We start from the raw sequence: 144,179 nt of genomic DNA on the forward strand, positions 1-144,179 counted from the left end.
TTCTCATGATGATAATTAGTGGAAAGGCTTTAAGTGAGGTGACTTTTTATAGTCTACACCACGCACTCCTGTTGCCGGTGGGAGTAGACTGCTGCCCTCCCCTCCACCTCTGCTGTTACGTGCCTCCTACTTCCTGGTAGATACGGAAAAGTGGGATCACATTTCAGTTTCCATGAGTGTTGCCAAATGTTTGTTCCAAACTTGATGGTTTTTTCATCAGCCTTTAAGACAACTTTACTTAGGATTTTCTTCATTTGCTCTCCCCTGACCTCCTCAGACTCCGACGAAGTTTCTCTCCCTCTACCTGGCCCTGGGATGGGGCTGCCCACCAATTTCTGAGCTCACCTCTCTCAGATCTCATCTAGTTCTGTGGCTCCACATTTATGTTGGTGAGTCCAGCCCATTTCTGATGCCCTGTCCACACGCTGGCCCTCTCCCTGTGAATCTTGGGTGAGCCCAGAGTATCTCTGTTTACAAATGAAGCATCTCTCAAATTGAACTGTACACACCCCTTTCTCTCCAGCATACCCCCGACTTCCTTTACCCCTGCCTCCCCATCTCAGCTAAGGGCAGGGGATAAGCCAGCTACTAAACTCAGCCATCTTCACCCTTGGCTGGATGTCCTCCCAGCCCCACCCCCATCAGAATGATTGGTCTGTGACATATATTCATACTTCTTGTTTATAGCTTTAAAAAAAAAAAAAGTCGGCCACTCTCCACCGTAAGGACCATCCCTAGCCCAGGTCGTGCTCCCCTCTACCTAGATCACCCACACAATCTCCTGGCCAGCTTCCTGTCACATACTTGCCTGAGAACTTTGTCCATTGCCCTCAGTGTTCCCAGAACTTCCTTCTACATCACACATCCGATGGCACCCCTCAGCCCTCTTCTTTCCGGACATGGAGGCCTCAGGATCTAGCCTCTACTTTCCTACCCATTCGTGTCTCTCTTCACCTGCTCCTCTGCTTCTAAGGTCCAGCCGCACACTAGTGACCAGAAAGGTTTCCAAAGTCACGACCTTCTCCAGGCACCCCTCCAGGATATCACGTCGTCCTTATCCTTAGCTTACGACACGACACCCTGAAGACCGTCTTCACTTGTCAGCTTCCAGCCCCCTCAACACTGCCTCCTCTAAGGAGCCCGCCCAGCATCAGCACCCACCCCGCCAGAAAAAGAGGTTAAGATCCAGGGTCCTTGAGAGTCACTGGGGGCCAGAAGCAGGCCTTAGGGTTTGGTTGGGGCCGTTGTGGATTGGCTAGAGCTGTTGTTGATTGGCTGTGGCCGTTGTTGATTGGCTAGAGCCATGGGGGGGGTGGGGGGATTGGTGCATCCCTTGTTGATTGGCTGGGACAGTTGGGGATTGGCTGAGGCCCTTGGAGTTGCCCATAGTTGCAGAGAGAGGTCCCGCCTATGCCCAGGGTAGAGAGCTGAGGCAAACGGAACCAGGAAGTCAAGGAGTAGGCGCCCTGTTAGACCAGGACCTGGAGTGAGGGAATACGACAGGGAGCCCGCCTGCCCGCCAGCCGCAGAAAGACCGAGACCAGGAGATAAGCAAGAGCCAGGGCGCTCCTGAGCGTCCTCCAGGCCGGCTGCGGGTAGCGGCCTCCAGCGAGGGGTAGGTCTGGTGGACGGAGGAGGCCGAGGCCCCTCGACTGTTCCTGGGAGAGTCGGGCCCGCAGGGAGTTCAGCTGGCTCCCGGGTTCGGAGCCGCACCTGCTGAGAGCCCAGAAGCCCCAGCGGCCTCAGCCCTGCACCCACAGGAGCAGCGAGGGATCCTGGACTGGACCCAGTTCCCCGTCTTACTGTGGCTCTATCAGACCTGTTTGAGTCCAGGCTCCAGTTTTAGAGGCTGTGGAGGACTAGGAGAGGGAGCTTCCCTGACTTTAGGCTCCCCTAGCTCTTCCTCCAAACCCTCACTCCAGCGGAGCTGGGCTCCAGGTGCCTTGGCCAGTACTCTTTCCTTCTGAAGTCAGGGTCGAGATCACCTGCCCCACTCAATCTCAGGAACCTCCTATTTATTTTTATTTTATAATTAGTTGTCTTTTGGGTCTTCTCATTCCTCCATGGGGTAGACTTCAGCCCCTGTGTTTGCTCATGCCTTCCTATATCCACGATTTGGGGAACCCTCACCTCCTGAGGCTGGGCTTGGACAGGTGACTTGTTTTGGCCAAGAAGAAGATATCAAAGGTGAGGCAAGAGGAAACTTGAAAATCTCTTGTTACTCCTGGAATCTGCCTCCATGTGCGCAAACCCTGACTATTCTGCTAGATGACATGGTCCAGGACCCCCAAAGACCCAGCTGAGAGAGAGGCCATCTTGAATCATCCAGCCCACTGGCCACCTGACCCCGGACATGTGAGTAAATCCATGGCAGCTTGGCTGAGCCTAGCACAGGTGAAAAGAATCGCCCAGTGGACTCGAGCTAAATAAGTGCTGTTGATTTGAGATAGATTGTTATATAGCAACAGATGACTTATATGCTACTCAAATCCCTTTGTTCTCTCCACCCCCCCACTCCCATCTCTTATCCTGATTCTGTCACTCTAGACAACAAGCCTGGAGGGAACCCCATTAGCGTTTCTAAAGAAATGTTTCCCCAAAAAACTTTTACATAGGCCCCCCTGCATCTGAATCACCTGGAGAATCTTTTGGAAATGGTGAGTCCTGGTAATTGCTGGGAATCTTTGGGAGTGCAGGATGAGAATCTACAACTTAATAAGTCCCTCTGTCCCACTGGACACACTTTAACAGTTCTCCTTCCTCATCCACAGTTGTTGCAGTGTCCTTCCTTGCCCTAGTCCCTGTGTAATAGGGAAAAACCTTTGTATTCTATACAAGTTAATCAGTAAAGGGATGTTGCCTATAAGCTTAAATTAAACATTCTGGCCCATCTCTGGGAACCCTGTCTCCCAGGTAGGTAACAAGCATTAAGCTAAAATACCCTTGTTTAGCTCACAGGAATCATCCTGACCAGGCCCACCTGTGAATGACTGCAGGGAGGAAGAAAGTAACACATCCCCACCGGAGGCTGACGGGAGGCAGGAAACATTTGACTCGACTCCCTCTCCTTTTAGTTGAAAGAAACCTGAGTTCCAACTCAGGCAAGATGTTTTTTGGGGACACAAGTCCACCATCTTCTCGGTCTGTTGGCTTCCCTACCGAAGTCGCCATTCTTTGCCCCAGCAACTCGTCTCTCGATTTATTGGCTTGCCCTGCAGCAAGCAGTAGGAGCTTGGACTTGGAAACAAATGTTGGCCAGCCAGCCAGCCAGGAGCCTTGCTACTCGTGGCTAGCCGGCCCTGGTTTGGAAATATTCAGATAAGGCCCTAACAGCTGCCGGGACCACTTGTCCTGAGCATCTACCCTTCAAAATTCCCCAAAGGAGCACCAGCAGCACCAGCTACCCCAGCGCTTGGCAGTTGGAGGAAGGAATCGACGTTTGGGAACTGATGGGCTCGATACAGTAGGGTAAGTCGCTCCCCTGTGTACAGCTGGGAATTTTATTTCCCTTCCGTTTGGGGCTCTTTCTCCGGAATAAGCCAACTTGTTTGAGGTACCCTGTTGGAGATAGTTGCATTTCCTCTCTGTTTGAGGCTTTTTCCCCAGAATAAGTCAGTTTGTTTGGGGTGCCCTGTTGGAGAGAGGAAAGAGTTGTTGGACTTTGCCCTGATTTGTGAACTGGTTTGTTTGTTTGTTTGTATGCTAGCATTTGTGTGTGCAGTTTGTGTTTTGTTTCTGTTGAACTTCTGTCTTTAAAAATGGGGAATGTTTCAACTATCCCTGAAGTGCTGTGAGGCACATTTTGGGTAAGTGATCTGATAACAGCCATGAACCCATGGGTGAGAGGAAGATGATATTTTATTGTAACCGTGTGTGGCCAGAGTACCTGTTAGGATCTGCACAAGGGGTTTAGGCAGGGTTACCTTGGGACCCTGTGCACCATGCGCTGCTACCCTTGCTGTGTTAATTCTGTCATTTGTGGCCTCCTGTGTCCTTGGTATATGTAAAACCCGAAGACCAAACCTGAGGGTTCATTTAGGATTTTCTGTTTGTCCTTTGGGTTTTTTCATTTCATTTTGCTTGGTACTGTTTCTCCATTTAGAGTTTTTTGATATTTAAAATTGATATCAAATCAGTTTTTTGATATTTAAAATTTTTACTGATGGCAAATGGAGGAAAGGAACAAAACACCCTGTCTGTTCTTGGCTAAAAGTGGGACATTCCCAGGAAGAAGAGAAAGGTTCCACTTGGTTCCCCAAATCACCAAATGCTACAGATAGAAATAGAAGTGCCTTTTCCATAAATATTAGTAAAAAGGGTTGAGCCATCTAGACACGTGACCTTGATTTGTCCCATCTGCCAGAAACCCAATTTGAATCCAACCTCTTTTGTAACTGATGGATTTTATATTGTTGTACCTGATTCATGGCTGAAATTTTGGAATGGGAACTGAGAGGTCCCTGTGTTTGAGTTTGTACGTGAGTTGTAGATGTGCGACATTGCCACAATTGATTTGGGGTGGGGGTGGGGGCTCTGTTTGATTGGCTTGAAGGAAATTAAGTGCTTATATTCATGTTCAAATATGGAGGAGACCGACCAGAAAGACTTTTGGGTTCACGTGATCTAGGAAATATTCAGTATTGTATTAATATCTGGTATTAAAGTTAGCTTAAGCTTGTTGGTGTGATTAATACAGACATGTCTTTTGAGTAGTCAACATTAAGTATAATACTTTTATTGTGCCTAGGTTTACTAGAAGTTAAATAAGACCTTATTCCTGTTACAAAGTTTGTCAGCAAGAAAAATAACAAAATGACAAAGCTTTTAAATAAACAAAATAGAGGTAAATGAGGTAAGAGTTTTAGGTAAACTCTCTAGGAATACTTATGCTTTGGAAATGTCTATCTAAAATAGTCTCTCCAGATTTTCACAACTTGAAATTTTTAAACTAAGTTCAATGAAGAGAATTCATTGACTATCTGGGTCATTTCAAATAGGATAAAATATTCAAACATTAGTTGCTGGGCAGGGAGGAAGACGAAAGCATAAGTTTGTCAATCAGGAGATACTGGTATGATAAACAGTTTACAATTACTTGCCTCTTGGTTTTCACTGAGAGTAAAATGATGAGGGAAACATTTCGCTATGCAAAGAAGTAGGATGTGTGTTTTCAGCAAAGAAGGTATGAGGAATGAAAATGTATTTTGTTAAAGGGAAAAAGGTGGTTTTGTCCTCGGGCTGGTTGTTTCTTTTTTTTTTTTTTTTTTGTGTGGTACGCAGGCCTCTCACTGTTGTGGCCTCTCCCGTTGCGGAGCACAGGCTCCGGACGCGCAGGCTCAGCGGCCATGGCTCACGGGCCCAGCCGCTCCGCGGCATGTGGGATCCTCCCGGACCGGGGCACGAACCCGTGTCCCCTGCATCGGCAGGTGGACTCTCAACCACTGAGCCACCAGGCAAGCCCGAGCTGGTTGTTTCTGAATGGAAAAGAAAGTGAGGGACAGATTAGTATGGATACAGAAAATTGTGGAAGGTTTGCGGAGGAAGAACACTGAAAGGGTTTTATGCATGGTCAGGATTGGCTAAGATTAGATTGAATTTAATTAAGAAAATGAATGTTAAAGGTCAAATGGTACAGAACCTGAATCTGGTTCTCAAAGAGAACAAAGTTCTCTTAAAATGTTGAACCACTTTTGGTAATCGTTGAACCACTTTTGGTAATTGTGAATTTAAGTGATTTGTATTTGCCATTAAGATCTTTTATTACCACTGGTTTAAACTTTTTTATATTTTGACAAACTTCCCAAAAATCGAATTCCAAATGAAGTTCATTTGACCTCTAGCTAACTTTGAGGTTTTTCCAAAGGGTCCCTGGAACACCTCAAATTATTTATTTTCTCTCCATCCTCAAGAGAGAAATACTAATTAGGCGTTTAATATGTTAAATTATGTGATAAGCAGTGTCAAATAGGTGGTGATAACACTTTTTAGATCATACCATGTGGGTAAATGTTATTAATATACACATTCTAGAAATTATATGGAATTCCTAAGATGCTAGTATATCCTGGTAAATGATATCAGTCATAATTTTAGTAATTATCTTAAATTGTTGTACATCAGTGCAGTGACAAAGTTTCTTTTCAATTGCCTTGTCACCAGGTTGGTTGACGCCAAAGCAAAAAGGCATCCTTTTAATGGTTAGAGGTGATCAATTGCTATTTATGGTTTTACTGTGGCTTTTGAGTGACTCTCTAGCTATTTTGTGAGGAAGTGGGAGAGAATGATGAAATCCTTTATGTGCAAGCACTTGTGCTATTACTTCAAGGAAAATAAGAAAAGGAAGGGAATGAAAGTGAGGATATGTTGCTTCAAACCTTCACTTCTCCAGGTGAGCTCGCTGTCCCAGCCACTCTGGCCTCTATGCCAATATATCCACCCCTTCCACCACCTTCCGTTCCGATCCAGCCCCAATTCCCGACATTGGGGCTCAGGACTGTCCCTCCTCATAAGGATCAATTAGAAAATCCTGTGTTATTTTCTGGAGTACGGGGACTTGGTCTGGTATCACCATCTAAGACCTGAAAGGGCACCCAGCTTGGTCCAGGAGCCACTCCCAGGGCAGGGCAGTTTTCATTGCTATTGCCTCATATAAGGGGCTAAATGCAAACGACCAGCCAGCTGAGTTTCTCAGACTTTTTAACTGGAAATATCACAACCCTCCTTGTAGGGAGGATCCTCTACACCTGAAGCCCAGTTGGCAGCACCCACAGCTGAACCAAATTGTGGCCCCAATGAGGGAGGTGCCCTTATTAGAGCATTAACATGTTAGTGCATCTTGGACGGGCTTTGAAAAGGGAACCAAATCAAGAATTTGAACAAAATTCAAGAGATTCAGCAAAACAAATGAATACCTCTCTGAATTTTTGGAAAGGATTTATCAGGCCTACAGATGTCATACTAATGCATATCCCGAGGCCCCTGAATATATTAGAATGGTAAATTTGACCCTTTTGGGAGGGGAGCAAAGTGCCTGAAACATCAGAAGAAAGTTGCAAAGATTAGATAGTGCATTTGGAATGAACCCTTCTTGGTAGATGTTGCTTTTCAAGTGTTCAACAGGGAACAAGAGAAGAAAGAAGATGGAAAATGGAATGCCACATTTTTGGCTGTAAGTCACCATTGGGGAAGGAAAACAGATTGCCCTAGGCTAAAACATAAGAAAAACAATAAGACAAGAGCCTCTCATATAGTGGAGAGGAACACTCTAAAGAAGAGGCCCAGGGGCGCCCTTGGATGTGAGGCACCTAATTTCCCACAGGAGCCTTGGGTGAAATTGACAGTGGAGGAATGAGCTGATTAACTTTCTGATAGACTTCACCCGAAGTTTTTCACCAGAACAGCTTGACATCAGAGTCCCACCAGAACAGGCTTGAAGCCTACAGATGGCACTCATGAAAACCCCAGGAAAGGAGACAGAGCTCTTTCCCCCGACCCCCCGAGGTCTACAAAGAGGTAAGACCAGAAGTGTGTGCTAACAGCATCCCAGGTAAGGCCAAAAGACATGGCCAGTATGAATCCCATTAAAAAGGGATGCTGGGACACCTCATCTAAAACAGCCTCCTCTGAGGCAAGAGGATCCCTTCTCCCATAGATTGACTTGTCAGAATACCAGCCAGTGTATTCCTTGTGTCTGCCCCTCCAGGACGTCTACACAATTGGTGGTATTTGTACTGTCCCTGTGGGTTGAGTGGAGACTGGTGTTCTCAAACCTGGCATGGTGATCACCTTTGCTCCAGTCAGTGTTACAGCTGAAGTAAAGTCTGTTGAAATGCACCATGAAGCTTTGAGTAAAGCCCTTCCTGGGGACAGCGTGGGCTTCAATATCAAGAACGTGTCAGTAAGAGCAGTACAAACTTGGGCTCGGTAACACGTGACGTTGACCCAAGGAGATAACCTTAGGGAATTTGGAAGAGGTCATCATACAGCATGTGCTGGATAGAGCTGCGGAAGTCCAGTTTCCCCATCTCCTCCTCTCCATGGGTCAGTGCTCTCCTTCAAGCCACCCCAGGGCTGACTCAGGGCCAGCCTTCTCTCAGGCTGATGCACTCAGCCCAGGGACTTCTGAAGACTGAAAATGAAGCTGGAGGAGGAATCAAGGTGAGGTCTTGGAAAATGGTCTCCACCTTTGACTTTGCATTGAGAAGTCAACTAAGGGGAAGTTAATTTTACGCTAATTCCCTCGCTGCAGTGCTCCTGAGCTTGCTTTTCTAAGAAAAAGAGCCCAGGATTTGTGCCCTAAAGAGAATAAAGTGTACCATTTCACCACTGCATACTTTGCTATCCCCCCTCCTCTAAAAAGTGAGTTCCTAAGAGAGAACTGAGCCTGTTACCAAATAAATCGGGTCCCGCAGCTCGCCGCTTACAAAATCAATTACATACTCATAAATGGTAGAGAAGAAAGGTGCCTTTAATCAGAATGCCAGCAATCTGGGGAGATGGTGGACTCAGTGTCCCCCAAAAACCACCTCCCAAGATTCTGCTCAGCCATGAAGCTTTTTTTTTTAATACATCTTTGTTGGAGTATAATTGCTTTACAGTGTTGTGTTAATTTCTGCTGTACAACAAAGTGAATGAGCTATATACATACACATATCCCCATATCTCCTCCCTCTTGCGTCTCCCTCCCACCCTCCCTATCCCACCCCTCTAGGTGGTCACAAAGCACTGAGCTGATCTCCCTGTGCTATGCAGCTGCTTCCCACTAGCTAACTATTTTACATTTGGTAGTGTATATATGCCAGTGCTACTTGCTCACTACGTCCCAGCCTCCCCTTCCCACCCTGTGTCCTCAAGTCCGTTCTCAACGTCTGCATCTTTATTCCTGCCCTACCACTAGGTTCATCAGTACCATTTTTCTAGATTCCATATATATGCATTAGCATAAGGTATTTGTTTTTCTCTTTCTGACTTACTTCACTCTGTATGACAGACTCTAGGTCAATACACCTCACTACAAATAACTCAATTTCGTTCCTTTTTATGGCTGAGTAATATTCCATTGTATATGTGCCACATCTTCTTTATCCATTCATCTGTTGATGGACATTTAGGTTGCTTCTGTGTCCTGGCTATTGTAAATAGAGCTGCAGTGAACACTGTGGTACATGACTGTTTGAATTATGGTTTTCTCAGGGTATATGCCCAGTAGTGGGATTGGTGGGTCATATGGTAGTTCTATTTTTAGTTTTTTAAGGACTCTCCATACTGTTCTCCATAGTGGCTGTATCAATTTACATTCCCACCAGTCGTGCAGGAGGGTTCCCTTTTCATGAAACTTTTTAAAGGAAAACAGGGAAGTAATCTCAGTTAATCATTGAGGTAGGGGGTCAGAGTCGTTGCCAACCCCCACTGTGTGTAGGCTTGTCGACTCCTCGTGATCTTCCCTTTAGCTGTTATCTCTTTTTTTCTCTTTTGGCCACACCTCGAGGTTTATGGGATCTTAGTTCCCTGACCAGGGATGGAACCCGGGCCCTTGGCAGTGAACGCGCTAACCACTGGACTGCCAGGGAATTCCCCCTCTAGATGTTTTATTTTTTTATTTTTTTGCGGTATGCGGGCCTCTCACTGTTGTGGCCTCTCCCGTTGCGGAGCACAGGCTCCGGACGCGCAGGCTCAGCAGCCATGGCTCATGGGCCCAGCTGCTCCGCGGCATGTGGGATCTTCCCGGACTGGGGCACGAACCCATGTCCCCTGCATCGGCAGGCGGACTCTCAACCACTGTGCCACCAGGGAAGTCCCTAGATGTTGTCTTTATTTTTTTTTAAAGCTCTTCTGTGTTTTTTAAAATTAATTAACTTACATATTTTTGGCTGCGTTGGGTCTTCGTTGCTGCACGCAGGCTTTCTCTAGTTGCAGCAAGTGGGGGGCTACTTTTCATTGCAATATGCTGGCTTCTCATTGCGGTGGCTTCTCTTGTTGCAGAGCACGGGCTCTAGGCATGCGGGCTTCAGTAGTTGTGGCGCATGGGTTTAGTTGCTCTGTGGCATGTGGGATCTTCCCAAACCAGGGCTCGAACCCGTGTCCCCTGCATTGGCAGGCGGATTCTTAACCACTGCGCCACCAGGGAAGTCCCTAGATGTTGTCTTATTCACACAGTTTGGGAGATTACTGAAAGGGAAGCTAGGGAAGAGATCTGGTCATCTATTAATTACAAGTTAGGCCAGGTATTGTGTGTGATTGAAAGATCTGAAAGGTATGCTTGGGCTGGAGATGAGTAGATCGTGGGGGTGCCTGGTTTAAAAGTTAGTTCCAATACAGCTTTGCTAAAGTGCCAGGAAAAGGGGCTTCCTACCGAGGGTAGTTTCCTGTAAAGAGCTGCTTATAAGCCCACTGCTTTCATCTAACACGGGCTCTTCCCAGCACTGGCTAAGGGTGAGTGCTCAAAAGGCCTTGCCAACTGCCCAGCCAGTTCTCACCCACAGGCTGCGTGCTTATGGCTGGAACACTGAAGACCAAGCCTGACCTCAGTGATTTGGAACAAAGGGATGATGTGAGCCTATGAAGGCCCTGAGATGTCCTAACTCCCCAAACCAAACTCCCGGGCAGGGTTTCCCCATGTCAGGCTGAGATCAGCTAGACTTGTCCACTTTTCCCAAAAGCTTTCCTGACAAAGGCCTTGCCAGACGAGAGCTGTGCCTTTTACTGCTAAGAATGAGCCACCATGGAGGTGGGACAAGGCAGCTTCTTAAACCCACACTGTTAAAATAGACAAATGCATAAAAATAAGCAAGGAAGATAGAATCATGAAGGCCTGGTTGTGATGGTGGCCAGGACCAGGGACCACTTTAAATCTCCCAAGGATGGCCCAAAGCTAGTTGCCTTAATCCTATCAGTCCCAGCCCTGTTTCTGGATGAAAGAAGAATTTGCTGCCTAATTCCTTTAGTGGTTACAAGTTTCTCTTTCCTTTGAATATTAAGTATCCCTCCAAAGTGACTTTGTCCTACTCTGTTTTTTTCTAGCAACGCCTTGAATTTAAGATTTCTTTGGTATTTGAAGGTTCTCCGCTCAGTAATATTTATGGGACCGTCATCACAGACAGATGCCCTTCTTTTAAGTTTTATTAGACTATCTGAGCTCAGAGAAGGGGCCAAAAGAGAACTGGGGATGTGAAATGTGGACTCTTGAGACCATTGTTTGTGTTCCTTGAGAAGGAAGAGGAGAAAGGAAGGGAACAGTCACTGTACAGCCTCCACGTGCTGCCTGAGGTCAGTCCTTTGTCCTTGAACGATCTCAGGTACACATTCCCATCCTTGTACCTGTGAGGACAGGTGAATGAAATACAATTCTTTCTCTGTGTGAGATGATTGCCAGTGTGTACTAGTGGGGTTACAAGTGATTTTAGTTAAACTGCCTCAAACTAGTTCTTGTTCTTCAAATTAGAAGATCCACTGGATTCTACCCAGGTTTTAGCTGTCCTGCTTGGGAGGGACAGCGGTTGACCAAAGGACCAAAGCCACACACACACACACACACACACACACACACACACACACACACACACACACAGGAAACTCACCTAGTGACTTTCTTCCTATAGGGGTCTATTCCCCTCCAGAACTTCTGCTTTTGTTTTTTCTTCGGTATCTTCCAGCAATAGTTTTTTAAAAAAACTTTTTTATTGAAGTATAGTGGATTTACAACATTGTTTTAGTTTCAGGTATACAGCACAGTGATTCAGTTATACATACAGATTCCTTTTCCTTTTCAGATTCTTTTCCCTTATAGGTTATTATAAAATATTGGGTATAGTTCCCTGTGCTATGCAGTAGGCCCTTGTTGGTTATCTATTTTATATATAGTAGTGTGTATATGTTAATCCCAACCTCCTAATTTATCACTCTCCCCCACCCCCCTTTCCCCTTTGTTAACCATAAGTTTGTTTTCTATGTCTGTGTGTCTCCTTCTGTTTTGTCAATAAGTTCATGTGTATCATGTTTTTAGACTCCACATGTAAGCGATATCATATGATATTTGTCTTTGTCTGATTTACTTAGTATGATAGTCTCTAGGTCCATTCATATTGCTGCAAATGGCATTATTTCATTCTTTTTTATGGCTGAGTAATATTCCATTGTGTATTGTGTGCATGTGTGTGTATACCACATCTTCTTTATCCATTCATCTGTTGATGGACATTTAGGTTGCTTCCATGTCTTGACTACTGTAAATAGTGCTGCAATGAACATTGGGGTGCATGTATCTTTTTGAATTATGGTTTTCTCTGGATATATGCTCAGGAGTGGGATTGTTGGATCATATGGTAGCTCTTTTGTAGTTTTTTTTGTTTGTTTGTTTGTTGTTGTTGTTTTTTGCGATATGCGGGCCTCTCACTGTTGTGGCCTCTCCCGTTGCGGAGCACAGGCTCTGGACGCGCAGGCTCAGCAGCCATGGCTCACGGGCCCAGCTGCTCCGCGGCATGTGGAATCTTCCCAGACTGGGGCACGAACCCATGTCCCCTGCATTGGCAGGCAGACTCTCAACCACTGCGCCACCAGGGAAGCCCCTTCTGCCCATTTTTTGATTGGGTTGTTTGTTTTTTTGATACTGAGCTATATGAGCTGTTTGTATGTTTTGGAGATTAATCCCTTCTCAATTGCATCATTTGCAAATATTTTCTCCCATTCTGTAGGTTTTGTTTTCATTTTGTTTATGGTTTCTTTTGCTGCACAAAAGCTTTTAAGTGTAATTAGGTCCCATTTTGTTTATTTTTGTTCTTGTTTCCATTACTCTAGGAGATGGATCCAGAAAGATATTGCCGAGATTTATGTCAAAGAGTGTCCTGCTTATGTTTTTCATTAGGAGTTTTATAGTATATGGTCTTACATTTAGGTCTTTAATCCATTTAAAAAATTTTTTTGAAATATAGTTTATTTACAATGTTGTGTTAGTTTCAGGTGTACAGCAAAGTGATTCAGTTATACATATATGTATATCTCCACTCTTTTTAAGATTCCCTTCCCATATAGGTCATTACAGAGTATTGAATAGAGTTCCCTGTGCTATACAGTTGGTTCTTATTAGTTAGCTATTTTGTATATAATAGTGTGTATATGTCAATCCCAATCTCCCAATTTATCCCTCCCCCCCCCTTTTACCCTTGGTAACGGTAAGTTTGCTTTTTACATCTGTGACTCTATTTCTGTTTTGTAAATAGGTTCATTTGTGCCATTTTTTTATATTCCACATATAAGCAATATCATATGATATTTGTCATTCTCTGTCTGACTTACTTCACTCAGTATGATAATGTCTAGGTCCATCCATGTCACTGCAAATGGCATTATTTTGTTCTTTTTTGTGACTGAGTAATATTCCATTGTATATATATACCACATCTTCTTTATCCATTCCTCCATTGATGGACATTTAGGTTGCTTCCATGTCATGGCTATTGTAAATAGTACTGAAGTGAACATTGGGGTACATGTATCTTTTCGAATTATGGTTTTCTCTGGATATATGCCCAGGAGTGGGATTGCTAGATCCTATGGTAGTTCTATTTTTAGTTTTTTAAAGAACCTATATACTGTTCTGCAGAGTGACTGTACCAATTTACATTCCCAACAACAGTGTAGGAGGGTTTCCTTTTCTCCACACCCTCTCCAGCATTTACTGTTTGTAGCTTTTTGATGATGGCCGTTCTGACCAGTGTGAGATGATAACTCATTGCAGTTTTGATTTACATTTCTCTAATAATTAGTGATGTTGAGCATCTTTTCATGTGCCTCTTGGCCATCTGTATGTCTTCTTTGAAGAAATGTCTATTTAGATCTTCCATTTTTTTGATTGGGTTGTTTGGTTTTTTTTTGATATTGAGCTGCATGAGCTCTTTGTATAGTTTTGAGATTAATCCCTTGTCGGGTTGCTTCATATGAAAATATTTTCTCCCATTCTGTGGATTGTCTTTTCCTTTTGTTTATGGTTTCCTTTGCTGTGCAAAAGCTTTTAAGTTTAATTAGGTCCAGGCTTCCTGGGTGGCACAGTGGTTAAGAATCTGCCTGCCAATGCAGGGGACATGGGTTCGAGCCCTGGTCCAGAAAGATCCCACATGTCGCCGAGCAACTAAGCCTGTGTGTCACAACTACTGAGCCTGCATTTTAGAGCCGGTGAGCCACACTGAGCCCATGTGTCACAACTACTGAGCCTGTGCTCTAGAGTCCATGCTCTGCAACAAGAGAAGCCACCGCAATGAGAAGCCCGCACACCACACCTAAGAGTAGCCCCCACTCTCTGCAACTAGAGAAAGCCCCCACACAGCAATGAAGACCCAATGCAGCCAAAAATTTTTTTAAAAAAAGTTTAATTAGGTCCCACTTGTTTATTTTTGTTTTTATTTTCATTACTCTAGGAGGTGGATCAAAAAATATCTTGCGGGCCTCCCTGGTGGCACAGTGGTTGAGAGTCCTCCTGCCGATGCAGGGGACACGGGTTCGTGCCCTAGTCCGGGAAGATCCCACATGCCGTGGAGTGGCTGGGCCCGTGAGCCATGGCCGCTGAGCCTGCGTGTCCAGAGCCTGTGCTCCGCAACGGGAGAGGCCAGAACAGTGAGAGGCCCGCATACCGCAAACAAACAAACAAACAAACAAAAAAACATCTTGCTGCAGTTTGTGTCAGAGAGTGTTCTGCCTGTGTTTTTCTTTAAGATTTTTATAGTATCTGGTCTTACATTTAGGTCTTTAATCCATTTTGAGTTTACTTTTGTGTATGCTGTTAGAGAATGTTGTAATTTCATTCTTTTACATGTAGCTGTCCAGTTTTCCCAGCACCACTTATTGAAGAGAGTGTCTTTTCTCCATTGTATATTCTTGTCTCCTTTGTCATAGATTAGTTGACCGTATGTGCGTGGGTTTATCTCTGGATTTTCTATACTGTCCCATTGAGCTATATTTCTGTTTTTGGGCCAGTACCATTACTGTTTTGATGACTGTAGCTTTGTAGTATAGTCTGAAGTCAGGAAGCCTGATTTCTCCAGCTCCGTTTTTCTTTCTCAAGATTGCTGTGGCTGTTCAGGGTCTTTTGTGTTTCCATACATATTTTTAAATTTTTTGTTCTACTTCTGTGGAAAATGCCACTGATAATTTGATAGGGGTCGCATTGAACCTGTAGGTTTCCTGGGGTAGTATGGTCATTTTGGCAATGTTTATTCTTCCAATCCAAGAACACAGTGTGTCTTTCCATTTCTTTGTGTCATCTTCTGTTTCTTTCATCAGCTTCTTATAGTTTTTGGAGTACAGGTCTTATGCCTCCTTAGGTGGGTTTATTCATAGATATTTTATATTTTTGATGCAATGGTAAATCGGGTTGTTTCATTAATTTCCCTTTCTGATTTTTTGTTGTTTGTGTGTGGAAACACAGCAGAGTTCTGTGTATTAATTTTGTATCCTGCAACTTTACTGAATTCACTGATGAGTTATAGTAGTTTTCTGGTAGTGTCTTTAGGATTTTCTATGTATAATATCATGTCATCTGCAAACAGTGACAGTTTTACTTCTTTTCCAATTTGGATCCCTTTCGTTTCTTTTTCTTCTCTGATTGCTGTGGCTAGGACTTCCAAAACTGTGTTGAATAAAAGTGGTGACAGTGGACATCCTTGTCTTGTTCCTGATCTTAGAAGAAATGCTTTCAGCTTTTCACCATTGAGTATGATGTTAGCTGTGGGTTTGTCATATATGGCTTTTATTATGTTGAGGTAAATTCCCTCTGTGCCCACTTTCTGGAGAGTTTTGATCATAAATGGATGTTGAATTTTATCAAAAGCTTTTTCTGCATTTATTGAGATAGTCATATGGTTTTTATTCTTCAGTTTCAATGCAGTGTATCACACTGATTGATTTACGTATATTGAAAAATTCTTGCATCCCTGGGATAAATCCCACTTGATCAGGGTGTATGATAATTTTAATGTATTGTTGGATTTGGTTTGCTAGTATTTTGTTGAGGATTTTTGTTTCTATGTTCATTAGTGATATTGGCCTGTAATTTTCTCTTTTTTGTGGTATCTTTGTCTGGTTTTGGTATCAGGGTGATGGTGGCCTCATTGAATGAGTTCAGAAGTGTTCCTTTCTCTGCAATTTTTGGAATAGCTTCAGAAGGATAGGTGTTAACTCTTCTCATATGTTTGATAGAATTTGCCTGTGAAGCCATCTTGTCCTGGGCTTTTGTTTTTGGGGAGTTTTTAAATCACAGATTCAATTTCAGTATTTATGATTTGTCTGATCATATTTTCTATTTCTTCCTCATTCAGTCTTGGGAGATTATACCTTTCTAAGAATTTGTCCATTTCTTCTAGGTTGTCCATTTTATTGGCATATAGTTGCTTGTAGTAGTCCCTTATGGTCCTTTGTGTTTCTGTGGTGTCAGTTGTATGTTCTCCTTTTTCATTTCTAATTTTATTGATTTGGGTGCTCTCTCTTTTTTTCTTCTTCTTTTTTTTTTTTAGGAGTTCTTTCTTTAATTTTTTTCTTATTTTTAGCTGTGCTGGGTCTTCGTTTCTCTGCGAGGGCTTTCTCTAGTTGCAGCAAGCAGGGGCCACTCTTCATCGCAGTGCACAGGCCTCTCACTATCGCGGCCTCTCCTGTTGCGGAGCACAGGCTCCAGATGTGCAGGCTCAGTAGTTGTGGCTCATGGGCCTAGTTGCTCCGTGGCATGTGGGATCCTCCCAGACCAGGGATTGAACCCGTTTCCCCTGCATTGGCAGGCAGATTCTCAACCACTGCACCACCAGATAAGCCCCCTGGCAGGAGTTCTTTAGACCCAACCAAGTTGTCAGTTACTTGCCACGCAGTCTTAATTTGGATGTTTGGTGATCGTCTGGGTGGATCTTTTCAAGTCCAAAGAGATAGAACAATAGGAGAATGAGAAAGACTGAGGGGGAAAAGCTTGGCCTCAGTGCGCTTCTTCACGGCCAGAGAACTGGTCTCTGCCAGATCCTGCAGGCGACATCAGCTGCCACTTAACGGGCTACTTGAATCTACATGGCTAAGGATAAGTCCCAGCCACCCTTCAGAGGGGAGCCATAGCCCAATAGGCGGATCGAGATTATGGCCTTTGAGGACCCGCATTGGGTGCCAGAAAAGATGTTGCAGGAAAGAGAGTGGAGTGCGAGAGGATAGTCACATCCCAAGTCATGTCTGAGTCCCTGGGATGGCCGCCAAGTGTGGGTTCTTGGCTTTGTGCAGGCAAGAATTCAAGAGCAAGACATAGTACAGTGAAAGAAGGTTTATTCAGGGAGATACACACTCCATAGACAGAGCGTGGGCCATCTTGGAAGACAAGAGCTCCCTTTTTTTCTTGATGAGGCTGGCTAAAGGTTTATCAATTTTGTTTATCTTTTCAAAGAACCAGCTTTTAGTTTCATTTATCTTTGCTATTGTTTTCTTAGTCTCTATTGCATTTATTTCTGCTCTGAACTTTGATTTCTGTCCTACTAACTTTGGGTTTTGTTAGTTCTTCTTTCTCTAGTTGCTTTAGGTGTAAGGGTAGGTTCTTTAGTGGAAGGATAGGTTGTTTGAGATTTTTCTTGTTTCCTGAGGTAAGCTTGTATTACCATAAACTTCCCCCTTAGAACTACTTTTGCTGCATTCCGTAGGTTTTGGATCATCATGCTTTCATTTTCATTTGTTTCTAGGTATTTTTTGATTTCCTCTTTGATTTCTTTAGTGATCCGTTGGTTGCTTAGTAGCATATTGTTTAGCCTCCACACGTTTATGGTTTTTTGCAGTTTTTTCCCTGTAGTTGATTTCTAACCTCATAGCATTGTGGTTGGAAAAGATACTTGATATGATTTTAATTTTCTTAAATTTACTGAGGCTTGCTCTGTGCCCAGCATGTGATCTATCCTGGAGAATGTTCCCTGTGCACTTGAAAGGAATGTGTATTCTGCTGTTTTCGGATGGAATGCTCTTTAATATCAACTAAGTCCATCTGGTCTAATGTGCTGTTTAAGGCCTGTGTTTCCTTATTGATTTTCTGTCTGGATGATCTGTCCATTGATATAAGTGGGGTGTTAAAGTCCCCTGTTATTATTGTGTTACCATCAGTTCTCCCTTTTATTATGTCTGTTAACATTTGCCTTATATATTGAGGTGCTCTTGTGTTGGGTGCATATATATTTACAATTGTTATATCTTCTTCTTGGATTGATCCCTTGATCATTATGTAGTGTCCTTCTTTGTCTCTTGTGACAGCCTTTATTTTAAAGTCTGTTTTGTCTGATATGAGTATTGCTACTCCACCTTTCTTTTGATTTCCATTTGCATGGAATACCTTCCTCCATACCCTCACTTTCAGTTTGTATATGTCTCTATATCTGAAGTGGGTCTTTTGTAGACAATATATTTACAGGTCTTGTTTCTGTATCCATTCAGCCAGTCTATGTCTTCTGGTTGGAGTGTTTAATCTGTTTACATTTAAGGTAATTCTTGATATGTGTGTTCATATTGCCATTTTGTTAATTGTTTTGAATTTGTTTTTGAGGTCTTTTTTCTTCCTTTCCACTTTTGTTCTCTTGTGATTTGATGACTATCTTTAGTGTTGTTTCGATTCCTTTTTCTTTTTTGTGTGTATTACAGATTGTTCATTTGCAGTTACCATGAGGTTTTTAATTTTTTTTATTTTTTTGCCATACGCGGGCCTCTCACTGTTGTGGCCCCTCCCGTTGCGGAGCACAGGCCATGGATGCGCAGGCCTAGAGGCCATGGCTCACGGGCCCAGCCACTCCACGGCATGTGGGATCCTCCCAGACTGGGGCACGAACCCTGTGTCCCCTGCATTGGCAGGCAGACTCCCAACCACTGCGCCACCAGGGAAGCCCGCACCATGAGGTTTTGATATAGCAGTCTATACATGATTGTTTTAAGTTGCTGATCTCTTAATGTCAAATGCATTTCAGATATCCTGCGTTTGTACTCTCCTCCTCTCACGATTAATGGTTTTGATATCATATTTGTGTGTGGAGATTTCCTACCTTTACTGTATGTTTGCCTTCACCAGTGAGCTTTCCTATTCATAATTTTATAGTTTTTAGTTGTGGTCTTTTTTTTTTTTTTTTTTTTTTTTTGCTTAGAGAAATTCCTTTAGCATTTGTCATAAAGCTGGTTTAGTGGTGCTGAAATCTTTTAGCTTTTGCTTGTCTGTAAGGCTTTTGATTCCTCCATCACATCTGAACAAGAGCCTTGCTGGGTAGAATATTCTTGGCTGTAGGTTTTTCCCTTTCATCCCTTTACATATATCATGCCACTCCCTTCTGGCCTGCAGATTTCTGCTGAAAAATCAGCTATCTCTAATGGGCATTCCCTTGTACATAATTTGTTGCTTTTCTCTTGTTGCTTTTAATATTTTCTCTTTGTCTTTAATTTTTGTCAGTTGATTACTATGTGTCTTGGCATGTTCCTCCTTAGGTTTATCCTGTATGGGACTCTCTGCGCTTCCTGTACTTGGGTAACTGTTTCTTTTCCCATGTTAGGGAAGTTTTCAGCTATTATCTCTTCAAATATTTCCTCAGGCCCTTTCTCTCCCTCTTTTCCTTCTGGGACCCCTATGATGAGAATGTCGTTGCATTTGCCGTTGTCCAAGAGGTCTCTTAAACTGTCCTCATTTCTTTTCATTCTTTTTTCTTTATTCTGTCCTGTGGCAGTGATTTCTACCACTCTGTCTTCCAGCTCACTGATTTGTTCTTCTGCCTCATTTATTCAGCTATTGATTTCATCTAGTGTATTTTTCATTTCACTTGTTGTATTTTTCAAGTCTGGTTGTTCTTTATATTTTCTAACTCTTTGCTAAAACCTTCCTGTAACTTCTCACACTGTGCATCCATTCTTTCCCCAAGTTCTTGGATCATCTTTACGATCATTACTCTGAACTCTTTTTCCAGTAGATTGGCTATCTCCACTTCACTTAGTTGTCTTCTAGGGTTTTATCTTTCTCCTTTGTCTGGCACACACTCCTTTGCCATCTCATTTTGTTTAAATTTCTATTTGTATTTATGTAGTAACTTAGTTACATTTCTTGACTTTGGAGAAGTGGCCCTCTGTAGGAGATGTCCTATATGTTCCAGCAGTACACTTCCCTCTCATCACCCAAGGACCAGGGACCAGCTGGTCCCAGGGTAGTTTCTGACCGGTGTTTGCAGACTCAGTTCTGCAAGATCATAGTTTCCTTGCTTCTGGCGTCTGCCCCCTGGTGGGTGAGGCTGGTCTAGAGGTTTGTGCAGGCTTCTCGGTGGGGGTGTGCTGGTGCTTGTCCACTGGTGGGTAGAACAGGGTCCTGGCCCTCTGGTGAGCAGGGCCATGTCAAGGGACATGTCTAGAGGTGGCTGTGGGCAGCCTGTCTGCTGATGGGTGGGGCTGTGTTCCTGCCCTGTCGGTTGTTTGGCCTGAGGCTGGAGCTTACACACTGTTGGGTGGGGCCAGGTCTCAGTACCTAGGATCCAAAGTGTCTGCCTCCAGCCAGAGGTCTTGTAGGTCCCCGCTATGTCCGCCACCAGCTTTTATGGCCCCAGAGAGAGCTACAGCCACCCCTGCCTCCCCAGGAGACCCTCCAAGACCATCAGGTAGGTCTGGCCCAGACTCCTACGGAGTCACTGCTTTTGCTCTGGAACCCACTGTGCACAAGACCTTGTGTGTACTCTCCAAAAGTGGAGTCTCTGTTTCTCCCAGTTGCGTGGAGCTCCTGCAGTCAAGCCCTGCTGGTCTTCAAAGCCAAATGCTCCTGAGTCTCTTCCTCCCGATGCTGGACACCTAGGCTGGGGAGAGTGGCATGGGGCTCAGAGATCTCAAACTCCTGCAATGTACTTATTCTGCAGCTTGTGGGACGCCCACCCAAGTGGTATGGGTTTTGATAATATACTGAGTGCGCTCCTCCTGCTGTCTCGTGGTTTCTTCTTTATGTCTTTGGATGTAGAATATCTTTTTTGTTTGGTAGATTCCAGTCTTTTTAAAAAATATTTATTTTACATTGGAGTGTAGTTGATTAACAATGTTGTGTTAGCTTCAGGTGCACAACAAAATGATTCACTTATACATGTATCTATTCTTTCTCAAATTCTTTTCCCATCTAGGTCATTACATAGCATTGAGCAGAGTTCCCTGTGCTATACAGTAGGTCCTTGTTGGTTATTCATTTTAAACATAGTAGTGTGTACATGTCAATTCCAAACTCCCTAACTATCCCTACCCCACACTTCCCCCCGGTAACCATAAGTTTGTTCTCTAAGTCTGTGAGCCTGTTTCTGTTTTGTAAATAAGTTCATTTGTATCATTTTTTTTTTAGATTCTGCATATAAGTGATATCATGTGATATTTGTCTTTCTTTGTCTGACTTACTTCAATCAATATGACAATCTCTAGGTCCATCCATGTTGCTGCAAATGGCATTATTTCATTCTTTTTTATGACTAATATTCCATTATATATATATATGTTTATGTATATATGTACATATGTATGGGCACCACATCTTTATCCATTCATCTGTTGATGGACATTTAGATTGCTTCCACGTCCTGGCTATTGTAAATAGCACTGCAATGAACATCGGGATGCATGTATCTTTTTGAATTATGGTTTTCTCCAGATATATGCCCAGGATTAGGATTGCCAGATCATATGGTACCTCTATTTTTACTCTTTTAAAGAACCTCCATACTGTTCTCCATAGTGGTTGTACCAATTTACATTCCCACCAACAGTGTAGGAGGGTTCCTCTTTATCCACAGCCTCTCCAGCATTTATTATTGGTAGACTTTTTGATGATGGCTATTCTGACCAGTGTGAGGTTCGTTGTAGTTTTGATTTGCATTTCTCTAATAATTAGTGATGTTGAGCATCTTTTTGTGTGCCTCTTGGCCATCTGTACGTCTTCTTTGGAGAAGTGTCTATTTAGATCTGCCAAATGACTTTTGAAGTGTTCCTTCCTCTGCAATTTTTGGAACAGTTTCAGAAGGATAGGTGTTAGCTCTTCTCTAAGTGTTCGATAGAATTTGCCTGTGAAGCCATCTGGTCCTGATTCCAATCTTTTTTATCAATGGTTTTTCAGCAGTTAATTGTGATTTTGGTGTGCTCGTAAGAAGAGGTGAGCTGAAGGCCCTCCTGCTCCACCATCTTCTAAAATACTAGTTTCTCTTTTTCTTACACCTCTCCCAGGAATCAGGAATCATGTCGGAAAAAGCAAATAGCTTCTATGCAGAACTTTCAGGTAGTGAAGTGCTGCTGAAAGCTGTGATTCTCCAGTTTGAGATGCTCATTATAGTAAATGATTACGGAGGCTATGAAGTCCCACAGTCTGCAAGCTGGAGAACCAGGAGACACAGTGGTGTAATTCAGTTCGGGTCCAAAGGCCTGAGAATAGGGCCATGGGTGGGGGCCAGTGATATGAATCTCAGTCTGAGTCCGAAGGCCTGAAAGTCAGGATCACCTGTGTCCAAGAGCAGAAGAAGATGGATGTGTCAGCTCAAGCAAAGAGCTTCTGGCAATAGTTTAAAAAAATATTTTCCCTAGAGTTTTTAGTGGTTATCCAGGGGAGATTATATTTGATAGGAGCTGTTTGACCATTACAAAAGCAGGTGCAGTCCTTTGACAAAGTTTCAGGAAATATGGGTAAAGTTTCATGACTAACCCTTAAACTCCAGACTAAACTTGCACAGGAATGGGGCCCTTTAGGTGGTCAAAATATGTTTAGGACCCATCACTGGAAATCTCCTTTGAAGCCAGCTTAGAAGTCACATAACAACTTGGTCTCATTGCCTATAGAGTCAGTTTCCATTTTCCATCTCGAATAGGAGGATGCAGTTTGACTGCCCTTTTATTCACATCATTGTTTCCAAACTTCTTTCAGTATGTATCAAAAATTCAGTTCACTCTCATAGTGATGTCCCACCTTAAAAAATATTTCAGAGCCCCTTGAGCTATGGACTTTGGGTGGGTAGGGGGGCACCCAAGAGTGGTAATAAGCCACGATCTCCCAGGTATGAAGTGGCCAAGCCACCGCCTAAGGAGATTCTTTCAAAGGCAAGAACAAGAACTCAATTAATTTGTCTGGGTTGTTTCACAAAAGCAGACTTTAATCTGGAAGGTGTATAAATACACAGGTTTCTTGCTCAGAATAAAATTGGGTGTTCTTTACTTGCTGAAAGTTTTAAGTCTTACATTTAAGGTTCTGGTTTTCTGAATAACAGTAGATGGCGTTTATACAGTAGCAAGTGTTTAGAGTCCGTGCTATGGTAAATAATGTACTAGCTGGCATCTTCAAAAGTTAGAATAAAATGAGAGAGTCTAAGGCAAAAGACGAGAAAGAACAACAAAAAGCGTTTCCACACTAAAGTGTAGGGTCATTCAGGACCTGTTCAAACAACAGGAATTATGCTGGTGATGACAATACATCCCTTCCAGCCTCAGAAAAGCGCTCTAAGAAAGACATTCGTTCCGCATGGCCTTTCTCATCCCGTGCGCCCACCTGATCTGGAGAAAGCCCTCTGCAATATTGAGCCCCTCGGGCTGCCCATCACAGGCACGATGCAGGGGGCTCAAAGGAGTTCTTTGTGAATCTCATGTCACAAAAGGGGACACATTCTTCCCTGGCCTTTGACCTATCTCCCGGTGGAAACCTTGTGCAGGGTTAATAGGTGAGAAACCATGTTTTCAGCACCCTGGAGCATGTTCTGGTCCCTGAGCACCAGATCTCAGATGGTGGAGAAGGTACAGATCTTCACCAGGGTTTGGAAAAGTGCTGGCGAGGAAGCTTTTCCTGTGAAGTCTGCCCTCCTGTGGTTAACAGAGTGATCGACAGTGACATGGCAAGGTCTCTGCTTAGGGTTCTAGATTTAGATGCAGTAAAGCCATAAATTCCTCTATTTTCCCATTTTCATTTAGATGGTAGTCTCTGTTATGGGCATAGCTAAGGTAAAATACTTAAATTATTTGAAATACAAAATGGAACGCTTTTCTCAAGTCTGTATCTTTTTAACTCATAAACCTACTGTTTTGATAGAAAAACAAAAGTAGCATAGGTATCTCTGCCCTTTGTCGCCTTCACATGATAGATGCCTTTTTTTTTTTTTTTGGACCGTGTGGCATGTGGGATCCTAGTTCCCCGACCAGGGATTGAACCCACGCCCCCTGCTCTGGAAGCGCAGAGTCTTAACCACTGGACCACGAGGGAAGTCCCAATAGACACCTTTCTATTTGTCTTCTCTCCAAATTACAGAGTAAATTCCTGGAGGGTAGGGAATGGTCCTAGTTCTCTGTCGGTTCCCATGTCCCTAGTTCTGTGCAGAGCACATATTTTTTAGCAAATATCATTGAATAGTAAAATTACAAGATATCAGTTTGTTTTCTTCCTCTATTTTTGCAACAAAAATGGAAGGCAGTGGCTTTTTTATTTGGTCATCTTATGCATAGATTATTGCTGGCAGAGGGTACCTTAATGCCATCTAGACTAGCTTCCCAGAATGTGGAGAAATGCTTTTGGAACATCAAGCCTTGTAGCTTCTTTCTGGATGTTCAAATCAAAGCAGGTCAAGAACTGCTCTTTACGTAATTGAAATGCAAAGAAACAACACTGAAATGAAAATTTTCATTAATCAGATTAACAGAGATTAATAATTATTGTGGGGAGTTCCCTGACGGTCCAGTAGTTAGGACTTTGTGCTTTCACTGCCAGGGTCCCGGGTTTGATCCCTGGTAGGGGTAATAAGCTTCCACAAGCCATGCAGCATGACCAGGATAATAATAATAATTATTATTTATTATTGTGGGTGACAATAAAATTGAGACTGCAGTCCCTTTTGTTGCTACTAAAAATGTAATTCCAGAATACTTAATGATTTTATTTTAAATCCTTAAAATATTCCTGTTATTTGATCCAGTGAACCACAGGATGTTCCTGATAGCTATGTTTATGAAAGTAGAAATTTGGAAAATATTAAAAATAGGAAAAAGCATATACAAAGCATTTGGTAGCCACTTAATACTTTATTTTATAGTTAATATATACAATAGCTATATATATATATATACATACACACACACATACAATATATATACAAAAGCTATAATATTGTGGAGAAATGCTTATGGTAAATTCTGTGAAGAAATCAGGTGACTATAGATTGTGTATATAATTAGTTACTCTTGCTTCATCGCATTCCCTGATAAATTCATTGCTATGATATAAAGTAGTGGTAATAGTGGGCATCTATGTCTTGTTTCTGACTTTAGTGAAAACGTCTCTAGAATTTTCCCATTATATCAGCTATCTGTTACTGAGTAACAAGTTTTCTTAAAGCTAAGTGGCTTAAAACAACAATAATCATTTATTTTGCTCATGAATATGCAGTTGTTGACAGAGCTTGACAGGAGTGACTTTCATCTGCTCTACATCGCATCAACTGAGATGGTTCTAGTTGATACTGGACAGTCCACTTTCAGTACAGATCACTCCCGTGGCGGGCGAGTTAATGCTGGCTGTCAGCTGGCAGTTCTGCCGGTCTGGGGCCTGGGAGTGAGGGGCCTTGCTGCTGCTTCTCCAAGTGGGCTTCTAATCTGCTAGGGCTTCTTCACTGGATGACGGCTGAGTTCCCTGAACAAATGTCCCAAGAGATGTAGACAGAAGGGAGTGGTACTTTTATGCTCTATCCTTGGAAATCATGTAGCATCACTCACTGTACCTTATTAGTTGAGGGAGTCACGAAGTTCCACTCAGGTTAAAAGGGAGAGGACATAGGTTCCACGCATGGAATTGTGGGAAGGTCACGTCGTACAATGAACCTCTCTCAGATTACAGAGACACTGAGACACTTGAATTTATGCACGTCATTGCATGTAGCTGTGCTTCGTTCATTTTCACTGTTGCCTGGCACTCTGATATAAATATACCGCAATTTAGGAACTGTGTTCTAGATGGACGTTGGGCTATTTCCAGGTTTATTGATTAGCATTCCTGCCCACATATCCTAGTGCAAATGTGCATAGGTGTCTTTGGTGTATACCCCCAAGAGGGATGTTACAGATGCTTGTGTTCCTAAATAATGCCAAACTGTACCAATTTATACTCCCACCAGCCAGTATGAGAGTTCCTGTTCCGAAGGCTGGTTACCATAATCTGATTTTTCCAGATTTTTTTCTTCTTTATCGCAGGTTTCTAATGGAAAGCGCCTTTAATCCTAATTTTTCTGTGTGCTAGCTTTCCAAGGAGCAAGAGTGTTCCCTTCTTCAGAGTCTGTCCCCTCAGATGCAAAGCTCATAACTGCTTGACTTGGTGCACAGAAGCGTTTGGCTGAGTATACTGCAGGTCAGAGATAGAATGTGCCTGTATTAGCAGAACTGTGTCCTTCCATTGCTGCTTACAGGCTGCCTAGATTTAGCTGGAGTTGTTCCTTCACAGGACTTTGCTCAAAGCAGTCAAAAAATTGGCAACATAATCCATCATTCTAAATCTTCCTGACCATGTCCCTAATGACACAGATTTGGTCAAATTATAGTCTACCCTCCAAAGTAATGCAGGCCTCCAAACCTGACTGAACATCTTATCACCGTGTAATGTGAGGCACCAGCTTCTCAGCCTATACCGTTAACAGTCAGCACATCTGTTACTATGGAAGAAGGGAGGATGGACACTGGTCCACCACCAGCACTCTTGGCCACAGCTTCCTTCTGGCATCACTTTTTCTTAGTAACTTTGTTTTCTGGAAAAGTATAGTGTCCTAACTCTTGGCTAACAGAGCTGGGTTGACCACTTCTTTTTCTTTTATTGTCTTCTCTGTTGATAGGGAACAGTCGGGTGTGTTGATAGGGAACAGTCGGGTGTCCTTTTTCTTTGGTTATTTTCAAGAACACTTTTGTGTTCGGCGTTTCCTTGATTCCTCAACAGTGTAAGGATAGGTTTTTAAAAATAAATTGATCCTACTTGGTAAACACTGGAATTCCTGAATTGGTGGATTCATGAGACGTTCAGAAAATTCTGACTTCCCTCATTCTCTCTCTTCTCCCTCTGGAACTCCAACTAGATGTTTGACTCTCATTTTGTCCTCTATGTTAATCTTCTCTTTTCTATGTTATATCCCTCTGTCATTTCTTCATATATTTTTCTAGTTCACCAAACTCCTCTCCAAGTGTCTTATTGTTTCATATGCCCATTGTTATAAATTGTAATTTTTTTCATTTCTAAATTGCAAAAGCAGTGTTATTAGACATTGTTTTAAGAAGCAATTTACAACAGAATTATTTCTATATGAAATGATAAATACAAAAAAAAAAAAAAACCTCCAAAAAGGATTTTGAAACAAACGTCATGTTATGCCAGCCCAGTCATTCCTTGTCTTGAAATCTTGTAAGGCCCCTATGCAATCTTGTATGGCCGTGATGGTCTGGAGAGCTACTTTCCCATGCTGAAAGCTGTAACTTTCTCTTGAAAATTTTAAGTGGAAGACACCCCTTGGGTTGGCACAGGGTATTGGATGGAAGGAAATGCAGAGATCAGTGCCTCAGGATGTGGCAGAGGGCCTTCCAGTGGGGACATGATGGTGGACACTTCTGGCAACGCTGAGAGCTCTTTGCACCAGTGTAGACTGCGTGCATCACATGTGGCGGGGATTGGGGCTGCGGAGTGCTCCTTGGGCCATTGTCTCCCAGTGCATGTACAGCAGGGAGCAGAACTGGAACAGATGTCTGTATGGTTAGATTTTTCTTGCCCCCCGACCCCCGCCCCGCCCCCCAACTCATTTCCATACCTTTCACACAGCATGGGCTCCAAGAGACTCCATGGCCTCTGGTAAAGGGCCCCAAGTCCCAGAGGGAGGACAGAACCTCTCCCAGCTTGATGAGACCCCTCCTTCCAAAAGAGTTTCTTTGGGCTCTTTTGGTTCTCCCCCAGTGATCCTCTCCCATTTTTCTCTCCTATAGCCTGATGCCTGTGATTTAGGCAAACCTTCACATTTACATCCTCACTTCTGATCCTATAGACAATGGCATACTTAGCTTTATTACTGCCTCGCCCATCAAAATGCAACTGCCATAGGGTCACAAGCTTCATTCACTGCTCTACCCCCAAGTGCTTAGAATTATGTGTGGTCTAGAGTAAGCACTTAATATGTTGATTATTGAATTATTTTACTTGAGATTCTTTGCAGAGGTAGAATTGGAAAATTCTCAGGTTATGTGTAAGTGAAACCCACTGAACTTTTAGCATGGATAGGAGTGCAGTAGGTTTTCTACTAAATGAGTTCAATGTTTGGCATGTAGGTTTGGAGCAGGTTTTTCACAGGTGGAGTTCAGTAATCTCATTCTTGCCTTGCACAAAAAGTGTGGATTGCTCAGGCAGGGTCAGAAGCACCGTGGCAGTAGTGACATTTAACATTGCATACCTGTTTATTTAAATATGGATTCCAACAGGATCCCTAATTGTTGAAGAGTACGATTTAAAACACCTTGAGAATCTAGGAATATATTTACCAAACAAGATGTGCAAAACCTCTTTAGAAGAAATTCTAAAATTTTATTGAGGGACATAAAAATGAGAATCTGGGGCTTCCCTGGTGGTGCAGTGCTTGAGAGTCTGGCTGCCAATGGCAGGGGACGCGGGTTCGTACCCCAGTATGGGAAGATCCCACATGCCGCGGAGCGGCTGGGCCCACGAGCCATGGCCGCTGAGCCTGCGTGTCCGGAGCCTGTGCTCCGCAACAGGAGAGGCCACAACAGTGAGAGGCCCGCGTGCAGCAAAAAAAAAAAAAGAATCTGGCAGGATGTGGATTGTTCATGGACTGAAAAACTCCATACAGTGAATCAGTCAATTATAGTCACTAAATTACAGTCAATGCAATCCCAACTGGCTTTATACTGGAGCTGCACTAGGTTAAAAAATTTATGTGACAATGCAAAAGGTTCAATAATAACCATAACATTTGGAAAAAAGGCAGGCGGACCATGCTACCCGTTGCTATAGTGGATTATAAAACTCCAGTCAACAGGAAAGACAGTGTGGCATTGGCCTGGGGACAGTCATAAGAACAGTGGGGAAAGATGAGCCAGGATCACACCCTGTATTTTTAAGGCAGCAGTTCTGAGCAGTGAATAAAGGACAGTGCTTTAGTACTAAGGGTTGTGGCCGTGTTTTCAGAGGATTTTATAGATGACTGTGAAATCTGACATTATCTGGTGAAGCTAGAGTTTGAAACCCACAGTGAGGAAATTTCCGGACACCAGGATCTATCAAAAATGTTCAAAATAGCTCTGCTGCTAATGGCCAAAATATGGGAACAACTCAAATGGCCACTGCAGTTAGAGGTCATGGATGATTCTTTGGGAACAGGGCAAGAGGGGTGAAAAGCACAAAATAACAAAGGGAAAAGAAGCAAGTCACACAAGATATGATTCCATTTATAGGAAGCTCAAAAACAAACAAGAATTCTTGATTTGATCATCTACCCTTTCCAAAGGATCGAAGGAGAGAAGCTTGTGACTTCAGGAAGGAGCATGAAGATTTTCTCAGGTCTCGGCACCTTCCTACTTGGTAATCTGTGTAATGGCTTATTCTCCAAGAATACACAGGTATGTCTTTCATGATCATCTGCATGTATATTTTACTCTTTAAAATTATTTTTAAATTATATACTAACAAAGGACAATGTGATACATTGCTCTGCATCACAGCTCCAAGATTATCCCCTGCTAAGGACACTTGGGCCCAGAAACATCATCTCTTGCCCAGAGCCACACACTAGGAACGGGCCGAGGAAGGCTTTCATCCCAGGCCTGTCCCACGAACTGAAATAAATGGACACAATTTTTAGAAACTGTTTATTTTCCATCAACCTATTTCCATTTTAAGAGTTTGTGGAAGAACAGTTTAAGACCACTCAGTGGTTGTTCCTACCCACTCGGTGGCCTGAGCAGTGGGAGCTGCAGACCAGTCTTCAGTGGCAGGCTGAGCACTCCAATCTTCTGTTGAGAAAAATACCAAAAAACAGAGAGAATGCCATCAGCCCCATTCCCATAGTATTTTTGTCACCCCCACCACCAGCAACAATCTGCCTTGCATTCCAACAGATAACACATTTCAAAGGACAAAGACAAAAGACAGAACATTTCAAAAGCACCTGAATTCAACCTGTCAGGTTATTAGCACAGCTATGGCACACCGAGACAAAACCCTTTAATGCTAGTATGTGTGTGTGTGTGTGTGTATATATAGTGTATGTATATGTGTATATATGTATAATGTACACATACATACACTAAGTGCCCTACATACAAACCTTCAAGTTATGAACTCTCCAAGAGAAAGTGCATTCGCATGTCCAATCACATAAGTTAATTCACATGTCTGTGTACACTGTCATGTGCCTGTATCCTCTACAAGTGGTTTTACTTTTGTGTACTGTACTGCATAGAGCACACAGTTACAGTATCTTTACTTCAAGCCCAGGATGTCCGGAAGCAAGTGTAAAAGCAGTGGTGATGTAGCTGGTACATACAGTACTATTGAGACATCACTGACTCGTTTTTTCAAGGAGACAGAACTGAATCCAGCAGGGAACCAGACCTGTGCCATCAAGGTCAGGCGTGAGTGAAATTACCCTCCACCTCCGATAGTTGATGACCTTTCAGCTCTACCATCTCCCTCCCACCTCCTCGCCCTCCTCCAGTCAGTAACACTTCTTGCCTATTCACTCGATACCAATCCCTGTATGCCAGCTGTTGTACTGTACTATAAGATTAAAATGTTTTATTTTTTGTTTTTTATGTGTTATGTTGTGTGAAGTGTTATAAACCTATTACAGTATAGTACTATATAGCCCATTGTTAGTTGGGTACCTAGGCTGTGTTGGACTTACGAATGTGCTCTCAGAATGGAACTCGTTTGTATGTACAGGATTTACTGTATACGTATATATAAAGTGTGCGTATATATATATGCATGTATGTGTGTGTGTGTGTGTATATATATATATATATAGTGTGTACACACACACACACACACACACACACACATATGTATGTTACACTGGAAACACAGAAGTTCTAAACCACCAGCCTGATGCCCTTGGATCTTGATACGTACCAGTGGGGAACTGCTGAATAGGCACAGAGGGCACCTGCACACCTTCGGACCAGTCCGCCACCTCAGGCTGAGCAGCAGTGAACTCAGGAGCTGGAGCAGTCCATTCACCCTGAAATTCCTCCTTGGTCACAGCCTTCTCAGCTGCCGCCTGCTCTTCCTTTTCAATCTGGTTTAGAAAAAAATTTTTTCGTTTATAGGGACTGACAGACTTTACTGCCAAGCAGCACAGACTAAAGTGTCCAATTTGTTCATGTTACCACAAGCCTTTGTGGAGGAAGCTCACCTCTTCAGGATCTCTGTAGAAGTAGAGATCAGGCATGACCTCCCACGGGTGTTCACGGGAGATGGTGCCACGCATGCGCAGAACTTCCCGGGCAAGCATCCACCACATCAGACCCACTGAGTGCGCTCCCTGCAAGAGTGCCAGGTTATTATAAAGTGATACTCGGCGAACCCCAAACAGCAAGCACCTCCCATTCCACCTAACAGCTGGGTCCCTTGGTACCATGTGAACAGACATGTCTTAGTTTAGAAGTGTCTATAGTATAGCAGAAACTAACACAACATTGTAAGGCAACTACACTCCAATAAAAATAAGACTTTACTTATTTAACAAGATTATTCCATAACTCTGGTTCTCAACCTTGACTGCCACATTCTGGAATGAATCATGGGGATTAATCAAGAGTCCACTCTAGACAACAAAATGAATTAACCTGGGGTCAGTGCCTGAACACTGGTAGTAGGAAAAAAAAAAACCTTTGCCTGATTCTTTTGTGTAACCAGTGACAAACCAGACTAATTTGAACCATATGCAACCCACCTTTTTAGGATCTTACATCAGGATACATCAAGTTAGTCTGAAAACAGAAAGGCCAAGTAATGCCTGAGAGGTCCAGGAGTAAGAAATAATGGAGAAAAGCAGAAGAAAACACAGGCCATTTTTAAAATGTTTTTTCATCTCTCCTTAAAGCTTTCATGTATTAAAATCATACATTTGTAGCAAGTATTACTATCAAACTCCACTCATTGGGCCAGAGACCCTTGTGACGTTAGCGAAAAACTTGCCCCTCATGTAGCACACTACCTACACTTGTGAGTTCATCGGCCAGTGGCCTCAACTCCAAGCTCTAACAATGTGCAGAGGAATGTCTGTCTCTAGAGCACTTATTCTCCAGCTCTAGTTTAGATCATAAAATTGTTACCTTGTTGTTGCATGGGATGGCAATGTCCACATACCGCAGAGGAGAGTCTGTGTTACACAGAGCAATGGTAGGCAGGTTAACGTAAGAGGCCTCTGTGAGAGGCTGGTGGTCAGCCCTGGGATCAGTAACCACCAGAAGTCTTGGCTCCCGGAAGGCTGCCTGGATCTGGTTAGTGAAGGTTCCAGGAGTGAAGCGGCCAGCAATAGGAGTGGCTCCAGTGGCAGCAGCAAACTTCAGCACAGCTCGCTAGAAGAATCAATATTAAGAGTTAACAAAAAAAAAAAAAAAAAAAAAAAAAGAGTTAACAGTGCTCCAGAGATGGTGCCATCTTGCAGAATTGCAGGAGTTCTGCAATTATAAATGGGTCAACACCAAGTTCTGTAATCACATGAAGCAGCCTATCTAGCCAGAACCTCCCAAAATCCCTTACTCAAAAATGAAACCATCAAATTAAACGTTCAAAACATCCAGTAATTCTTCTATATCCTTCACTTATTACATGAAAAATACTTACAAAATTAGAGCCAAAAAACATGCCAAGCACGGCCCACCCCTAGGCCCTCTGCTGGGGATGCTCTTCCCTCAGGTATCTGAGGCTCACTACTTCCTCACTTCTGCAGGTTCCAGAGCCAACCAGCCTGGTTCAAGTACCAAGCAGGTCACTTACGAGTAACTGGGGCAAGTTACTCACGTGTCTCCAAGTTCCTCATAGAATTGTAAAAATTACACCACGCAGAACAGTGCCCGGCATCCAGTAAGCACTTCTGTACCGGTCTGATTTTGTCATAGCCAACCTATACAGAGCAGGAGTTCACCCACCTTTCTTATCCTCTAACTCTACAGAAAGCTTATTTCCTTCACCCCTTCAAAAACAGACTGCTTTTCTGCTATATTCCAAGCACTCAGCAAGCACTGCCTGGACCAATCTAGATACTCAGTAAATTTTCGCTGAGGGAAGCACGGAGTGGTCACTAAGTTCATTCTACAGCAGTAATTAAAACTGTCAGCCATACATCAAACCACAGAGGTCATCATAAGCCAGCCTCTGGGGAATAACGCCGTTAACATACATCTACAGGGGGTTCCAATCAGGATAGTGGAGTAGAATGACATGGAACTCACCTCCTCCCACAACTACATCAAAAATACATCTACAAATGGAACAACTGTCACAGAACACCTACTGAACACTAGCAGAAGACTTCAAACACCTGAAAGGGTAAGAAAGATCTCCACATAACTGGGCTGGACAAAAGGAAAAAAAAGAGGAAGCAGGATGGGACCTGTGCCCCAGGAGGGAGGTGAAGAAGAGGAAAGGCTATCAACACCCTGGGAAGCCCCCTCAACGGTGGGGAGATCAGCTGGGACAGAAAGGGAGCTCCTAAGGCTCAGAGGAGAGCACAACAACTGGCTTGTGGTAGGCATAACAGAGAGACCTGCACGTGAGATGCGTGTCCGTTAGTACAGGTGGGGGCTGGGTGCTGGTTTAGAGGACAGACCCAGAGAGATGACTGGTGTTGGCTGTGCAGATAGCCTGAAGGGGCTGGAGAGTGGCACAGCCACAACCAGGACTGTTTGTGGAAAAAGGCCGGGCCCACCACAGAAGGGAAGCGCCACTGTTAAGTGGCATGCGAAAAGAAGTGGGGTCACCAGTGCAGCCTCTTGCAACTGGGACGGGTCTTGCCTAAGCAGCTCTGGGCTTTGTGGGCACGGGCACACGGGGGCTGGGCCAGGGTCTGAGCTGCCTCCTACAGGGGATCCGGGTGTGCGACTACTGCTGTCCTGGCACCTGACTTCAGTGGATCTGCGTGGGTGGCCTTGTGAAAACAACACCTGAGGGACACCAGGGCTGACCACCAGCATTCCCCGGGTTATGATGGGGCCGAGGGCGGTGCCAACAGCACAATGGGTGACAGGTGGCACCACAGAGCACACTCGCCAGTGAACAGCTCCAGCAGAGAAAGACGCAGTGGCTCCTCTCCCAGTGGAAACGCTCCAATCCAGTCTACCTTACGCCGCAGCTCAGCTCTGGGGGCTTCTACTCTATAACAACAACTAGGGAGCACACCCTGCCTCTGACAGGGTAGTGACAACCACAGAGTAAACAACATCCAGTGCAGGCTCTACTCACCACACCAGTCACACCTCCTGTCAAGGGGATGATGGCCACCATACACTGAGGAAAGAGGCAGCAGGCACCCACAGTAAAAACAGCCCACACCAAAAATGTTAAACCCAAAGAGGCTATACAGTGACATTCCCACATAAAAATAGCCCTCTAAGGGACCTCCCTGGTAGCACGGTGGTTAAGAATCCACCTTCCAATGCAGGGGACATGGGTTCAATCCCTGCTGAGGAAACTAGATCGATCCCACATGCATGCCATAACTAAGAGTTCGCATGCCACAACCAAGACCAAGACCAACCAAAATAAAATAAGTTAAAAAAAAAAAAAAAAAGCCCTCCAACACCACAGTAGATAACTTTCTCAACTCATAGAGCAAGAGAAATATAAGTAAAATGCAGAGACAGAGGAACCACTCCCAATTAAAAGATCAAGAGAATTCCCCTGAAAGAACAAACTACGAAAAAGACCTGAATCTAACAGACATCGAGTTAAAAAAGGAAATAATGAAATACTGAACAAATTGAGAAAGACTATCAACAGAAATGCAGATTACTATGAAAAGGAACTAGAAATTATTAAGGAAGAACCAAGAAAAATCAGAAAATTCATTTGCAGGGACAAAAGCTGAACTAAAGGCAATGAATAGCAGAATGAATAATGCAGAAGAACATTATGTGCAAGACAGTGATCTATCTTCAGAAGAAAGTGATTTGGAAGATAGAACGGAAGTCACCCAATCAGAACAGCAGACAGAAAGCCAAATGAAAAATGAAAGCAATATAAGGGACCTATGGGATAATATAAAGCATTCCAACCTACACATAACAGGGAGAAGGAGAAGAGAAAGGGGATTGAAAATCTATTTGAAGAAATTATGGCTGAACACTTCCCAAACCTAAAGAAGGAAACTGATATCCAGGTACAAGAAGCACAGAGCATCCCAAACAAGATAAACCAAAACAGACCTACACCCAGACATAATTAAAATGCCCCCCCAAAAGAATTCTAAAGACTGCAAGAGAAAAATAAAGAGTTTATTACAAGGGAACCCCCATAGGGCTTTCAGCTCATTGTAGGCCATAAGGGAGTGGCAACATATATTCGAAGTCCTGAAAGGGAAAAATCTGCAACTCTACCCAGCAAGATTATCATTTGGAATAGGAGAATTTCCTCAGACAAGCAAAAACTTAAAAGAATACAGCAATACTAAACCTACCCTACAGTAAATACTGAGAGGTCTTCTCTAAATAGAAAAGAAGAATCTATAGGAAAGGGGGAAAAAAAAAATCACAGTTGGAAAGTAAATCACTTAAATAAGCCAGTAAACAGATTTTAAAAAGAAATAAAAAAATTTCTCTTAAAGCGATGATAACCACTTAAAGCAAAAGGATAAACATGAAGATGTAAAAGAGGACATCAAAATCACAAAATGTGGGGGATGAAAGAAAATGTAATTTTTTCTTCTAGAAAGCGGGCCTGTATGACTACCAGTCTAAGTCAAGTTGATATGGGAAGGGGTTAACATATTTGAAAAACAGGGTAACCACAAATCAAAAACACAATAGATTCACAAAAACCAAGAAAACAAAAGCACAATACAAAAGGAAATCATCAAACCACAAAAGGAAAAACAAAAAGAAAGAGACAAATAAGAAATATAAAGTCAACAGGAAAACAATGTTTAAAATACCAATAAAATTACCTTAAATGTCAATGGACTAAATGTTCCATCAAAAGACAGAACAGCGGATTAAAAAAAAAAGGGCCTACAATATGCTGTCTACAAGAGACACACTTTAGGGCAAATGATACACGTAGACTGCAAGTGAGGAGATGGAAAAAGATATTGCATGCAAACGGAAACGACAACAAAGTGCGGGTCGCAATACTCATCAGACAAAACAGACTAAAAAAAAAAAAGGCTACATAGAAAGATAAAGCAAATGACATATGGTAAAAGGATCAATAAAAGGAGAGGACACTATACTCATCAACAGGTACCCAAATACATAAAACAAATAGAGACATAAAGGGAGAAACTGACAGGAACACACTAATAATAGGAGACTTTAACACCACACTCATATCAATGGACATATCTGGGAGAGAGAAAATCAATAAGGCACCAGAGATCCTAAATGATACAACAGACTTAAGACATTAGAGCCGAAAAAGCAGAATATACATTCTTTTCAAGTGCACACGGGACATCCTGAGATTGACCACATACTAGAGCACAAAATAAGCCTCAACAAATTTAAGAGCATAGACATTATTCCAAGCATCTTTTCTGACCACAACTGCATGAAACTAGAATCAACCATCGAAAAAGAAACAAGAAAACAACAACTGCATGGGAGACTAAACAACATGCTACTAAGAAACCAGTGGGTCAACAATGGAATCCAAGAAATTAAAAAATACCTTGAGACAGGGGCTTCCCTGGTGGCGCAGTGGTTGAGAGTCCGCCTGCTGATGCAGGGGACACGGGTTCGTGCCCCGGTCCGAGAAGATCCCACATGCCGCAGAGCGGCTGGGCCTGTGAGCCATGGCTACTGAGCCTGCGCATCTGGAGCCTGTGCTCGGCAACGAGAGAGGCCACAACAGTGAGGCCCGCAAAAAAAAAAAAAAATCTTGAGGCAAATGACAATGAAAACACAAAATCTATGGGATACAGCAAAAGCACTTCTTAGAGATTAAATTCACAGTGATACAGGCCTTTAAGAAACCAGAAAAATCTCAAGTCAGCAGAAGTAAGTAGATAGATCGGAGAGGAGGGACTTTCTCTGCTGGTGCAGTGGTTAAGACACGCACTCCCAGTGCAGGGGGCCAGTTTGATCCCTGGTCAGGGAACTAGATCCTACATGCATGCCACAACTAAGGAGCCCGTGAGTCGCAATTAAGCTCATGTGCCACAAGTAAGGAGCTGGTGAGCCACAACTAAGACCCAGCATGACCAAATAAATATTAAAAAAAAAAAGATCAGAGAGGAAATAAAATAGAGATTAAAATAAAACCAAGATCTGGTTCTTTAAAAGGGTAAACAAAATCGACAAACCTCTGGCCAGGATCACCAAGAAGAGAGAAGACCCAAATAAAATAAGAAATGAAAGAGGAGAAACCACAACTGATACCATTACAAACAATTATATGCCAACAAAAAAACATTATGAACAATTATATGCCAACAAACTCGACAAACTAGAAGAAACGGACATCTTTCTAGAAACATAAAGCCCACTGAAACTGAATCAAGAAACAGACAACTTGAACAGCCTGATTACTAGAGATGAAACAGAATCTGTAATTAAAAAGCTCCCTTCAAACAAAAGTCCAGGACCAGATGGCTTCATAGGCGAATTCTACCAAATATACAAAGAACTGGGAGAAAATATTTGCAAATGAGGTGACCAACAAGGGCTTAATTTCCAAAATATACCAAGAGCTCATACATTTCAATAACAAAAAAACGAACAACTGAACTGGGCAGAAGACCTAAACAGACATTTCTCCAAAGAACTACAGATGGCCAATAGGCACATGAAAAGATGCTCAACATTGCTAATTATTAGAGAAATTCAAATCACTACTACAATGAGGTAACACCTCACACTGGTCAGAATGGCCATCATGAAAGTCTACAAATAAAAAATGCTGGAGTGGATAAGGAGAAAAGAATACCCTCTAATCCTGTTAGTGGGAACGTAATCTGATGCAGCCAGTATGGAAAACAGTATGGAGGTTCCTCAAAAAACTAGAGTTGCCGTATGACCCAGCAGTTCCACTCCTGTGCATATACCCCGACAAAACAGTAATTCGAACATTCAGGCACCCTAATGTTCACAGGAGCACTATTTACAATACCCAAAACATGTAAACAACTGAAATGTCCATAGACAGATGAATGGATAAAGATATGGCGTGTATCAACAGCGGAATACTACTCAGCCATTAAAAAGAATGAAATAATGCCATTTGTAGCAACATGGATGGACCAAGAGATTATCACACTAAGTAAAATAGAAAGAGAAAGACAAATATCGTATGACTTCACTTATACGTGGAATTTAAAATACAATACAAATGAACATATCCATGAAAGAGAAAAATAGAACAGACTTGTAGTTGCCAAGGGGGATAAGGGATGGGGGAGGGAAGGATTGGGAGTCTGGGATTAGCAGATGCAAACTATGCTATATAGGATGGATAAACAAGGCCTTACTGTATAGCACAGGGAACTATATTCAATATCCTGTGATAAACCATAATGGAAAAGAATATGAAAAAGAATATATGTATATGTAACTGAGTCACTTTGCTGTACAGCATAAATTAACACAACACTGTAAATCAAATACTATACAACAAAAATTTTTTTTAAATGAAATTAAAAAAAAGAGCATCTTACTATCAATACATTAATTTAAAAACTGTCAAAATCCAAGTCAAATTTTTTAAAATTAGAAACAGGGTGAATGAAATCCTTTTAAGAGCTTTAATGCTTTTATAAAGCATGTTTTTAAAAAACCCGTTTTCTCAGCAGAAAAAGGAAATAACTATCAAGATGGAAATGGGACAAAAAAGACTAAAGTTTTACCTTACTTGCCATTAAAAAATACTAAGCTATTTTTTATTCATTTAAGCTGGCAAAGATTACTCTTGCTTATGAGACAAGGACTGGGGGTACCCTACCCTCAGAAGACCTTCCTGAAATATTCTGAAGTTGACATTCAATTTTTTTTAACCCAGTATTTCATCATTTTAAATATAAAAAGCTCACTGCAGAAAAATGTGGTGAGCCACTTTAATAGGGTCATTCCTCGATATTTAGTGGCACAAGAATACACACACTGACATGAAAACATGAACCGTGACATACTGTCAGATGCAAAGTGATAAATATACTGAAATGGTTGAATTTTGGCAATTCCTCTGACTCAGGGCAATTTCAAATGATTTCTGAACAGTGAAATTACGGGTTATTTTTTTCTTATGCTTTTCTATATATCCCCAAACATCTTTAGGTTTTATAACAAAAACCAAGCATATTGTTCCACAAACCTGGCCAGTATTCCTGGAGGATATGACACTGACATCAGCTGGGTTTTCAATGGCAACAATGGCACGAGCTGCCAACAGAAGCTTCTCCCAGGTTCTCTTCAGATTTATGATGTAGATGCCTAGACACAAGGTTTTGTTAACACCTAGCCAAGCTTTAAAAGTTAACATTCTTTTAAAAAGCTGAATGCATGTGGCAGCGAGTACTATCAAACTCCAGTCATAGAGGCAAGCTCTACTGGTGTTAGCGAAAATCCTGCCATTAATATAGCACACTTCCGACACTCAGAAGTTCATTGGCCAAGACTGGCCTCCACTCTGAGCTTTAATAGTGTGCAGCCTTGATTCAGTAGGCAAAGTGCACCTTCTCCCTACTCTTCCCCTGTACTAACCCCCCCTCAGGCCCCCCATGCAGAAACCAACAAGCTCTTACCTACTTCTGGCCTCTTACCACTCTTTTCCTCTTATCTTCTGCCTTGATGTCAGATTCATCCCCAACTCCTTTAAACCCTGCCACTCACACACAATTCCTTCAGTGGTTCTAAGCTGAAGAACTTAATGCCTTCCATATTCTCATCACAACCTACATTCCCTTTTCTGATACATTCAAGCAAGCCAAATTCCCATCTGTGGCTTTTTCTCAGAATTCAGCTTTACAAACCTCTATCAGTAGCCACAAAATATAAGGCACCATGGGAGATAAGTTATTAGGAACTAAGCTGACGAACTTCCTCTTTATGTTTACATCATGCTTCTTCATGGCCCAACCCAGGTCACATAACCTAGCAATAGCCACTCTTCCACTGGAGTCCAGAAACCCTTCCTTCCAAAAACCACCAGAGCACTTTTACTCAGTTTTAAAGCTTCTTACCCATCTAAAGATCTAGTTTCATCTGTTACTTGGTGAGAGCCCACCAAGGCTGCTATTTTAGAAATCACTTCACTCAGCACTACCTATCAGAACAGAAGCATCAAAACTTGTCCTTACAGCTGGGATGACCAAGAAAAAGAACCCTAAAGCAATGACTGACCATCACTTTTCCTTTTGTAGATGTACTGTTCCATTTGGAAGTCAAGGTTGGTGCCACCTAAGTGGGTTCCTGCTGCAAGGAATTTGAGGACATCCTCCTCCTTCATTTGCAGGACATCAAGGGCTCCGGACATTGTTAATGTTTCCCTTTAAGTTACGACGGGAATCTGAAAAACAATAGTTAACAAAAGTCCTTTACACTCCAGTGACAAGTGGGATGAGGTAACGGGTGCATTCTAACTCCTCTTGAGAGTCAAATGACTCAATGTTTAAATCTAACCATCTTGACAGATGAACGGATAAAGATGTGGTACATATATACAATGGAATACTACTCAGCCATAAAAAAGAATGAATGCCATGTGTAGCAACATGGATCCAACTAGAGATTATCATAGTAAGTAAATCAGAAAGACAAATACCATATATCACTTACATGTGGAATCTAAAATGACACAAATGAACCAATCTATGAAACAGAAACAGGACAGAACAGACTTGGTGGTTGTCACGGGGGAGGGGTGGAGTGGGAGGCTGGGATTAGCAGATATAAACTTTTATATACAGAATGAATAAACATGGTCCTCTTCTATAGCACAGACACCTATATTCAACACCCTATGGTAAACCATAATGGAAAAGAATGTTAAAGACGAATGTATACATATGTATAACCTAATTACTTTGCTGTATAGCAGAAATTAACACATTGTAAATCAACTATACTTCAATAAAAAATATCGATAAACTTGAAATAATCTAACCACAGACCACACCTCCTAGTGTCAGGCATTGGGCTTAGTCTAGTGGGATGAGACACATCAACACCTTGTAAAATATGCCACACCTTGTAAAACTGCTGGAAATCCTGCTAAAGAGTATTATGGAGATGGACAAAACACCCAGATAATGAAACTAAACGAAAATAGTGAACTGAGACTTAATACTTCTCAAGGTACGCAGGACTTAGACGTGAACAGCAGCCATGTTCTAGACTATTCTAAAGCTGAGCAAAGGTGAAGTTTATTTTCAAGCCGACTGAAGCTGGGAGCTTTGGCATTACTTCTCCCTGCAATTACAACTAGTTTTCCTCAAAATCAGGCAGGAAAGACAGGGCTGAACCCAAGAACAGCCTCCTCAAACAGACATTAGGCAAAAAGCAAAGCCACCTCCTTGTTTTACACTTAATGAGACCATGAAGCATGGAGGAATGGCGTCAACAAGAACGTAAATTAGACTTTTGATTAAACTCTGTGACACCTTAAGAAGGAACTCTGACCATAAAACCCAGAGAGCTTGGCCGAGCACACAGGCTGCAGGTGACTGCTGTACCACCTCACACGCCTGGCGCTCGTATAGCAAGGGAAAATGGCTCTTAGAGCGCAGGTGCGGTGGCTTCTGGAGGCGGACGGGGAAGAGCAAAAACTGATGTAACGAGGTGGAATCAAAATCCCACTCCGATTCTCCCAACAATGAGTATTCCGCCCCTAAACAAAGAAATATGCGCCCATTCAAGGAATTAAAGTGAAATAAAAGGCGTGGGGGGTGGGGGTCAGAAAAACCCCTCGGTGCGCTCCTCACTCGTGAGGACGCCCGCATTCTTCTCCGAGTGCGTACTTTCGCTTCTGCCCATTAATAAATTGCTTCTTTGTTTCTCTCTACACCTCAGTCTCTGTGTCTTTTTTTTTAACAATTAAAAAAAATTTTTTTCCTTTAACACCGCGAGGCCTGCGGGATCTTAAGTTCCCCGACCTGGTATCGAACCCGGGGCCCCTGCAGTGTAACAGCTGAGTCTTAACCACTGGACCACCGGGGAAGTCCCTGTATGTGCCTTTCTTTGCGTCCCCTGTCCGAAATCTTTCGGACAAGCAGAATAAGAACCTGGACCTTTAATTTAGCCTGTCCGGCACCAAAAAACCTCGCGAAGAACCTTAACTCTTGAACGGAATACCACGAACGGGGAAAACAGACCAACCCAACCAGCTGAAAAAAACTGGAGCCTAGGTCTCTGGGTTTACCGCCGAGTGTCGGTACCCGAAGCGACCGTAGCGCGCTGCGTAGACCGGTCTCTCTGCACCCCTAGCCACCGGCACCCCAACTCGGGCCCTCAGCGGCTGGAGCGCGACCTCCGCCGGCTCCCAGGGCCTTATGGGAACGCGCGGGCCCGAGCCCGGCCACGTGCAGGACGCCAAATCCGAGGGAGAGCGCGCCGAGCCGAAAACAGACGCGCTCCGCCTGCGGGGTTCCACCCTGGTGCTCGCACCACTCGTCGCGGCAAGAAGCTCGTCTTGGTGGCCCTGGGGTACGCCCGGACGCCACATGCTACTCACCGAGGACAAAGCCGCATGGACCCTTATCTGGCGCGGAAAGAACGCGCGGGCGGAAATGACGTCCTTATATAGTCCGCCTCCAGCCAATGACAACGAAAGGCGAGCGGAAGCGCTAACAAGGCGGGAGTTGTGGGGGCGGGTCTTCCTCCGGAAGGCGGGCTGCGACGCTGGCGCGGACGCTTTCGAACGGCGGAAAGGGGCGGGCCGGTTGGAACACGCAGTTTGCGACCAGGGACGCGGGCCGGAAGTCAGCCAGGCAGTCAGCCAGCCTTCCCCCGTATGGGTTCGACCTCTCGCCCAGCCTTTTGTACCTATGAACTTGAGCGGGTCCTTCACCTAAGGTGCAGTTTCCTTACATGGGAAGGGGTGTTGAACACAAGCCTGTATTGGATAAATAAAAGCTGGAGAAATTATTTTGCATTTTTGGAGGACAAGTTAGAAGTGTGTAATTCAGATTTTCAAAAAGTTATCTTAGGGCTTCCCTGGTGGCGCAGTGGTTGAGAATCCGCCTGCCAATGCAGGGGACACGGGTTCGAGCCCTGGTCTGGGAAGATCCCACATGCCGCGGAGCAACTAAGCCCATGCACCACAACTACTGAGCCTGTGCTCTAGAGCCCGTGAGTCACAACTACTGAGCCCGCGTGCCACAACTACTGAAGCCCACGTGCCTAGAGCCCGTGCTCTGCAACGAGAGAAGACACTGCAATGAGAAGCCCGCTCACTGCAACGAAGAGTAGCCCCCGCTCGCCGCAACTAGAGAAAGCTCATGCGCAGCAAGGAAAAACCCAACACAGCCAAAAACAAAAATTATCTTACAGGAAGTTTCCCGGAAAAAAAAAATAAAATGAAAACTGCACAGGTGGTTTGCATGAGAATTTCTTTCTCATAGGAGAAAAATTGCAATATCCATTACTAGTTAATATTTATTCCGCCCAATACTATGCAGCCGTTAAAAAATAATTAAAATACAAAAAGGAGTTGCAGGATGAGGGCGATTATTTTTAAAAATTGAAGCCCTAGGCATTAAATGATTGTAAACAAATAACCAATAGCCAGATTATTAGTTATACAGTAGGTTTCAAGCCTGGCTGCGCTTAGAATCACTTGGAGAGCTTTTAAACATATGCCCAACTCCAAACCACAAGAATCTAGATAATTTTAATGTGCAGCCAGGGTGAGAACTACGGATATACAAGTAGAGAAACTGGGTAGGTTTTTGGCCTCATTTTTTTAGTGTTTCTTGAAATTTTCTATGAGTTACACAGGTTTTTAAACTGAAACAAAACAAACCCCACTGCATTTAAATAAAGAGCTGACATACAAGGAAAGGAGTAAATTTAGTCATGGCTTTAAGCATCCTTAGAAACTGCTGAAAATATCTGTAGACATTTTGGCTCGCAAAAAAAAAAAAAAAAAAAAAGGAAGACTTAAAAGGAATGGCTGGCTTTTAGGGACAGTGCTCTATCACTGCAGGACTCTGGAGGGCATTCTGGGGGGCGCTCCCAAACTATCTCAGCAGCTCCCTCCCCTGTGCACCATAGAATCTCCAGAATACTTCCATTATGACAACTAGGAAATGGTACTGTAATTAAATTTAGGGTTTCTCCACAAAATATTTTTTTTCCTGCAAAATAACTTTGTCCTTGAGACGTGATCTGCATGATGAAAATATTCGGCAAGGAAGTGAGTTAACTCCAAAGGTGAAAACGTACTGTAGTGATAATAAGCCATGGTGAGGCGCCCTTGGCCTAAGAGGCACTTGTCAAACGGCTGTAGCTCCCCAGCCACGTGTTCTTCTCCCCACCTCAGCCTCCTAGTCTTCTGCACAAGTTTCTCCACTACTTTTTATTCATACACATTTTTAATAAAAATCTCAGAGCCTTCCTTTTGCAAACTTTGGTTCCTGGGGTCTGTATTTAAAAAATAAATAAACTGGGCTTAAAATTTTTTTTCAAATATAAAATTGTGCCAGAGACTACTTTTTTGGGCTATATTTCACATGGCATTGGATGGCTAGGACAGTCTCTACTGATTTGAAGCTGAGAGAATATGGGGCAGTTAGCTAGCCCCAGGCATCACGTTCATCTTGGGCCACCTACCTTTCTAACCAGAATTCTTCCTTGCTCCTCTTCATCTATTTGTCTCGTATGCAGTTGTCCTACAGTTTTCTCCATGACCCTTACCTGTAGTGGTCTGAACAGGGTTCCAAAATCACTTTTCCCTCCTTTGTCCCAAAGCCCTCATTCCATCAGTGAAGTGGTAATGGAATGGTCCCTTCTGTCCATCAAAAGCATTCTGTCTTAAAACTTTTCTCTATCACTTGGCACTTCATGTCTTGAATTAGTTCATGGTTTGGAATCCCAGCTTCACCACATGCTGTGACTCTGACCAAGTCACTCAACCTCTCCCAGGAAATAAAGAGTTGTTGATATTTCAGCTGCTGCTGTCCCACCGAAACGAGCCTCTGTGCCTAGAAATCCTCCAGAATCCAAGTGAAAGAGAAGGCTCACCTGATGTTCATATTTTATGAACCAGAGACATTTTAATGCTCTATACAAAAACAAAGCTATATATCAAATATCAGAACTCAAAGGCTTAAAAATTAAATCACATGTATTTATACTTAAGAAATCACATTAACTAAAATGGTCACAATTATCCCTGAAATGGAGACAGGCCTGGAGATTCTGGATTGCTTCAGTCAGTTTGGCTCTCAGTCTTCAGAGCATTCTCACCAAACACCTGCATCCTCGTACAGGCCCATCGGTCATGCTCAATCCACAGTTTGTTACTCTAAAAATACTAGTCTACATACAGCTTTGCTTTGTAGTGGGAGGGGACCCAAGTTGCACCCTAAAGAATACTCAGTATAGAGGAAGCACACAGTGAGAATGAAGGGCATTTCAGACAGAAAGGAGAGACTGAACTCTGATATGATAACATATCCAAGAGTGTTTATCCACAGTCATTAATCCACAAGCCCGATTCTGTGAGACAGGATTATTCAGGGGAGGGCGAATTACGAGGACAAACAGGCAATAAAAGAGTAGTGTAGATTAAGCCTGACAGAGAAAGACTTGCAATACTCTCCTACAGGATTTTGGGGTATATCCAGCAGGCAGTGGGGAGTTAAAGGATTATTAACAATGGAATGGGTTTTATAAAGAGATTTAGGGGAAACTCAGGTTAACGTCCAAATTGTTGAGTTAAAGTAGCCGTGAGACATCCACGTGTGTGGGGTTAAGTAGCAAGTGGCTAGATATGCACAGAGGTCTGAGGGATGGATAAAATAATTAAAAGACAAGGATCAGTCACTCACTCAACGCTCATTGCATGGCTTCTCTGTGTTCTAAGGCACGGATGGAAGCTAGGATGCAGCCATGAATGAGACAGACAGCCTCTGCCTCTCGGATCTTACGACTGAACTGGAGAGGGAGATTAAACAGCCACTAGACAGTCATTTCAATGCTACAGAAGAGAAGCAGAGGGTATCTGAGCACTTAGAAGAAGCTGACCTAGCATGAGGGGCTGTGGAAAGCTTCCCTGTGCAAGTGATGCTTGAACCAAACTCTGAAGGATGGAGAGGACTTACCTATGTGGGGTGGAACACAGGGTTCCAGGTGGAGAAAACAGCAGTTCAAAGGTATGAGGCAGCAAGGAGGAAGCGGGGAAATGGATGGAAGGTGGAACACATGAAGGCATCAAGGGCACAGAGACATCCAGGTAAGACTTGAGAATGGCTTACGGAGTCAAAGAGGAGATCAGACTGACTGCAGAAAGCAATCTGGGTAAATAAGGTGAAACAGAGGACAAGACCACACACAGGCAATTCTTGACTAAGTCAAGAAATTGAGGCTTAACACCAGCATCAAGCTGACAGTGGAGAAGGTAGGGTGTAATCACCAAGAGAAACACAGGATAAAAACAGTACACAAATGGAGCTGGACGTCCATGTTTTGGTAAGGGTTCAGGAAAACGTTTTTTTCAGAAAACAGTGATCTTTAAAAAAAAAAAAGTCAAATTATTTACAAGTATCAAGTAAGCATAGTTAAATCTTAGAAAAATAATATATATGTATATATATATATATACACAAAACAAATTGGACAAATACAACCAATGACAAAAATAATGCAAAATGGTAACCATTAGTACAATGCTATAAATGCTCACAGCTCTTTTCAAACTCTACTGTAAAGCAGTCCTTGTTTTTTTAATCTTCCTGATGTCAAAAGTATACAAATTTAGTTAAAGTTGACTCCATTACAAGTGATACTTTTATTGGTTCATTACGAAGATTAAATTCACGGTGCACCACTCTGTTATTCACCTGTAAGATAAAAGCACAAACTGTCCAAAAGAATGTAAAGCCCTCAGCAAAAGCCTCTTAGTAAAGCCCACAGAAGGAGACGGCAGAATTCTCTGACTGCACCAGGAAAACAATGCAGACACCACCCACCAAGTGCTTGAAGGTGGCTGCGTGCACAGACCTGGGTTCAAGTCAACTTGCCCCTGGGTAACATCAGGCAAGATAGTAACCTCCTCTGAGCCTTGGTAACTCATGGCATATGAAAGCATTGGATTATGTTTTGCCCAAAGTATCCAATAGCTCTATTAATTCCAGTGCTGCTTGTAACCTTACTATCTGCTGCCTCACTAAGCTCTAAGTGCCTTTAATGCAAAGGTCGCATCATGCTCACTTTTGGACTTTCTTGCCAGTATCTACTTAGCAAGTGCTTTAAAAATGAACAGTGTTGGGACTTCCCTGGCGGTCCAGTGGTTAAGACTCCACGCTTCCACCATATGACCCAGCAATTCGACTCCTGAGTACATACCCGAAAAACACAAAAACACTAATTTGAAAAGATACATGCACCCCAATGTTCGTAGCAGCATTATTTACAATTGCCAAGGTATGGAAACAACCTAAGTGTCCATCAACAGATGAATGGTAAAGAAGATGTGATACACACACACACACACACACACACATATACACACACAATGGAATACTACTCAGCCATAAAAAAGAATGAAGTTCTGCCATTTGCAGCAACATGGATAGACTTGGAGGGTATTATGCTAAGTGAAATAAGTCAGAGAAAGACAAATACTATATGATATCACTTATATTTGGAATCTAAAAAAACACAACAAACAAGTGAATTAAAAAATAAGGAAGCAGACTCACAGATATAGAGAACAAACTAGTGGTTACCATGGGGAGAGGGAAGGGTGCAGGGGTAATGTAGGCGTGGGGGGAGAAGGGTTATTATGGGATTATATGAAAACATGTGTGAAACTTTTGAAAATTGTAAAGCACTATAGAATTTAAAGAATCTTTCATTCAGTTAAAAAATATCGGCTTTCAATTTTAAAACAATGAATGCTGTTCAATAAAGACTTAATGAACACCAGTCGGCAAAACAACTTTCACTTAGCATTAACTAAAATGGATTTCTACTTACGGTAGGTTAAATCTGTCTCTATTATTACATTTTATTGAGACGCTGACGAGAAACTATTTTCTTAAAGAGAAAAATTGAGCAATACAAGAGATTTGGAAATATGGTTAGAATGACTGTCAAAATTGTCTATACTCCTTCCATTTAACATTTTTTCCCCCAAGAGCTTACCTTAAAATGAGATGAACACCTCAACATAATAAAGGCCGTATATGACAAACCCACAGCCAACATCATTCTCAATGGTGAAAAACTGAAACCATTTCTTCTAAGATCAGGAAAAAGACAAGGTTGCCCACTCTCACCGCTATTATTCAACATAGTTTTGAAAGTTTGAGCCACAGCAATCAGAGAAGAAAAAGAAATAAAAGGAATCCAAACTGGAAAAGAAGTAAAACTGTCACTGCTTGCAGATGACATCATACTATACCTAGAGAATCCTAAACATGCTACCAGAAAACTACTAGGGCTAATCAGTGAATCTGGTAAAGGAGCAGGATACAAAATTAATGCACAGAAATCTCTGGCATTCCTATATACTAAGGATGAAAAATCTGAAAGAGAAATTAAGGAAACATTCCCATTTACCACTGCAACAAAAAGAATAAAATACCTAGGAATAAACCTACCTAAGGAGACAAAACACCTGTATGCAGAAAACTATAAGACACTGATGAAAGAAATTAAAGACAATACAAACAGATGGAGAGCTATACAGTGTTCTTGGATCGGAAGAATCAACATTGTGAAAATGACTATACTACCCAAAGCATCTACAGATTCAATGCAATCTCTACCAAACTACCAATGGCATTTTTCACAGAACTAGAACAAAAAATTTCACAATTTGTATGGAAACACAAAAGACTCCAAATAGCCAAAGCAATCTTGAGAAAGGAAAATGGAGTTGGAGGAATTAGGCGCCCTGACTTCAGACTATACTACAAAGCTACAGTAATCAAGACAGTATGGTACTGGCACAAAAATAGAAATATATATCAATGGAACAGGATAGAAAGCCCAGAGGTAAATTCACGCACATATGGTCACCTTATCTTTGATAAAGGAGGCAAGAATATACAATGGAGAAAAGACAGCCTCTTCAATAAGTGGTGCAGGGAAAACTGGACAGCTACATTTAAAAGAATGAAATTAGAACACTTTCTAACACCATATACAAAAATAAACTCAAAATGGATTAAAGACCTAAAGGTAAGACCAGACACTATAAAACTCTTAGATGAAAACATAGGCAGAACACTCTATGACATAAGTCACAGCAAGGTCATTTCTGACCCACCTCCTAGAGAAATGGAAATAAAAACAAAAATAGGGCTTCCCTGGTGGCACAGTGGTTGAGAGTCCACCTGCCAATGCAGGGGACACGGGTTCGTGCCTGGGTCCGGGAAGATCCCACGTGCCGTGGAGAGGCTAGGCCCGTGAGCCATGGCCGCTGAGCCTGCGCGTCTGGAGCCTGTGCCCCACAGCGGGAGAGGCCACAACAGTGATAGGCCTGCGTACCGCAACAACAACAACAACAAAATAAAAAATAAACAAATGAGACCTAATGAAACTTAAAATCTTTGGCACAGCAAAGGAAACCGTAAACAAGATGAAAAGACAACCCTCAGATGGGAGAAAATATTTGTAAACGAAGCAACTGACAAAGAATTAATCTCCAAAATATACAAGCAGCTCATGCAGCTCAATATCAAAAAAATAAACCCAATCCAAAAATGGGCAGAACACCTAAATAGACATTTCTCTAAAGAAGACATACAGATTGCCAACAAACACATGAAAGGATGCTCAACATCACTGATCATTAGAGAAATGCAAATCGAAACTACAGTGAGGTATCACCTCACAGCGGTCAGAATGGCCATCATCAAAAAGTCTACAAACAATACATACTGGAGAGGGTGTGGAGAAAAGGGAACCTTCTTGCACTGTTGGTGGGAATGTAAACTGATACAGCCACTACGGAGAACAGCATGGAGGTTCCTTAAAAAACTAAAAATAGAACTACCATATGACCCAGCAATCTCACTACAGGGCATATACCCTGAGAAAACCATAATTCAAAAAGGGACATGTACCACAATGTTCACTGAAGCACTATTTACATTAGCCAGGACACGGAAGCAACGTAAGTGTCCATCGACAGATGAATGGATAAAGAAGATGTGGCACATATATACAATGGAGTGTTACTCAGCCATAAAAAGAAACAAAATTGAGTTATCTGTAGTAGGTGGATGGACCTAGAGTCTGTCATACAGAGTGAAGTAAGTCAGAAAGAGAAAAACAAATACTGTATGCTAACACATGTATATGGAATCGAAAAAAAAAAAGTTCTCAGGAACCTAGGGGCAGGACAGGAATAAAGACGCAGACGAAGAGAATGGACTTGAGGACACGGGGAGGGGTAAGGGTAAGCTGGGACGAAGTGAGAGAGTGGCATGGACATATATACACTACTAAATGTAAACTAGATAGCTAGTGGGAAGCAGCTGCATAGCACAGGGAGATCAGCTCCATGCTTTGTGACCACCTCGAGGGGTGGGATGGGGAGGGTGGGGGGGAGATGCAAGAGGGAGGGGATATGGGGATATATGTATACATATAGCTGATTCACTTTGTTATACAGCAGAAACTAACACAACATTGTAAAGCAATTATACACAAATAAAGATGTTAAAAAATAAAAATGAGGTGAAAAGGAGTTTTGAAAGCTGTTAAGCATTATATGTAAAGCATTAAACAATTTTTTAAAAGAAATAAAAATAGCTACCATAACTTGGGGAGATAAGGAGTAAGTAATCCTATATAACTGTGGTTAAGGCATGAGCTCTAGAAGTGCTCTGCCTGGGTTGGAAAGCCTAGGCTGCTTTCCATCTGTAATAGGAGATGGGAATCCCAGTACCTGCCTGAGAGCTGTTGGAAGACTCAATGTATTAATATCTGTGAAGCGCAGGGAACAGCAACTGGAGAGCAAGCAGAACTTCAAAGCTCACCTAAAATCCAACTCACTCACGTACCAATGAATAAAGTGTCACTATCAGTTTCCCTTCGCACCTGGCTCAGCCATGACTTCTGCGACAGTCCTCTTAATGCACCATCAGCCTGCTGTTTCCAAACAACTTCTCACCATCTCTCACGCTTTCTCAGGCTTAAGTCAATCTTCTCATGAAAATGTTCTCATCAAGTGCATTAGCTTTAGACAGAATGGAGCACATGTTCACTTGGAATTTACTTACTTTGGTGAAGAAGTCAGCAATGTGCCACTTATTTCCATACTGTTTAAAGACTTCGGTCATTGCTTTGATCATCACAGAGCCGGTGCGGGGGTCCCGTAAAGCCACATGATCTACAAAGGAAAAAAGTCATTTCATCCATTTTCCTCCTCTAACTTACGGCAAACTTGTTCTTTGACCCATAGTTAAAACCTGGAAAATGGCTTTGAATCGAGAATATAGAAACACTTGCATTAAGATACAATCACAGAGAACTCATGTGACCAATAGCACATAACCTCTCAAGAGGACATTCTTTTTATATGCATTTTTAAAATACAACTTTTCAAATATACAAAAAAGTAGAAAGCAAAGTTTAACAACCCCCCATATAATCATCCCTCAGATCCAAGAGTTATCATTTTGTCGTATTTGCTTTATTTATTCCTTTTCTGTTCTTTTTATTGCTGACTTTTGCTCTAGCATTTTAAGCTAAATCGCCCTAAATACAACCATATGGAATTTATTTGGTGGTATTCAAGAGTTTACTGAAATTATCTTTATTATTAGGCTGAAAAACATGAAATATGTCTATATAGTATGGAAATTCAATGGGAATATTAAGATTGCACGCTCTCATAGTAAACCTGGGCTGGGACAGAAAAAACATGGAACATCTTTCAACCTCAGGGTAGACAAAAGTTTCTTACAACACAAAAATCATAAGCCATAGAAGAAAAAAAGATGATGAATTGGACTTAAAATCTAAAACTTTTGTTTTTTGGCAGGCGAGAATTCTACCACTGAACCATCAATGCTTATAAAAGTTTTGCTTTTTGAAAGACATCATTAAGAAAATGAAAAGCCAGTCACAGATTGGGAGAAAGTATTTGTAACTCGTACCAGAGAAAGGACTTGTATTCAGAATATATACAGCTTAATAAGAAAACAAACAGCCCAATACAACATTGGGCAAAAGAAGATACATGATGGCCAATATGCACATGAATAGATGGTCAAAAAAACTGAAAGGTGATGGTCATACAAATTGATAAAAAAATATTTTTTTCATTCTTTTTTTTTTGGCTGCACTGTGTGAGCGGCTCATGGGATCTTAGTTCCTCGACCAGGGATTGAACCCAGGCCCTCGGCAGTGAGAGCACAGAGTCTTAACCACTGGACCGCCAGGGAATTCCCTCATTCTTAAATAACCACAATTACTAATCAGATGTGTGCCCCTTTTGGACACTGCATGACTTCTCAACCTAGGATACCACCATGGTACTTGCTTTTTAGCTCAGCGAACCTCCAAAACCTAGATACCACCAAAATATGATATCAAAAAGAACACAGCACGATCTAATTTTTGGAACCATACCTCACCTGAGCTGGTGGTTCACAGAATTAAGTATAGCTGTGTGACTTCACTGTGGCCCCCTGATCTGGAGACCGCAGCACTAGGGTGTATACCCAGAAGTGAAATTGCTGGGTCGTGGAATAAACAAACTTTCTAGGTATCACACATTGCTCTCCAAAGAGGCATTATAACTTGCTCTCATCAATGGTATATGGAAGTACCCGTTGCCCCCCATCCCCACACATATTTGGTACTGCCTCATCCAATCAGGTATGACCCAAGGGAATTCCCTGGTGGTTCAGTGGTTAGGACTCCGAGCTTCCACTTCAGGGGCCACAAGTTTGATCCCTGGTCGGGGAACTAAGATCCCACATGCCGCATGGCATGGCCAAAATAAAAAATAAATCAATTGAAAATTTAAAAAAATATTTGCAGCCAATTAAGCCGACTGTGCTCTTTTCCCCATGGGGGCCCGGTGCGCAATGGCTGCAAACAGCAGCCTCCTCGGTAGTGTATGCGGCCTGTTGCCTGTATGGGTTGCCCTAAGGCATCTTGGAGACAGCCCTTTCCAGTGGACATTAATGACTGGCATGCTGTCCCCAGTCCAGGCTCCTGACGGGTACGCGCAGTGCCTTTGGAAAGCCCCAGGGTGCAGAGGCCAGGGTCCACATTGGCCAAGTCACAATGTCCATCCACACCAAGCTGCAGAACAAGGAGCATGTGATTGAGGCCCTCCACAGGGCCAAGGTCAAGTTCCCTGGCTGCCAGAAGATCCATATCTCCAAGAAGTGGGGATTTACTAAGTTTAATGCAGACGAATTTGAAAACATGGTGGCAGAAAAGCGGCTCGTCCCGGATGGCTGTGGGGTCATATACATCCCTAACTGCGGCCCTCTGGACAAATGGCGGGCCCTGCACTCACGAGAGCCTTGGTGCTGTCCCCCCCTTACTCATGCCCACCATTAAATCCTACTTTCCTGTCAAAAAAAAAAAAAAATTAAAAGAACTGGGATCATGCAAAAAAAAAATGGGTGATCCAAAAGATTAATTTTATCACATATTCCAAGTTTTCCACTTTGGGCACTTTGGGTACTTTAAATATCCCTCCAGGTATAAATCTTAATTCTTGATTAAAGCAAAAGTTTAATACTATTTTCGGCTGATAGGAATGAATGGAAATCCCCAAGGCATGCCATTCCTCCAAACAAGGAAGCTGAAACTTGAGCTAGAAGCAGAAAGCAAAAGGGAAAACCAGAGTTGCGCTTGTGTCTAAGGGTAAATGTCAAGTCTGGAAGGTGTACCTGGGAGATAGGGAGATGAATTTAAGATCCTGCATTAACCATGTGACCCTGAGCAGAGCTACAGAGGTCCACGTGTGGGTGGTAATCCTCTCTAAAGGAAAGCATAACTGAATTATGCCCCCAGGAGTATCACAGATTAGGATTCAATAAATGAGCTAAGAGTTCAGACACACAAAGAAACAAACCCCCATGAGTGACAGGCAACAGAACGACCACAAGAGTGATCCCCAAAGACTTTAGATATTGAAAGTATAAGGTAAAAAATATAAAATAACTGTGCATGAAATGTTTAAAGAAATAAATGATGGAATCACAAGGAAGAACAAGCAAAGACACTGTTACATCATCGGCCAGATTTGGGTGTAAAGTGAACTTACCACCTATAAATCTTCCTTAAATGAATTTCTAAAGGATATACTTCATGAAGAAAGAAAATGGTCTGAGATTCAGGACAGATAGAGAAGAAAATGGTAAACACATGCATAAATATAAACAAACATACACTGTATAAAATATTACAAAAGTGTTCTAACTTGTGGGGTTTTAAAAAAGGAATAGGCATTACCTAACATAGTGCTTGTCACCCTAGAACATGCCAACCTATCTGATGAAAATGTGTTGGGTTAATGTCCTAATTTAGAAGAAAATTAGGGTGGAAGGAGAAGGAGTGTAAGAATACATAAATAATTTCATATAAATAAAGATACAAAAAATAAAAGTTAGAAGTAAATGTTGAACAATAGCACTTAAGTGTGGAAGGTGATGAGAATTAGTGTTCTAAGGTTCTGTGTATCATCAGGGAGTAAAAATAAGCTTACTTACTTATAATATTTCACAGGGAACCAGGAGAAGAAGAGATGCGAAACACATATCTTCCAAGTCAGTAGAGGGATAAAATGTAAGAATAACAAGCTAAACTCACAATCAATCAAAAACAAGAGCAATAAAACTACCATAATATTGTACACACCAACTATACTTCAATTTTTTAAAAAAAAGAGCAATAAAGGAGGGGAGAAAAGCAAATAAAAGTAAATAGCACAAAGTAAAATGGTAAAAATGTAAATATATCAATAGTCACAATAAAGATACATTGTCCTAACTCACCAGTAAGAAGATTGATATTAGACTGGATTAAAAAACAAAATCCAGTTATATTCTGTTTAAAGGACACCTAAAACATAAGGCCCAGAAAGATTAATAGAAAAAGGTCTGAAGGAGATATACCAGGCAAATATGGGCCAAAAGAATACTGGGGTATCTATATTAATATCAGAGAAAAACTAATACCGAAAAAAGCACTATTTGGGATAGTAGGTTCACTAAACAATGATTAAAATATTTATTTCACCACAAAGTGTAACAATTCTAAAATCATATGCCTCTACTAAAGTTGCCTCAAAATACATAAAGAAAAGAAAAATAGATAATAGAACTACAGAAGAAACTGACATATCCACCAGGATAACATGACATAGTAACACATTATCTCAGTTATTGGCAGGTCAAGCAGACAAATTACTAAATATATCTGCTTGACCTTTAGTAGAGACTTGGAACAACACAACTGAGCTCAATTAATAGAAATATATAGAACCTTGTATTCAAGAAGTGAACACATATTCTTAAGCACATATAGAATACTCATGATAGATCAATAGCCATTAAAAAATGTACTACAGGGCTTCCCTGGTGGCGCAGTGGCTGAGAGTCCGCTTGCCAATGCAAGGGACACAGGTTCGTGCCCCAGTCCGGGAGGATCCCACATGCCGCGGAGCGGCTGGGCCCGTGAGCCATGGCCGCTGAGCCTGTGCGTCCGGAGCCTGTGCTCCTAAACGGCAGAGGCCACAACAGTGAGAGGCCCGCGTATCGCAAAAAAAAATTTACTACAGATCAAGACATAAATCAAGTCTCAACCGATTTCAGATTGGTATAGTTGATATTCTTTCTCAAGAATAAACTAGACATCAATAATAAAAGGATAAATAATAATAATAATAAAAGGATAAATTTTAAAATTTCAATACCAGAAAAATTTAGAGGCATATTTCTAAATAACTAATGGGTATCTTGGAACTGAAGGATAAAAATGTTACATATTAAAATATAAAAGATACAGTGAAAGCAGTAATTAGAGGGGAATTATAGGTTTAAAAATGCTTATTTTTTTTTAAAAGGTAGAAAATAATGACCCAAGTACCTAACTGAAAAAGCTGGGAAATTAAGAGTAGAATAAACCCTTAAAAAATGGAGAAAAATGGAAATATGAGGCAAATGAATGAAATCAAAAACAAACATAATAATAGAGAGGATTAACAAAACTAAAAATGGGTTCTTAACTAAATAAATAAACGACTGGCAAGACTGATCAAGAAAAACAAGAAAGCCAGAAATATTAGAGGTAAACAAAGGAACATAACTACAGATAGAGAGCCCACGTGATTAAAGATACAAGGAGCCCTACAACAAGAAATAAGAAAATAAACTTGGGCTTCCCTGGTGGCGCAGTGGTTGAGAATCTGCCTGTCAATGCAGAGGACACGGGTTCGAGCCCTGGTCTGGGAAGGTCACACATGCCGTGGAGCAGCTAGGCCCATGAGCCATGGCCGCTGAGCCTGCGCGTCCAGAGCCTGTGCTCCGCAACAAGAGAGGCCGCGACAGTGAGAGGCCCGCGCACCACGATGAGATGAAGAGTGGCCCCTGCTCCCCGCAACTAGAGAAAGCCCTCACACAGCAACGAAGGCCCAACACAGCCAAAAGTAAATAAATAAAATTTAAAAAAAAAAAGAAAAGAAACTTGCTTTTCTCCCGTTGAGAAGCCAGTTTTCCCATCACTTATTAAACGGTCCATCCTTTCACCATTGATTAGCAATGGCTTCTTTGTCATGTGTCTCATTTCCCTATATATTTGGGTCTACCTCTACATTCTTTATTCTATCCCAATGATCTGTTTGTCTATGTACCGGATGATAGAGTTTTTGTTATTGCTTTCTACTAAGTATTCATATCTTAGATGACACATTTTCTCAAATATCTGCATAGCTCACGCTCTCATGGCCTTCAATTCTACACAATAATCACCTTCTCAGTGGAAACATCTCTACACATCTCTTTTTAAAACCACAGTCTCGGGACTTCCCTGGTGGCGCAGTGGTTAAGAATCCACCTGCCAATGCAGGAGACATGTTAAGCCCGTGCGCGTGCACCACAATTAAGCCCGTGCGCGTGCACCACAACTACTGAGCCTGAGCTCCAGAGCCCATGAGCCACAACTACTGGAGCCTGCACACCCTACAGCCAGTGCTCCACAAGTGAAGCCACAGCAATAAGAAGCCCACGCACCGCAACAGAGTAGCCCCTGCTTGCCACAACTAGAGAAAGCCTGTGCTTAGCAACAAAGATCCAATGCAGCCAAAACAAAAAACAAAAAAAAAATTATAATCTCCACTTCTACCCCTCAATACTCTCTCTCCCCGGTTCCTGCATTACTTTTCTCCATAGCACTTATCACCATCTAACATTTTATTTGGTAAACTTTTCACTGAAGGGTAACCATCACACAGAAAAGTATGCAAAGCACATGGGTATATAATAGCTCAATAAATTTTCATAAAATGAACACACCCCCATAACTGGCACCCTCATCAAGAAACACGATGATACCAGTACTCCAGAAGTCCCCTCTTGCTGCTCTGGTCATAACCACTCCAAACACTGTGCACCCTGAGGACAAGCAGCACCCGGACTTCTACCATCCACCATAGATTAGTTTTGCCTGTTTTTGAACTTCATAGACATGGAATCATAAAGCAACCCAGGATCTGTTTTCTGTATGTGCTTACTGTCGTCTCCTCCCCTAGAACATAAGCTCCATGGAGGCAGAGATTTTTAGTTCTTGTGCTCAATACTGAATCTCTAGTCCTCAACAGAAGTAGCCAGCATATAGTCATGAAATTCATTCATTCAGCAAAGTTGGAGCTCAAGATTCCTCGTCTTGACCCTTAATTGTTCCATAATAATTTTGTGATTAGTTTGTCAAATTCCATGAAAAAACACATAGAATTCAATTTACAAACTCATTTGGGGAAAAAAAAGGCCATCTCCATGGTATTGAAAATCTCAACCATGAGCATGGTATTTCCCACCATTGATTCAGGTCTTTATGCCTTTCCGGAATGTTCTCTCATTTTCTCTAATAAAGTTCTTGCTCATCTTTCGTTAGTCATTCCTAGACATCATTCACTAAAGCAAGAAAAAATAACATGGTATCTTTTTTCTTTTCTATTATATGTGTAAGTGATTACTGCTAGATATTCAAAACTATTGATTTCTACAATATTGATCCTTACATCTTTTCTTATCTTAATGAATTAGCTAGGACTACCCATGCCATGTCAAACAGTAGGAGTGAGAGTGGGCATGCTTGTCTTACATCTAACTTTTAAAAAAATTTACAGCTTTATTAAAGTATGATTGATCATTGACAAGCATCTGCATATATATATATTTTTGGCAGCACCACGCGGCATGTGGGATCTCAGTTCCCTGACCAGGGATTGAACCCATGACCCCTGCATTGGAAGCATGGATTCTTAACCACTGGACCACCAAGGAAGTCCTGCACATATTTTAAGCAAACAATTTAATAAGTTTTGACATATGTATACTTCCGTGAAACCATCACAACCAAGATAATGAATCCAATCAGCCCCCTCCAATGTCCTCATGCCCCTCTGTAATCCTTCCTTCCCTCTCCACTCCCATCTCCAAACACAACTGATTTGCTCTCTTATAGACTGGTTTGCATTTTCTAGAATTTTATATGCATGGAACCACACAGTATCTGCTTTATTCTGTCTGACTTCTTTCAGTCAGCAGGATTATTCTGAGCTTCATCTATGCTGTAGCATGCATCAGGAGCTCATTTCTTTTATTGCTGAGTAGTATTCCATGTATGATATACCACGATTTGTTTATTCTTTCACCTGTTGATCATTTGGGTTGTTTCCAGTCTTTGACTATTTCAAATAAACCTGCTTGCACTTGCTATGCTACAAGTGTCTATCAGGACATATGCTTTCTTTCTTTTTTTTTTTAATACTTATTTATTTATCATATATTTATTTATTTTTGGCTGTGGCAGGTCTCAGTTTTGGCACTCAGGATCTTTGTTGCAGCATGCAGGCTTCTTAGTTGTGGCATGCATGCAGGATCTCGTTCCCCGACTAGGGATCGAACCCGGGCCCCCTGCATTGGGAGCACGGAGTCTTAACTGCTGGACCACCAGGGAAGTCCCAGGACATATGCTTTCCTCTCTCTTGGATGAATAAAGTTACATCTAACTTTAATGGGGATATTTTCATTTTATATTATTGTCCTTAGTTTCCTCTGCTTCCATTTCTTCCCTAACATTTTATCTTGAATTGCATATATATATATATATATATACACACATACACACACACACACACACACACATACGTGTGTATATGTGTATATACACACACATAAGCTATTTTAATCCTTTTTGGAGAAAATCAAGATAAAAACAGCTAAATAAATGCCCTTGACCATTTATTTCTATCTTCTCTACATTTTCCTGTTTCCCTTTCACAACTGAATCAAGTTCACCCCTTCAGCACACAAGATTCTTTTGGATTTTAACTTATTAGTATTAATAGTATAGTAATAATAAGAATAATAATGTAATCAGCATAATATATTAGTAATAATATTAATTTCTTTTTTACCTTATTATGCCAGTTATTATGATAAGCACAATACCTGCACTACATAATTTAATTTATATAACATCCCAATGACACAAGTATATTTTATCATTCTTCTTTTGCATAAATAAACTGACATATCTAGAGGCTAAGAAATATTGAAGGTCTCAAAGACAGCAAGTGGCAGAGCTGGCTTTGGACCAAGATCTTTTTCACAGGAGAGCCGATGATCTTATTTACTATGTGATACTTTGCTAAAAGGATGGCATCTTCCTGGAAGAGATGAACAGTCAGATGCAAACCTGCCATCTCTGAAAGTGGAACAGTTGAAGATGGATAGGTTAATGAAAATTTCTCCTTATGTACATCAATCTGTAAAGCACAGATAATATTTTTAAAAAAGATTTTCAGTAATTCCCTGGCAGTATAGTGGTTAGGACTCAGCACTCTCACTGCCGAGGACCCAGGTTCAATCCCTAGTCGGGGAACTAAGATCCCATGAGCCACGTGGCACAGCTAAAAAAAAAATAAAAAGATTTTCAAAATCATTAGGAATAAGCTAAACCCTCTGGACGAATGTGTATCTCACTGTCATCAAGCCTCACTGTCTTACCTGCCTGGGTGGGATAGATGATGAAATAATCACTGAATGTAGGCAGCCTCTTCTTCTCTGATCCATCATCCGAGTCCATGGGTTCATCATCTGTTTCAACACCACTGTCTCTTCTCTCTATTTTTTGAGGAATGAAAATGCAAACTATGATAATACACCACTGACACCAGTAATCTTTTTTTTTTTGACACCAGTAATCTTTAATAAAAGTCACAACAAGCTTGTATCTCCATAAGAGAGAGAAACATCCACCAAAGTTAACATAAATCAGATATTAGTCCCACAAGCCACCTGGAATCACATGAACGGTGGGACATCCCCTGGAAATTGCCCACCTCTCTCCCAGAATTTGAGGTTCCCCAACCCACCTCATGAATTTAAAGGCTTAGACCCTTCCTCAGCCTAAATTAACTATCCTATCCCAGGAAAGCTTTCCCTTCATTCTTTCCTCCCAGCTCAAAGTCCCTACTATACTATGTAACTAAAGTTACATCAGCTAAGCGTCCGCTAATGTAAAATAATTTTTTAAAACTCAGTTTTCTTTCCTCAATCATCAATATGAGAATTTCCTAGAAACAGAACTATTACAAAGAGGTCTCCACTTACCTCCTCTGCAGGCCTGAATTATAAAGATTTTTGGTTTCTCTTGAAGTGCTGGACAATTTTTATTGTTAAACATTTCAAAAATGCCTTCCAGGCTGACTTTTTCACCATCTTTCATTTTGATAAAGCCTTCTTCTCCGTGGGACATAAGAGCAACAAGGCAACAGCCAATGTCATCTTTAATTTCATTTAGTCCATCTCGAAATGATGTTATTTTTCCAAGTAACTCCTGTAAAATAGGAAAACATATTAAAAAGAACTGCAAGTAGGAAAACCCAGAAATCCCAGAGATGGCTCCTTTACAAGGTGATCCAATGAGACGACAAATATGAAAATACCTGCATCTCTAACAGAGTCAGTATAACTTGTCAATTCCCTTTTGATTGCTTTCGGAATTCATATGATTTCTTCTTGTACCACTGGTGGTTCTTGTTTGACAAAATTAGGGTATTTCTGATTCTCTACCACAAAATATAACAGAATTATAGCTCCCCAAAGGGTTAATGTATTTCAATGCTATATTATTAACTTACTTTAATATATAAAATTATCTTATAAAATTAATACCCTCAATAAGCTAGAAATGGAAGGGAATGGAGGAGTCTACCCAATCATATCTACTTGCCAGAATCTATCAGGAGACGTCATCAGAATCAATCCCACTAAAAAGAGAAGACAGGAATGGCTGTTCTCACTAGCCTCATACATGTTGTAACAAAGATCCTAGCCATTTCAATAAAGTAAAGTAAAAAATTAGATGAAGTTTAAACATTGGAAACAAACTCATTACTTACAGATAATATGACTATCTAGAAATATAATCAACTTACAGATAATATGACTATCTAGAAATATAATCAACTAAAAACTACTAGAACTAGAGATCAGCAAGTTGACCAGATACAAAGTTAATTTACCAAGATCTATAGCTCCCCAATTACCCAGGAATAATAATTTAAACCGCATAATGGAAAAGGGATCCATTCATGGTCATAAAAAAAGTAAAACAATACGTAGGAATAAACCTAACAAGAAATGCACATTGCCTAAGTGAAGAAAATTATTTAAAAAAAAACTTTAGTGAAGAGGCAACATAAACTATGACATACCGATGTTTCTGAGATGACTCAATACTATTAATTTGCCAGTTAACTCTAAATTAATCTCAATTCAATGTCATGTCAATTAAAATCTCAAAGGATTTCTGTGAAACTTAACCAGATGGTTCTCAAGGTCACAGAGAACAGATGCTCAGGAACAGCAAAGTGCTCAAGAATAGCAAAGAACATTCAGAAGTTTAAAAAAAAAAAAAGCAAAAAAACCATAAAAAACAATGAATCCCCCATAGGATAGGTCCTATCAGACATCCAAAGGTACTATAAAATCATGGTGAACAAAACACTGATATACCAGCTTAAGAATAAACAAATGTATGAATAGAATATTTTAGAATATAGAAATTGATCCAAATATATATATAGGGATTTAGTTTATGATAAGAATGGAATTCAAATATGTCGGGAAAGGATGTATCATCAACAAAATGAGATGACTGGCTTGGAAATAAAGTTAGACCTCCCACCTCACTGTTCCAAAAAATGTAATTCCAGTGAGTAGGCTAACCTTAAACTATAAAAATGTTACAGAAAAATAATTTTCAAAAATTTTATGTTGGGAAATCATGGGGTTTAATCAAGACATAAAAGCCAAGAAGGCAACAAACAGAAAGACTGACGAGTTTACTCACAAAAACTAAGACTTCCAGGGGAGTTCCCTCATGGTCTAGTGGTTAGGATTTGGCGCTTTCATTGCTGTGGCCTGGGTTCCATCCCTGGTCAGGGAACTGAGATCCCACAAGCCGCATGGTGCGGCCAAAATAAATAATTTAATAAATAAATAAAAAAGACTTGCAATGCCACGGAGCAACTAAGCCCACGCGCCGCAACTACTGAGCCCACGCGCCACAACTACTGAAGCCTACGTGCTCTAGGGCCTGTGCTTTGCAACAAGAGAAGCCACCGCGATGAGAAGCACGTGCACTGCAACGAAGAGTAGCCCCCGCTTGCCACAACTAGAGAAAGCCCATGCGCAGCAACGAAGACCTAATACAGCTAAAAATAAAAAAATAAAATAAATAAATTTAAAAAAAAATAAAAAAGACTTCCATTTGACTTATGATAACAAAAAGTCAAAAGGCAAGTAACAAGGCAGGAGAAAAATATTTGCACTCTATTTTGTCTAAAATTCAGGAAAAAGAACTACAGAATAAGAAAAATAAAATCCAGTGTGGTCCAGTGGTTAGGACTCCATGCTCTCAATGCAGGGCCCGGGTTCGACTGCTGATCGGGGAACTAAGATCCTGCAAGCCACATGGCACAGACAAAACAAAAAGGAAAAAGAAAATCCAGTAAGAAAAAGGGCAAACAGGTAATTCAAATAATTCACAGAAGGAAAAAAATGGCCAGAAGATGTTCAACCAAACTAATAATCAGGAAAATGAAACAGTGAAATAATTTTACCAGTAAAGTTGCTAAATATTTACAAATAAATGTTGACAAGATGTAGAGAAAGAGGCCACTTCTGGACCTTTGGGAGAATAAACCAGAAGAACACTGGCAATTATCTGTAATCTGAATGGAAAGGACTGGATTAAAAAAATCACATAATATTGGAAGAGATTCTGGTACAATCCTTGGGAAACATGAAGGAGTCTGTTTTTAGCTTTGAAATAATAAAATCAAAATTTATTGAGCACTTACTATAAGCCAGCTACTATTCTGAGAACTTTTACATAACGCAGCTCATTTCATCCTCACCATAGCCCTACAAGATAAATTACTATCACCCCCCCCCCACCATTTTAGAGATAAGAAAGTAGTCAATTAATTTAAGACAGAATTTCTAGAACTCTTGCACTATTATTTTGTGTCAGGTAATCTTCGCCTTGGGGGCCGTCCTGTGCACTGTAGGGTGTTCAGTAGCATCCTGGCTCTACCTCGGCAACTACACAAGATGCCAATAGCACCCTCCAGTTGTGACAACCAAAAATGTCTCCAGACATTGTCAAATGTCCTCTGGGGGGACAAAAATCACCCTCAGTTGAGAACCAGATTTAAGGTAACAACTAGTAAGAGACGAGATTCCACCGGTCAGTGTGTGCTGCTTTCCTAGCCCTTCTGCTATGCTGTTCCTTGATATTCACTAGCAGTGCCTCCTGGGGTCTATGAAGGACTTTCCTCTGTTATTATCCCCAAACATGAGCAGGGCTAGGCCAGGACTCAGCTGGGGTCAGAGAAGTCAAAATGCAGTTCCCACCCACCACCACCACCACTCTTCCACCTCATTTTCTTGTGTCCTCGAGTTAAATCACAATGCAATTCTGCCCAGGGCTCTCAGCAACTCCTCTCCCCACCCCTCCCATGGTTCTAAGCAAGTCCCACCAGGATCTTCCAAAGCCCCTGGGCTCCAATGCTGCTGGGATTCCTCTGGCCTGGCTGCTTGATGACCTCTCAAAGCTGTCCCCTTGGTCTTCCTGTTCCCAAATGCTCTGGACCTTGCCTACTCTGGACTCACAGCATGTCCTTGGGCCTCCTTGCCCAACTCACTTTTACACCTTCTTGGATTCCCTTCCCTCTTCAAATGCAGGGACCCAAGAGGTCCCTGCTTGACTAGAAGTGAAGCTGGAGTATCATCACACACTTAACATGACAAAAGCATCTGTATACAACAGGTAAGCTGGGTAAGAATTTCATCAGGACATACACATCCATTGCTCAGCAGGCCCTGGTTCTAACCAGGTAATAAAACCCAATTTTTTTAAAAAGGAAGGAAAATTATAATATCCAAGCTACAATTTTTCTTCTTCTTTTCATTTTTTTTTTGGCTGTGCCGCAAGGCATGTGGGATCTTTGTTTCCCAACCAGAGATCAAACCTGCGCCCCTTCAGTGGAGGCACGGAGTCTTAATCACTGGACCGCCAGGGAAGTCCTGAGCCACAAATTTTCATTTTTGTTTTTAACTTGGTACCATTTTGTCGGGATCGATGCACAACGTATTTTCGAACTGGCACTGGCCAAGCCAGTCCTCCATCAGTAGGACATCCTGGTGAGCGCCCAGCCTGTCTCTCATCACACACATGAGGAAGGCCTTCCGCCTGCCACTCAGGTCATAACGGTCCTGTTTTCAAGGAAAGCCAAGAAACAATATTTAAACCAAACCAAATCCAAATACACCTTATATGTGAAATGAGTTTCTTCTGGAGTTAATGATGACGTTTCCCAGCTCAGAGCAGGGGCACAACACTGATTTCCTCTCTCATCATGACTCCATTTATAATTTTTTCAAATACCTTTCTCAAACTAGGACAAATAGGCCAATCTCATTTTTAAATTCCTATACATAGCCAGAACTGCCCGTTTAAGGAAAATGGTAAATGACAACACAGGGCTGCAGTTATCAAAATCCAGAATGTGGGACATTCTACAGGACAAATAACCTGGTTTCGTCAACAAACAAGAGAAGAGGTCAAAGGGAGAGGTATCATAAATTAAGCCTCTTAAGAGACAAACCATCAAGTGTAACTGTGTAGACCTTGCGTGAGTCGGACCCTGACTCAATCCAACTGTAAAAGGCATAAGAGCCAGCCAAGGACATCTGAAGGCTGACTGCCAATGAGGAATTTGTTTCTAGGTAGAATAATGGTATCATGGCTATGTTTGGAAAAAGTCTTTCTCAGAAATATATACTCAAGTATTGTATGTATGAAAGTGATATGGTAGCTGGGGAATTTGCTTCAAAATAATGGAGGGGGGCGGGGGGAGGAGCAGATGAAACAAGATTGGCCACGTTGCTAATTGTTGAATCAGGGCAAAGAGTTGGTTGGGCTGGAGTCTGGAGACGCATTTTTCTCTTCTCTCTACTTTAGCTTATGTTTTAAATGTCCTTAATAAAACAAGCAAAAAAAGGCCGGAAGCCAGCAATTTATGTAGTTTCGAGTGGCCACACAGCCTGCAATGCCTTCGTCTGTAAAATGCAGATACTAACAGTGCTTACCTCATTTGGTTAATGCGTGCAAAGTGGTTTTATCTGGCTAATGTTTTGCTTTTCCTATTTATAACGGAAAGCAGGAAGATCTGACGGCTTGAGACAATGACACAGATACCCACCTCCAATCCAACAGAAGCAGCACAAAAAAATGTTCAAATGGTGACTAAATACTATCTTAAAGAGTCCAGATATTTACCAATTCACCTTCCACACAGTCATAGCTTCTCTTTGGAATCTTTCGTGGAATCACTGAATGAATTTTCATGAAAAGACAAAACAGAAAAGAACATATTTTTTCTTTTTCCTCTTCTTAATCATGATCTGCTGTCATTCCTGTTAACAGGAAGCACCTCCCAAGGAAATCAGTTGCCTCTTATGTTTTAAAACAGGTTTCTAGGATTCTGAAAACCCTCTCCCTAACTCATAAGGATGAAAACTTAACAGAACTCCCTTAGGCCCCAGTCAGATTCAGGGGCAGGGAGAGCCAGGCCAGAGATGAAAAGGAGAAGCACCAATGAACATTAGTGTATATGCACCTCCAGAAAAGGAGACCAAGACATCAATAAAGAGAAAAATGAAGTTAAAGGAACTAGACCCTATTTAATTTTTTAATTAAACAAACTCTTAGCATTCAATTCAAATATTTTTGGAGTGCCTACAGTGTGTAATCATGATACCGGGTAGTTTGGTTGATTCTGAAAAACAAAAAAGCCCAGTTTACCAACTGCAAGAGACTCACAGTTTAAAGGGGTGATAACAAAAGTGTGATACATTAACCACTAAGCCTGGAGAGACATTATGATAAGTGCTGTGCAGATGCAGTCAAGGGAGAATCAAAGGCTTCGTGGGGCCAGTATTCTGCCTACAGGCCATGTTTTGAGGTCGTTTACAGTTGTCACCCATTAGGAATCTAAAAGTCAGCAAAGCAACATACCTCAAAACTCAACCAGATCTTTATTGGCATATAATTGCTTTATAATGTTGTGTTCATTTCTGCTGTATAACAAAGTGAATCAGCTATATGTATACATATATCCCCTCCCTCTTGCGTCTCCCTCCCACCCTCCCTATCCCACCCCTCTAGGTGGTCACAAATCCCCAAGCTGATCTCCCTGTGCGATGCAGCTGCTTCCCACTAGCTATCTATTTTACGTTTGGTAGTGTATATGTGTCAATGCTACTCTCTCACTTCGTCCCAGCTTACCCTTCCCCTCCACGTGATTTTTCTCAAATTTTTGGAGAGCTATTAGCCAGGAATTTGGTGTAATGACTCATTACGTTATTCCTTAAGAAATGTTAAATGTGTGTGTAGAGTTAAGTAGCGGTCGTACTTTTGATTTAATAAAAAGTTAAAAAAACCAAAAACTCAACCAGATCATAAGCATGCAATGGCAGAGACCAGCAACAGTATATTTTAGTGTCTACCTCAGTGTGCCCAGTAGAAGTGCTTTCTCTTTCTTTCTCATTCTCTCTTTCTCTATGTACACAAACTCGCTCACATATTATACACACATACATTTATTAAACTTACGAGGGGAAACCCTAACCGCCCCCAACTTGTTACATTTCTTGATCTTAAGCCACATCTTCCCAGATTTATGGCAAATGTTCTAATGGTGAATTCCAACACGGGGTTTCTCACTGCATCATCTAAAAACCTCCTCCATCATAATCACTTGGAGGTAATTGTTAAAAACGCATCTCAGGCCTGCTGAGTCAATCTGATTTCTCAACCCACCCCAGAATGAACTGGTAGACCCTGATGGCTACTCTTGGACTGGTCACTTCGATTCCGTGCCTGGGAACTGTCTCTCTCCTGCCTTCTTATCCCCCGGTTCCCACTTCCCGCCGCGCGTTCACTGGTCCCTCGACCCCCGCATCCTCCTTGCTCCACTTCCCCCACCCCACCCTACTGAAGCTCGGTCCACCGCCGCTCACCTGTGCCCCAGGCCTAACCCGGCGCTCACCTAGGACACCCCCCTCCCCGCCAGTCCCCCTTCCCTCCAGTCAGTAGCCCCTCCCCCTGCCCAGGAATCCCCGTCAGTCCTCCCTCCGCCAATCCGGGAATCCCCGGGCGGTAGGGCCAAACCCAGCGGTCACCAAGCACCCCCTCCGGTCCCCCCAACCCTGGGAATCTCCGCGCGCTCACCCGGGCCGTCAGCGGCGGCGCTCTGCCAGCGCGGCAGCAGGTCAGCGCGGGGCAGCTGCTCCAGCACCTGGACGAGGACGCGCTTGGCGGCGGCCGGTGGGTAGTACTGCTTGGCGAGGAGCCTGGCCAGCCCCGACGGGCTGCGGCCCTCCAGCTCCAGCTTCACCTGGCTCACGCGCGGCTCCACCTTCTTGAGGTGGTCGCGGAAGCTGCGCAGCTCCTGCGAGGACAGAAGGTCCAGGGTCTCCTGCAAGCGGCTCTGCAGCTCCTCCATGGCCGGCGGGATCTTCGGAGACCCCGAGCGCCCGCCGATTCCCGGGCTCCCCTCCATTGTCACCCAATGATGCTGAAGCGACCGGGCGGGAGGGACCAATCTGAGCCCGGCGCGCCTCACACGCCTCCCGCTTCTCCTCTTTGTTTTGAAAACTGGAGGCGTTTCCGCTCGTCCTCTTAAGCCCGGAGATCTCTGGACGCTGTCTGCCTGCAACGTCCCGCCTTCCGTCCTCTCGGGCCCGAGGTCCGCCCCCGCCCCGGAGCCACGCCCCGCACCCTGGAGGCCCCGCTCCGCCCACAAGAGCTCCTTCTTTAACCCTTGGAGCCTGGGTTAGCAGAGCCGAGTGGTGCCCGCCCTGCAGGTCTACTCCGCGGTGCTCTGCCTTGGCACGCGTTACGATCACCAGGAGGACTTTTGAAACTACTCATGCCCAGGTCACAACCTGAACTGATTACATTAGAACGTCTGGGCGGCCGACCAAGGCATCAGTGGTTTTTAAAGCTCCCTGATGATTCCAGTGTGCAGCCAAGTTTGAGAACCACTGACCTTAGAGTGTTTACCAGCTACCTAAGCCAGTAGTTCCCAAAGAGCAGGGAAGAACTTGGAAGGTGAAAGAACACCTACAGATTATGGCATTGAGCCAGTTTTTTTTAGAGAGGACATGGTGACAATAGCTGATATTTGAGAATTTGAAGGCAGCAAGGAGGTGGAAGTGCACACTGCTCAGCCTGGAGGCGTGGAAGGAGCACTGCTTTGGAGAGCAGATCTCAGCTTTGCAACCCTCCAGAGTCCTATTGCTAGGCTCCCTGACTTGATTGGGCCCTCAGGAAGTGATGACTCACTTTAACCGTGGTTTGCCTGAAAATTACTTACCCTTTCCAACAGCTGGTGAAAGAATCTTAGGACTTGTTTGAATCCTGATGCAAATAAACCAACTGTAAACAATAATTTTTGAGACAATCAGGGAAACATGAATATGGACTGGGTATTGGCTGATAAGCAAAAAAAAAATGTTAACTTTTTTTCAAGTAGGATAATAACGTAGTTACCTAAGAAAAATGCCCATAATTTTTAGATATGCATATAGAAATGTGGAAGGGTGAAATGGTATGATGTGTGGGATCTGCTTTTAAAAGCTTCAGTTAAGGGAAGAAAAAAGGAGGTGGGGGAGAGGGGAAAGACAAGCAAAAGTGGCTAAATCCTGATAATTGTTCCATTTGAGTGATGTGAATGAAGGGGCAATGTACCATCTATTCTACTCTTGTGATTGAGATATTTCATAACATATTCTTGGAAATTGAGTATAGCAGCTTGAAAGCTTTGCTTCTGTCCTTTTTGCCTCCTGCCTTACTAGGCCTTATCTCTAGCGCCAGATGACTGTTTACTCCCACAAAGCTCCGCCCCTATATAATTTGCTTTAAGTCTAAGGCAGCCAAGAACGAATCAATTAAAAAAAAAAAAAAAGTGGGGGGAGGGCACTGGGCAGTGTTTCCAAAGCCCTCTGAAGCTCACTAGCCACTTCCTTTCTGAACTTTTAATACTTGTGGGAGACTACGGGAAAGGAAAAAAATTCTGGGGGCCTGGGATATGTAGACCCCAGGGCCACTTGCCTCTGGAATCAGAGTTCATAATGGCAAATTTCAGTTTTACTCCATATTTAGAGGAAATGAGACGATTTCTCCAAATTTTAAGATGATTTGCCCCCAACAGAACAAATGAAGAGCAGGGAGGGGCCTCTGGTGGCTGAAATTCGCCAGCTGTGTATAAGGCGAGCAAATCTGCACTGGGATGAAGCCTGCACCTCTGGGGCTTATCTCTGCCCCTCCACTCCCAGCAGCCCCTGGCCGGGCCCCACTGGCGTTAGGCTCCCAGAGCCCAAGATGAGGGTCAGGGAGACTGAAGAGGCCAAGAAACCTGAACATCCTGCCTCAGAGGCTAAGTCCTTAGGCGGCAGGCACTCCATCCATCATCTGTGTTAAGCTGCCTGCCCTGCATTGCTGCCCCAAGCACACCATTTCCAGCCCTAGGTGCTCCCCTGCTTTCCCCAGCACACAGCCTCACACACATAGGTCACCAAGCACTGGTGGCTTGGGTACCACTAGGAGATTAGGATCCTAGTTTGTCTTTTCCCATACTCCTCTCCATATTATAATTTGGAATACGGCATTCTAACCTAAAACTTAAACTTATAAATCATTAAACTTAATATGTATGAATTGACTTGTGTCCCCCAAAAAGATATGTTGGAGTCCTAACCCCCAGTTCCTACGAACATGACCATATTTGGAAATACGGTCTTTGCAATGTAATCAAGATGTCATTCTGGAGTAGGGTGGGCCCTGATCCAATGACTGGTGCCCTTAAAAATAGATGCAAATTTGGACAGAGAGACACACGGGGGAGAAAGCATTGTGAAGACAGAGACAGAGATTGGATTGATGAACACCAAGAACTGCCAGCCACCATGGGATTAACTGGAAGAGACAAGGAACCGTCTTCCCCTAGGGCCTTCAGAGAGTATGGCCCTGCAGACATCTTGATTTCAGACTTGTAGGCTCCGAACTGAGAGAATAAATTTGTTAGAAGCCACCCGATTTGTGGTGGTTTGCTGTGGCAGCCCTAGGAAACTAACGTAATGCACCAGAAACATATGCTCAATTAACCCTTGCCACCACCCTGGGAGGTAGGAAATATTACTATCCCCATCCCCTGGGGACAACTTCAAATGTGTCTAAGTAGGTGGAGAGCCAGCCTTTTAACCTGGGCCGCCTGAATCACAGCCCATGTTCTTAACCAGGAGATCAAACTTCCCCCTTCTGCTGTTTGGATAAAACAACAGCCCCTTCCTAAGCTTAAAAGTTGATAGAACCCACTAGAATGGCTACAATAAATAAAACAGACAATAACAAGTGTTGAGGAGGGTGTGCAGAAATCAGAACCCTCATAAACTTCTGGTGGTGACGTTAAATGGTGCTGCCACTTTGGAAACAGTCTGGTAGTTTCTCAAATGGTTAAACATAGTTACCACATGATCCAGTAATTGCACTCCTAGGCATGTACACAAGGGAAATGAAAATGTATGTCCACACAAATGATTCATACGTGAATGTTCATAGTGACAATATTCGTAAGTGCCAAAAAGTGCTAACAATTCACACATTCATCAACTGGTGAATGGATAAATAGGCACACAATAGAATATTATTTGGCCATAAAAAAGGATAAAGTGTTGAACATGCCACATCATGGATGAACCTCCAAAACGTTATGCTAATTGAAAGAAGCCGGATACAACAGACTACATAGTGTATGACTATGTAGGAAGTGCACAGAAAAGGCAAATTTATAGACAGAAAGCAGTTCAGTGGCTGTCTGGGCTGTGCTGGGGCTGGGAACGAGGGTTAATTGTAAATAAGAGATCTTATTGGGGGCGGAGGGTGACTGTGTTCTGAAACTGATTTATGGTGATGGCTGCACCAGTCAGTAAAGTTACTAAAAAAATCACAGGATTGTCTACTTGGAATGGATGAATTGTATGATATATAAAATAAAGCTATTTTTAAAAATTTTAGGTTTGAGGACCTATACAGATCAAGAGTCAGCCACCTTAGACTATTTTGTTATTTTAGAGCGGAGTCGTGGCACTTGAGGTTTTTCAATGATAAAGTGCTTCACTTTATTTATCCAACTTTAGCTGCAGAAAAAAGCCAGAGTAACCTGGAGTTGAAACAGTGCAGGAGCCAAGATCAAACAATATTATTTGGACACTTAGGGGCTAGGAAGCCACTGCTCCCCTTCTCCGGAGCCTCTGAGAAGTCAATGAGGAACCAATGAAGTCGTGACATCTGTTCTTCATCACCTCAGAGGCAGTCTTCAGCCTGGTGACAGTGACTCCTCTCTCAGCAGATCCAGCCTCGCTGCTGGAACTCCTCCGCCACTGCAGGCGGCCCACAGCATCCCTGGCGCTGCACTGCCCAAGAGCAGATCCAAAGAGGCACTGTGGTGTAGTGGGTGGCTGAGCAGAGACACCGGACAGAGCACTCTCTGGAAATGCCTTTTCAAGTAGCCTTGCAGGGTATGCAAACCCTTCTCCTAACTCCCCAATATGATGTCCATGTCAGTGACTCCTCTTCTGGGAGGTCTGGAAGGCTTGAGTCGGACCCACCTATTCTCTTCTTGAGCTGGGTAACTGAAGGTGACGTGTTTGTCTGCCTCTCCAGATAGGACTTTGTCCGACTCCAGGGTAGTGAGTTGAAGAGGTCCTTGGCAGAAAACAGGCAGGGCGACAGATCCCATCTCTGCCTGGTCCTGGCTCGGTCAGGACTGCAAGCCCATCTTGGCCATCATCTCTTCGTAGACTGTCCACGCCATGGCTGCCATCAGAGTTCTGCGGAGGGCCCGGGGGACACCGCCTTGGAAGAAGCCACGCAGCCCATAATCCTAGGAGGAAAATGGAGGCCAAAACTCTGGGACTAAAGCAGCAATACACTTATATACCTGGCACGAGAGCGAGGATCTCTCTCTGCATTACCCCATTGTTAAGTCTTACTTTTTAGGCTTTTATAAATAATGTTAAAACTATGAATACTGGGTCCAAGGAGGCAATAAACTAAAAAAAAAATTTTTTGGAGTAGTTGCTAAGCTTTATCTTTTTTTAGGCTTGCTCCATCCAGGGGAATTTATTTCTTAGCTGAAAATCTTACCATTTTCACATATACTGAAGACTCTATTTTCAAACTTCATGATTTTAGGTATAAAGAATAAGAAAGCAGGCAACCTAAGCAGTGTGACGAATATGATCCGATTCACAAATACTTGCTTGTATCTAGGATAAGGCAGATACTTGCTGCAGATGCTTACATGTTTCCTGTGCTACATACAAAAATTGAGTAGTACAGAAACATCTAAAGATCTAGGTGACAAATTTACTTTCAAAAAGAATATCTGATAACAGTACGTTTCCAAAGGGCTTACTCAGTGGCTTTTAAATAGCATTTTAGTGTACTTTACAATTACTGTACTTTTTATCTTCAATACCATCTGTCCATTTGCATTAGTGCAAACTCCTGGAAACAAAACAATGTGCTTGTGATTTTTGTCTGACTACATTTTCTCCTAGATCCTTGATTAGGTTAAGGAGTCCTCCCAGATCTCCTGACTAGGTAGGTCTGGGGTAGAGCCCAACAATATGCATATTTAACAAATATCACATGTTGTCCTAATGTCAGGCTCCCTTCCTAAACAAACAAAACCAAAACAACAACAACAACAAAAAATCCCACAACCATAGATTTTTAGCAGTGATTCTCAACCTTGGCAACACATTGGAATCACCAGGGAACTTAAAATACTGATGCCAGGGTTTCATCTCCCCCAGAGATTCTAATATGATAAGCCCAGGTTATGAGCTGGGAATCGGGATTGTTTTAAAAGCTTCCCAGGTGTTTCTACCATGTAAAGGATAAGAGCTACTGCCTGAGAGAGAAAGCCTTAACCACAATATGAACCAATATTTATTCTAAAGCCTTACTTTGAAAATGAGTGTCACTGCCTGGCCAATCCACCGAAATTTCATTGGGGAGAGCTGCATGTGAGTTTTGATAACATCTGCAGGTTGAGTTACCAGTGAGGCCAGAATCCCAGCAAATATCCCACAACTGAAATTTGCAACGGGAACAAGGACTGTATCCAATTGGTCTGAAACAGGACAAAGGCAACATTCAGTTATAAATAAATCCCATATTCATCAGATAAATATCCATGCCAAGTTGCCCACTAATTCTTCCTGAAAGCCAGAAGGGTCTGGATTCAAACAAGGCTAAGAATTCAAAATCTAAACTAATCAGTGTAAGTAGGATAATGAAAAAGTTCACCTTTTTACAACCATCAGCATAATTGACTAAGGCAAGAGTCATTCACTGATGCTAAAATATATGGATGAAAGGACAGGAAGTGTTATATAGATTTATATAGATTCAAAGTATCTCCCCACAGAGATACTTAGAAATTACAAAAGAACAAACAATTGAATTTTCAGTGGAGACACTATTTTTATAGTGATAAAAAGTTAACATCACCCACAGTGCATCAAACGGATGTCATGAGCTTCCTGATATAAGGCACTGAAGACACAACCTCAGTTATGTGCTCCTCTAGCTAGAAAGATATAAATGAATCTAGTTGAAAGGAAACATCAGGGAAACCCACACTGAGGTTATATAACTGGCTTATACTCTTGAAAATAAAAAATAAAAATTGCTACAAAATACATTATTGGGAAAATTGGAGAAATCAAGACTATAGATGAAAGAACTATCGATGGTTATACAAGAATGCATTTGTTCTTAGGAAGTACACACTGATGTATTTAAGGGTAAAGAGGCATCATGTCTGCAACTTATTCTTAAATGGTTTGAGGAAAACAATTATACACATAGAAAGAGAATAATGAGCTATGGAGTTATAGGTACTATTCTTGTGGCTTTTTTGGTAAGCATAAAATGATTTCTAAATACCAAATTAAAAAAAATTTTTAGGATGGATGAAGAAGTTAAAAATGTATATCCAAGCCCCCTTATTGCCTTAACTTTCTCCTGTAAGGTAAGGCTGTGACCTGTAGTGTCACACCTCCTGGCGCCTGGGGAGAAGCAGCAAATCTCCCAAAGCACTCCAACTGACACCACTGTCATGGGGGTGGCATTCTGGCTTTCCCAATTAAACGACTTTGGTTGCAATTCCTTGCTCACATTATCCATAGACACCTTACTGAATGCAGGTTCACTTTATAGGATGTGTTTCTATCAGTGCCTGGCTCTGCTTGGGTGGATGTTTACTGCCTGTCGATTTTGCCCATGTCTTGACAACACGAGCTTACTGGAAGCGTGGGCCTGCCAAAATGCTAGGGGTTTGGCATCTTTCTCTCCATCCAAAAGGAGGGCTCAAAACAATGTTAGCCAAGAGCACAGCAAGGGACATGAAAATATTTTTCTTCTAGCTCCTAACCCATTGGATTTCCCAAACTTGTCTGATAAGAATCACAACAAGTGCTTCTTGAAAAATACAGTCTCTGAGGTCTTACCCCAAATCTTCTGATTTAGGATGCCTTGGGTAGGACCCAGATCAGGCAAATGTGGGAAGCATTGCTGCAAAACCTATGCAAAATGAGCTTTATCCTACCCCCTCCCCGACTCAAGAATTACATACTATCAGTAGTCTGCCTTAGGAAGCTATAAACTCAAAAGGGCAGGGACCATGTCTTCATGGCCGCCCTTGCATCCCAGCACCGGGTCCCATGCCTGACACAATGCAGATATGGCTCGGTTTCTAAAACTAGGATAAGAATCTGGAGCTGCTAAGAACAACGAATAGTTTCCTATCTCCGAGAAAGTGGTGAGGATGTGATCTCTCAAGGGCTATCTCTTCCCACCACACCTTCCTTTACCCGTACCATGAAGCACAATGTTTTTGGTCTGGTTGTAAAACATCAAGTAGATTCCGGAAAAGGGGGCATCACGGAGGAGTGTTGCTGTCAGGCCACTGAAGAGACCCCGGTACCCCTCGCTGTGACAGATGCTCCTCAGGGCCGCATAGATGCTCTCATAGCCGTACCGCCCGCTCTGCAAAGGAAGCACAGAACCAATGGCTGGCACAGTGGCCCTGGGTTTGCGCACTGAACGAAGCCATCCTCAGGGTGCATTACCGGAGCCCTGGCGGCTCTGGTTTGCATGTGCTTGGCCTGACTACACAGATGAGTTCTCCGACCACATCAACCCTGTGTTAGGTTATAAATCGGGAGGTGGCATCAGTGGCCACTTGACTCAAGAGCCCGGTGTCTCTGGTTGCCCACTCACCTCGTACCGTGTCTTGATCACAGTGATGGGTGACATGCAGACCCCCGCGACAGAGCGGGAGCCCACCCCCAGTATGACTGACTCCAGGGCGGTGGGGGGATGGCCTCGCAGGAAGTACTGCTTCAAAGAGTAGAGAGTGCCAAAGTAGATTCCAATGCCAGGGACGCACCTCACGATGGACTGCAGAACAAGTGGAGGGAGGAACGGAATCAAACACCAACATGTAAGATCCTGTCTGAGCTGGATTTCCCCAAAGAAGACCCAGGATTCGCATGCAAGGAGTCGATTTAAGGTGTGGAGGGAACACCAATGGGAGAGTAGGGAAATGAGATGGGAGAGAAGGCAGTCAACAAAGTGTGTCATCTCATCAGTTATTGCCATGGGCAACGGAATCCCTCTGGGAAACTCTGGGAATCAGTGTCCTAGGTTACCCTGCCACCTGAGGAGGGAAGGGAAGTTTTAAACATCAGCTCTCATCTTTCATTGGTTAAGGGCTGCTGCGGGGTTGGGGTGAGTGTGAATTCCCTGCCATTTCCAGCAAAGTGAGTTCCAAAGGCCAGAAAAAGCTGTCTAGGCAAAGAAATGAAGGTGTGGAGGCACTGGAGGGGTGAGGGCAAGGTCCGTTGACAGGTGGGGCGCCAGCTGCCTCTGCTCTAGGACTTCATGCTGCACTAAGAAGTCGGGCCCAGGACGCACAGGTGTGCTATTCCCAGGGCCCTCAAATGGAAGCCAGCGACAGTGAGAGGGATGGGCAGGAAGACCAGAAAGGCCCTCCCACCACCTCCAACCTCACGTACCCTTAAAAGAGAGGAGGTGTGAGGTGGATGAGAGACGGCTAGTTATTAAAGGAGGGGGTGCAAGACAAGACCCAAAAGGCAGCTTACGGGGGACATCCCTTTCCAGAGGCCAAAAAGACTCTCCGTGCGAACCACATTCAAGAGCAGAGCCAACATCCCAACACGTCTGGATCTGAAGGCAGACAAAACGGAGGCAAGGAAGGAGAAATCGCTTAGACCACATCCCTGTGAAAGAACTCCCCACTCACAGACTTCTCTGTATGGACTCTTTTCTAGAACACTTAAGAATCTCTAAAAGGCACCCTGGAGTTACTCTGAGTTCCTATGCGTTCATGGTGTGGCAGGTGCATGATTCTTTGTCCATTCACACTGCAAGCAATGGGATAACTTCTCATTTTACATACACTCTGTGCACTTCCCACAGGGCTGAGCCCAATAGGGGGCACATAAGATACACTCAATACCTATCTTATTTCCAGAAAACCACCCACTACTTGTGCCAGGCAGCACAGTTATGACATTACAGGTTGGCACAGTAAAATGCAAACGTCACCAAGGCAGATCCCAGGAAGCTACTCAGGGAAGGACCCCGCTTAATTAAGAGTATATATAAAACACATGAAAGCTCGGCCTGGCCTGTGTTTCTCTTTGCTCATCCAACAGAATGGAAGTTGACTGAACACAGTAAAGATGCGCCAGTGTCTGAGAGAAGTTGTTGAAACCAGGTCCTCAGTGAAAAGGGGGGGAGGGAGCAGGGGAACGGGGCAGCAGGCCTTACCCATGGGCTGAGGGCTGGAGGGTCTGCAGGCGCGTTTTGAGGAGATCCAGGGGTTGGAAAAGGAGGGTAGAGCAGGTCCCACTGATGGAGCCACACAGGAAAGCTTTGATCACGGGCTGCAACTGCAGGGCAAGAGAACAGTGTGCCAGCAGCTTTGTCCCAGCCTTCGTCACACCTGGACCAGTCAGTTCTCTGTAAGGATCTCTTAGAAACTCACCTGGTGGCACCCTGTATTAGCGTCAGACTTCACAGAAGGGAAAAGCATAGCCAGGAACGAACAGTGTTGGAATGTTATTGAGAACACAGTATACTCCAAGAGGTAGCTCTCTGGTCTTACTGGTAACAACTTTAGTAATTACTGATAATTAAAAACTTATGGATAACTTTGCTCCTACTGAGCAACACGGTGATTTCCATCTGTGAATTATGCCACTGACCACACCTCCCTACTTGTCTTGACAGTAAGTTATAGGCCAACTCCTTCTCGTCACAAAAGCAAAACTCAGTTGAACAGTGTTTTAACTCTGAACTGCTGGTTTCAGGTTCCTTAGGTTGTAGGGCCTGCAGGCTATTTACAGGAGTAAGACAAAGGAAGTGAAACCATAAGTGAGCAGGTACAATGTGAAATGTCTGTGCCACTTCCTGTAAAACCCATGCATTTCTGTAATGTAAAACTTTCCCCGTCATATACCCATTTGTCTCACCGGGACCTAAACAGATCGCAGGGGCGCCACAAGGCCAGCAGCCACTCCTGGGTTTGCTGGCTGTCCTCTAAGCCAGGAGAGTCACACACACTGTCTAATTGAGAGGTGGCATCCAGGAGGGCAGGACTGCCTCGCAGACTGACTGTGTTTCCCCCAAGCGCACTCCAGAGGCCCCACAGCGCGACGCAATCAAATGGTTGTGAAAACACACTTTTAAAAATCCAAGCAGGAAACAAATGTCCTCTTTTCCAAAGGAGACACTTGGCAAACTCCATCCAAAGATCGTCTCTCTTTTCATTAAATGGCATTTGCACTATTACTTTTTAATAAATGGCATACTATAGTCCTAAAATGCTATTAAGATGAAGTTGCCTGTTATACGTCAAAAAAACTACCTACCCGGAACCAAAATGTTTGTAATCTGTGGTATTTGTTTCACAGAGAAGAGAGATTATTCCACGTTTCACCAAAAGAGCAAGTCTCAATTTATAACTGGAATTCCTTAAAAGGACTTAATAAGTTCAGATAATAAATACTGGAGCTTATAAGCACGTTCAAATAGCCTTCCAAGCAGCAAAGGTAAGACCACTAGTACAACCAAGCCAGATGGGAACAGCTTCATCAGATGTGTGTCCTGCTCCTTTTGCTAACCCATATTCCCACAAATTTTGTTTCTCAGCCTCATCTGAACCTTTGTGGCATCAGTGAGCCTCTCTTCCTTGCATACTCAGCCTCTTACTTCCACTGACATCTTCTCCTTTGTCTGGAACAAGCTCGAAAGCCCCCCATATTTCCAGCCTGATGCCACATCATCTCCACTCCCTCTTCACTAGTCACCCTTCAGGTTTCCCAGTCTGCCATCCAGGTAAAGCCCCTCCACTAAAGCTGCCTCACCAAGGACCTGCCATATCCCAGGACCCCTTTCCCATCTGTGGCCTTCTCTTACTTGGCCTCTCTGGTGCATTTGAAACAGCTGATCACCGCTCCTCTCTTTGTGGTTTCTGGCTGCCCTTCTAAGCCTCCTTTCCCCAGCCACAGATGTTGCTGTTTCTCTTATCTCCCCGTAGCTGCGGCACGGGGGCACCCTCATCTCCACACCACACCATGCTCGACGCACACATGCCGGCAACGCCCACACCTCCAGCCCACTTCAGCCTCTCTCCCGAGTCCACTGTCCCCATGCTCCCCCCACGTCCCCTCGAATGGCCTGTAGGCATCTCAAACTCAACATCCCCTAATGGAAACTCTGTCCACGGTTCTCCACATGCTTGCCTCTCCTTCATGTCCCAGCAGGACATTTGGGAGACAAATAAGACTCCTTGGTCTACCTACTGTTTCATGACCAACTCCTACTGATGACCCCTCATTCCTCCCAGAGCCTGCCCCCCACTGATCCATCCTAGTGATCTCCTTGGGGGTCTCCAGCCTCAGCAGTGCCAACCCCCGCTACCAGAGCAGCCTGGGGTGAGGCATCCATATACAGCACCTCGAAATCTCACAATACTCGTAAGAGCTAGATGTTCAAACCCATTTTCCAGATGAAACTGGAGCTCACAGGGATGACAACGTATCCTAAGTCACAGGGTTTGAAGCCATTGGCTAAGACTCAAAGTTCATGCTTTCTTCACCATTCCTCCCCGTCTAAGTGACAGTCCAGGGCACTTCCCAGGCAGCTCAGCAGGGTTCTGCTGTTGGCTGTTGACCACCACCAGCTCCTTCTGGAAATGTGCTCTGCCTCCGGCTTCTGGGATTAACACTGTCCTGATCTTCCTCCCACTTCCCCGGCCTCTCCGCCTTCACATGCAGAGCCTCTTCTTTCCCACCCTTCTGTCCACCCCTGCAAGCTGTCTTCTGCAGACTCCCATATCCACTTAATCCGATGTCCCACAGGCACCGCGGGTTGACATTTCTAAACCTAACTCATCTTTCTTTCTCACCCCCCATGTGTCTCTCCTCCAGGGCGCTCCATCCCAGTGAACACCCTGCCATTGATCTACCCTAACCCCACACTCGCGTTCAGTGCTCCTCTTCAGTGCTTCCACGGCGCCGGAGCCCACCTGCCTTATGACTGAGGGTCAAGGACAGAGGAGGCCTGGACTGTCCTGTTCATGGTGGTTCCTCCAGCACTGACCATGGAGCCTGGTCCACAGCAGGTGCTCAACAATCAAGAATGAATGAATCAGGGACTTCCCTGGAGGCACAGTGGTTAAGAATCCGCCTGCCAATGCAGGTGACACGGGTTCGAGCCCTGGTCCAGGAAGATCCCACATGCCACGGAGCAGCTAAGTCCGTGCGCCACAACTACTGAAGCCCGCGGGCGTAGAGCCCCTGCTCTGCAACAAGAGAAGCCACCGCAGTGAGAAGCCCGCTCATTACAACGAAGAGTAGCCCCTGCTCGCCGCAATTAGAGAAAGCCCTAGCACAGCAACGAAGACCCAACGCAGCCAAAAATAAATTAAAAAAAAAAAAAAGAATGAACGAATCACTTCATCTAACAGGAAATCTGCACATGGCTCTCCCTTGAGCACAATTCCACAGGATAAAGCTTAGAGGGCCCTGCAGGCCACATCCCTGGACAGGGGACTCTCCCCTGGCTCCCCCCAGCCCTTTGCTCCAGTAAGGCTGTAGGAATGGCCGGCAGTTACAGCTTCTAAGCAGTTCTCTTTGGAGCTGCCTCTCTGAGGCTCTCACAGGTTGTGTATGGAACTACTGTATACTGCTCCCCAAAGCCCAACACACTGTCCTCCATTGCAGGAACTATTTTCTTAATGTTTTTATTTTTACAGCACACTGCTTGAACATTTTATTGGCTAAAAAAATATTTGTGGATACATGCATAGAGCCCATAACTTTTTTAACTTTGTAATTTTCCAGGTCCATTAGCATAGAACAGATGCAAAATATAAAACAGCAGTATAGGTTAACCTCTGATAGTTAAAAACAAAACAAAACAGGTAACATAATTGTTTTAAAAAAATAGAATTTACACTTTTCATTTTTAAGATATTGTCAATGGTGGATGGCATACCCTTTAAGGCATGCTTGACTTTTTTTTTCCTAAACAGCCCAAATTTATTCAAGGTAAATAAAACGAGTAATACAGCTGGCTTTTTTGTTTATTTGTTTTTTGAGGGGGGGTAGGGCAAAAACAACCAAACAATGATACATAGATACATAAAGGCAATAAGCAGCACTTGAATAGTTAGCAAACGGTTCCACAAGCAACTCCTACTCCCCTTTAAAAAAACTATATCCTAAATCCAATTGAGATCTCCAGGCCAGAGCTGGAGGACCCAAAAAGAAATATGTAAGCACATGTTATAAGATGTAAACGGTCCCCGCCTCCACCTTTGTTAAAGATAAAAAACAAAACAAAACAAAAACCCCACACCCCTGCCCTGCCCCCGTTGCAGGTGGGCCGCGTCCTTGACCGCAGGGAGAAAAGTAGCCGCGGCCAACTGTCCCTCCCGGCCTACAGCGAAGCCGCATCCCCGTCTCCACCCACCGCTAGCAGCAACTCAGCCAGACCTTCCTCGCCGGCCCAGCCCAGCCTCCGCCTCCACCAATGGCAGCCCCGCGGTGCGAACATGGCAGCCAATCCAGGCGCGGGAGAGGCGTGGCCTCGTGGCGAGGGCAAACCGCACCGGTTCCCGGGAGGGTCCACCTGGTCCAGCCCGCGGGCGCTGTGCAGCCCTGACCCACCTCGCTCGAGCAACGATCGCTCCTCAGGCTTAGCGTTATTGCCGGGCTTTGCAACGGTCCAAATATCTACCCAGGTGTCCTCCCACCTGTCATTCTAGGCATCTAACTCAAAGCAACGTCCCGTAGCGCTCGCACCTCGCTCTGGACCACGCGGGCACATTCCCCCCCGACACCGGCCAAGGCCCCGGCAATTCCGCCTACCTCTACCCAGATTACCAATACAGGAGCGAGACCTTTGCTTGCCTGTCCCAAGGACTGGACTGCAACTTCTCTCCTTCCTCCCCTCTTTTAATCCCTTAGTCAAACTCCATCTCTGCCGCCACGTCCCCAACCGGTTATGCGCGCATCCCGGAGGCTGAAAAGGTTCCCTGAGGACCGCTGACCCTCGGCAACCTTCCGAATTTCCCTCCCCGAGCCGGCAATGCCGGAACCCCTGCCTTCCCTTCCCCTCAGGTTACCATAAGCGTTTCCACCCTGTCTCCGACATCTTGAGGCTGCAGCAGCGCCGGGCGTGACTTCTGAATCATTGGAAGGGAGGCCTGCGACTGCACTGGGCCCGGGGTGCCGTCGGTGGGAGCTCAGGCCCGGCCCTGACGATTCTAGAGAAGACGACGCGATGGCGGTAGCCGGGCGACGCGTTCTACCGTGGGGCTTCTCTGCGGTCTGCGCTGGTCGAGGGTCGGCACCTGCGCGCCCACCGCACATGAGTGGCTCCAGGCGCCGCTCTTCACTAGCTCAGCAGACTGCGAGGCTCTGCTGCCCTGCCCATCCTGTCCCGTTGCCGTCTTCAGGACTTGAGAGTATTAGACAGGGTTCATCCGGGACTGGAGAAAGCCGGAGGAACTAGATATAACGCCGGAATTTAGCTTCCGGGGTTGGACGCGGGTCGCGCTTAGCGAGGGTGTGCTCCTTAGTGCCACCTCGTGGAGACCTCCGGAACTGCAGGATCGGGGCTTCCCTGCGCCCGGAGCTGCATCGGGCGTCTGCAGGGTGGTATGCTTCTCGGCGCCACGTCTGAAGGTAGTTACAGTCCAGACTCGCTCTGCCCAATGCGGTAGCCAGTAGCCAACTGTGGCTATCGAGCACGTGAAGTGTGGCTAGTGTGACTGAAGACCAGAATTTTAAACTTGATTTAATTGTAATTAATTTGTATTAAAACCCGAAGCAGTGTGGAATATTTTTCCATTAAACACAACTTTATTGTCTTGGCAGATCCACATTTCCCTTTAAACGCTGAAAATTTCGTGCCAGAAATGTGCTGTAAGTTATCCACACGCTGGATTTCTAAGACGTGACAATAAGATAAAATAATCTCATGAATAATTTTTACATTATTACATGTTGAAATGATATTTTGGGTGTATTGAATTAGGTGAAATAATTATTAAAATTAATTTTATCTCTTTGCTTTTTTTCATATGACTACTAGAACACAAGATTACACTTGTTATCCTGTGATAAAGCATAATGGAAAAGAATATGAAAAAGAACATATGTATGTAAAACTGAGTCACTTTGCTGTACAGCAGAAATTAACACAACATTGTAAATCAACTATACTTCAATAAAATTTTTAAAAATTGCACCTGTGGCTCGAACTACTTTTCTACTGGACAACACTGGCCTCCCAGAGAGGTGAATGGGTATGTTATGATGGCCTCTATCCTACAACTTATAGAAGCTCCTCTCCATAAGAGCATCCCTCCAACCCCAAACACGCAGCCTTAAGAGTCTCCCAGGGTAGGCAGTGCCCTCAGCAGTGTGGAAAGTCACCCCCTGTGCCCAGTCACAAGGATGGGCACAAACAGAAGGAAAAAAGAATTCTAATGGCCTTACCAGAAGCTTTGGCAAAGAAGACGGTCCTGTCACTGCTTTGGGCTTCACAAGACAGAAACACCTTTCTTCCTTCCATGCCAGTGACCTTTGCCTCCAGCCTCACCACTGAGCCGAGAGTGAGTGGTCTAGGAGAGAGCAATGGGGGAGAGCGGCTGGTGGGCTGGTCTCCTGAGAAAGGGAGGAATGACCCCATGGGAGGATGAGGCTGCCGGAGTGGAGGTCCTGGGGTTCTACTCCAAGGTATCAGGGGCCCTTGCATTTGTCACCTGCTAGCTGTGTATTCACCTCAGCTTCTTCATCTGTCAAGTTGGAGGTACCGACCTCCCAGGATTATAGTGAAGATTGAACAAAATAATGTGTGCGTGTTTTGCAAGAGACTAATCAAATACCAGGAATTATCATTTCAGTAGGGGCCCAATAATTATTTGTGGACTAAAGTAAATATTTACAGGCACGTGGGCTGGCTTTCTCTAAATCAAAGGCAGCCAAAAGTAGTTCATCATCATCCCATGTAGAATATCTTTATGTTGGAACACATAACCCATCTTCAAGCTTATCACCTTGTCCTTGGATGAAAAAGGAACATCTAACAAGTTTAGATTGGTCCATGAGAAAAGCAAAAGTAGAAACTCCTCTTTGCACTCAGGATTGCTACATGAGCCCTCATCTTCCATCGCAACACATGGAATAACCCCATGCCAGCTTACTCCTAACTTGAATCCAGGCAAGGAAACAGACCTCTTGAAGGTGATGGTCATGGTTCCTGTAAAGACTGCATTGGCACTGTTGTACTGCGTCATGAAAAACGTGTCTGTCATGGTCCCCATTGCACCACCATGGATAACCCTGCAAGGGGCAGACGAGGGGAGAAAGGGAAAGAAAGAGTCACCCAGGACTCCACTCCGCACGGCGAGGTTCCAGTGAGGTGACATGCTGAAGGGTTCCCTGCAATCCAGAACAAGATTCTTGCATCTCTCAGGGTAGAGCAGAGACGTAAGAGCAAGGAAATGCAGGGGAAGCAAACAAGGCTGTCTGAAGCAACTTACACCTGCTTAGAAGAGAATAAATTAAAGCAGAAGAAACTCCCCACCCCACCACCAGCTCCAACCACAAAGTCTGATGAATCTTGTGTTCCCTCTTGGGTTGGTCTCAGGGGGAACTAGAAAGGTGCAGTGAAAACAGCATGGGCTTTGCAGGCAGAGAGACCTAACTCTAAATCTCACATTTCTAGCCATGTGACCTCAGTCAGAGAACCACTTGGGGCATCTGTTTCTTCATCCATAAGATAGGAATATCTCCTAAGAATTTTTGTGGGCATTAAATTAAGACAGCCAAATCTCCATGTGCAGGGTCTGGCATATACTGGCCACTGAACAAGAATAGTTTTTCCCCCTTCTTATTTCCAATGTCCACTGCTTACTCCACTGCCATTTAGGAGGTTCAGGAAGTCCCTAACAGGGAGAGGCCACACCTCGGGTGGGTGACCGAGGGGCTGGCGGAGCCTCCCTACCCAGGGGGTCAGTAGAATAAAGCTGCAGTAAACAAGAACCTGCTGAAGGCAGCCATGGGCCCACCAACTGTCCTCTCACCCCCACCCCTCCCTGCTCTTTGACCAAGAAAAAGCCCATTTGAGCTACTGGCTGCGATGGCTCTCTGTGCCTCACTCAGGCAGCCCCTCCAGGAGGGGCTCAGGCTGGAGCAAGCAGATGCACTTCTTCTCCGAGGCACCGTGGAAGATGATGTACTCAAAGCCAACTTTCTTCATCTCTGTGATCCAGAAGAAGTGGCGGCTGTCTTCTACCATTTGGACTGGAGAGTAGAGTTGAGTCGGTGAGAAAGACGTTGGGCTGGAGTCTGACCCTTGGGACGGTACGGTCTCCAGGGCAGAAAGCATCCAACCGGAGGAGGTCCTCAGGAAACCCACTGCCCTCAGCTTCCCATCCGCACCCCCCGGGATGGACCCATAAACCTCTGAGGGAGACGAGCAGCTTCCAAGGAAGGGATGAGATCAGCAGTGTGAGGGACAGTGAGAGGTGAACTGCCTGTGAATTTGGGACACCAGTGCTCCTATCAACTGAATAATACATACTAATCTGAATGCATTGATTGTGGCAGATCAAGGAATAGGCAGGCAAAAGTCCTTTCTGTAAATTAAGTATATATGTCCCCTCTCACTGCCACAGGTCTGAGATTTCAGAGAAATTTGTCTATACAGTATGACTTGAATTGGGGATAATTCAGAGGACGTAATTAGAGGTAAAGCCTCCAATATATAAAATCCAAGACTTGTCAAACACCTGCATTTTTACCAAGAATCTCAAAGCAGAATTTCGAATGACAGCTTAGGTATATAAAATTAGAAGACTTCGGCTGGCTCCTGTCTCTGCAATGCGGGATCCGGTCTTTGTTTTCCATCTGATAGCCTTCACTGGTTCAAGAGCTCAACTCAAACTGACCACTAGAGGGAGCATGAGTCCAGTCCATAACAGGTTCTGGCTTCTGGCCTCAGGGGTCAGTAAGATACTGCCCCCTGGCTGCATCACTGAGCTTCCGACCCTGTGTGTACCAGGGTAAAGGCACTGGTCCTTAACCCCAGACACTGCCTCTTCCCAATTCCTCACTGAGACTGCACCTGTCTGGTCTACAAGAGAGGATGGGGCTGGCAGGTATAAAGAGATGCCGGGGTGACTGCAGACACGGGTGGAGAGAGCACTGCCCCAGGGGTCAGGAATTCCTGATTCTAGTCCAGGCTCTGCCAAAAACTCACTTCATCACCTATCTAGGCCTCAGTTTTCTCTCTTGTAAAATGAGCAGGTTGAAAAAGGTGGCCTCCATGTTCCTTTTATGGCCTAATATTGTGTGAGTCTAGGATCACCATGCCCAGACTGCCTTGCACCTGACTCTCAGGCTAATGCAGCCCACACAGGAGGTGCTGGAACTGGGCTGGGGCACAGAGCTCCTCGAGGAAAATGCACACACATAAGCAAAGATTTGCCAACAGTCCTGCACTAACCAGAGCCCTGCTCCAGCCGAGGTTAAGTGCTCCTGATATAGGGATGTGAACTTACCAGGGATAGCTTTAGTGATCCTAGCTAAGTCTGCCTCTTTAAGGAACTGCAAAGAGTGCAAATAACCTGGAAGTCTCGTCCCCGTCCCATCCACCATCTTCTCCATGTGTTCATTGTACAGCCTCACCATGATGGGGCTCCAGCTGGCGTTGGGTAGGGAATAATCCTTTGTATTGGAATGGAGGTGGCTACTTGAGACCTGGAAAATCCAAAAGAGGTAGCTGACTACGCCTGATCCAATTCCAACTTGATTCATTCATTTATGCATGTATTTAATAGATGGGGAAGTTTTCACCAGGCAGAGCCTGTACAAATAAATGCCCAGAGATGAGAGAGAGCATGTTTCCAGAACTGTACAAGTGGAAAGGTCTAGTGGTAGGGAAGGGGGGCAAGGGAGGAGGTCAGAGAGAAAAACTAGGGCCCCAGCTGCCATGTTAAAGAATCTGGGCTTTATACAGAAGAGCTATAAGCAGGAGAATGAAATGGTCAGATTTCCTTGTTAGAAGGATTCCTACTTGCACATGGAAACCTGTAGTCTAGTCAAGCCTCAATGACATTGGGAGCCTGGTTGATAAACAATTCAAAGACACGGTCTTTTCCCGGCTGTTTCCCTCTCCTGCTCCCCCATGTCCTCCAGGCTCTTCTCCCAACACAGTTCACCTTGGTTGACTCTCTGGTTTATTAGGCCTCTTTACTGTCCCATTACAGCTGGGGGCTCCACCAGAGACTCCCTTTTCCGGCAGACAGAGGAGAGGAGGACCAGGTCTAGGTGGCCAACCCTCCTCCCAGGGTTTTGGAAAATCCATCATATGGCAACGTTTTCTTGTACCTTCCACCTGGCTACTGTTCATATCAGCAGTGCCAAGCAGTCCTTCTTGCTCTTGTACAGTTTCTACATTTTTTCTGGCTTAGTTACTGGCTTACTCACAGTTCCCTGTATACGCTCTTATTTACCTACACAGATGGAGAAAATACAGATTCTTATATTATTTATAGACAGACAGGCTTTTAAGGGGGGGAAAAGCCTAACAACACCTAGGAATGGTCCCTGATCCTTACTGCCCTCTTGCAGGGAGCTTTTTGCCAGCTAGTAGAGGGTAGAGTGGCATTTGAATTCTGTCTCCCTAACTTCTTCCCGTTAATGCACTGCACTGAATGGTACTTGTCCTTTAACTGCTTTGAGCATCAGTTGTTAAATCTGTAAAATGAGAATAACACCACCTGCCCTGTATGTTGCTGTGAGGACTGCATGCGGTCATGATATTGGAATGTACCTGGCTCAGTACCTGGCCCAGAGCAAGCATTCTAAGATGTTAGTTTCATCTGAATTCAACAGGAAAAGTCTCTCCTTCTCAAGTTTGATTCCAAAGAATTCTTTCCTGGTACTGATCATATGAAACCAAACCTGAACTCAAAATATTTTGGAATGAGTTTGCTCATCTTATGAAATGATGAAAGGGGTGACATCCAATCGATGCTACTTTTGAGCACTTAATTTGCACACAATTCATTTTTTTATTGGGGTGTAGCTGCTTTACAATGTTGTGTTACTTTCTGCTGTACAATGAAGTGAATCAGCTATATTTATACATATATCCCCTCCCTCTTGGAACTCCCTCCTACCACCACCCCATCCCACCCATCTAGGTCACCACAGAGACCGAGCTGAGCTCCCTGTGCTATACAGCAGGTTCCCACTAGCTATCTGTTTTACACATGGCAGTGCACATACATCAGTCCCAATCTCCCAATTCATCCCCCCTTCCCTGCCCCATGTCCACACGTCCGTTCTCTATGTCTGCGTCTCTATTCCTGCCCTGCAAATAGGTTCATCTGTACCATTTTTCTAGATTCCACATATATGTGTTAATATACGATATTTCTGTTTCTCTGTCTGAATTACTTCACTCTGTATGACAGACTCTAGGTCCATCTACGTCTCTACAAATGACCCAATTTCGTTCCTTTTTTGGGCTGAGTAATATTCCATTGTGTATAAGTACCACATCTTCTTTATCCATTCATCTATCAATGGACATTTAGGTTGCTTCCATGTCCTGGCTATCGTAAATAGTGCTACAATGAACATTGGGGTGCATGTGTCTTTTTGAATTATGGTTTACTCAGGGTATATGCCCAGGAATGGGACTGCTGGATCACATGGTACCTCTATTTTTAGTTTTTTAAGGAACCTCCATACTGTTCTCCATAGTGGCTGTATCAATTTACATTCTTAGAGAACAAACTTATGGCTACCAGGGGGGAAGAGTGAGAGGAAGGGATAGTTATGGAGTTTGGTATCGACATGTACACACTACCATATTTAAAATGGATAACCAACAAGGATCTACTGTATAGCACAGGGAACCCTGTACAATGTTATGGGCAGCCTGGATGGGAGGGGAGTTTGGGGGAGAATGGGTACATGTATATGTACGGCTGAGTTGCTTTGCTGTGCACCTGAAACTATCACAACTTTGTTAATTGGCTATACTCCAATATAAAATAAAAAGATTATTCAGTGGCTTGAAAAAAATAAATTAAAAAAAGTTTACATTCCCACCAACAGTCCAAGAGGGTTTCCTTTTCTCCACACGCACTCCAGCATTTACTGTTTGTAGCTTTTTGATGATGGCCATTCTGACCAGTGTGAGGTGATACCTCATTGCAGTTTTGATCTGCATTTCTCTAATAATTAGTGATGTTGAGCGTCTTTTCATGTGCCTCTTGGCCATCTGTAGGTCTTCTTTGGAGAAATGTCTACTTAGGTCCTCTGCCCATTGTTTGATTGGGTTGTTTGTTTTTTTGATATTGAGCTGCATGAGCTGTTTGTATATTTTGGAGATTAATCCCTAGTCAGTTGCTTTGTTTGCAAATACTTTCTCCCATTCTGAGGGTTGTCTTTTCATCTCATTTATGGTTTTCTTTGCTGTGCAAAAGCTTTTAAGTTTCATTGGGTCCCATTTGTTTATTTTTGTTTTTATTTTCATTATGCTAGGAGGTGGGTCAAAAAAGAACTTACTGTGATTTATGTCAAAGAGTGTTTTTCCTATTTTTTCCTCTAAGAGTTTTGTAGTGTCCAGTCTTACATTTAGGTCTTTAATCCATTTTGAGTTTATTTTTGTGTATGGTGTTAAGGAGTGTTCTAATTTCATTCTTTTACATGTAGCTCTCCAGTTTTCCCAGCACCACTTACTGAAGAGACTGACTTTTCTCCATTGTATATTCTTGGCTCCTCTGTCATAGATTAGGTGACCTTAGGTGTGTGGGTTCATCTCTGGGCTTTCTGTTCTGTTCCATTGATCTATATTTCTATTTTTCTGCCAGTACCATACTGTCTTGATTACTGTAGCTTTGTAGTATAGTCTCAACTCTCAGAGTCTGATTCCCCAAGCTCCGTTTTTCTTTCTCAAGGGTGCTTTAGCTGTTCAGGGTCTTTTGTGTTTCCATACAAATTGTAAAATTTTTTGTTCTAATTCTGTGAAAAATGCCACTGAAAATTTGATAGGGATTGCATTGTATCCGTAGATTGCTTTGGGTAGTATAGTCATTTTCACAATATTGATTCTTCCAATCCAAGAACATGGTATATCTCTCCATCTCTTTCTGTCATCTTTGATTTCTTTCATCAGTGTCTTATAGTTTTCTGAGTACAGGTCTTTTGCCTCCTTAGGTAGGTTTATTCCTAGGTATTTTATTCTTTATGTTGTAATGGTAGATGGGATTGTTTCCTTAATTGCCCTTTCTGATCTTTCATTGTTAGTGTATAGGAATGCAAGAGATTTCTGTGCATTAATTTTGTATCCTGCAACTTTACCAAATTCATTGATTAGCTCTAGTAGTTTTCTGGTGGCTACTTCAGAATTTTCCACATGTAGTATCATGTCATCTGCAAACAGTGACAATTTTACTTCTTCTTTTCCAATTTGGATTCATTTTATTTCTTTTTCTTCTGTGACTGCCGTGGCTAGGACTTCCAAAACTCTGTTGAATGAGAGTGGAGAGAGTGGACATCCTTGTCCTGTTCCTGACTTTAGAGGAAATGCTTTCAGTTTTTCACCATTGAGAATGATGTTTGCTGTGGGTTTGTCATATATGGCCTTTATTAAGTCAAGGTAGGTTCACTCTCTGCCCAATTTCTGGAGAGTTTTTTTTTTATCATAATTGGGTGTCTAATTTTGTCAAAAGCTTTTTCTGCATCTATTGAGATGATCACATGGTTTTTATTCTTCAATTTGTTAATATGGTGTATCAGACTGATTGATTTGCGTATACTGAAGAATTCTTGCATCCCTGGGATAAATCCCAATTGATCATGATGTATGATCCTTTTAATGTGTTGTTGGATTCTGTTTGCTTGTATTTTGTTGAGGATTTTTGCATCTATGTTCATCAGTGATATTGGCCTGTAGTTTTCTTTCTTTGTGACATCTTTGTCTGGTTTAGGTATCAGGGTGATGGTGGCCTCGTAGAATGAGCTTGGGAGTGTTCCTTCCTATGCAATTTTTTGGAAGTTTGAGAAGGATGGGTGTTAGCTCTTCTCTAAATATTTGATAGAATTCACCTCTGAAGCCATCTGGTCCTGGACTTTTGTTTGTTGAAAGATTTTTAATTGCAGTTTCAATTTCATTATTTATGCTTGGTCTGTTTATATTTTCTATTTCTTCCCGGTTCAGTCTTGGAAAGTTGTATGTTTCTAAGAATTTGTCCATTTCTTCCATGTTGTCCATTTTATTGGCATAGAGTTGCTTGTAGTAGTCTCTTAGGATCCTTGGTATTTCTGTGGTGTCAGTTGTAATTTCTCCTTTTTCACTTCTAATTTTATTGATTTGAATCCTCTCCCTTTTTTTCTTGATGAGCCTGGCTAAAGGATTATCAATTTTGTTTATTTTCTTGAAGAACCAGCTTTTAGTTTTATTGATCTTTGCTATTGTTTTCTTTGTTTCTATTTCATTTATTTCTGCTCTGATCTTTATGATTTCTTTCCTTCTACTAACTTTGGGTTTTGTTTGTTCTTCTTTCTGTGGTTGCTTTAGGTGTAAGGTTAGGTTGTTTATTTGAGATTTTTCTTGTTTCTTGAGGTAGGATTGAATTGTTATATACTTCCCTCATAGGACTGCTTTTGCTGCATCCCATAGGTTTTGGGTCTTTGTGTTTTCAGTGTCATTTGTTTCTATGTATTTTTTGATTTCCTCTTTTATCTTCTCAATGATCTCTTGGTTATTTAGTAGTGTATTGTTTAGCCTCCATGTGTTTGTGTTTTTTACAGTTTTTTTTCCCTGTAATTGATTTCTAAACTCTTAGCACTGTTTTCAGAAAAGATGCTTGATAGAATTTCAATTTTCTTAAATTTAAGAAGGCTTGATTTGTGACCCAAGATGTGACCTATCCTGGAGAATGTTCTGCGTGCACTTGAGAAGAAAGTGCCTTCTGCTGCTTACAGATGGAATGTCCTATAAATATCAATTAAATCTATCGTTCTGTGTGTCATTTAAAGCTTGTGTTTCCTTATTAGTTTTCTGTCCTGATGATCTGTCCATTGGTGTAAGTGGGGTGGTAAAGCCCCCACCATTTTTCTGTTACTGTCGATTTCCCCTTTTATAGCTGTTAGCATTTGCCTTATGTATTGAGGTGCTCCTATGTTGGGTGCATAAATATTTATAATTGTTATATCTTCTTGGATTGATCCCTTGATCATTACATAGTGTCCTTCCTTGTCTCTTGTAACAGTCTTTATTTTAAAGTCTATTTTATCTGACATGAGTATTGCTACTACAGCTTTCTTTTGATTTCCATTTGTATGGAATATCTTTTTCCATCCCCTCACTTTCAGTCTGTATGTGTCGCTAGGTCTGAAGTGGGTCTCTTGTAGACAGTATATATATGGGTCTGTTTTTGTATCAATTCAGCCAGTCTGTGTCTTTTGGTTGAAGCATTTAATACATTTACATTTAAGGTAATTTTGATATGTATGTTCCCATTCCCATTTTCTTTATTGTTCTGGGTTTGTTTTTGTAGGTCTTTTTCTTCTTCTGCTCTTGTGTTTCCTGCCTAGAGAAGTTCCTTTAACATTTGTTGTAAAGCTAGTTTGGTGGTGCTGAATCCTCTTAGCTTTTGCTTGCTATAAAGCTTTTGATTTCTCTGTTGAATCTGAATGAGATCCTTGCTGGGTAGAGTAATCTTGGTTATAGTTTTTTCACTTTCATCACTTTAAATATGTCCTGCCACTCCCTTCTGGCCTGCAGAGTTTCTGCTGAAAAATCAGCTGATAAACTTATGGGGATTCCTTTTTATGTTATTTTTTGCTTTTCCCTTGCTCCTTTTAATATTTTTTCTTTGAATTTAGTTTTTGTTAGTTTGATTAATATGTGTCTCAGAGTGTTGCTCCTTGGTTTTATCCTGTATGGGAGTCTCTGTGCTTCCTGGACATGGGTGGCTATTTCCTTTCCCATGTTAGGGAAGTTTTCGACTATAATCTCTTCAAATATTTTCTCAGACCCTCTCTCTTTCTCTTCTTTTCTTGGGATCCCTATAATTCGAATGTTGGTGCGTTTATTTTTTCCCAGAGGTCTCTGAGACTGTCCTCAATTCTTTTCATTCTTTTTTCTTTATTCTGCTCCTCAGCAGCTATTTCCACCATTCTATCTTCCAGCTCACTTATTCGTTTTTCTGTCTCAGTTATTGTGCTATTGATTCCTTCTAGAGTATTTTTCATTTCAGTTATTGTGTTGTTCATCTCTGTTTGTTTGTTCTTTAGTTCTACGTCTTTGTTAAACATTTCTTGTATTTTCTCGATCCATGCCTCCATTCTATTTCTGATATTCTGGATCATCTTTACTATCATTACTCTGCATTCTTTTTCATGTAGGTTGCCTATTTCCTCTTCATTTATTTGGTCTTGTAGGCTTTTACCTTGCTCCTTCATCTGTAACATATTTTTTTTGGCATCTCATTTTTTTTGATGGGTGAGGCTGTGTTCCTGTCTTGCTGATTGTTTGGCCTGAGGCGTCCAGCACTGGAGTTTGCAGGCAGCTGGGTGGAGCTGAGTCTTGGTGCCGAGATAAGGATCTCTGGGAGACCTCACACTGATTAATATTCCCTGGGACCTTAAGTTCTCTGTTAGTCCAGCAGCTTGGACTCAGCACTCCCACCACAGGAGCTCACGCCCAACCCCTGGCCTGGGATCCAAGACCCCACAAGCCATGTGGCACAGCAAAAACAAACAAAAACATAAAACAAACAGAAAAGAGCAGAACAGTAACAAAGAATAAAAAATTAAATAAAATCAGAAAAATAAAAAATATATTAGAAAAAAATATATATTAGAAAAAAAAATAAAAAATATATTAGAAAAAAATAAAAATAAAAAGCCAGGGCTGGGAGAAGGGGTACTGCCTGTCGGTGCCTCACCAGCCACCTGAGACCTCTCTGTAGCATGATGTCCAGCTGAGATGTGCCAACTGAACCTCCTTACAAAGGCAAGCCTTCCTCCTGGTAGATGAGCACTGGCCTGAGGCTCAGACTCAGCCAATCAGAGCCTGTGTTGGTCCCCTGAGGGGCAGAGAGAGGATGGCAGCCAGGGCATCCCAAGTCCCTCTCCCACTGCCAGGCAAAGCAGTGGGGAGCAGAACTAGAAGGGACATCGGTAATCACAGGTTAGTAAGTTACAAATGCATTTGATTTCAGGAGCTGCCAGATGAATCTTTGTTTGTGTGAACCACGTGCCTGGAACAACTGAATCAATCTCAGTTGTTTTGCAATCTAGGGTCACCAGGGTCACAAACAATGACCAGGAACCAGAGTGGATAACCTCAGTCTCTGCATGTGAGGACAGATGGCCCTGATACCTCACCCCAGTTCTTAACTGTGTCTTGTTTCAGGAACCAGTTCATTTCTTCATCCAACAAATATTAATTAAGCACATATTGTGTGCCAGAGACTGTTCCAGACTTTAGGGATGCAGCAGTGAATAAAACAGATAAAGTCGATGACCTCATGGGGCTTATATCCTAGTTGGTAATAACAAGTAACATTAATTGTTGTGCTTTCTGTACCCAGGCACTGTTCTGTTTCTCTGTTTTATCGCCTTTTTAAAAAAAAATTTTATTTATTTTATTTTTGGCTGCGTTGGATCTTTATTGCTGTGTATGGGCTTTCTCCAGTTGCGGAGAGCGGGGGCTACTCTTCATTGCAGTGTGCGGGCTTCTCATTGCGGTGGCTTCTCTTGTCGTGGAGCACGGGCTCTAGGCACTCAGGCTCAGTAGTTGTGGCACGGGCTTAGTTGCTCTGCAGCAGGTGGGATCTTCCCAGACCAGGGCTTGAACCCGTGTCCCCTGCATTGGGAGGCGGATTCTTAACCACTGCGCCACCAGGGAAGCCCTGTTTTATCGCTTTTAATACTTATGCTATCTCATAAATAGTCCAAATTAAAATTTCACCAATTGTTCCTAAACCATCCTTCAGAGCATTTTCCCCTCGATCCAGAATCCAATTTAAGATCATATATTTCTTTAATCTCGAACAGTTTTTCAGCCTTTCCTTGACAGACACATTCTTAACATACCAAGCACATATACCAGATACACACAGGAATGGTCTCCCATTCTTTCAATCTTGCTGTAGGAGACTCTTGTTACTGCCAGCTAGTGAACGGTAGGTGGTGTTAGACACAGCGCATAACCCTGTATAACCAACCGTCTCACAGAAATCAGAGGTATGCATTATTACTATCTGCATTTTACATGTAGGGAAACTGAAGCACAGAACAGTTAAAGTAAGGTGTCCAAAGTTGCACAGCTAGTAGAAGGCTATGTGCTGTGTATTTTTATTATAGTAATAATAATTAACCTTTTATGTGTACAAAGATGTTTACAGGTTACAGGTGGGACATCAGGCATTCCTACGGAGAAGGCAAGACAGAAAGCACCATCATCACCATCTTCAACCTCATCTTATACATGACTGTCTTGACACGCAGAGAGGTTACTTCAGGCTGGTTTGTAAGTGAGGAGCAGGGTCCAGAACAGGAATTCTGAGGCATCCCCTGCAATGTCCTATCAGGAAAGGCCAGCATGGTTCAAGATCCAGAGATACATCCCACTTCACAAGTGTTGGCTACTCCAAATGGTCTTTGCTGGGTTGGAGAGAGAAAAATCCTGGCAGGCAACAGTCCAGGAGCACGTAGGGGAGACCCCTCCCCAATTCACACCCCGACCATCGAGCTGGTCCAGTCTGGTGGTGCCCTAGGTGGAGGCCCCTCCGACGGGCTGGCTGAACTCAGAGTCGTGGCCTGCAGAACTCAGCCTACTCCAGGCCAGGCAGCGGGGCAGCCCAGCTGAGGAGCACAGGGCACGTGTGAGAAGACAGTGCACTTGCAAGAGGTAGGGGGGAACTCCGTGGCTTTGGAGACATCATGCTCTGGGATTCTGATTTGGCAGCCTCTTAGGTTAACAATAATCATCCTGAAGGGCTCTTTGTAGATTAATGAGAAAATTCCAGTTAAGTGCTCAGCTCAGAGTAGGTGCCCAAAAATGTGAATGTCCCTCTGTTCCCTTCCCCATATCCCTCCTGACCTCATCATTTCATCTTTTTAATAGTAATCTCTAGATGAAACACATATGGATTATTCTTTGTTTGGTGAATTATTTCCAGCAAATGTTCCATTTCAGGTTGACTCCCCTGCCACTCAGGATGTATCAGGACAAGTCAGGATGAACTCAAGTAAACACTTTTAATATTTAATAAAACCATCTATTATCAGAAAGGTAATTTGCTATTGCTTTGAGAAAGTAAATTCCAATGCACTTCAGACCTAGGGTTTAACGGCATTTTGCTTTTGCTGTTTAAGATTATTTATATATGTTTCCTCCATTAGCAGAGCTACGTGAGGGCCAATTATAATGCCTTTTATAAAATTCAAAACATGTTCTTCATGTATTATAATTATTTTCTCCTATATCATCTCACCTGCAAGTATATCTGTCAAAATACTTAAAAATTGGTTCACGCTCTTAAATGAACTTGCTGTGGCTTGATCTTGGTATCTATTACGTGGACAGGATAGCTGCCATCATGCATGTGGCTTGAGCAGAGTCATCTAAATCTGACTCAACATAGCCCAGTGGTCAGCTGATTATTTGTTTCAAATATATAAATCCTTTTGCATACAGCTAATGGCAAAGAGTAGAGGCTTGCCTTAGCAAGGAACACACAAAGCCACCGGGCTGACTTTGGTGTCAGGAATTCCTTTTAAGAAACAGATCGGGCACTTTCCTGGTGGCACAGAGGTTAAGAATCCACCTGCCAATGCAGGAGACACGGGTTTGAGCCCTGGTCCGGGAAGATCCCACATGCCGTGGAGCAACTAAGCCCGTGCGCTACAACTACTGAGCCTGCACGCTAGAGCCCATGAGCCACAACTACTGAGCCCGCTTGCCTAGAGCCTGTGCTCTGCAACAAGAGAAGCCACCGCAATGAGAAGCCTGTGCACCGCAACAAAGAGTAGCCCCCACTCGCCGCAACTAGAGAAAGCCTGTGTGCAGCAACGAAGACCCAACACAGCCAAAAATAAATAAATAAATAAATAATTTTTTTAAAAAAAGAAAAAGAAACAGAGGGGAGTACAACTGAAACTAACACAACATTGTAAACCAACTATATTCCAATGAAATTTTTTTTAAAAAAAGGCTACACACAGCATGATTCTATCTGACCTCATCATTTCAACCCAGCAAGTATAAAGGCCATCACTGTGCCAGCATGAAAAATATAATAGTTGAAATAAGGAGCACATTATATACATATATATATACATATATATATATCTACACACACATATATATAATAGCTGAAATGAGAGCATAATAGATGGAATATAGCTAAAACATGAATTAGAAAATCGGAAGAGCAAATTAAAGAACTCTTTAAAAAACAGAAAATATAAAATAAAGCTACAAGATATGGATAAGAAAAGTATTAACACTCAGTTAACTGGAGCTCAGGGAGAAAAAGACACACACACAAATTGAGAGGAAGAACCATTTGAATAAATCATGGAGATCAATCTCCCAGGATTGAAGGGAGGACAGAGTGGCTGGACCAGCACAAGTAAAGAGAAAAGGGAGACAATCTTTGCGGGGTATTACAGGCCCTGTTGAAGAGTTGTCGGGTTGGTTGGTTGGTTTTGTTGTGTGTGGGGGAGGGGGATTTGCATTTTTTTATTACGTTTTAATTGACGTATAATACAATCTACCCTTTGGTTTGGGGCCAAACCTGGCCAGGACATTATAAGAAAGAAAAATTACAAGACAAGATCTCTCATGAACACAGATATGAAAATCCCAAGAGAATCCAATTATTTATTAAAATGATCATAACAATGAGGTCATTTTTTCCAGGGAAAATACAGGTTGATTTAAAATAAGAAAATCAATCAATATAGTTCACCAAATTAACAGAATAATGGAGGAAAACTACATGATCACTTCAGTAGATAAGGAAAAAGCATTTGATAAAATTTAAGTTGGTATTTGATAAAGATACTCCAAAAACCAAGGGAAAAAAAATCCCTAGAGCTAACATTACAATTCATAGTGAAATATATAGACTCTTTTCAGAAAATAGTAGCAAAGTTTTTGAAAGTTGAGAAGATTAATTTGCAATAGTAGGAATTCCTTGAATATCATGAAATAAGTCTTGTGTCTGTAGCCAAATTTCTAAGAGTCTCCCTTCACGTAGTCTCAGACGCCAGTGTGAATCATTTTTGTCTCCTGAAAGAAGACGGGTGATGGCGGCAGAGGGCTGCTCTAAGGCACCTGCCTCACAAAATGTAGTCTATACTGGGGGAATGGGAGGGGTGCTGATAGGAGGATGACCTTTCCCAGGTCTCCCTAGAGATTTGTCTCCTTATGTAGAGGAAGATGTGGCTGCAACTTTTCTGAAATATTTCTGAGAGGTGTTTCTTGAACTTCTCACCCATGAACGCATAGATAATAGGGTTCACACAGCAGTGGGTGAAGGAAATGGTTTCTGTGACATGGGTGGCATAGATCAACCGCTGGCTCATGACGCATCCATCCAAGATGTGCATGTCGTGCAGGGAAGTAAGGAAAAGTACTACATTGAACGGGACCCAGAAGAGTAAAGAGACAACCACCACAACGAGCACGAGCTTGATGGCCTTGGTCTTCTTGTGGCTCTGGCAACTCTTCAGCTGGTGCAGGATGCTAATGTAGCAGAACATAAGGATGGTGAATGGGATCAACAGGCCTAAGATATTCATTTCAAAGTGGATGAAGATCTTCCACTTCAGCGTCTCTTGATTGTAATACAAATAACACTGTAGAACCCCATCATCAGAGGCCTCTTGGTAAAATACTAGTAACGGGCTGGTGGCCACAAAGGCAATCAGCCACATTGCCAGACTCAGGGCTATGCCCATTCTGGTCGTCCTCACTTTCATGGCGTATACAGCACGGACAACTGCCAGGTACCTGTCCACACTCATGAGGGTGACAAAGAACATGCTGCTAAAGAAGCCAATGTAATAAAAGCCAGAGACCACCTTGCACATTACAGTCCCAAACACCCACTGGTCCAGCTGATAGTGGGTCTGAAAGGGGAAGGAGAAGACAAAAAGCAAGTCAGACAGGGCCAAGTTCAAGAGGTATATGTCTGTGATGTTCCTCAGCTTCTTGCAGGTGACAAGGACCAGGATGACCAGGCTGTTTCCCAGAAGACCAAATACAAACAGGAGGCAGTAAAAGATGGCAAGAAGCAACTTGCTATCTCTTTGGGTAAGTTCCCCATCACAGGGGCTTGAGATGATATCAGGATAGTAGTAGTCAGTTATTGTCACATTGGGCTCAAGTGTATAATCCATCAAGGCAGGAAGACTTGGCCACAGAGGCACCTAAGAGAGATTCATTTAACAATATTTTTATTTAAAAGTATGGATTGAATTGTGCCTCTCGCCCCTCCCAAGTTCATGTGTTGAAGCTCTAAAGCCCTGTTATGGTCTAACTGTGTCCTTCCAAAATTTGTATGTTGAAACCCTACCCCCATTGTGACGGTATTAGGAGGTGGAGCCTTTGCAAAGTGATTGGATTAGGTGAGGTCATAAGGGTGGAGCCCTCATGAATGGGATGAGTGCCCTTATAAGAATCACAGGAGAGCTTGCTTCCTCTCTCTGCTGTAGGGTTTGTGAGGATACAATGGGAATTTGGCAGTTTGCAATCTGGAAGAGGGCTCTCACCAGAACCTGACTGTTCTGGTACCTTGATCTTGGACTTCCCAGACTCTAGAACTGTGAGAAATAAATTTGTTGTTTGTCAGCCACCCAGTCTATGGTATTCTGTTATAGGAGCCCAAAGTGACCAAGACACTCCCAATGTCACTATATTTGGAGACAGGCCATTAAGGAGGTAATTTAGATTAAATGAGATCATCAGATGGGGCCCTAATCCAATTGGACTGGTGTCCTTGTAAGATGAGGACAAAGTGTGAAGGCAGCCCAAGAGGAGCTCACCAGAAATCCAATTTGTTAGCACCTTGCTCTTGGACTTCTAGCCTCCAGAACTGTGAGAAAATAAATCCCTGTCATTTAAGCCACCCAGCCTGTGACATTTTGTGATGGCAGCTTAAACAGATTAATACAGGGGCTACAGGGGACCTCTCTGCCTTTTCTACCCAAATTTGTAAATTTTCTGTAAACTTAAAACTTCTCTAAAAAGTACAGCCTATTAGCACTTTTTAAAAGCTGAAAACTGCCTGGGCTGACTAATACAGAGGGGTTGTGTGGGATAAGAAAAGCCAAAATTTGCAAAGAAAACTTAAATACCTATAGTTCTACCCCTCAGAATTAGCAACTGCTAGCATACTGCCATATTTGCTTTTGATTCTTTTCCTTTTCCTCCCTTCCTTCCTTCTGCAATGGAGATAAAGTGAAGGAAGACTCAACATTTAAAACATGATCATTCTCTTATATTTAGGAAAGACACATATGCCCTTTTTGGCCAACTGCAGCAATGGAGAAGTTCAGCCGTTTTTCAAGTGCTTCAATGGCGACTCGAATCAACCTCTTGAAATCCCTTTCCTGCAATTCTGCCTTGTTTTCAAGCCCCTTTCGATGACTTTCCTCAAGACATTTTTCGATGACAGGTATCATTTACAACCCTGCAGGTGTGTGAATTGCAGTACCCCTGACCTCCATTTTTTAACTTGCTTTTGTAGGAACTGGTCCCAAAACAGCAGGATTGCTGCAAGTCCTAATCTGATTCCAGGGGCAAGCTGAGCCTTTGGTCAATTCGTCTTCCTGATTGGAAATTAGAGTGACATGTGCCTGTCCAAACACCTAGGGCTTGTTTCTCATTGGTTCCCCCCCTTCCCCTTCATCCTCTGGACAAATTCCAAGCTGTTCAAAACAGGATGTTGAAGGTGCGCATTCCCTAAGTGAGGAGATTGTTAGGAAAGAGGCCGGTGGGGAGAATGCGAGGCAACTTTTCCACACTCTTCCTGATCAGACGATGTACCATCCTCTGGGTTTCCCACACTTGCTTCAGCGGTAGGACGGTTCCCCTGCACCTGGAGTTTGGGGACCCATGGAATGGGGGGCAGGCAGTATTACTCTTAAGTGGCTACATTTGTTGACCCATCCTCACCAATTCTCTCAGCCCCACCAGTGTCCAGCCTTAGGTCTCATCCAGCTGTGGTTTTAGTGTGGTCAATCCTGGTTGCATCACACCCCCTGAATGTATTTTGTAAGTATTTATCTGTCTCTCACTGTGTTTGATTTTTTTTTTTAATTTTCTTTATAATGGGGTATAGCTGATTTTCAGTGCTCTGTTTCTTGCTGCTGTACATCCACTTGATTCACTTACAGAGAGACATTAATAAATTCGTTTTCAGAAAACAAACAAACAAACAAAAACATGATCATTCTCCTCAAACTGATATTTATATTCAAGGCAATTTCAACCTAGACTTACTATTTTTCCGAGGCATTTGATTATTGAACATTCAGACATCCCTATTCACTATGCCACATTTCTATAATTTGAAATGCCAAGCAAGTTAGCTATTTTAAAAATATTAATTTCACTATGTGCACAAAATAGATTTTAAAACAGTTTCTGAAGAACGGAGGTGGGTCTTTTTTTTATGCGGCCAGCAACTTTCAAATCAACAGTCTCCCCTCCTACATCTTCCTCCCTACTTGTCTTTTACAGTTATTTTTAAAAACAATTTCCATTTCATGGTCCTTCTCTTCTGCTCTCCTAAGATCCTGGACTATGAGGAGGTCTTCAACTCATTTTCTTCCCCAGATCCTTCCTACTGACGCCCACTCCACACTTCCCCCGTGCTCTTTTATCATTAAAATCTGTGGAAAGTATTAGCAAGCTCTACCATTTATCACAGTGGACCAGGAATTTTAGATGCATCACCTCATTTATTCCTCTTGAATCCCTATGAAGCAGGCACTAATATCTCCTTTCTATTCCTGCAGTTACGATTATACCGAATCTCAGCTTCTGTCCAGTGCCTGAAGTTACACAGAGGGTGAGAGATTAGAGCCAGGACTCAAAAACCACATCTGTCTACTCCAATCCTTATTCTTTTCCATATTTCTCTATTTCGTGTGTTTAAAGAAAAAAAAAAAAAGAGTAAAAAGCTCTTACCTTTTAGAATCTAGACCACCTGACTTCCAAGTTCTAGATTAGTTTGTAGCAGAGTAAACTTGGACTTGTTTTTCAAACTGAGTTTCAGGTTCCCCTCTGTGGAAGGGGGCTAAGAACGCTTTTCAGGGGTTGGTGGGACGTGCCTGAGGTCATTGAAGTTAGCATCTAGTTAGGGATGAACGTTTGCTTGCCAGCTTTGTTCCTTGAGAATAATACCCACATGTCTTCCTGTTATCTCACAGATGCACTGTATGCAGCAAATGGACAGATTCCTCCCCAGATGCCTGGTGACAGGAGGGATCTTTTCTTATCCACCTTCCCACTCTTGGAGGGGCTTTGACACCCTCCTAGCATCCTGCAGAGAAAAATGGCATGGCTTTCTTTCCTCCACCAGAGCCATGGACAGCTATTAAGACATATGCAGGGTTTGTAAACTCTGGGGATATGCAAAGAAAAAAAAAGTCACCTCCTTTGCCAGATTTCTGAAGTCATGGTGTTCCCTTTGCCTGACCCCAGGGACATAAAACTGTCCCTGCTTCGTACATCCTTCTTCCCCAAGGATGCTTAGTAATACATACCTTAATTAGAGCCTTCTTTCCAGAGGTTTTCAGTGTTGCTAATTCCCTTTTCTCAGAGTCTGCGCTGTCATGTGTTCTGCTCAGACGAGAACAGCTCCTCTGCAGGTATCTTATCTGTGGTGAGTGGCAGAATAGGGGTGGGTCTACTATCGCACCCTGCAGTGATTTAAAAAGTTTAAAAAAATGATCTCATATAGAGAACAAACTAGCGGTTACCAATGGGGAGAGGCAATGTAGGGGTAGGGAATTAAGAGGTATGAACTATTAGGTATAAAATAAACTACAAGGATATCATGTACACATGGAGAATACAGCCAATATTTTATAATAACTATAAATGGAGTCTAACTTTTAAAAATTGTGAATCACTATAGTGTACACCTGTGATATGTAATATTGTACATCAACTATACTTCTTTTTTTAAAAAAATGCTTAAAAATCATATATAGTGACAGCACACACAAAAAAACTAAAAATTAAAAAATAGATCTCACCAAAGAACACATACAGATGGCAAATTAGCATGTGATAAAACATTATTTCACTAGGGAATTGTAAATTAAAGCAACAGTGAGTTACTGCCACACACTTGTGATGTGGAAGAATGGCTAAAATCAAAACACCAAATGCTGGAGAGGGAGAAGATTAAGAGGAGCTTTCATTTATTGCTCATGGAAATGCAAACTGGTATAATCACTTTGGAAGACAGTTTGGTAATTTTTTATAAAGCTAGAATAGGCTTACCATATAATCCAGTAATCATGCTCCTGATTTTTACCCAAATGAGTTGAAAACATATCCACACAAAAACCTGAGCATGAATATTTATAGCATCTTTATTTATAATTGTCAAAAATTGGAATTGACCAAGATGCCCTTCAATAGATGAATGGATAAACAAACTGTGGTAATGTATATAATGGCATGTTATCCAGTGATTTTAGAAAACCAGCTATCAAGCCACAAATAGAAGTCTTAAGTGTATATTGTTAAGTGAAAGAAGCCTGTATGAAAAGGCTACATGCCATATGACTCCAACGATAGGACATTTTGGAAAAGGCAAAACGATTGAGACAGTAAATGATCAGTAGTTGTCTGGGGTTCAGGGGCAGGGGGATGATTCTTCCAATCCAAGAGCACGAGATATCGTTCCATTTCTTTGAATCGTCTTCAATTTCCTTCATCAATGTTTTATAGTTTTCAGAGTATACGTCTTTCACCTTCTTGGTTAAAGTTTATTCCTAGGTGTTTGGGGTTTTTTTTGTGGTACGCGGGCCTCTCACTGCTGTGGCCTCTCCCGTTGCGGAGCACAGGCTCCAGACGTGCAGGCTCAGTGGCCATGGCTCACGGGCCCAGCCGCTCCGCGGCATGTGGGATCTTCCCGGACCAGGGCACGAACCCATGTGCCCTGCATTGGCAGGCGGACTCTCAACCACTGCGCCACCAGGAAAGCCCCTTTCCTAGGTGTTTTTTTAATGCAATTTTAAATGGTAATTTTTTAAACTTTCTCTTTCTGACATTTCATTTTTCGTGTGTAGAAACGCAACAGATTCTTCCTTACGGTGGCGAGAAGAGGTGTTTCAGGAACAAAATTGTGAAGTGATGAACACATGGTTTATTTCTGCTGGTTGAGACCAGGCCAGTGGGATAAGTTCGGTCATCTGCATGGAAGAGAGTCTCTTGCCTCAATATCGAGAGGCAAGAACCTAACTGGGCCTGACAAAACCAGACCAACTTGGTTAACTTACACAAAGGTCTACAGCCACAAACACCTTTACTGTGGGGTTCAGGCTGTCCCAGGAAGGCAACAGAGAAAGGGGGCCCATCTCTGGCTTTTGTGGTCCAACAGATAACAAGTGACAAACTCTCCCCACCTGCCAATCATAGGTGCTCATCACCCTCCAATGAGGAGCAGGAAGTGAGGAGAGAGGTGGAACCAGAGCTGTCCTTTCCAATACTGCTCCCCCTCCTGGAGGGATGTGGAAGTTCCTCGTGGAAACACAGGGCACGAGGTAAGGATTCTCACATGCGGATGACGCCCATCACTGTTACACTTCAACTTCTTTCTTTAGATGCAATTTAGAATGCTTATGTACTCCTGTATGCCTTGTTTCATGACCTCTACATCCAATCTCTTTTGTCTGCAATCTCATCTCATAGAAATATCTGCTGGTGCCTGAGTTCATATTTAGGTAACTCCCCTCACCCACATCATTTACATGCTGATGCAGTTTGGGGAAATCCTCAGATCTTTTATAAGAGTTTTGTATGTGATAAGCAAAGATCAATGGTTCACAGAAAGTGAGACTCAGGGCCCACAGATACTGCTGAGTCACATCACGAGGTCGGGAACTATGATACCTGTTTCACCTGAAGTTGTGGAAGGAGCCGTGGACCCTTCCCCAGCTCAGCCAAGCAGGCCTAATGGACTTGGTGGAATTCTCCCAAAGCCGAATTCCAGGATGGGCATGGGACTTGGCGCAGATGTCCTTGCTTTATGCAGGGTAACTGAGTAGGGGCTGAGGGAAGTCAGGGGGAGTGGGCTGGCCTCCATCCTGCGTATTTCCTCAACTCCACAAAACTGGGCCACTTGGTAGAGGCCAAGTTTGACTGAGCAACTTGACTTGGGAAGAGGTGATTCTGGGGCTCATTTATACACCAAGGAGTCTTTACTATGAGATTGCATTTAGGGTCCACTTGGATAATTCAGGATAATCTCCCTATCTTAAGATCCTTGACCTAATGACATCTGCAAAGACCCTTTTTCCAAATAAGGTTACTTTTACAAATTCCAGAGATTAGGACTTGACATCTTTGGGTGGCCTTTATTCAAATTACTATACCCTGGCTCTAAAGACACAGACTGTGACAGAGTTAAAGAGAAGCCTTCGTTCCTCACCTTTGGGCACACAGCAGGGATCCTAGCATCCTAGAAGAAGGTACCAAACTACACAGACAAGGTCATGTAAGGCCCCCAGAATCAATGGTCTTTCCAAGTCCACCTTCTGTTGCACGGAAACATTCACCAGGTTCTGGAAGGAATACCCTCAGGGATGGACATGTTTTTAAAAAGAACGTTTGACAGAGGTAAGAGAAAGAATTTAAATTCTCTGGGACACAGAAATGCTAGATTGGATCTACCAGAGAAGTCCCATGTAAGTCCAACTCTGTCATGTCCCTCCAAGAGTCCAGAAGACTTCCCTTCACCTCAGAATGAAAAAGATTGATGAAGGAAACCCCGAAATTCTTATAAAGTGCTGTGCTGGGGACTGACTATAGTTGAAATGGGCTCTCAGCACCACAGTCAGTGGGGACAGTAAGAGCCTGGGGTGTTGAGGCAGGACAGCTAACTACTGCCGTTGTTAGGACAGAGTGTGGGGTGGGCAAGCTAATCACAGATTGGGACAACACGTTGGGCCAATGTCTCTGGCTAAGTGGGTTAATCATGGGATTCATGGGAACAAACTAACAGGCAGTTACAGATATTTTGCTTGATTTGTGCATCCAAGGAAATTGATCTGGCAAAGAGATCTAGCCTGAGCTTTATGTGAGAGATGCAATCATGCAGTCCCCAGATGTGCATCAGCAGAGTCAGAACTCCTTTAAAGACAGGAAAGATGGGAGGACATCTTCCGAAATGTGAGTTATCTTCCTAGATATCTGACAACCTTGGACAGCTGGTTCCCCTTGAGCCTCCTTTGCTATCAGAAGCAGCTCCACCTCCTCTGGCAGACTAGGCTAGCCTTCTCTCACTTTAAGATCTTATAATAACCTCCTCAGAGGCAGTTACCTTGCAATAGGATATCAATTCTCCACTTGACAAATAATAGATCACAGCATCTTCTATCTCCTTTCCTCCAAAATGAAAAGAAAGAAAAGACTGTGTTTAAGTCAACTCTCAGTGTAAATGCATAAATTAGTACTATCACATATACTTGCCATAGAGCATTGGGCAGAAAGTGACCTCAGGTCATCAAACCTAACTCTTTCTTTATAAATGGGAATATTAAGCCCAGAAAGGAAGTAACTCCCCACAAAAACATGCAGTAAGTTGGTGGTTGAGCCAGAGACAGAACTCAGGTCTTCTGAAGCACAGCCTAGGGTTCTTTTCACATGACACTGTATTTAAAAATTCTCATGTGATAGTATTACAGAGTTGTGGATAAAACTAGGGGGAATCTTTTTGGGTTTTCTACTTTTTCCAACTATAAGTCCACCCATGATTTTCAGGGTACAAAAGCATTTGCTTAACAAAAAGTGGTTGACAGAAACCTGAGTTTAATAAAAGCATATGTGTTATTGATAATAAAGCCAGTTTATCAGAAACTTTTTTGCCATCTATATAATTTAATTTTCCACATAGATTACCCCCCCCCAAAAAAAGCTACAATAAATAGATTTTTTTTTCTTACTGCTAAATATTTATTTCCTGTATAAGAGTGGTCAGGAACATTGCCTGCATACAATCAAAGGTACAACTGCAATATTGCTTTGAAGTGTTGAACATGGAGACACATGCGTGGTTAATAGTATAATATATGTACTTTTAGTTGCATTTTCAGGAAACTTATGCTATATTGTATGCATGAACTGATTAGACTTCTTAGCCTGTAACAGGGTTCTTTATTCCCAGAATAAAATTCCCAGAATTCTACTAACATTTTTGGTTTTTTTCAACACTACAAACACTTACTGAGGACCTAGCATATTCCCAGCACTGCTCTAGTCATTAGAAGAGTTAAAAAGGTGAAATTATATGATTCCCCCCTTTAGGGGTTTAGCAAACAATGGTATTTTCATCACAGGAGTCCCAGGAGGTAATGGCTCTCTGAAGAATGATGAATAATGAAAGGAAAAAGTCATTGTGAAAACTATGTAGAAATCCAGAAAAATCTTTATGATTAGAAAAGCAGATTAAGGTGGCATATATGCTACGTTTGTCTGTGCCGAGACACGGATGGATGTGATCATATTCTAGAATGAAACAGGCAGGAATTAAAGTCAAATATTAGACTGTTCTTTATTTTGAAAGTTTTCTTTAATAATGATATGTTGTCAGGACTTCCCTTGTGGTCCATTGGTTAAGAATCCGTCTTGCAACGCAGGGGATGCCGGTTCGATCCCTGGTCAGGGAACTAAGATCCCACATGCCACGGGGCAAATAAGCCTGTGCGCCACAACTAAAGAGCCTGCGTGCCACAACTAAAGAGCCTGTGTGCCACAACTAAAGAGCCCATGAGCTCTGGAGGCTGCGTGCCACTACTACAGAGCCCATGCACTCTGGAGTCCGTGCACTCTGGCTGCAACTAATAAGCCACACGTTCTGGAGCCCGCACACCATAACTAGAGAGAAGCCTGCGTGCTGCAATGAAAGATCCCATGTGCTGCAACTAAGACCCGATGCAGCCAATAAATAAATATTTAAAAAATAATATGTTGTCTTTTCAATAATAAGGTTTTAGGAAATAGAAAGTGGCTATCAGTGACAAATTTAAAGCAGATAAGTTTCCATTTTGTAACTGATTAAGTTGTAGATTAATTTACTAATCCACACTTGGAATTCTCCCAATGACAAAAAGCATCTACATGACAAGAAGTCGTATACAAGGCAAGTCTGAGTTTATCATTATTAAGCATATGTTGGGGAGAAAAACAGTTTCCTCTACTCTCTTAGGCTCAGTAATTGAAGGTCTATAAATTAAACTAACAAAAGACAGATTAAGAGGAGAAAAGGCATAATTTTTATTAATGTTTAGGTGCATGGGTGTTCACAGGAAAGGAGTGAAACTCAAAGAAGCAGTTAGACTTGGGGGCTTATGTACCATTTTAACAAAGGAAAGGAGGTTTGGGCTTCAAAGGATGATAAATTGTGGTAAAGTGACAAGGAAATATGTGAGAGAACTAATAGAAGATAAGAGCTATTTTAATAAGGTCTGTTTATGCAAACTAAACTTGGTGTCAACTTCTTATCTTTGATAATAAGAGGCACTTTTCTTTTTCTGGTACAGAGTGGGCACCTTTCTCAAAGGGAAATGTATGCCCTGATTTTGGTATACGAGGGAAGGGCAGAGAACTCTTCCTGTATTGATTGATTCTCAGTTGCCTTTAACTGAAAATAATCCTTATACCAAAGTAGCATATTTTGGGGTGGCATATTCTGACTTCACTTAATAATATCTCCATTTTGTGAGTACCCCTCATGAGTCAGCCATAGCTTATATATTTCGCCCTTGGTGGGGTTATGGGAGTGCCCTGGGCTCCTCTTTTAAGCTTCAGGTTGAGACTGAGGTTCAGACTGCTCCAAGACTGAGCACTAGCCCTCAGGCAGTGGACATTTCCATCGCTGGTGAAACCTGTGCTCAGGCTGTGTTGTCTTAGGGTGGGCACCTTTGCATCTCTGTACCTATGGGTATTGTCTGTTTTACTGATTCCAAATTCTGTGGGAGGAACCTAGGGACCAGGATGTTTGGCAAAGACAGGATGCTTTGCAGCTCATGGGCATATGGAGAACTCTCAAAGGGAAGCTAGGAGGACTTCCTCCCCTGCCCCAGGAAAAGTACTCCCAAGTTAAGGGTGAAGGTAGAGTGTTAAGATGCTTCTCTTTTTCTCTCCTGATACCATTCATTCCTGTTCCCTGCATATAAGAGGAGTTTATGAAATAATGCATTATTCCTCTTTTGTTTTTTTCCTGTATTAAAGCTTGGTTCAGAATATCCACTTTGGAACCAGGCTGGGGACACCTCTATTCTAGTTTCCTTGATGACCAAAGACACAGTAACATCAATATGATCTCCACCAACCTCTGTTTTCTTTTTAGCTACTCCCAGACCCCAAAAGGCCAAACCAGCTCCTAAAAGAGATACTGAACCAGTCACACCAGCATTTCACTTACACTAAATCCAACTCTCAGATCAACCCTGCAGGTATTTTAGCCAACTTTTCCAAGATCTGCACGGCTCCTAAGAGGCAGAACTGGTACCAATCCAGGTTATACTGTCCACTTGGACACCAGTGCCCCTTCTCTCACATCCATCAATCCTCATCAGAAATAGAGTAAGCTACCCAAAGCCATCAGGGCAGTCAGAATCAACTTCCTTCTCCTCTGGGCTGCCAGAAACCCTTGCTTCTCACTGTAGATCTTGTCCACATCCACCCTCGTGTTCTTTGGACTGTCTTCCTCACCAGACTCAACTCACATCTTGCTCTTTTTTTTTTTTGGTCTCCACTCACTACTTCCAAGGCAGGCAGCAAGAGGTAGGTCTTAGAAAAGGCAGGATGAATTAGACCCAACAGCTTACAACAAAGAGGACATAAGTGTCACCTTCTCTTCTGGTCAGTTTTTGTCAGGGTCACATCCCAGGGAATTTGTGGCACCTGAAGGCTTTGGAGTCACACAGACCTGAGTGAAATCCCACTCAGCGATTTGCTTGAGTGTTTTATTTCAGCTCTGTAGCCCTCATCATTTTCACCTGTACATGTCGGGTGATGATCCCTTTCTCAAAAGGTTAAGAAGATAAGCAATTTCCTCTGAAGACATCTAGCACCAAGTATGTGTTAATAACTACACTTTATATTAACCACCAAGGCGATCCTTATCATTTTACCTTCGTGGTTTTCCATTTGCTAGGCATGGAAGTAAATATTTTTTAGCTTATTGTTTCGAAATAATACCCAGAAAAGAAAGGTTGCAAGAATATACAAAGAATTGCTATATTCTTCTCCAAGATTCACCAAGTGTTAACATTTTGACACACTTGCTCTTTCTCTCTCTATATATGTGATATATACATATTTTTTTTCTAAATCAGCTGAAAATTTTGGCATCATGTTTCTTCATCCCTAAACCCTTCAGTGTGAATTTCTTAAAAACAAGGACATTCTCTTACGTCACTGTAGTACTGTTATCAAGAAATTTAACATTAACACAGTACTACTCTCTAAGAAGTCTATTTTACAATCTCACCAATTGTCACAGTAATGACCTTTATAGTACCTTTTCATCCCCTGGTTCAGGATCCAACCCAGGGTCATGCAAGGATTGTACTGTCAAGTCCTTTTACCCTCCTTTGGTTGGAAACTGTGCCTCTGCCTCTCTGTTTTTTAAGACATTGACATTTTTAAAAGAATACAGACCAGTTATTTTTCAGAATGTCCCTCAATTTGGATTTGCCTGATGTTTTCTTGTGATTAGGTTCAGGTTAAACATTTTTGGCAGGAACACCACAGAAATGATGAGTCCTTCTCAGGGGACACATGATGTCCATTAGTCCAGCGTTGGCGATATCAACCTTGTTCACTTCATTCAAATGTCCACCAGTAGTAAAGTTGCTATTTTTCCCTTTACTTAATAAGCCATTTGTCAGAGATTCTTTGAGATCATGTAGATATCCCATTTCCCATCAAACTCCCAGGGGTGCTGTTCTGGAAGCTTTTGCAGAATAAGTTCTCTCAGAGATGAAACATTGAAAAAGGTCTGTACTGCCTGGGTTCAAGAGGCATGAATTCTCATTTTCACCAATTTCCTGTGTGGAAGCCTTGTGGTTAGTGACTCAGGGAGGGGTGGGCAAGTTGGAGCCTTGTGGTCCAGGAGCTCTCCATCCTGCACCAACACCAGAGAGAGGGTGGGGCCAGGGGGCCAGGAGAGGAGCCTCCAGCAACAAAGTGGAGGTGTGCTAGAGACATCCCATGCCTACACAGCAGAGTGGGCCTCAGGTTCATGAACACAGAGGCTTTCTTCCTCTGCCCCTACAATCATGCTCTCCATCCATTCCTTGTGAGTGTGTGAGACTCATCTAATCTGGGGGCTTTAGCAGACAGGCACACATCACCGAAGATTCCCGGGAGGATTACTGTAGGAGCCATGCTTCATTCCTCTGCCTGGGGAATGCATGAGCTAAGCCCTTGTCATGAGAACAAGGAGGAAATCAAATGTGCAGGTTTGCAAATCGGGGAGTCAAAGATTGTTAGATATGGAGGGTGTCAAGAGTTTACCTTAGCCTTCATAAACTTTCAGGGAACTAGGATCATTATCAAATAAAAAATATAGGCCAACCTCACCAATGAAGACAGAGGTAAAAAAAACTTACACAAAATAATACCACACAGAATCAAGCAATGTACAGTTTGTACATCTTGACCAAGTTGGATTTATCCCAGTAATGAAAGGTTCCTTTTTCATTAGAAAAAAATTATAAGTGTAATTCACCACATTAATAGATCAATGGAAAAAATGTGATGATCAAATGGTCATCTCAATAGATGCAGGAAAATCGATAAAATTCAGCGTGTATATGGAGCAAGTGAAACTCTCCAACTCTGCTGGTGGGAGTGAAAACCATTGCAACCACTTTTGAAAATGGTGTGGCATTTTTCTACTAAAGTGAAACATGCACATATTCAATGGTTTATCAATTCTACTGTGAAGTATATATTCAACATAAATGTATATATTTCACTAAAGACATGTATTAGAATACTCATGGCAGCACTGTTCATAATAGACTTCTGGAAACTACCCAAATGCCCATCAATCATAGGATAAATAGATTCCAGTATATTCACACAATAAAATACACTAAAGCAATGAGAATTGATGATCTACAATTGTATAAAATAGTATAGGTGAATCCACTAACATAACGTTGCACAAAAGAAGCCAGACACAAAGGCAGCATACTATGACTCCACTTATATAAGGGACTAAAAAACAGGTAAAACTAATCTATGGTATCAGAAGATTGGTTACCGGGCTTCCCTGGTGGCGCAGTGGTTGAGAGTCCGCCTGCCGATGCAAGGGACACGCGTTCGTGCCCCGGTCCGGGAAGGTCCCACATGCCGCAGAACAGCTGGGCCCATGAGCCATGGCCTCTGAGCCTGCGCGTCCGGAGTCTGTGCTCTGCAACGGGAGAGGCCATAGCAGTGAGAGGCCCGTGTACTGCAAAAAAAAATTACCTTGGTGGGTTGAGTGATAAGATGGAAAGGTGTGACTTGGGAGCTGGTGATACGCTATTTCTTGATCTGGGTGCTGGTCACACAGAGGGTTCCGTTTGTAGAAATACATACATTTATGACATAGGCATCTTCTACATGTATATTACACTTCATTTTTTTAAATTGGAATATAATTGCTTTACAATTTTGTGTTGGTTTCTGCTGTACAATGAAGTGAATAAGCTAGACATATACATATATCCCCTCCCTCTTGGACCTCCCTCCCACCCCACCCCCCATCCCATCCCTCTAGGTCATCACAGAGCACCGAGCTGAGCTTCCTGTGCTTTATAGCAGGTTCCCAATAGCTATTTATTTTACACATGGTAGTGTATATACGTCAATCCTAATCTCCCAATTTGTCCCAGCCTCCCCTTCCCCCTCTGTGTTCACAAATCTGTTCTCTACATCTGAGTCTATATTCCTGCCCTGGAAATAGGTTCATTTGTACCATTTTTCTAGATTCCACATATATGCATTAATATACAATGTTTGTTTTTCTCTTTTGGACTTACTTCACTCTGTATGACAGACTATAGGTCCATCCACATCTCTACAAATGACCCAATTTCGTTCCTTTTTATGGCTGAGTAATATTCCATTGTATATATGTACCACATCTTCTTTATCCATTATTTGTTGATGGACGTTTAAGTTGTTTCTACATCCTGGCTATTGTAAATAGTGCTGCAATGAACACTGGGATACGTGTGGCCTTTTAAATTATGGTTTTCTCAGGGTTTATGCCCAGTAGTGGGATTGCTAGGTCATATGGTAGTTCTATTTTTAGTTATTTAAGGAACCTCCATACTGTTCTCCACAGAGGCTGTATCAATTTACATTTCCACCAACAGTACAAGAGGGTTCCCTTTTCTCCACACCCTCTCCAGCATTTATTGTTTCTAGATTTTTTGATGATGGCCATTCTGACCAGTGTGAGGTGATACCTCATTATAGTTTTGATTTGCATTTCTCTAATAATTAGTGATGTTGAGCATCTTTTCATGTGCCTCTTGATCATCTGTATGTCTTCTTTGGAGAAATGTCTATTTAGGTCTTCTGCCCATTTTTCGATTGGGTTGTTTGTTTTTTTGATATTGAGCTGCATGAACTGTTTGTATATTTTGGAGATTAATCTTTTGTCTGTTGATTTGTTTGCAAATATTTTCTCCCATTCTGGGGATTGTCTTTCCGTCTTGTTTATGGTTGCCTTTACTGTGCAAAAGCTTTTAAGTTTCATTAGGTCCCACTTGTTTATTTTTGCTTTTATTTTCATTACTCTAGGAGGTAGGTCAAAAAAGATCTTGTGGTGATTTATGTCAGAGAGTTTTTGCTATGTTTTCCTATAAGAGTTTTATAGTGTCCAGTCTTACATTTAGATCTTTAATCCATTTGAGTTTATTTTTGTGTATGGTGTTAGTGACCACAGGTGCGTGGGTTCATCTCTGGGCTTTCTACCCTGTTCCATTGATCTATATTTCTGTTTTGGGGCCAGTACCATACTGCCTTGATTACTGTAGCTTTGCAGTACAGTTTGAAGTCAGGGAGCCTAATTCCTCTAGCTCGTTTTTCTTTCTAAAGATTGCTTTGGCTATTCAGGGTCTTCTGTGTTTCCATACAAATTTTAAGATTTTTTGTTTTAGCTCTGTGAAAAATGCCATTGGTAATTTGATAGGGATTGCATTGTATCTGTAGATTGCTTTGGGTAGTAGTTATTTTCACAAGATTGATTCTTCCAATCCAAGAACATGGTATATTTCTCCATCTGTTTGTGTCATCTTTCATTTATTTCATCAGTGTCTTATAGTTTTCTGAGTACAGGTCTTTTGCCTCCTTATGTAGGTTAATTCTGAGGTATTTTATTCTTTTTGTTGAAATGGTGAATGCGATTGTTTCCTTAATTTTTCTTTCTGATCTTTTGTTGTTAGTGTATAGGAATGCAAGAGATTTCTGTGCATTAATTTTGTATCCTGCAACTTTACCAAATTCATTGATTAGCTCTGGTAGTTTTTGGTGACTTCTTTAGGATTATTTATGTATAGTATCATGTCATCTGCAAACAGTGATAGTTTTACTTCTTCTCTTCCAATTTGGATTCATTTTATTTCTTTTTCTTCTCTGATTGCCATGGCTAGGACTTCCATAACTATGTTGAATAAGAGTGGTGAGAGTGAACACCCTTGTCCTGTTCCTGATCTTAGTGGAAATGCTTTCAGTTTTTCACCATTGAGAATGATGTTTGCTGTGGGTCTGTCATACATGGTCTTTATTATGTTGAGGTAGGTTCCCTCTCTGCCCATTTTCTGCATAGTTTTTATCATAAATGGGTGTTGAATTTTGTCAAAAGGTTTTTCTGCATCTATTGAGATGATCATATGGTTTTTATTCTTTGTTAATATCATTTATCACATTGATTGATTTGCATATATTGAAGAATCCTTGCATTCCTGGGATAACTCACACATGATCATGGTGTATGATCCTTTTAATGTGTTGTTGCACTCTGTTTGCTAGTATTTTGTTGAGGATTTTTGCATCTATGTTCATCAGTGATATTGGTCTGTAATTTTCTTTTTTTGTGCTATCTTTGTCTAGCTTTGGTATCAGGGTGATGGTGACCTCATAGAATGAGCTTGGGAGTGTTCCTTCCTATGTAATTTTTTGGAAGTTTGAGAAGGATGGGTGTTAGCTCTTCGCTAAATGTTTGACAGAATCCACCTGTGAAACCATCTGGTCTTAGACTTTTGTTGAAAGATTTTTAATTACAGTTTCAATTTCAATACTTGTGACTGGCCTGTTTATATTTTCTAATTCTTCCTGGTTCAGTCTTGGAAGGTTGTACATTTCTAAGAACTTGTCCATTTCTTCCAGGTTGTCCATTTTATTGACATAGAGTTGCTGGTAGTAGTCTCTTATGCTCCTTGGTGTTTCTGCAGTGTCAGTTGTAATTTCTCCTTTTTCACTTCTAATTTTATTGACTTGCATCCTCTCTTTTTTTTCTAGATTAATCTGGCTAAAGGTTTATCAGTGTTGTTTATCTTCTCAAATAACCAACTTTTAGTTTTATTGATCTTTGCTATTGTTTCTTCATTTCTATTTCATTTATTTCTGCTCTGATCTCCATGATTTATTTCCTTCTACTAACTTCAGGTTTTTTGTTGTTGTTCTTCTTCTTCTTTCTCTAGTTGCTGTAAGGTTAGATTGTTTATGAGATTTTTCTTGTTTCTTGAGGTGGGACTGAATTGCTATGAACGTCCCTCTTAGAACTGCTTCTGCTGTGTCCCATAGGTTTTGGGTCATCATGTTTTCATTGTCATTTCTTTCTATGCATTTTTAAATTTCCTCTTTGGTTTCTTCAGTGATCTCTTGGTCATTTAGCAGCACACTGTTTAGCCTCCATGTGTTTGTGCTTTTTACACTTTTTTTCTGTAATTGATTTATAATCTCATAGCATTGTGGTCCGAAAAGTTGCTTGATATGATTTCAGTTTTCTTAAATTTACCAAGGCTTGATTTGTGACCCAAAATGTGATCTATTGTGGAGAATGTTCCATGTGCACTTCAGAGGAAAGTGTATTCTGCCACTTTTGGGTGGAATGTCCTATAAATATCAATTAACTCTATCTGGTCTATTGTGTCATTTAAAGCCTGTGTTTATTTATTTTCTGTCTGGATGATCAGTCCATTGGGGTAAGTGGGGTGTTAAAGTCTCCCACTATTATTGTGTTACTGTCAATTTCCCCTTCTATAGCTATTCGCATTTACCTTATATATTGAGGTGCTCCTATGTTGGGTGCATAAATATTTATAATTGTTATATCTCCTTCTTGGATTGACCCCTTGATCATTACGTAGTGTCCTTCCTTGTCTCTTGTAACAATCTTTATTTTAAAGTCGATTTTATCTGATATGAGTATTGCTACTCCAGCTTTCTTTTGATTTCAATTTGCATGGAATATCTTTTTCCATCCCTTCACTTTCAGTCTGTATGTGTCGCTAGGTCTGAAGTGGGTCTCTTGTAGACAGCATACAAACAGGTCTTGTTTTTGTATTCATTCAGCCAGTCTATGTCTTTTGGTTGGAGCATTTAATCCATTCACGTTTAAGGTGAATGTATGTTCCTATGACCATTTTCTTAATTGTTTTGGGTTTGTTTTTGTAGGTTCTTTTCTTCTCTTGTGTTTCCTGCTTAGAGAAGTGCCTTTAGCATTTGTTGTAGAGCTGGTTTGGTGGTGCTCAACTCTCTTGGCTTTTGCTTGTCTGTAAAGCTTTTGATTTCTCCATCGAATCCAAATGAGATCCTTGCTGGTTAGAGTAATCTTGGTTGCAGGTTTTCCATTTCATTACTTTAAATATATCCTGTCACTCCCTTCTGGCCTGCAGAGTTTCTGCTGAAAAATCAGCTGATAACCTTATGGAACCTTATGGGGATTCCCTTGTATGTTATTTGTTGCTTTTTCCTTGCTGATTTTAATATTTTTTCTTTGAATTTACTTTTTGATAGTCTGATTAATATGTGTCTCAGCGTGTTTCTCCTTTGGTTTATTCTGTATGGGACTCTCTGTGCTTCCTGGACTTGATTGACTACTTCCTTTCCCATGTTAGGGAAGTTTTCAACTATAATCTCTTCAAATATTTTCCCAGACCCTCTCTCTTTCTCTTCTTTTCCTGAGACCCCTATAATTCGAATGTTGGTGCGTTTAATTTGTCCCAGAGGTCTCTGAAACTGTCCTCAATTCTTTTCATTCTTTTTTCTTTATTCTGCTCCTCGGCAGTTATTTCCACCATTCCATCTTCCAGCTCACTTATTCATTCTTCTGCCTCAGTTATTGTGCTATTGATTCCTTCTAGAGTATTTTTCATTTCAGTTATTGTGTTGTTCATCTCTGTTTGTTTGTTTTTTAGTTCTTCTAGGTCTTTGTTAAACATTTCTTGTATTTCCTCAATTCGTGCCTCCGTTCTGTTTCCAAGATTTGGGATCATCTTTACTACCATTACTCTGCATTCATTTTCAGGTAGCTTGCCTATTTCCTCTTCATTTGTTTTGTCTTGTAGGTTTTTACCTTGCTCCTTCGTCTGTAACATATTTTTTTGTCATCACAGTTTTTTTTTTATGGATGGGGCTATGTTCCTGTCCTGCTGATTGTTTGGCCTGAGGCTTCCAACACTGGAGTTTGTAGGCAGCTGGGTGTAGCCGGGTCTTGGTGCTGATATGAGGACCTCTGGGAGACCTCACACTGATTAATATTCCCTGGGACCTGAAGTTCTCTGTTAGTCCAGCAGCTTGGACTCAGCGCTTCCACCACAGGAGCTCAGGCCTGACCCTCGGCCCATAAACCAAGATCCCACATGACTCGTGGTGCGGCAAAAAAAAAAAAAAAAAAAGGAGAATAACAAAGAATAAAAAATAAAATAAAATTAGAATAGGGCTTCCCTGGTGGTGCAGTGGTTGAGAGTCCGCCTGCCAATGCAGGGGACACGGGTTCATGCCCCGGTCCAGGAAGATCCCACATGCCGTGGAGCGGCTGGGGCTGTGAGCCATGGCCGCTGAACCTGTGCGTCCGGAGCCTGTGCTCCGCAATGGGAGAGTCCACAACAGTGAGAGGCCCACGTACCGCAAAAAAACCCCAAAAACATAAAACAAACAAAAAAATTAGAATAGTAAAACAACAACCAGAAGGTAAATCAGAACCACAGTAGCAAAAAAAAGAACAAAAAGAAAAAGCTGGAAAAGGCCTTGGCTGTGTGTGTTGGGGGACAGTGCTTAGGTGGGGTGGAGGTTAGGTGGGGGTGGGCCCTATGCTCAGTGCAGCCAGAGGCAGCCCCGGAGTGCCTCAGGCCTCGGATTGGGGAGGATCATGCCCAGAAGTTCAGCAGGTTCGCCGGGGCCCAAGTTGTCAGGGAAAATGCTAGCTGTGCTCCCCCCCATCCTTTGATCCCCGAGGGTCTCTTCCCATTTGACTCCACTCTTCCTCACCCCTCCCTCCCACACCTCCAGGACCCATGCAGCCATAGGGAGCCTCAGAGGGTGGAGGACAAGGCCTGGGACCCCAGCAGGCTCCCTGGGGCCTAAGTGGGCAGGGGAAACACTAGCTGCATTCCCCTCCGATCCTCTGAACCTCTGAGGTTCTCTGCCCATCCCTGTTGATCCCCTCATGGTGAGTGGGCCTCTCCAGGTGTGGGAACCCCTCCCCTCTCCCAGCTGCCCTTCAGGAGCACAGGTCCCATCCCGCCTCCACTTCTCCTCTCTCCTCACTCCCTCCACATCCTACCTGGTCGCTCTGGGGTTTCCCCTGTCCCCTTGGGTGTCAAGGTCCCCCACCAGTCTCTGTTAGGTGCCCTAGCTGTGAGGAGATGCAAACTCTCTGTCGTCCTACTCTGCCATCTTGACTCTCCTTCTACACTTTATTTTTAAGACAAAAAAAATGAACATCTCTTCATGAAAAATAATTCTTAAAGATGGGACTTCTTTAACCTGAACAAAACAAAAACAAATCAAATATCACCATCAATGAGGACATGTCAAAACAGAGAACTCCCACTTGCAAGGTATTTGGGTAAGGTATTTCTAATATGTACCTGTGATGGCCTTAGGAATCTTTCCATCTTTAGGTAAGAAGAGTGTACTGGGTTGGATAGTATCCTCCCCCAAATTCATGTTCCTCCCAGAATCCCAGAATGTGACCTTATTTAGAAATAGGATCATTGCAGATGTTATTAGTTAAGATGAGGTCACACTTGAGTAGGGTGGGCCTTTAATCCAATATGACTGGTGTCCTTAGAATAAGAGAATAGATACAGGGGGAAATCCATGGGATGACGGAGGCAGAGATTGGAATGATGAGAGAGGATGGCCCTGCCTACATCTTGATATTGGACTTTGGTCCCCAGAACTGTGAGAGAATACAGTTCTGTTGTTTAAGCCACCCAGTCTTTGGTAACTTGTCATGGCAGTCCTGGGAAGTTAATACGAAAAGCACTTAGGAACTTTACAGAGGGAATTCCCTGGTGGTCCAGTGGTTAGCACTCCAATCTTCCAATGCCGGGGCCCGGGTTCAATCCCTGGTCGGGGAACTAAGATCCTGCAAGCCATGTGGCGTGGCCAAAAAAAATTTTTTTAATATATATATACACATATATAAAGAATTTTACAGAGTGACTGGTCTCAAGGCATTGCCATCATCGCCTTGCATCAAATGAAAAAAACTACTTTTAAACTGTGGGACTTGAGGGAGGAAGGCTTCATGCAGCAAGGGACATTTGGGTCTATGTGCTCATGCTGAACTTCCATCACAGATGCATCGATGTCTCTCGAGCACGCGCACTCACACGTACCCTCCCTCCCCTCCTTTCTGCACAGACAATTCAGAGCAACTACAATCCACTCAGTGGGGCTGTCCTAGCCTTTCTGGATGAGGTTGGGGTGGAAGGGTGATTTTATCAGCAGCCATTTCCTGCACACTGAGGTATCAGGGTGCAGATGGGGTGACACTTCCTAGGCATTTTCACCCTCACCTGAAGAGAATTAGAAGAATCATCATCCTTTGTCCATGCAGGCATTAACTCCTCAACCACATTTATCGTCCATAAATAAATAACAGTTATGAAATAAACCAATAACAGTTATGATTCTTATTCTAAATCAATATTTCTCAACCTTAGCAGTTTATAGAGTTATAAGGGAATTTAAAAAACATCAGGGTCAGAATCCCACTCCAGACCAATGAAATCTGAATCTGACTTTTTTGCAAATTCCCCCATGTGATCCTAATATGCAGCTAAGGTGGAGAACCACTGTTCTGGATCTTTGCTGTTGGAAATGTGGTCATGCACCAAAGCATTGACACCACCTGGGAGCTAGTTAGAAATGCATAATCCTGGCCCTGCTCCGGATCCGACTGCATTTTGACAAGAGCCCAGGTGATCTGTGTGCACATTACATCAAGACTGACCCTTCCTTCTATCGCCTCGGGTGAGAAGGAGAATCCCTTTGGTATCCAACACCGAGCCATCAGCAAGCATGGCGGGGGGCGGGGGGGGCGGTGTCCAGCTTTTCTCAGAGATGATGTTCAAGCTATTTAATAACAATGCTGGCCATAGGCAGCTGGGACAGCAGTAACACTGAGCCCTGGATGAATGTCAATTCTGGTCTTACTATTAATATTCTAGTTCTTAGAGCTTCCTGTCTTGGCTACTGTGATTGTATCAATATCTCAACCTCTGGGGCCTCTCTGGGGGGAGAGGCTGCAACAGGCACGACTGGGGTGGCTTCTCGGCTCCCAACAGTCCCCTTGCTTTGGAAACAGCATCAGCACACAGGGGCCGGGCCCTCACTGGCTGGTGGGGGCAGGGGGTGTGCCAATTAACCACAACTCGCTTCCAAATTCTGAACAAATTCTAGAAATACAGACAGAATTTTTAAATAGCACCATTTTAGCACATTTGGGCAAAGCTAGAATAGAGGACATAGGTTTAACAAATGAATGAACCCAGGAGGACAACACCAGAAAATGACGTTTTTCTCTCCCACCACTGCCCCTGCAAACCCGTACTGCTGACTGTTGACTCATTCTTCCCTACATGGAAACCCCACATCTTTCTGAGGCACACTTGGCTGTTAATACTCTTTTTTCTGAACGTATTTTAAAAAGTTCAGCCCAATAAAATATCAAAGCATTGACCTCTTATCCACTTAACGCTTCCTGGTCCTCCAACCTGGGCCTCCTCAGGCTGAGGAAACTGTCCTGGGGGAGGGGAGTGGGTGGCTTCTCCTCCTCATCCTTCCCTTCCCCCCTCCCCACTCACTCTGCTGCCCTTCTTCCTCCAGGTCTGGGTTCAGATGGGGAGGAAAGGTGGAGAGCAGAGAGGGTATATCAGGGCTGCTCTGGTCACAGCTTGGCACTGATGCCCTCCGTGTGGCAGTGCCTGAGGCTGCCTCTTTCCCATGGAGTGTTTCTGTGGATTTTTTTAGAAACTCCCACCACTGACCTGGGTGATACCTTCCCAGGTAGCCCACCTCTTGCTCTGCCACAGAGACATCTCACCTTGAGGACTTCACAGGCATAAGGAGGCTACCAGTTCTGGCATCTTCGGATTCCAGGAGACATAGTCTAGTTCTCTAAGGAATTCTCTTGAAATTTTCCTTTAATGGATTCAAACGTCAAAGAAGCAGAAGGGGGTGGGCCCCGGGGAGAGGACGGAAATACTCCAGGCTCCCTGAACTCTGTTTCTAAACACATCCTCTCCGTCCACTGCAGGTGCTATGCGTGCCCAGGCCTGTGTGCTCTCAGCCAACCTGAGTTCATCTCACCTACGGTGGGCAGTTCCTGGAGGACCAGAAGCTTCCTCCCTCTGACTCTCTGCCTCAGGGCTGGAAGCGCCAGGATTTAACAACCCAGGGGCAACGCTTAATCAATGGAGAATGGGGTCAGTGCCGAGATGCCTCAGCTCCCAGTTGTTGGTGGGACGATTGTGATGTTAGTTCTGCACAGTCTCTCAGAGCAGGGCAGGGACTAGGACAAGGCAAGAGAGGCACCAGGGTGCAAAATTTTAGACGGCACCTACCAGGGTCGTGCGAGAGTGGGTCCCTCCTTAATTTGGCATGCTGAGTGCATCACCCGAGTCCTGGCCCTGTCTCAGAGAGTCCCCAGTGGCATTAGGCCTCAGGTCCTCACAGCAGAAGCTACTCAGTAACATTGGGTCAGCTTCTTTCCCTTGTTTCACGTCCTGACTTCTTCATCCCTGCTGCCTGGAACTGAGGCAGGGGATATATAGGCCTCAGGCTGAGCAGCTGTAGCTGGTCTCCTGCTGATGCTTCAGTTGGGATACCAGCGGGAGCATTGGGCCCTGATTGGGTGCGTTCTCATGGATTTCCTGGCCTGACACATGCTCAGAGAAGGTCCTCAGTCTAGGGGAAGGACAAAAGGAGGGAGAAGACGCCAGCTGGAATCCATCTTGGCTGAGAGATGCGTGCCCACACCAGAACCAGATATGGAGATGATTGGCCAGGAAAAAAACCTGAAGACTGCCCATACTTAAGCAACCTAAGCTGCCCCATTACACAAAACTCACTCCGAGTTCACCTGTGTGTTCCTTCACATGCTTCTAATAAACACTTATATCTTTTTCACAATCTTGGTCTCTTTGCTGAATTCTTTCTTCAAAGAAGACAAGAACCGAGGTCCTTCTCCCAGCTTTTCACCACCAAAATCAGAACCACCCCCCAATAAACTACCTACACCCTAATCCTTGTCTCAGGTCTTGGGTTCTTGGGAACCCAAGACCATTTCTCGTGTCTCCTTATCAACTGTCACCTCATCTACCATTGAGGTGGTGGGAGTGAAGTTCACAGGATTGCGTATTTTAGCCAATCCTGCCTTTAGGCATCAGTCTCCCTGGTCATAAACTGGCTCCCCCCTGGCGGCAGCCCTTCCTTCCCCTGTGGCCCCGAGCCTGTCATGCTGCCAGCAGCACAAACAAACCCAACAGATGGGATAGTCCTGGCAACACTGGAGCCCTGCTTCCCACTGGGAACAGAATTACATCATAAGTGGTCTTCCTTCAGTTTTAAGAAATAAGCCCACATACACAAAAATTAACCTTAACAACAAATGGAAACACTCCAAATGCCCAACAGTAGAGGATTAGTTAAATTATAGTATATCCATACAATGGAATACATGGGCATTCAAAACGATATTGTACCTCTATTCTTATTGATCCTGATGAATTTTCATAACATTAAATGATACAAAGATTAAAAAAAACAAAGAAAGAAAGAAAGAAGCCCATAGAGGAGAGATGGGCTGAGACCAGGAGGGGAATTTTCACATAGATTTCAGTGCTCTGCCTTTAGCTCCCTCCTTCCTGGCATTCCTGCTCCCACAGCTTCCAGTTGCTCTGGAAGCCCTGAGTTCTGACCTCTCAGCCCAGAACACAAGATGCCAGCATGACAGAAGTAGGCACAAACCCCCATGTCATCATGCCTACCCATGAAACAGGGCTGTGGTCTGGAGACTGGGGGAGCAGAGGAGAAAGTGTGGGTACAATTTACACTAGAGGAAGGACGTGGGCTTTGGGCCCAGAGGGTGACACATGCGATTTTGATTTTGTAGAAAATGAGGAATTCAGGGAAGGGATTATTTTAGAGCCCTGGTGTGGTGTTACTGCTACACCAAGAGAACCAATTCCATCTTAGTGGCTGCTTTCTTGGGTCACTCCCGGCACCAAATGTTGCAAGTTGAGTTCTCCAGAAGCAGACTCTGAGAGGGAGATGAGGCTGCAGGGAGTTGATTAAGGGGTGCCCTTGGGGTCAACATCTGTGAGAGGGAGTAGAGGGAGGCAAGAACTGGGGAGACAGAGAGGTGAAGCTCTGAAGGCCTCAGCTCACCCTCCCAGGGAGCTCTGAAACTGGAATGACCCTTCTGAGATGCCTCGAATTTGGGTTGAGAAAGTTGGGTCTTTATAACCTGGTGTAGATCAGTCATTTGATGCATGCTAGACCTTTGGCTAGGGGGCTTCTTCAACCAAAACAATTCCTGAGATGGCTGACAGCAGGGGGCCTGCCCGCAGCACTCCCAGAAGCTGGGGAATAAGTCCTTCAGTCTGAAGGGAGACCAGGGGCACATCCCAATGTCCACTGCAGTCCTTTCCACCTGGGTCAATCTCTGCCGCCGGCCACCAAGCTCCTTAAGGAGGACGGCAGAGGGAACGGCTCAGAGACCACCTTCACATCTCACAATGGACCTAACAACGAGTATGCCTTGGGCCACATTTGTTGATGGGTGGACAAGCTGCTTCCTCTGACTTCAATGAGCCTGCATTCTAAGAAAAACAGCCCTGGTGTTGGCATGCAGGTAGGAATCTTTGTTAAATAGAGAAAGTCACTATTACTGAGCCCTTCTGAAGGGCTGGTTCCAGTTGCTCTGGTTGAGCTGGCTTGTGGGCTCGATTTCCTCAGGATGAGAAACTGAAGGAGGGGGCAGGAGAGGAAGTGGAGGAGGATGGCTGAGGCCTGGAGGGGTGAAGTGGGTGAGCAGGGCAGGGAGATGCACAGGGGGCAAAGAGACCAGGAAGGCACCAGCGAAAACTCAACCAGCATTGAAAATAGGACCAAGGTCTCGGGGAGCAGAAAGGAGGCTGATTCAGGGAAGCTCCCACCATCTCTCTCTCTCACACTCACCCACCTGAACCTCAGCTCTCCTAAGCCCACCGTCTGTCTGCTCCACTCAGCAGCTCCTGGTGGAAACACATATTATCTCCTGCCTAGTTGCACTTAGTTCCTGACAACAAGCCTCAAGCAGGCTTTCCTCATTGCCGGGCGATTCTACTCAATGTCCCTGATCAACTTAGCCTCCCAGCCTCCCAAACAACCATTTCACCCCGATACTCTGTCCCCATCCTCAGCCAATCAATGGTCTTGCTTCTGATTTCACTGAAAAACTAGAATCAATCAAAACAGCTGTTTCACACACTGCCACCCCTTACTCAAGTTCAGTCTGTGTCAGGAGGCTCAGCCCGTGGACCCCTCCTCCTCTCTGTCCACCCAACTAGGTGCAGTCACTCACTCCCATGGCTTTCATACCATCAACAGGCTGGTCATGCCCACATTAATTTCTCTAGTCTAGCCTGTATTTCTTTCTTGATTTGTACATGTAGTAGCCTACTCAACAGTTCCATTTGATGCATCTAAGTGAAATGTATCCCACATAAAACTCTTGATTCACCTTCCACAAACCTGGTGGAATTTGCCTCTGGATGAATGACATCTACATCCCCAGTTGCTCAAGCCAAAAACATAATCCACTAACTCCTCTCTTTGCCTCACCCCATACTTCCGATCCATTAGCATGTCTTGTTGCTTCCACCTACAAAATATATCCGAATCCACAGCATCTCTTACTCGAACTGCAGTGATAGCTTCCTCACTCTCCCCAGTCACTCATTCCTTGACAATCCTCACCCGGGTGACACTGTCTACTTTCTGGTCCGTTCTGCACAGGCTATTTCCCAGGGAGGTAGTGTAAGGCAGGGGTGAGGGGACACACACGGGAGCCAGATGGCCTAATTCAAAACCCTATCTATGATTAGCCATGCGCCCTTGGGCAAAATTATTCAACCTCTTTCTTCCTCACATTCCTCACTTGTAATGGGAATAACAAATATGGATTTCCCTCATAGAACTCTTATGAGAATTAAAGGGAGTCCTCTTCCCTAATAGCTCAAAATTGTAATCATTTACTAAGCACCTGTGAGAGTCCAGGCTTCCTGCTCAACCCAGTACACATTCCCGTTTCTCAAACTCGATACACATATACCTGGTGACAAGTGACAGTGGGCCAGAGGCACCCTAAGCCACAAAATAAATGTAAAAAAAAAAATCTTGAATATGGTTGACAATGGAGAAAGACGGTTCCAGGAAAAGGGACCGATTGTGTAGTGTTGTGGAAGGAATAACAGCAAGGACTTAATTAATACTGACTGTGCCAGGCATTGTTCTAGGAGCTTTACAAATATCATTTTACTTAATTTTCTAACAGCTCTATGAAGCAAGTCCATATTATGCCTGTTTTATAAGCGAAGAACATGAGGGAGTGGAGGTTGAGTAACTTGCTGAGGTCACCTGGCTAATCCAGACAGGAATGTGAATCAGGCAGCGTGGCTCCAGCGTGGGTCCCTCTAACCTCCACCTTACAAGGCCTTGCTGTGAAACAGCTGCCAGGGGACAGACATGAAAGGACACAGGTTTCACCAGAAATGAGTGACTGGAAAGAGACAAATGGATAAGAAAAGAGATGGGAATGAAGAATCACGGCTTCAGGTGCTCTCAACCTGAGCTTGAATCCCAGCTCAGCCACATTCCACCTGTGGGACCTTGTGACCCAGTACACAAGTTTCTCACCTGTAAATGAGTTCATAGCTATGCCTTAGGCTGTTGGGTACAGAAAAAGCACCCACTGCTTATTAACCATGCTGCTTGTTCTTTAGGATCTTCTTCCTGCTATTACAAAAGAGTTGAGTTCTTCTAGATCCTGATTTTCTGTCTAGTTGCTTTACCTACTGTTGAGGGAGGGTTGTTAAGTCCACAGTTACCATTGTTGATGTGTCTTCTTCTCCTTTAGTTCCATCAGGTTTTGCTTCATATATTTTTCAGCTCTGTTGACTGGTGCATACACATTTACAGATGCTATGATAAAAGGGTCAATCCACTAAGAAGATACAGCATCTGTAAACGTGTATGCACCAGTCAACAGAGCTGAAAAATATATGAAGCAAAACCTGATAAACTAAAGGAGAAGAAGACACAGCAACAATGATATTGTGGACTTTAACAACCCTTCCTAAACAATAGATAAAGCAACTAGACAGAAAATCAGGATCCAGAAGAACTCAACTCTACCATTGACTAACAGGATCTAACTGACATTTATAGAATACCCAACAACAGCAGAATACACATTCTTTTTAAGTGTTCAAAGATCAAATACTAATAGAGACCATATCTTGGGCCATAAAATAAACCTCAACAAATTTAAAAGAATTTAAATCATACAGAGTGTATTCTCTGACCATAATGGAACTTAACTAGAAATCAATAACAGAAAAATTTCCAAACACTTGGAAAGTAAACAACACACTTCTGAATAACCCATGGGTCAAAGAGAAAGTCTCAAGGGAAATTACACACACACACACACACACACACACACACACACACACACACACACACTGAATTGAGTTATTTTCAGCACGATTCAGGCTAACGGTACGATTTGCAGAGGATCAACATTGTTCTAATAGATAATACTGATCACAGCCAATGTATTGAACACTCCAACTTGGTACACTACATACATGGTCACATATAGTGTTCCATTTAATTATCATCAAAACTCTAAGAAGGATGGGTTTCTACTATTATTCCCACTTTGTTAATGAGGAAGCGGAAGCTTAAATCAGCTAAGTAACTTGTCCAAAGTCACAGAGCTAATAAATGGCAAGATCAGCTTAAACCCAGGCACCAAAGCTCTGTGAAAATGTTAGGTTTCAGGGAACACCAGGGAACCTGCTACAGATCACAACCCTACCCTAACCAACCCCTTTATAACTAAGTCATATCTCAGCACTCTTACCAAAACACTGCCCACCATCTGGTGAGGAATAGGCTTTCTCTTCAGCCCCTGATAACTGCCAGGAGGTGGGAAATTCAAAGAAGGGAGAGGAGGACCACAGAGTCCTTCACATGAGCAGGAGAGATGTAGAAATCTCTGAGGTCATAAATGCTAATATCTCTCCAGGTATGAGTCAGAGGGTTCACTCAGAACATCAAAATAGTTTCATTTCCAGATAAACAGCAGAACAGAAATAAAAATAGCTTTCTGACCTATGAAATACGGAAAAGTTCATATGTTTTTTCTAGGGTCGGGGGGAACAGTGGTAGGCAGGGGATTTTAAAATTGTACTTAATTTTTACTTTTAGCCCTATAATATATGCAAAAAATTTAAACAGTATTCAAAGTTCATAACAAAACATAGCTGTCCCTTGTCCCACACACACACTAGCCCCCCACTACAAAAAAGATCACCAAAGATACTTTTAGTTGTTTTCCCCCCTCTGGTATTTACCATCAAAATTTCTAAATAGTAGGCTTATCTTGCTACTTCTCAATTCATAACTTTTTTTTTCTGTTGATTTGCTGTTGAGGAAGTTGAGGATTTAGTTCTCTTACGCTTCCCACCTCCTTTAAGCTCATATAACATTTCAGAAAGATGGCTCCCAGGTCCTCATAGTTGACAACACAGTGTATACAGACTTCTAGGTCCTAGGGGTTTTTTCATGTCATTAGAAACTTCCTCATAAATGCCATTTTAATGCATAATACCTCATCATACAGAAGTCTCTAACTTTTTTCAACTGCTTCCTTATTTTGGAATTTGGGATTTGGGTTGATTTCAATTTTTTTCTATCGTAAATAACGTTGTAAAAGTACACTTGAACATACATTTTAAAAACATGTTTCAGCATCTCCTGGGGATTCTTAAATGTGGAATTAACGAATCAAAGTACATATATGTTGTCAACTATGAGGGGGAAAATGGCCACAGAAAATACACTGGATGGTGTTAAGATCAAATACAGAATAAAAATAGAGGGTTAACTCTCCTTGTTGCAAATAAGGGAGGAGACTTTTCTCCCCCTCCCTTTTGTTTCAGAATTTCTTTGTCCTTTTCAAATGTACATAAATCTTTATAATGACCTCATAACTGAGGATCATTTCCTGAGGACCTGGGAGCCATCTTTCTGAAATGCAAACCATCTCCCAGTTTCTGTGGGAGGATAAGGACCTAACTTTGGTAGTCTCTGTTCCAATTGGCAATGAGAAGTTCGTTTCTCTTCTGATTAAAGCCAACACAAGGGGTGTCCCCGATTACTTAGGTAAATTTTGAACCAACTACGTGTGACAAAGGTACTGCTCCTCTTACTAGGGGACTAGTTATTGTTCACCTCGAGAAAGTGTGTGTAATGGGCTGTATCTGCTTGGCTATGCAGGGGGGTGCGATTACTTTCCATCTTTGCAATCTCTTTGCGGATTGTCTGTTATGCGATCACATTCTGGTTTAATATAGTATATTCAATAATAAAACTGCTTTCTTCCTCTGCTACCTTTGTGGAGAAGTTTTCTGGGTTGGGAGAAGATTTTGGTTTTGTAAACTATATTCTCTCTGTAACTGAGCAGGACCCTGTGGGGCCTTCCCAGGACAGACCCCTCCCCGCAAGCCCTCTGCTTTAGTTCCCCTCTGAAGTACCTAGATAACAGTATTTGCTGCACATTTCCTGAGTGGTTTTAGGATGCTAAAACCACCACCAAATGGAAAAAGTTAACTACTTGATGACCGTGAAAACGTAGGCCCCAGACTTACTGGAGCCTGAGGATTGATAATGTTAACTCCTGTGACACCACCCTGTTACCTCACCATCAGCCAATCAGAGAATTGTGCACGAGCTGATCACATACCCCTCAACGCCCTCTCCCTCACCTGGCCTTTAGAAATGCCTCCCTGAAACCCATCATGGAGTTCAGGTTTTTTGAGCACTAGCTGCCCCAGACTCCTTGTCTGGCATCTTACGATAAACACTGCACTTTCCTTCACCACAACCCAGTGTCAGTAGATTGGCTTTACTGCACAGGAGCTAGGGGACCCAAGTTTGGTTCGCTAACACCTCAAAAATGGCACTCTGCCATAATGATATTAACAATGGCCCGTGGATGGAGTGGAATCCCACCTGTTAATAAGCTGTCAACTCATTGCTACGATTCGTTTTTTATACCAGAGAGTGAAAGTTTGTGTGTGCACCTGGCGTTGGAAATCTCAGGCTTAGCACCCCATCCTGCTGCTCTTCAGACCCCCTTTCAAAGTATGACTGTTTCATCCTTTTCAATCTTTTGTTTGTTTCGTGGTTCCTAAACATTAGAGATGGCACTGGACATCTTACCCATGTCTTGTGTTGTCCTCTCCCCTCCCCAATGAGAAACAGCTGCTCATCACACCTTGAAATTGAGGTGATTTTCACCTTCTTCTGTCCTTGAACTTTCAAGCATAGACTATGACAAGCTTCCAAGATGCACCAGCTGCCGTTCCTGATCAGACCCTGTAGGGAAAGAGTTTATTGAGAGAGTCTGCTAGCAAGACAGACAGTACGATCTACTGTGACAAAACTCACAGAAATGATATCCCATCACCTTTGCCACATCCATATTCCATGGTTAGAATCCAGTTGCAGGTCTTGCCCAGCTCAAGAGAAAGGGATCACACAAGGGTGTGAATAGCAGGAGGGGGGATAATTGGACCATCTTTGAGTCTGCCCACCACAGTCTTCTGAGACTTTTGTTAGACACAGGCTCACACTTCCTCATTCCGTGTTCAACGCCTCCTAACCTTCCTTCATATTTTCTCCCCTTTTGTCCTTCTGCAGTGCATTCTGGTAGTATCTTCAGATCTTTCTTAAAGTTCACAAATTCTTCTTCTCCTGAGTTTAACCTTAACTCATCTGTTGCATTTCACATTTTCAGTCATTTTGTATTTTTTATTTCCAGAACATCTACTGGTTTTTATATCACACAAACTACTTTCCATGGCCTTGTATTTCTTCATCATATCCCACTATCTTTCTTTATTTCTTTAAATATATTAATATACTCATTTTATAGTCTTTATTTACAATTTCTGTATCCAAAGTCCTCATGGGTCCGGTCTTGAGGTTTGATGTTTTTAGTTAATTCTGATCCATGCTGGCTCAGTTCCATGTGTGTTTTGATTTTTGATTGTGAACTCGTATTACTTGGAATTTTACCTATGGTGATGCCAGAGAGCTTCAGTTTACCCCTCTAGAGTAAACCCTTTTCCAGCCTGCTCTGCCTATTTCGATCTATTTGGACCACATCAGGTATTTAATCCTCTGGATTCCTTCCTGTGAAGCTGCCTCAGCTCGACTAGCTTCCTCCCTCCAAGATCCCTGCTCCTCTCAAGGTAATCTACTGTACAAGACTCCATCCAGTTCTGGAAACCTCTCCTTCCCTTTGTCCTTTTAAGCCTAAAGGTGGTAGCAGTTCATTTTGCCATTATGCTGTGGGAACCAGATTACTGCACTAGTCCCTGTGGTGCCTCTACTTGCCCGTACCTTTGTAAATAGTCCTTTATAAATCAACCATCTGTTTCCCATCTCTATGGACCCAGCTGTTTCCACACTGGACCCAGCTTATGTGCCTCCCGAGAACTGCTCTGCCCTGCTGGCTTTCTGAACACTGGCTGCTTCCTAGCCGCAGTGCCCCAGTGGTGGCCCATACGGTCTCTGCCATTGTAAGTCTAGGCTTCCGCCTTCCCAGCCTCAGTTCCAAGTACTGCTGGTGTGTTAGCCTCCCCAGGGATGACGTGAAGGCTGTAGGGCAGCCTCCGTCATGTCCATCGCACTGGGAGACTTGACAGCTCTGCTTCTAGGTCTGACCTGCCTGCATCCATGGGGCGTCTGGCTTTCCCAGCAACTGCCCCGAGAGCCCAGGTTACACAACCCAGAAATGCAGGGAAGTGAACGCCCCACAGCGGAAATGTGGACCAAAGAGACTTAAAAAAAGACAAAGAGTTGAGGATTAAACTGCTTGCCTTTTGTCCCTGCAGGTAACTGTTCTAAGAGGCAGAGGTTCCCTGGGTCTCTGGCAGAGGTCCCACATGACCTGGCGACCAGTGTACTTTCTGTACACTGCTACGCTGCCTGATTCACATTCCTGTCTGGATTTCTGTGAAGCTGTGGCCAGCTCAGGAACAAACCACTTCATACTGCTTTTCCTCTCCCAGCCTCACTTGCCTTTTTCCTTCACTTTGTTCCCTTGACTCATACATCCCAATACGGCACTGCTACACAGGCTTTGCCTCAGCCTCTGCTTTCTGGGGACAGAGCTAAGACAGGCATTGAGGGGGCTGCCCTTTGTGGAATCCTGCTTTGTGTGGGCCTCAGACAAGGCTCCCACCCTTCGCAGCCCAGACTTTGTCTCCATCCTCCTTGCTGCAGAGGCACAACCCATGAAGACCAGGCTCCTGGCCTGAGGCACCACAGGGTGCCCAGGGCGACGAAGGCTCCAGCTGCCCTCACCTTTCTGGATTTGCATCCCAGGCTCTGAGGTTTTCGCTTGCTTTTCTGCCACATCGGTATTATATATTTTATTTTATTTTATTTTTACTGTATTGTATTGTGTTGTATCCTATTCTATTCTACTCTATTTTATTTTGCCGCACCGTGTGGCAGGTGGGGTCTTAGTTCCCCGACCAGAGATTGAATCTGCACCCGCTGCAGTGGGAGCGCAGAGTCTTAATCACTGGACCACCAGGGAAGTCCCCCAGTCATTTATTTTAAAAGGTGTTGTTAAATAATTATCCAGCATCTTAGGTGTTCTGTACCAGGAGGGTGCCCCTAGACTTCTCATTGCCTATATTATCTGGAAATTCTCTTTCTTTCTCATTTTTTTTTTCTCTACCTCTTCTTTCTTTTCCTCAGCCCACTGTCTTTCATCCCTCCCAGGATCTGACATAGATGTGTCTCTGGAAAGCCTCCAGACTGAATCTTTGGGATTCAAAGTTCTGCGCCCCCCGGCCCCAGCCCCAGCCCCAGCTCAGGGTTCCATGTAGTGTATCTACAAGAGAATTGGATAAACCTGCTAGAACTGGGTGGTCAGGCAAAGAGCAGGCAAGCACAATAGGTGTATAGCCTGGAGAGGTCCTAGGGGGGATGTGGTCCCTCCATTTCATCATGCTGAGTGGGAAACGGGCATACACGCATGGGCTTAGCCCTCCAGCCAGCCAGCCCTGCTTCTCACACACAGTTAGAGGGAGGGTTGAAAGAATGACTCGAAAGTGTTTCGAAAATAGCTGTCCATGCCACGGACGGTCAACTTACGTATGGCTCTGACTCACTGTGCAGGGAAGATGCAGTGTGTGCCCTTTGGTCACAGTGAGGCTCCTAATGACATCATCCATGAGCCCCAGTGTCAGCCTGTACGAATTGTGCCCCAGTGCCCCGTACGAATTGTTCAGAATCGGTTACCCAACAAACGGAGAGTCAGGGGAAAAGCAGCTGCAAATAAAGACAGAGAAGAACGAGCACTTTCACGAATCCTCTGTGTGCCAGCTGCCTGCCTTTCTGAAGGTCTGCCTGACTGTTTCTCCAGCCCAGGTGTCACCTGAGCAGGTATCCTTCTGGAGTCTGGTCACCCACAGTGTGGGGTGTCCATCGACCACCCTTGGGATGGGGGTCCTAGGTGCACAGCTGAATTCAAGGACTCTCAAAGCTATTCAGGCAGCTTTACCATGGGGGCCTCTAGCGAAAAATCCATTCAGTACAGGATTGAGTCTTGGCCCCCTTGTCCAGCTGCCTTGCCCCTTGCCCTGGATGTTCCCTAGGGCCCTGCAGAGCGGCCTAGTGGACCTCATGGCCTCAGCTTTTTCCTCCCCACTGGGGCTTTTAACTTCTGTGTCCCTCCTCCCTCATCGGATCCCTGCTTCCCTCTGTCTTCAGCAGATTCCTTGTCTGCTCTTGTGCTTTACCGTTTTCCTTGTCTTTGGCAAACTCGATGAGTCAGCGTCACCATCGTCTCTGTGTGTTTTGGTGCGAGGCAGAAGCCTAGCCAAGCAGGGCTTGAGGTGTGCACCCATTGCGTTAAAAGAGGTGCGTGACTTCAGGTCTGCCTGCAAAGGGCTCCTGATCGTGCGGGGGCAGGAGGGGTGCTCGGTGAATGGATTCAGCTGTTCTTCTGAAATGTTGCCTCAGAACATCCCTTTCAGCCTTTCTCTAGCAGAAGTCCTTTCAAGGCAAGCATTTTCTCTCCTGAAGCCTGACTTCCGCTCGCTCTTGCTCCTGCCTGTCAAACTTATTTTCTGCCAGTCTGTCTGTCTGTCTCCGCACCTGAGTGCTCTCCTCACTAGCTCCTTCCCCCTGAGAGGTGAGGTGAGCAGTGCCTTAGAACAGGGTGCAGGCCCCCAGGTCTCGGCCTGGAGAGGAGGGAGGGTGACACCTGCTGGGCAACTGCTGAGTCCACCCGGCCTTGCCCGGCTTCTGGAGCCTTCCGAGCAGAACTGCTTCCTGCTCCCACTCTTCCATCTGGTGGGAAAGAGCCCCAAGCTTGAGGTCCAGTGCCCCCAACCCCTGTACCCAGTGCCTGCACCCACCAGTCACCTGGCCCCCTGGGTTGTCTCCCCTTGGCCCTGCAGGGGGTTCCCAAGACAAGCACAAACACTTTGAGAGTTTTAGGGCTTGGATACCACATCCCAAGAAGCATGGGATCTCCCAAAGAACAGGGTCAAGCTGGGCTTGACTGGGTGACCACGGCCCCTCTGAGAGGGACACAGGAAGGGGGGGGCCGCCTTCAGTGAGGAGGAAGGCCCCAAGTGGGTGAACCGCCCCCCCCCCCAGGCCCGGCTTCCCTCAGGTACTCACCATGTGGTGACCTTGGGCAGTGGCTGCCCCTCTCAAGCTGGGGTTGTGCTCCATAGCCTGAGGGTGACTGCGGCTCCCTTGGGAGCTGCCACAGGAAATGACGACGATGAGGTAAATGTGCAGCTGTCCATGTAGGTCAGGTCAAAATGTTCCTGTAAACCTCCAACAAGACAAATGTCATCCTCTGTTCTGAAACTTTTTATCTATCTCTATAGGGATGGCAAAGTGTTATATCTTTAAAGGTCAGAGACTTGAGAACTGGCTATCCTATGTATCTCAGGCTATAGGCAACATTCTTAACCGGAAGCAAAAGCAATAGAATACAAAGGTTAAAGTAAAAAAAACATCTGATATGGAGTCAGATTTGTTCTTCCCTGTTATAAGGGGAACATGTTGGCACCAGGACAAAGGAGTGGACGGACACAGTCTCTGCCCTCATGATGCTTCTGTTTAATGAGCAGACAGACATCAAACACACTCCATGTCCAAGAGGGTGGTGGTGAAGTGGGACCGGTCCTGTGAAGAGGAAATAAAGGACTGAGAGAATTGACGCAGTGGGGAAACCTAATGCAGCTGAGCGGGTCAGGGGGTCTCTGTGTAGAACCCACTTGCCATCTAAAGAGACAGCCAAGTAGGGAGAGGAGGGGAGGGAGGGGCCAAGACCAGAAAAAGCTTAGAATCTTAGGAACTGAAATGAGTTCATAGCTGCTGGAGTATACTGTAACATGAGTTTAAACCAAGGGATCCTGCGAACTAAGAAGGGTGGTTCACACAGAAAACATGCTGCTCCTCTGTTCCCCTGCCACTGGGCTGCAGGAACTTTACCCTTTGCCCATTTGGCAGAGAGACAAAACCTTAAGGTCACCTCTCCCCCACCGCCATCCGCCCCTGGCCACCTCCAGCACCTCACAGAGGGTGGGACAAACAGGCCTTCCCTGTTGGACAGCTCTGAGGAGTGTCTGGCTTCCGACAGATGTCATAAGCACATTCACCAGGACCAAAAGCTTTAGATCAATGTCTTCCAGTAGTGTCCAACAGCAAGAGCCACCCACATAATTTTCTAGTAGTGATTTTAAAAGTAAAGAGAAACAGGTAAAATTAATGTTAACAAAATATTTTATTAAACCCAATACCTCTAAAATATTATCATTTCAACATGTAATTAATATAAACATTATGAATGAGATATGGTACATTCTTTTTTTTATGCTGAGTCTTAAAAAAATCTGGTAAATATTTTATACTTACATGACAGTGCAATTGAGACTAGCCACATCACCACTGCTCCACAGCCACATGTAGCCTGTGACCACTGCATTGGACAGTGCAGCTCTAGACACTGCAATTTTGAAACCATGGCTCCCCAGAGAGACCAGCCCACTGGCACAGAGAAGCTTTAGAAGAATACTCAGGGAGACAGACAGCACTTACAGCAACTAGTGTGGAATTACAAACAGGGTGCTTCCTACTCCAGGGAGATACAACCAGGCCAAGTCATGAGCTTGGCCTGGAGCACAGCCCAGACCTCCCCTCTGGCAGTGTACCCATCAAACACCCCTCCCCAGTGCCCTGAGTCTACCCTCATTCATCTCTTTTTTTAAATTTAATTTTATTTATTTTTTTATACAGCAGGTTCTTATTAGTGATCCATTTTATACACATTAGTGTATATACGTCAATCCCAATCTCCCAATTCATCATACCCTCATTCATCTTGCCAATGCTTTTTTTTCTCCTCAAAGAACTGAGTGTAACTGGTCTTACTCTCTTTTTTTTTTTTTTAAGTTTTCACCTGTATTATTACCTTAGGATGCTGAAAGAGGACAACAGAGCCAGTGTGATGTGGTAGAAAGAACACTGCCCAGGGCATCAGAGAAGGCAGAATCCAGTTCCTGTCCATCTTTTACCAGACCTGTGGTCCATAGTGAGTCACAAGTGTCAGTACGGTGTGGTAAGGAAGAGCTCGGATTCCAAAGTCAGACTGCAGCTCTAGGTCCTGAACTGTGCCCATTTCTGTGCCTTCACATCCTTTCTGTAAAATGGGAACAGTATCAGTGTTGTTTGAGTATTAAACAAGGTAACAATTGCAAAACACTTAGCACAGAGCTTGGCACATGGTAAACATTAATAACTAGGATGATGATTATTATGTTTTACCTGTTGTTATCTCTGCACCTGTTTTCTTGGTTATAAAGTGGAGATAATCATGCCTCATGAACCTGCTTTACAGGGTTCTGTGAGGCCTACAAGAAATAAAGAATGTGAAAACACTTTATAAAACTGGGAAGCCCTTTATCAAGTCCAAAAATTACTTCTTAGTCCCACAGCCTAGCTGGGGGTCTCACTTTAAACAGCCTTTACAAATTGAGAATTGGGAAGGGGAGTCTGGGTGATACCCGTAGCTCCATCACTGGACGAGGCGAGGCCTAAATGCCCAGCTTCAGCACTCTTTTCCTGGGTAAACTTTGACTTCAGCTCTGTTTTATCCTCTCTATGATGGGCTGAGAACACCCAGCTCGCAGGCCAATGGACTGAGGGTCAATTGAGCCCCTGACTATGGTGTGCCTGGCACAGGGCCTGCCTGACTTGGGGCCCTGGAGGGGACCTTGCTGCCCACACCTGCCTCAGCCAGGCCTGGGCCAGCAGTTCATGTGCCAACCACAAAGGGGAGCCTCAAAGCTTCCATTGAGGGAATGGTTCACCAACCCCACCATCAACAACTCCTCTATTCCCTGTTCCCCCCTTACCTGCTTTTCTCTCAGGGCCAGGGAGAAAGCCCTTTAGGAAGGAGTGATGGTCGTCTACCCTGAGTCTGCCCAGAGGCATCTGCTTTGGGTTCGGTAACCTGCAGAGAAACAGCCAGACACTGCATGTATGTAAATTTCTGACTTGGGGTGGACTTCCTGCCTACTCCACTCAACCTACCAGCTGAGTGGCCTGGAGTTACTCTAACCTCCTTGGGCCTCAGTTTCCTACCCTGCAAGGGAGATGGTGCCTGTGGGAGAGCTTTGTAAACCGTGGCCTGAGCTGCACGTGCAGTCATGGTCATCCTTCTTATTGTCCCCATTCTGTGGGCTTGACCATATCAGATTCCCTAATACAGGAAAAGAGGGAAAACTCCCCTGTTGGCTGCCTGACTGTTAAGCTCCCACCTGAACATCACAGATGCTCAGACAGGGCCACTCCACAACAACTAAAAGACTAGCCCCACCCTCCCACATACACACCTGGACCAACACTGGTGATTGCTGCCCTGTTACCAGGGACAGCTCTAGCCCATTGCAATACTCCCACCACCCAGGCAAAAGTTATTAGACTCCCAGTCACTGAATTCCCCTGCTTCTTGACAGCAGCTGATCCAGAACTAATCCTGCCTTCTGTATCCCTCCAAAGACTCATCCAGCACAGGCCCAGATCCTTTAAGTCCCTCCCTACCCACCGCCACTCAAGAATCCTTACCGAGGGAGCCTCTGGGATGGAACAGGACCACAGAGAGTGAAGAGGGTTCTAAGGGGACAGGCAGTTGCCTGTCATCAAAGCCCTGGAGACCCCAGGAGAAGGGGGCACATTGAGCGACTCCCCAATGTGTGAGGCCCATAACCCACCCTCTCGACTCTGTACAGCTTGGTCCTTCTGGCCTGTCTTCCCAGGTGAATGCTTCACCAAGACCTCTTAGAAGGAGAGTGTTCCTTCCTCCATGTATCCCCAGAATGCAGATTTTTATTACCCTGTTTGGGACCTTCTTGCCTTGAGTAGTAATTCTTCATTTCCTGAGGGCCCACAATATTCCAAGCACCGTATGATGTGCTTTACATGTGTCACTGCTAATCCTCACACCATCCATTCCACATGGATTATTAGCCTGATTTTTTACAATAAGGAAACTCAGGCTCAGAGAAATAACTTGACTGAGGCTTGAGTGGCAGGGTCAGGATTTGAACCATGACAATGTGACTCAAAATCATTGTGGGTCTGCATGTTCTTCACAGAACTGTAACACAAAGGCTTGCCAGTGTCACCTGCACATGCCACTCCCTCCCAAGAATGCAACTGCTGCAGATTTTTTTGTCAACAAAGCCATGTGCTTTGAGTAGAATCAAGGGGACTCCCACAGCCAAAGGCTGTCCTCTAGGCCCGTGCTGACTGCCTGCCCAGCCTGCAGCTCTGGGCCTTGGGGAATGCTGGGGAGAGGTGGAGACACAAGGAGGGAGAAGACGGTGTTTTGTGGACAGAGGCAAGACAGACCACTCCCCTGTCTTTCTGATAATTGCTGATTGTTCAATGTTCCCTGAGCTGTCTCTTTTTGCAACCTTGAAGTGTGGAAGCCAAACTGAGATCGAAACTGTGGAGGGATCGGGTAGAGACCCTGCCCTGTTCACCTTTATGTCACAAGCAACCAGCCCTAGGTACAGGGTATGGCATGCAGGAGGTGCTTAATAAATACTCATAAGTGAGTGAGCAAACAAGTGAGTCAGGGTGGTGATGCGTGGCATACGTACAAAAGTGCAATACAGAATAGGGGTGGTTACCAAACACTACTTAAGAGTTAGCCTGCAAACGAAGACTTGTTTTGGAATAAAGGGACACTTTCGCTTCAATTTGAAGATGAGCCTGTACGACTTCTGCCTCATTCTACTGAGATTTAGAAATAATTCAACCCAAGTGAGACTCCTGGAGAAGAATGACAGACACATTTTCTCTTTGTTTAAAAATTTTTTCCCAGTATTTATTTCCAACTTTATTGAATATAATTGACATATAATATGTAACTTTAAGTGTTAATGTATAAGTTATTCTGTACTATGTGATGATTTGATACACGTATACATTGCAAAATATTTACCACAACAAGGTTAGTTAAAGCATTCTTCACTCTGTTCCCGAGTCCAAGCTTGTACAGCTCTCCACATGAAAGCCCAATAAATTGATAGATGAGGTGTTGGGACAAGGAATAGAGACTTTATTTGGAAAGCCAGCAGACCAAGAAGATGGCAGACGAGTGTCCCAAAGAACCATTTTACCTGAGTAAGAACTCAGAGTTCTTTTATACTAAAAGGGGACCAGGTGTGGCTGGCCATTGCAGATTTCTTGGTGCTGGCCAGAACCCAGAAGGGATGTGATAATCCTTTGTTCTTGTAGCAGTCCACGTAGGTCTGGTCATGATATTCCTCCAACAAGACAATTGTTATTCTCTGTTCTGTACCTTTTAATCTCTATATGAATGGAAAAGTGTTACGTCCTTAAAGGTCAAGCCTGGGAGGCAGAGTCTTGAGAAAGGGCTACTATGTGTATTTCAGGCTATAGGCATCATTCTTTCACAAAGGTGCAGAGCCAGAATAACTTAGCATAGCAAACAGGGCACAAATGTGAGAGCTAAAGGAATAGATCCAATATGGTGTCAGGTTTGTTCTTCTCTATTACAATTCTCCCCTGTCAATGTCCATTCCACAATCTTCTGGGAAAAGGGGTGATGACCACTCTGGCTACTTCCTGCTGAACAGAGGCCATGAAGGGGTGATTGTGTAATGGAATTGATCAGTTTGGGACTGGAAGTATTCCCAAGGCCCAGGCTGGGCATGAACAGTTTGCATTGGATCCCCTTTTTATGGTCCTTCACAATACTTAGACAAGCACTTGAATGTACACATAAACTTGGAATAAGGATACCCACGAAATTCTGCGCTATGCTATCTTTATATCCTTTTTTTTTAATACAGCAGGTTCTTTATATCTTTAAAGAGGGTTATTTCCCCTCTTTGGCCACACTTGGAGATAGTTTTATTAAAGCATTTCCTTTCTAACAAGTGGCTGTCACCAGTGTAGTGAAACAAAAGAGAAGAGCAAGAGTCATCATTACTTATCTGGTAAGAGGCTTAACTCGAAACAGCAACTTAAGATCTTCTAATGTCTCACAAGGCCAAGTCTATTTTTCTTCATCCTGTCCAGTTTCTAGAGGAGTGAGTTCTACTCGGGTGTGGTAAATCCATGGTCTTATCCTGGCTAATTTATCAAAATGAGGAGTGGGTGTTCTGCAGCACCTTGTATGGTCCTGTCCACTTAGTGGCAAGTTGATGTCCCAGTCCTTGTTCTCTCCAGGTTTTGAGGAGGACTCAATCCCTGGGCTGGAAGGGGTGCAGTACCATCTCAGCTGGGTAGGTGGACCTACTGGAAGCAAATTCATGAACAGAAGTTCATATAGTGCCCAATTCTTAACATAGTTGTTGACTGCTAGGTCCTTTAAGACATCTACAGATTCTCCTGCCCAGGCAGACACCTGGAATGGCCTACCACACAATATTCCTGAAGGGCTCACTTCTGGGAGCCACTCTAATCCATAGCAGGGCAACTGGCAAGACCTTATACCAAGTTGGTCTCTTGACATATTTTAGCAATGCTCTCTTTGAATATGTGATTCATTTTCTCAGTTTTTCCTGTTGATTGTGGTCTTCAGGCTGAATGTAGTTTCCAACAATATGCAATGCTTTAGATACCTGTTGGGTTATACTGGAGACAGTGCAACCGTCACTTTGAAGGGTGCAGGCAATCCAACTTGGGCAATAATTTCCTTAAAGAGGGATTTAACTACTTCAGATGTTTTTTCTGTCCAGGTGGCTTATGCTTCCACTCATTCTGAAAAAGTGTCCACAGGGAATTCCCTGGCAGGTCAGTGGTTAGGACTCTGCGCTTCCACTGCTGGGGGCCCAGGTTTGATCCCTGGTCAGGGAACTAAGATACTGCATGCCATATGGCACGGCCAAAAAAAGAAAAAGAAAAAGTGTCCACAAACACTAACAAGTATCTGAAGTTTCCTGCAGCTTGAGGTATTTGAGTAAAGTCTGTCAGTCCTCAGTGGGGCAGGCTCCTCTATATTGAGTTCCCACCTGGGGGTGTCTAGCAGCAGTCTTTGGATTATTTTTAGCACAAATTTTAGCCTGGCCAAAGGCAGGGAAAGGTGGCCTGACACTTAGGCCAGGGGGAGACCGAGAAAGGAAATGGGGAAGTGGAGTTCCTCAAACGCCAGCAGGTCAGCCAACCCATAGCACTGCAATCCCAGCCACAGCTGGTCCTGGCCGGTGAGTCCATGTTGGGGATGGGGAGAAGGCAAGGTGGAAGCTTGCAGTGCAGCCCCACCCTCAGCAGAGCATAGGAGACCAGGGGCACACTGGGCACAAGCTGTGAGAAGGGCAGTGGGCAGCCAGGGAAGGTCTTGTGGGGGTATGGTCACTGACCACGCGATAAACACGTGTGTTGAGGGCCCACTGGTGCCAGACCCTGGCTAGGCCCTGGGATAGGGATGGACTAGGAAGAGGCTTGGCCTTGAATATGACTCAGGCAGGTAAGGAAGTGGTGGGAAGGCAGTGCAGCCGAGGTGGCTGAGATATGAGTTACAGTCAAAGAACCAGCTGGCCAGGGCAGGGAGCAGGAGCACGGCCTGTACAACAGGGCCCAGCCAGGTGCCACATCCCGCTGGAGCAGCCTGTGCCACTGCCCATCAGATACAGAATTTGGGCTTGACTGCAGGGTATAGGGAATCACTAGATGCCTTGAAGGAGGGAGGTGAGGGGAAACATAATTATTAAGTATCCATCAGGTAACAGGCACTCAGTAGGTGTTTTCTGTGCCAATGCCTCTCAGACTCAATGTGTTTACCAATTTCCTGAGAATTTCATTAAAATGCAGAGTCTCTATATTCCATATCTTGTAATAACCTAAAATGAAAAAGAACCTGAAAAAGAATATATATATTTGTATATGTATGTATAACTGAATCACTTTGCTGTACACCTAAAACACTGTAAATCAACTATACTTCAATAGAAAAAAATTTTTTAATAAAACAATATAGGCATACCTTAGAGATATTGTGAGTTCGGTCCCAGACCACCACAATAAAGCAGATATCACAATAAAGCAAGTCACATGAAAAAAATAAAAATAAAAAAATAAAGATACATATAGAGATGAATTTTCTTTATAACAAATAAAATCTATAAGGCATCAAAAAAATGCAGAGTCTAATTCAAGAGGCCTAGGGTGGGGGTCTGAGGTGCTGCATTTCTGATAAGCTCCTAACTGGGATCACACTTTGAGGAGAAAAGCTGTAGCTCATTCAATCTGTGCCCCAATGCTGTCCAGTGAGTATTATCGGCTCCTGTTTATTGGCAGGAAAACTGAGGCTCACTTTCTGGGCTTGCCTGAAGGCACATCATTAAAAGAGCTATACTGTCCCCTGCCCTCCACCCATGTGAGGGAGATAACATAGCCCCTAAGTTATCACTCTCTCCAAGCCCCTCTTAGTCTGCCCCAGGCTTGCATCTTCCAGGTCTATAACTTCAGGTCCTCCTGTCCCAGCTGGCCTCCAGCCTGGAGTTTCTGAACTTGCCTGTGGCAGCATCTAAAGATAGTCTACCTCACAGGAAACCAAATACTATTGGCTAACTTTGCAATTAAAGATGCTCTCAGAGGGAAGGAAAGGGAAATACTCTCTGGCAGAGTCTGCGTGGGACAGGGCGGCTGACTGGCATATCCAGAGGTTCCCTTCCCAGGTCCAGCCCAGGTAGGAGCAGAGGACTCTTTCAGCACCT

The 144,179-nt window shown here is 43.4% G+C and overlaps 4 protein-coding genes and 2 long non-coding RNA genes across 8 annotated transcripts; 1 reads left to right on the forward strand and 5 right to left on the reverse strand.

The window, feature by feature from the left end:
- Window positions 1-1,451: 1,451 nt before the first annotated feature.
- Window positions 1,452-31,100, forward strand: LOC307192495. Of its 2 annotated transcripts, XR_013830078.1 has the most exons (4): window positions 1,452-2,187; window positions 2,269-3,468; window positions 29,487-29,598; window positions 30,471-31,100. It is a non-coding gene; the product is annotated as an uncharacterized lncRNA (long non-coding RNA). The 2 variants fall into 2 exon arrangements; XR_013830077.1 differs by having other exon boundaries at window positions 1,452-3,468.
- On the reverse strand, window positions 29,834-42,989 carry RPSA (ribosomal protein SA). Its single transcript, XM_079933442.1, has 7 exons — window positions 42,863-42,989; window positions 40,534-40,699; window positions 39,506-39,624; window positions 32,317-32,562; window positions 31,395-31,523; window positions 31,112-31,277; window positions 29,834-29,991 (listed from the first exon to the last, which is right to left on the reverse strand). Exons 2-7 carry the CDS (start codon window positions 40,664-40,666, stop codon window positions 29,897-29,899), a joined length of 888 nt encoding a protein of 295 aa, XP_079789568.1. The 5' UTR covers window positions 40,667-40,699; window positions 42,863-42,989; the 3' UTR covers window positions 29,834-29,896.
- Window positions 42,990-45,483: 2,494 nt separating this feature from the next.
- CASP14 (caspase 14) lies at window positions 45,484-68,851 on the reverse strand. The gene is made up of 7 exons (XM_079934967.1): window positions 68,362-68,851; window positions 66,409-66,461; window positions 65,193-65,342; window positions 61,170-61,395; window positions 60,564-60,680; window positions 51,588-51,697; window positions 45,484-47,192 (listed from the first exon to the last, which is right to left on the reverse strand). Exons 1-7 carry the CDS (start codon window positions 68,690-68,692, stop codon window positions 47,091-47,093), a joined length of 1,089 nt encoding a protein of 362 aa, XP_079791093.1. The 5' UTR covers window positions 68,693-68,851; the 3' UTR covers window positions 45,484-47,090.
- Window positions 68,852-72,300: 3,449 nt separating this feature from the next.
- SLC25A38 (solute carrier family 25 member 38) lies at window positions 72,301-83,407 on the reverse strand. Of its 2 annotated transcripts, XM_079934662.1 has the most exons (7): window positions 82,925-83,319; window positions 78,061-78,182; window positions 77,370-77,454; window positions 76,486-76,665; window positions 76,083-76,251; window positions 74,166-74,332; window positions 72,802-73,075 (listed from the first exon to the last, which is right to left on the reverse strand). In XM_079934662.1, the coding sequence occupies exons 1-7, from the start codon at window positions 82,991-82,993 to the stop codon at window positions 72,953-72,955; spliced, it is 915 nt and encodes a 304-aa protein (XP_079790788.1). In that variant the 5' UTR covers window positions 82,994-83,319; the 3' UTR covers window positions 72,802-72,952. The 2 variants fall into 2 exon arrangements, with proteins under 2 accessions (XP_079790789.1, XP_079790788.1); XM_079934663.1 differs by lacking the exon at window positions 74,166-74,332 and having other exon boundaries at window positions 72,301-73,075; window positions 82,925-83,407.
- A 1,532-nt stretch (window positions 83,408-84,939) lies between these two features.
- On the reverse strand, window positions 84,940-103,730 carry LOC307193104. Its single transcript, XR_013830223.1, has 3 exons — window positions 103,623-103,730; window positions 87,498-87,569; window positions 84,940-85,148 (listed from the first exon to the last, which is right to left on the reverse strand). It is a non-coding gene; the product is annotated as an uncharacterized lncRNA (long non-coding RNA).
- CCR8 (C-C motif chemokine receptor 8) lies at window positions 99,189-100,391 on the reverse strand (the record flags this gene model as incomplete). The annotated part of the gene is made up of 1 exon (XM_079934167.1): window positions 99,189-100,391. Exon 1 carries the CDS (start codon window positions 100,248-100,250, stop codon window positions 99,189-99,191), a length of 1,062 nt encoding a protein of 353 aa, XP_079790293.1. The 5' UTR covers window positions 100,251-100,391.
- Window positions 103,731-144,179: the final 40,449 nt, after the last annotated feature.

Source organism: Stenella coeruleoalba (assembly GCF_951394435.1).
Source record: "Stenella coeruleoalba genome assembly, chromosome: 10".
Taxonomy (NCBI): domain Eukaryota; kingdom Metazoa; phylum Chordata; class Mammalia; order Artiodactyla; family Delphinidae; genus Stenella; species Stenella coeruleoalba.

Bases quoted from the DNA above. Each gene is read 5' to 3' on its own strand.
- RPSA (XM_079933442.1), bottom strand. From the start codon at position 40,666: ATGTCCGGAGCCCTTGATGTCCTGCAAATGAAGGAGGAGGATGTCCTC. The intron at 32,563-39,505 runs GTTTGTGGAACA...TGATTCTTCTAG, and splicing joins CCTCCAGGAATACTGGCCAG to CGAGCTGTGCTGAAGTTTGC. The intron at 29,992-31,111 runs GTACGTATCAAG...TTTTCTCAACAG, and splicing joins TATTCAGCAGTTCCCCACTG to AAGATTGGAGTGCTCAGCCT.
- CASP14 (XM_079934967.1), bottom strand. From the start codon at position 68,692: ATGGAGGGGAGCCCGGGAATCGGCGGGCGCTCGGGGTCTCCGAAGATC. The intron at 60,681-61,169 runs GTAAGTGGAGAC...CTCAAAAAATAG, and splicing joins AATTCAGGCCTGCAGAGGAG to AGAGAAGAGACAGTGGTGTT. The intron at 47,193-51,587 runs GTAAGTAAATTC...TTTATCTTACAG, and splicing joins TTGCTGACTTCTTCACCAAA to GTGAATAACAGAGTGGTGCA.
- SLC25A38 (XM_079934662.1), bottom strand. From the start codon at position 82,993: ATGATTCAGAAGTCACGCCCGGCGCTGCTGCAGCCTCAAGATGTCGGA. The intron at 76,252-76,485 runs GTGAGTGGGCAA...CTTCCTTTGCAG, and splicing joins TGATCAAGACACGGTACGAG to AGCGGGCGGTACGGCTATGA. The intron at 73,076-74,165 runs GTAAGGCTTTAG...TTTTCCTCCTAG, and splicing joins CAGTGACACTCATTTTCAAA to GATTATGGGCTGCGTGGCTT.